At 46.1% G+C, this 144,179-nt stretch overlaps 1 long non-coding RNA gene across 1 annotated transcript; it reads right to left on the bottom strand.

Moving 5' to 3' along the window:
• Nucleotides 1-29,359: 29,359 nt before the first annotated feature.
• LOC115915096 lies at nucleotides 29,360-102,150 on the bottom strand. Its single transcript, XR_004061479.1, has 4 exons — nucleotides 101,780-102,150; nucleotides 81,092-81,172; nucleotides 47,288-47,664; nucleotides 29,360-31,075 (listed from the first exon to the last, which is right to left on the bottom strand). It is a non-coding gene; the product is annotated as an uncharacterized LOC115915096 (long non-coding RNA).
• Between the last annotated feature and the right edge of the window lie 42,029 nt (nucleotides 102,151-144,179).

Raw genomic sequence — 144,179 nt, 5'->3', positions numbered from 1 at the left:
AGCAACTGCTGTTTTTTCAGGAAGCAGACTGGTAGTCATATGGGGACGAATAGGGGGTAAAACTTGAAGTCTGTGTCAAGTTCTGGAAATAAAATATTAGACAAGAGGTGACAGATCAAATACTGCATGTCTGTCACTTACAGTCTGGTCTCTAAAGCTCCAAAAGACACAGCTCTTATTTTAAGGTCATGTTTCCACACCCTTCTACAGTATCTCTGCACAACTTCATTGAGACACATGCCTGAGGGGCCACCTTGTATGCACTGGCCCTGCCTGCCATTTATCACCGTGCTGGAAGTGCTCATGAATTACTCTTCACATACACTGGTTTATTTAGGGATAATTTGGGTTGCTGCACGTGTGAACAGGGCCTTTCATAGAAAACCTGCAAGCAGCCAGACAGACGGAAGGAGGGCTTGTGGGAGGGCAGGACAAAGTGCTTCAGGCAAATGACACCCCAAACTGTTCCACCTCTGCAAAGCCAGCAGGTAGCCCACAGCATGGGGGAAACACCAGTGCAAACAGCTGCCACTTCTTGCTTGGCCAAAACCAGGCATTCTGTATGTTTATTTAGACTCACCTGACTATTAATGTACACTCACATAACACTGACCATGGGTCTTGCAATGACATGTCTCAATGTTCCAATGGAATCTTGTTTTCTATTGACACTTTCCAGACAGACCAGAAACAGGTAATTCTAGTGAGGAGGGGAAAAAAGAAAAAAAAAAGAACAGAAAAAAATAAGAATAAAAGAACATTTTCCTTCTTAGCATCTTGAAATAACTTGGGGTTGGTATTAACAGAGTCTAGGTGGATGCTGGGTTTCCACTCTCCTAAAGGGAAGACACATAGCTACCATAGCTACCTGCTCTGTGAATATTAATAACAGTACTAAGCAATGTCATGTCAATTGCCTTACAATTACAATTGTAATTACAATTACACCTTAAAATTTGAATCCATTGGTGCAGAAGAAGGACACCCATGTGCAGCTGAATGTTAACAAATCACTGCCTGGGAGGATAGTCCCATTCAGAGGCCTCACATGAACCTTCCTGATCTTTCAACAACTTCTTGTTCAGCCCTTGGGCATTTGTTGAGCTGGAGCAGAAAAATCCATCCTTTGGCAGTGGCAAGAAGGTATTTCCTATTTAATGTGGTGATTATTAAAATGCAAAACTCAGGTTCCAATACAACTACCATGGTATCAATGGACAACCCCTAATATTGCAAAACTGGAAAGTCTGAGCTAAAGATGTATATCTTGTTTTGGAACATGAAAGAAGAGTACAAGTCTGAGAGTGCATGTTGCTGTATTTTGGGGTAATCGTGCCAAACAACTGCATTGACTAAACCAATGTATATATGGATATATATAATTATTTATATCAATATAAGTCCAAAACTAGGGCACTTATTGCTTTGGTCTCTGCAAACTTCATACATACCTTTCACCTGAAAGAACTCTAGCTGCATCTCATGAGCTGACAACTCCATCTAAAGACCCCATCATCATGGTACCAGTCAGCAGCATGCAGTATCACAACAGTGCCTTCAAACCAAGCTCACTCCTTGGAGAGACCTGGCTTCCAGCTGCTGGCAGAGAGGCCAAAATCCTGACTGCTGAATGCATGCAAGACCAAAGACCAGTCCCTGCTAAATGAAACTTAGAAGAGTAGCATTAAAGTTAGCTCAAGCTACAGAGAACTGCACTTTAATTCACCTAGATCTGCAGACAGAATTATTTCATGATCAACAAGAACACCATCAACAAGAGCACCTTTAGAATTTAGGTGATGACCAAATGCCACCATAAACTCTTGTCCCTTTCAGCCCAGATTTTGTTCTCTTTAACTAATTTGCACTGGTATCAACACACACAAGGATCTTCTGTTCTATGCATGTTGGCATCCGTAGTGCTTTAAGCCAGTTGTCTAGTGTCAAACACATTATTTCCCCATGCTGGGGAAGTGAATAACAAAAGAGTAAACAGGTTTGTGGAGAGATATCTTCCGGTCCGGAGACCATGTCTACCTACAGAAAGAAGATCCAGGAAATTGCAGACCAGTCAGCCTTGTTTCAGTCCCTGAGAGAACTATGGAACAGGTCCTTACAAAAGCTATTTCCATGCAAACACATTTCAAGAACCTGAACGTGAAAAGCCAACATGGACAAACTGAAGGGTCAATCCTGTTTGACCAAAAATCATGCTCAGTGGATGAAAGTCATGGATATCATCATCAACTTGATTTTCACCAAGTATTTGACACAGTCTCCCTCAAAATCCTTTTTGACAAGCCAGTAAGATACGGTCTGCATAGATGAAACACAAAATGGCTGAGGAACTGACTAAACTGTTGAGTTCAGAGCCTCAAAAATTAAAAGGCTCAAAGTCATGCTGGCAGCTGGGCACAAATTAATTTCTTCTGAAGTCAATGCAATTCAGCTTTATAAGTGGTCTGGAAGGTAGACCTGAATGCACTGTCACCAAATTTGAGAAAGAGCCTAAGTTGGATGAGAGGTAGCAGAGCTGGAAGAAAAAAAATCACCATATAGAGACCTCAATGAGCTGTCAAGATTTGGCCAACAAGAATGAAGTTTAACATGAGGTTCAGCAGAGATAAATGTCAAGTCCTGAACCTGGGATGGAATAATCCCAAGCAGGAGCACCAGCTGGGTGCTGGCTGGCTGGACAGTTGCTCTGCTGAAAAGGCACAGGGTGTCTTGGCAGGCAGCAAGAGGAACACGAGCCAGCCAAGTATCCTGGCAGCAATGATGGCCAACAGCATCCTGGGCTGAATTAGGGAGATTGTTGCTGGTAAATGAAGAGATGTGATCTTTCTACTCAGCTCAGCCCCTGTCAGGCCATACCTGGAACACACTGCTCAGTTTCTTTCTTCCCAGTTCAAGAGACATTGAAAGCCTGGAGATGATCCAGAGGGGACCAAAAAGATTAGGGGAGTGGAGAACTTTACAAATAAATGAACTCCGCTTGCTCAGACTTCAGAAGGGAAGGCTTAGTGTGAGGAAATCCAATCACTGCCTTCCAATACCTAAAAAGTGGTTCTGGAGGACACACATCTCCTCACAAGGATGCACTATGATAGGAGAAAAAGCAATGGGCAAAACTGGCTTCTAGGGAAGTTCTAGGGAAGCTCCACATGAATATCAAAAAACTTTTTTCTGTGAGAGCAACATTAGGATCAGTTGTCTGAAGAGAGCAGAATCTTTCTCACTAGAAATAAGAAAGATGTAATTGATTTGGCCTCAACTAACCTAATCTAAGACCCTGTTTTTAATAGAAAGTTGGATCAGATTGTGTCAGGAGGTCCCTTCTAACCTAGTCTTGTCTCTGTTTCTGTGATTCCCTCCCATATCTTCTCAACAGATACTTTGCTTTCATTTCTGTCAGGGGAAAAAATTGTCCTGAGCTTTTCAATTTGGAATAGAGAGCAGTAAGGATCCAACAGTAATTTCTTTCCACGGATGTCCAACATACAAAGATCTTTAAGATCTCTAACTCAAACAGCAGCTCCAGCTCTCACACACCCAGACTTTTAATGCCCTGGGTTGCACCCTAACCTGGACACCTGGCAGACACTCTCTCTGCCAGGTGTCTGCCCAGGCTAACCCTGCCCAGAGGGGCTGTGAGTCTCATGCTTCTTGCTGGCCATGCCTCCCCAGCTACGGTTTTGTTTTATGTTCCACGTCATGCCAGCCTGAAGCATGAGTCCTGCCCTTCACCTCATGGGCATGGTCAGGCATGCATGGCCCAGCCTCTTACTGGGAGCAGCAACCTCTCACCAAAGAGGAAAAAAAAGAAACTGCTATCAGTAAAGGCAAAACTGTCTGCAACCAAAAGTCTCACCTAACAGAAACACCTCTCATGGCTTGAGCCATGAGCCCGAGAGATGAACAGAGCCTCACAGGTACTCTACTCCAGGGCCAGCAGTCAAAGGGTTAACTGTGGTAGCAATAACAAGGCGAATGATTGAGCTAACTTTTTGGCCAGCCACCTTTGAACTCATCATCCCACCCACTGCCTCCCTGCTAGGATCCATACCAAGATGAACGTGATAAGGAGGATGGGTTTATCAGTCACGCCAACATTTCCTTGTCTTGCATGTGGCAGGCAGGCAAGGCAGCAGGTAGGCTGGCAATGAGCTGGAGCAGTGCCAGGGCCTTGTGGCTGGGGAAGTGTCGGGGCCACCAAGTGCTGTCACACACCCCTGGGATGGCTTCCACCAGTGTGAAATTGTCTCCATCACCGAAGCCACACCTGAAATACCTTTCCAAAATTGCTTCTGATAAGCAGCAATTCCTACGCCAAGGAGTTGGAGGCATGGCTAACCCCAAACTCCTCCCTTTCATGGCCCCAGTCACTAGCTTGCCATAAATGAGGGCGATACAGACACCTCCATTGCTATTAAGTACAATGAGATGTCTGAGACAGTGGGAACCTACTCAGAGCAGCAGTACTTTGAGGTACTTGGGATGATGCCCAGCTGTGTTTTACTTGGCCCATCCACAGGCTTCCAGGAGACCCTGCGTCACTGCTCCCTGTCCCAGCAACATGCTAGGGCAGCCACACAAGCTGGGGAGGAAAACAGGAACATTAGCAGCAGGGCAGGCAGCAGCCAAGCAGCCACCATGGAGCCACCTGGAAATTGGAAAACAAGCAGAGTAGGCATCTATTTTTATGAAAATTATCTGCAATTAGATATTAACTGATTCAGACCATGCACAGGAAGACAACACAGGCTTGAAAACAGGTATGGAGCACAACTTCACAAAGGCAGGAAATTGATGTACACTCATATTTATACCAACTTCCCACATAAAAATATCCAGGAATTCACTGTCTGTCCATCCTCCCTCTGCTGAATACATTGGCTGGAAGGAACCAAACATGTCAGAGAACTGACATGGTAAGCTAAGATGGTAAGCTTTCAATGCATTTTGTGAAAACAGCTGAGCAGAGGAGAAATCCCAAAGCCGCCAGCCCAGCCTGGGGTGATCTCACGTGCTATCAGAGAGCAGAGGCTCTGTATGGGGACCAGCTGTTGTCCCAGGCCTACAAGCACAGGGAAGGCACAGAAATCTCTGGATATGTGAAATGGTGGTGGGAAGGTGTCTGGCCAGGTGACTTTGCAGGCAATTGACTCAAGTGGAAGATGGGACATGGGCCTCCTATGTTAAAGAACTGTCAGCGCTGGTCTCTGCAAGCTCTTGTGCTTGGCAAAACGTGGAAAACAGAGACATACCCAAAGAAACTGAAGTTTGGTTAAAAAAGTTTTAGAATTTCCTCTTTACACTGACCTACATTCCTAGTGGGCAGCAGTTTTCATCCACTGATTTCTCAGCTCCTGAACACTTCCAGTATCTCAAAAGTTTTCCCATGTTTTGTAAAATCAGGAGTCTTCATGACAAACACAAGCAAAGAGAAATGTGGGATGGCCAGAATGCCTAGTGCTCAGACAGGGCTCAGGCAAAGCTCGCAGAGGTGGCCAGCACAGAGCTGGCCAGGAGCAGCAGGGATGTCCTTGGGTAGCCTGAGGAGGGGGCAGCCCCAGCTCCTGCCTCCTCCCTTCCCTGAATAAAAGCAGCTTTTGCTGCTGAACCATCTGGGTTTGCAGTAGAAGAATTCTGAAGTGAGTTGCTATGGATCTGGGGCTCTCCTAAAACAGAGAGCAGACAGTGATTTGGGAAGGGCTTAATGCCCTTGGGTGTGGACACCCACAATTGGGCTCTGTGGTACATCCAGACATTTTAGTCTTCACACTTCATTTTCCAGAGATCTTTTGAGTGACCATTCACCACCTGCTAACAGGTTATGCTTTTTATTGAAATCTCATCCTGATATGCACAAATTGCACAAAAAAGGACATCGCCTCAGAAGGACCAAGTGTGGATAGACAGGTGTGACAGCAAGCATGACAAACAATGCAGTCCTGGCTGTAAAGAAAATGTAGTGGGCAATGCAGCCATGTTCGTGTCCCCAGCTGGTTCAAGATTCAACCACAGAACCCAAAGCATGAAGGACACAAAATAATGAAGACAAATTGTGTGCTGGTGTGGGAATGGTAAGTAATGTTGGGGAATCTACCTCTTACTCAAGTAAATCTTCCTGTGTCCTGTCATAGGAAATTATTTCAAATATCTCACCTATGATAAAAGGGAGGTATTCTAATCGAAGGTTAAAAATTGGAATTCCTATGGCTGAAAGAAGGAACATCCATCACAAGGAGATGCCACCTGCACACTGAGAGAAATAACTGTTTCACAAGAGCTGAAACTACTCAGAAAGTGCTTTATTCTAAAGCTTTTCTTGGACTTGGGATGTTGTCTTCTTAACTTAGCAGACCCTGAAGTCCTTATCAGTGTTGGAAGTTCAGATGACTTGGCAATCTTCCTGAACATTTTCTTTAAAATTAATAAACCTGACAAGCACAATATGAGTAACAAACTGCCTTGACTTCCAGGAATAAGAGGATGGTTCAAAGAATGCAGGCCTGGAGCCCCACGGAAAAAGAGCATATCTTACAGCAGAGCCTTCCCATCCCCACCCGCATTTTTTCAGTCAAGTTTTGTACCCCCTGCACTTTTGTTACCAGGCAGCTGGGATGTCTCCGTGCAGCAAGACTCATTCCAACTGGCAGCTCTGGATCAAAGAGCACTGGAAGCATTAATCAGTGTGCCTAATCATTTCTAATCACAAGAAACTTTTCTCTGTGACCTGGCATATAAACACCGACTCATTTCACTCACTGGTTGACACACCAGAAACCAAACAATGCTTATCGTGCCTAATTCATCTTACTTCTGTGGGTTAGAGATGGATCAGCCTGCAATCGTCCAGCAGCAGTGCCAAACTTTAGGTGCTTTACTTAATCAAACTGATTAGCAACCTGTCTGTAGTGCCTTTTATCTGTTGGTGGCAAAGTAGTTTAGCAGCATTAAGTACACCTAATTTTGCGATAGCAAAGCAAGACATGGTGACTATATTTAAAAGCATCTCCAGTGATGTGGAGGAGCTCTTGTTTTAAGGGGGTGGGGAGGTTCAAGGCAGCAAGTTTTGCTGATGCATGAAAACCACTTTGAAAATTAAAGGAGAGAATGGCGGAGTCAGGGAGGGAGCCCAGGAATTTTGATTGCCAGATATCTGTGCTGCCCACAGTACCATATGGTTTGTTGCAAAAGGAAAGGAATAATCAAACTGGACATCTGTGCCTAGAGCCTTATCTATTTGGGCACCATCCTCTGGACAGCCACACTCTGAGCACAAACAAAGAGTAATGAGATCTCCTCTACCCTTGGCGGATCCGCAGGGGGACGTGGTGCCTCCTGCACTGGTTCAGGTTAATATGTGTGTGATCACCACCTGTTTGGGAGTTTGCTCCCATGGTAACACTGATTTCTTACTTAATGCCAAGAGCAGAACAACAGCCCTGTCACTGTTGCAAGGAAAGCTGACAAAAAGCTGAGGTTGCTTTAGCTTTCCTCAGCTTTTACTCAGGTGCCCCTGACTTGGGGGAAAAAAAGCAGAAATAATTGTGCCGAAGGTCAGCCTGTTCCAGGGCAGTTTGTTCCTGCTTTGAAGGAGAGAGATGTGAAGGGTGGCAGAGAAACCTGCTGCTACACCTGACAGGCTCTCATGGATAAGAGCTGGTGAGGGAGCCCTGCAGAAGCCCTTTGCAAACTTGCACGACCTGCCTTGAACCTCGTCCAAAACTATTCCATTCTTTTCTCCATTGCATGGTGCCAGAGGCAATCCAGCTCCCTTTCTGCTCCCTTCTGGACATCAAACAGTATTTCTTTACCCTGAGAGAAGATGCCTTCAGGGAGAAGTGTGAGGAGGTGAAGAAGGATGGGAAGAAATGCACGAGCGCATGGAGACTTCCCTCCTACATCGATGCAAGCCCATCTGCTGCGGTGGAAAGTTAAATGAAGGATTTCCCGGTGCAAAGGCTGCCAACTCAAAGCTTGGGAGAGCTGGTTTTCAACACCTGCTCAGCCACAAGCTTGCTGCCTGGCCTTGCACAAGTCACTCAAGACCCACATGTATAATGGCACTGACATATCTGGCTCCTGGAAGAAGTCCTCAACACCGAGCTGGGTGGCTGCAGAGGATTAGGCATCTATGAATAACTTTGGCACGGGGCAACACATCCAATGATGGTTGCCAGCCAGGGCAAGAGGAGGTGCCACAAGTCAGGAGCAAATCCCCTGCAGGTCTCTGCTGTTTGAATTGCACATCTCTGCAGGAGCCTGCTGGTGGGAGGGCAGCAAGGGGCTGCTTCACCCTCTGTTGATCCAGCACCTGCAGTGGCTTAGCACATTATCACCCCTTGCTCCCATCTCCCTACCCAAGATTTCTGCAACCATTCACAGACCCCAAACTGTGCTATATCCCTTTGATTCCCAATCCCAATCTGCTGCAGAGGTTTAATAAACATGACTGGACATGCAGGGGACAGCAGGACATCTGGAAGCAGTGGTACTTCCACAAGCTTCGGGGACCAGTGCCAGGGCTGGTCCCTGGGTAACTCCTCTCTCTGCAGATGGCTGGGGACAGGGATTTTGTACCTCTGCTTGTCACCTGGTGGTCAGGCACCAGGCAAAGGGAGGTTTTGGATATGGAGCTGTGCACAAACTCTAGGCAGCTCTCAAGAAGCCAAGCAGAGCCATATCTCCCTCCAGTTATGAACCAAGAGTGCTATTTCTTTGTTGGCCAGGCTGAGACAGTTAACAGTTTAACTGAGATTATTAAATTTTGGTAAGTCATACCCTGGGGCTACAAGGTCCCATGCAGGCAGGAGAGAGCCACTCCAAGGGTGTCACTGCCATGCTCACCTGAAGGTGGGCACCCCAAGCAGCATCACTCCAAACACTGGGGAGCTGTATCAGCATCCCACATCTCTTGGGTTTGCTACCTTTTCTGCAGCTGCTCAGCCAGCCATTCACCAAAATGGGAATAAAGACAGAAGACAGAAGTAATGCTTCAGTCTCACAGTGAGAAAAGCAGACAGGCAGAGACTGGAATATTCCCACATATAAATCATTCAGATACAATTCTTTTTCATAGATAACCAGCTCATCTTTCCTAGGCACTGGCTGAGGATAACAGTGAGGAAGGTCTCAGGAGATGCAACACCAAGATCATCCTTCCCTACACCTGACAAGTGCCAGAAAAAAATCAGGGACTCGTGGAAGAAAAAGCACTGCTGATTCTGCTGTAAGGCCAAAGCTGGGAATGCTGAAGTTATCACACAGTGAACTGTTTTGATAGTGATTAAGAAATGCCACTGAGCTCTCCTGAACCAAACACAAACCACACAGCCTAAATCCATTAAGGTCAATGCAGCAGCACTAATTTCCTAAGGTAAATCAAATGTGCTTCTTCAGGAAGAGAGTAACTGTGGAGTTGACTCTTCCAAACCCAGAAGAAGGAGCTGCCCTGCCTTCCCTGCAAAGGCAGACCTGATGTGGAGAAGAGCAGCTTAGCAAAATCTTGGATAAATCATAGCCAAATCTCCATCCTCCCACAAGCCAGGAGAGATGTGAGCCAGCTCAATGGGCCCTGGGAGTATTGCAACCAAGCTCCCTGCAGCTAACTGAAGATGATGTACCCTCCTTCTGGGTGAGGCTTTTGTGCTCAGCCTTGGCACTAATGGCAGGTTCCAGAGCTCAGGAACCAGAGCAAGCACTTACCTGCACTGATGCGTTCTACACAAGAACAAAGTGCCTGATGCAGCTGCAGTGACTGTGAGATTGAGATACACACTGCTGATACCTGAAGGGGAGCCAAGGAAAATGGGGAAAGGAGCACTGGGGGGTCCTTTTTCCTTACCCCCTTTTAATCACTGGAAATTTGTTATTGGTGACACAAAAAATGTTGTAGGGTACACTAAAACACCCCAGTCTGGGCAGATGGTCAGAGCAGGATTGCTATTGCTCTCTCCTGTTCTGACCTGCTGCATTTTTGAAGTTCATGTGATTGTCCTTCCCTTCGGTATTCATTTGCTAATGTGATTTGAAAGTGGGTCAAAATGAAACAATTGCCATTTTGCTGATGCTTAAAAGGAAAAAAAATAGGAGATAACTAAAACTCAATGTCTGGCCTCTCCTCATCCTCACTCTTCTTTTGACATTAACTTGTTTATGAGAAACCATTTAACTTGGGGAGTAAATATTTTGATTACAAAAAAGGTAAACAACAACAACCCTCCCAAAAAGCCCCCAAAACAAAAATAACAACAAAAAAGCCCAACACTGAAGGAAGAAAAGGGGAAAAATCACAGCTTTCTCAGTTCCAGGCAATACATCTCATTCATTCAAGACTAAGAATAAAATTCAGGCAAAAAAGTTTATTCCACAACCCCCACCATTCTCACATTTTCTGTAAAAATTCACACTTTTCACATGGTTCAAAGATACATAATGGATGTGAGGTTTATAATTCCATCATCATTTTTCAGCTAAAAACCAAACATGAAACCTTCTGCCATCCATTAGTGAATTAATGTCAAATAGGTGAAAGAGGTTTATACTTAGTTATTCAGACAGCGAAAAGGGAAAAAAAAAAAAAAAAAACAAGAAAAAACACCAGCAAATCATTGTGGTTTGTGTCCAGGGAGGAGGCAGTTTTCCCTCACTGTTCTGGACAGCCATTCAAAGAGCCAGAGCTTTGCATCCTCCCAGGGTGCAGCAAGGGCTGCAGCCAGCAGGATGGGTACCCACAGGAAGGGGAAAGCTTGGTGCTCATCTGGCAGCTCAGCAGCCCTTCCGAAGAGCACATGGGAATCATCTTCTCAGCAACATCTACCTGGAAAGGGGATGTGGGTTACAGTTTGCTACTAAGAGTCCACTGCTATCATCCTCTCTATGCCCAGAAGTTTTGGATTTGATTTTTACCCACTGCAGTTTGTCCAAATTCATTCAGATGTCCAAATCTGAAGCCATGGCAAAGTGGTAACATCTCTGGGGAGCTTAGAAATGGGAAGATGTGCTCATGATGAGCCATCATGGGAGGCCATCATGACAGCAAACTGGGACAATTGGCAAAAGAATCATGCTGCTCCTTGTCAGTGGCAAGAGCCCTCCCTCCATCCCTGCAAAGCAGTCGACCCCAGCACAGTTACCACGCTAAAACTCAGCCCTGAGGATGAGCTCACAGCTGCTTCCCAACATGGCATGGCTGGAAAGACTGGGATGGGATGAGCTGGAGTGCAGGGAAAGAACTGGGAAAACATTTAATCAGGTTGGAAACAAACCTCTGCCAACACCTCCCTCTTTTCTGAGCACCTCACGAAGAAAAATGCTGCAGAAGGTGGGTTTGCTTTTAATAACAAACAAAATACCCCAGTCTTTCTTACTAAAGACTTACCATTGATTGCTGTCCTGTGTACTTGTCTCTTTTCATACTGCTGTCCTTTCATTCTTCTGAAGGCAGGCAGAGGAGTGCCCAGTGCTGCACTGCTGGGGTTCAGCAAGTGGGTCAGGTTTGGTACAGAACCTCCAGGGACTGCTCAGCTGCAGAGAGCTGATTAAATTTTCCACATTATTTCATCTCAGGTGGTGTCAGACGGTTCTTTGTTGGGTTCTTTATTCCACTAACTCCTCATCATGCACACAGGCAGTGAGAGGGGTGTTCCCCTCACGCAGCTTCAGACATCCAAAGCACAGGAGTTCACATCTCAGCCAGATTTCTGGTCTCGCACATAGCTGCTGCAGGAAAACAGCCATTACCAGAGGGAAAGCCAGTTATCTTAGACACCTGTCTTGAGATGAGATGGCTCCAAAGCATTTTGTCCTGACAGTTTATGCTATGCCCAGTGTTGTGGCAGAACTTCCCTACCCCAGGGAGGGGTAGAAGGTGCTTCCCTTCTTTGAGGGAAGAAGGTGCTGGGGAGTAACAGAGTTCTGAGCATAAAGGCAGAAAGATCCAAATAATCCATCCTGCCTTCACTACACTGCTTATCAGTCCCTTTCACCCAAGACCTCCACATAATAATCCAAATATTTTAAACTAAATCTGCAATGCTAGAGAAACATTTCCTTTAAAATCTGGAAAAGGACACAGAAATTCTAAGGGTTCCTTCTTACCCCAAACCTGCTGATCAAAACTTTCTTCCTCTAGATGTGGCAGTCAAATCACCCCCTTGCCAGCCTTCATCCCAATTAACCAAACTGCACTCCTCATGTCTGGAGTCAAAACAAACCCAAGTCATCAGTGGCTTTCCATTAATTCTTCCTGGCACTTCCCCTCCCTTCTTCAAGTACAGACACCAGGCAGCGTGTCCCCCTTTAAAAGGACAAAGTCAGGAGTCACATCCCTGCTCCTGCTTGCTCTCCAGAGTTGCAGGGTTCCTTTCTGTCTCACAGCTCCATCACGAGCTCGCTCTCACATGATCACACACGGAGAGGATCCCATGGACTCTCTCCCTGACACTGCTCCCCAGATGGGCTCACACACACTTCAATGACAGAACTTCAATTCTTTCCTCCCAACTACACAAATTCAACTGCCATAAATGAGTGTGGGTTGGTCTTTTTTTTCCACACTGTGCTATTTAATCAGATACCAGCCTACAAGGGCTGATTACATCCTTACTACTAAAGAGTGTGAGGAGATATTCCCAGACACTGCCCTGCTGCAGGATCCCATGGCACACAGTTCCCATGGGCTATGCTGCAGCGCTGAGTCAGTCTTCAGGTGTTTGTTAAATCAGGGCTGGCATAAGGCACCATCCATTCCTGTGGTCACAGGAGGCCCATACTAACCAAGGTAGAGTTGCTTTGGCCACCCATACTAAAATTTAAATAACAAGCCCAATTTCATCCTCCTTCTGGAACAATTCGAAAGCAACACCACATGATGAAAGGACAAGAGAACAGATGGGTTTTGTTGTCTGCATCCTGCCACAGCAAACTTTTCATGGAAACTCAAACCCCCCCAGAACACCCTGACTATGTGATTAATAAATTCTAAGAGCCGAGAGAAACCAGCAAAATTATTTTGTCTGTCCGCCTGCCTAATAAAGACCACAGAATTTCATACAGTGATTTCTGCCCAAAGCCCAGCAATTTGTGGTTCAAACAGAGTATCTCAAGAGCCCACTGTCCAGCTTTGATGTGAGGATGTCCAATGAGGCGCTAACCACTTCCCATGCTGTCAAAATCTGGCTCTTCTACAGGTTGCCTGCATCTCTTCACCACTGCATAACTTTTGTAGGCGTCCCAAGGACATTGATACTTTTAAGCACTTTTGTTGTCTCTATCAAAACTCTTAAACCATCAAAAAGAAGGAAAACAGGGATTCTAAGGGACAAAACACTAAGCAAATACACAGAAAAAGAAGAATAACAGAGAATCTCTATGTATGCTTCTGCTGTGATTAAATGGATGAAATCTATATTAAAATGCAAGGTCCACTCATCTTCCCACTCCAGACAACACAGTGGAGAAATTGTTTTGGTACAAAACAAAACAAAAAAAATTCCAAATGTACACCCGTGTGACTTGTAGCGAAAGCACATTTGTTTGGTTAAAAAAGTAGTTTTTCCTGCCACTTATAAAGCTTGCTACAATTTCACAGCAATAAATATTTCCACAGCAGAAACCTTGAGTGGACAGAATGAAATCCACTTCAAAACCAACTCCTGAAAGATCAGCCTAGTAAAAAGACAGCTCACTGCTGAACACCCCATTCTGACTTTTTGTTTCCAAAATTCTGTGGTTGGTAGCACTGATGGGGAAAGAAAAAAACTTTTTTTTCCCAAACCCAAAATGGCAGCAGTCCAGAAGGCTGGAAGACCAGACTTGTCTAAGATGAAAAATATGTATGTTGAGCTCAGAATTAACACAAGCATTTCTTCCTTGTATCTTCTAAGTGCAGCATTTGATGGCAACCCTGGTGATTAAGTTCCTCCACCCACAGACCCAAAACAGCCCAGGCAACAGCCTTGAGACTTCCCTGTAACATCAACCTGTGTTGGAAGATGGGAGGGGGCTTCAGGAACCATCCTCTAAATCCACTCGAGTTCCTTTTCACCACTAGGTAACCATATTCACATTTAATAAAACCAGGCCAGAAGGTTCACTCCAACAGTGTCTCTTTTATTGCCACTTTCAAAGAGATGCTTTCTCACCCTCTGTCTGCATTTGTGCCCCAGCCAAACTTGGGCTGAAAACAAATTCTCAGGATGGTATCTATGGTCCCATGATTCAGACTCTGCTGGGATGAGCCTGGCTCCATTTCCTGCTCCCCCCACAGAAGGATTAGTGTCACCTGCAGAGCAGGTAAAGGTACAGCTCCAGCTCATGAAGGTGCTGAGCTGGCTGTGGTCAGTGTGCGCTGCTAATAAAGGTACTGAGTGTTTGTGCAGGGTGTTTCAGGGGGGCTGAGGCACACACATTGCTATAGCCATACCTTTTGTGAGGTGACAGCAGTAACATCTCTGGCCATGGCTTTCCCAGCTGTCCATGAGGTCCTGAGGCACACACTTAATGGCACGTTGTTGCAGCCATACCTTTTGTGAGGTGACAGCAGTAAACATCTCTGTCTGTGGCTTTCCCAGTTGTCTGCGAGGTCCCACTACTACACCAGACACAGGGCTGGTGGCAACAGGAGCAGTATCCATGTGGAGAAGAACAGGACATGCAGGCTTATGAATTAGACCCTCATCTAGCAGGGCAGGTCTACACAAACCATCTAGTGTTTTATTGCATGTGAAACTTCAGACTGTTTTAAGGCAGAGCAAAGGTGATCTCCTTTAAGATTGCAGGCATCACAATCTTGTGCATTGAAATTCTTACATCAATTAAAATTCTGTGTTACTGTGTACGGGTGCAATCCAAGCCTGCATAACCTCTGTGAAACAAAAGTGCACCTGAAGCAGGAACAGCTGGGCCCCATTTCTGTACACACAGACCTGCAGAAATCATCACAAAAAGATGCTGTATGGCCACATAACTGCACTGATACTGAAAGAATTCAGAACCACCTAACAGTGGTTCAGCTGAAAAGGTATTGCTTCTGAAAAAGCCAAAAGCACTCTTTTTTGAGGTCCTGGGTAACCAACAGTTAAAGCTCTGCTTTCACATCATCCACCCTGAAGTGGTCATAGCAGGTAAAAGTAGTAATCCTCACAGTGCAACAGTGCAGAAGATGGGAGTGAAACCCCACAGCCAATTTAAGTATAAGCCTCACAGTTTCCATTACTGCTACTGTAATGATTTTGCAACTCTTATTTATTTTTCACCATTTCAGCTACTAGTTTGTGGCAAATATTTGGGGAAAAAAAAAATAAAAAAGAACCCAAACCCCAGAGAGCGCCCATCCTTGACAGGAACAGTCCTGGCATGCCTGGAATGTGTAAAACCACAAAAGAGCCATTTCTGTTCATATTACTCCTTATGAAATCCCCTTTTAAAGACGACTCGGCACTGGAGCTTTAGGCACTCAGCAGAGCCCCTGTAGGATTGCCTTTTACTTTGAAATGTGACTTATCAGCCAAAGCCCAGGCGGGTTGGGGTATCTGACTGTTGTGCCCTTTGCTTTGAACTCCGGGACCGTTACGTGCACGGCTGCCAAACTGGCCAAGCCATTTTCCTCCCCTCCTTTGTTCCGAGGTTCAGGATAGATAAAAGCTGCACCAGGCTTGCTGCCTCACCAATGCTAATTTGACTGTTAATTTTACATTTAAGGGGAAAAAAAAGAAATAATAAAACCCAACACCACACACAGTGATTATCACTGTTACTCACACAAAGGCCAGAACAACCACAGCATGATTCAACAGGACCTGGGCTGCAGTGGCTATCTCTGAACACACACGAGAATGTTCTTTAGCAATGCCGTTCTGCAGCTCTCTGACACATCCTTTTCTGTTTCTGAGTCTTTTTTTCACCCTCACAGCCTGTTGTAACATCAGCAGGGTGGCAGCCTGGTGAGAGCAAGGCTTTGATCAGCCCCATCCTCTTATAGGGACGCCTGTAGGGCACAGACTGAACAGATGCCCAGGGAAGTTGTGGATGCCTAACCCCTGGCAGTGTTGAAGGCCAGGTTGGAAGGGGTCCTGAACAACCTGGTCTGATAGAAGGTCTCCCTGTCCATGGCAAGGGAGTTCAACTAGATGATCTTTACAGTCCCTTCCCACTCAAACCAGTCTGTGATTCTATGTAAGTTTGCTCTGCTGGAGCAATGAGGTGATCAACTCATGTTACTGCATTAGTGCAGTGCTGCCCACACCATCTCTTGAGGTGCCTCAAGTCAAATCCTACTCCTGTTTAAGTTACTAGGTAAACTTTTTGCTGTCTTCTTTTTGCTTTTTATCTCTCTTTTTTTTTCATTCCTGAGGTTTCTGGGATCACCTTTCCAGTAGATCATCACTACAGGCACGTCGCAATCTGTAGCGTGAGGCTCACGTCTGGCTTGAACTTAAGAAAGCACCAGATCAATGCAAGATCAAGCTGAAACACAGGGACTGTTAACCCAAATTTCCAGCACTTACTGCCTTTTGTTTGTGCAGACTGACATGGAGCCTCGCAAAATGCAAGCACTGTAGTTCACAAGCAAGAGGTCTGGCAGGACAAACATTAAAGACTGTAAGAAAGCACAGGCAAAGAAGTATCTTGTACAGAACTGAAAAAACAAAAGATAAATGATAAGTAGGAATTCCCCAGTGGGCTGAGTTTATCGGTGTGATTGCTTTCAGGACTTTTTTCTTGCTGTACCACCTTGATTTGCATACAAAGCATCTCTAACAGGAAATAGCATCTGTCCTGGAAAAAAATAACCCCAAGAAGGATAAGGATTTTTGCTGCCAAGAGTAAAATGTCTTCTGGCACCATATGACATGCCAGAAAGCCCCTCTCCTCACAAAAGCAGTGGTACATTGCAGCTCTTCTTCACTCCTTGCTCTGCATCCCATCCCAGGGGCTGCAGCACTAATGCAGCTCCTCAGGAGAGCTTCCAAACTTAGAAAATCTGAAAATGAAAGAAAAAACAAGCAGGTGAGTTGATTTGCATTCCAAATTCACAATTAACACTGCACTAAATTAGTTTGTAGGAAGTGGAAGAGCAAAAAGGAAAACCGCCAACTTGAAAATGCAAATCTTCACCCTACTACAATCACAAGCCACAGCCAGGATTCCTACAAGCTAGGAAGGCACCAGTAGGAACCCATTTTTCACTACTTTTTCAATGTGGCCACTACATGAACTCGACAGTGGCTTGTGATATGTGGTTTCAATCCTATACCATATCTAGCCAGTTTCATTTCCTGAAAAAAACATGAACGGAAAAGCAGAAAACCTTTAAAATTATTGTACAGGTCTTTCTGTCTTTTCTTTCTCCTTTTTGTCTTTTATTGCTGCCTTCCTACACTAAAAAAAGACATTTATTAAATTAGTACAGCATTAAAAAATGGATCTTTTCCCAAGGCTCTTGGATCGTGAAGAATATAGGTTGCTGCTTTGAAACTCACATACCAACTTGGCAGCACAGCATGGAATTGCAGCATTTTGTTTGAGTATGGTATACATACATGGATACACACTGCTCCTCTGAACATGGCTCCAGGGGTGGTGGTTCCAGCCCAGCAGTGAGCATAGGGAGGTGTGTTCCACAGCCCTGTGTACTGGTATTGCAAGACCTCAGACCTCAGCTGTCCATGGCCATCAACAGTCACAGCCCCACGGGAAGCAGAGCAGCGAGTAAAATCTTGCTTTCCAGATGAGTAAGTGAGACAGTGGTAGTTATAACACTAGACCTCTTTGCTTTTTCCTGCAGAACTCAGGTCATTGCCTCCTCTGCCTGGGCTCTGTGTCTCTCCCTACGGGAGCCCACACCATTAGCAGGGAGAAGAAGACTTTGCCACCCCAGGGCTCCTCTGTGCTCCTCTTCCCTCCTGGCTGTGGAGAAACACTCGGGCTCTCCAAGCACAGTTAAAGGGGTCCTATTTAACTATCATCTAGGCACAGCCCATGTCCCAGCAGCTCTGCCACTCCTCAAGGGCTGGGACAGTTGCTGGGATCACAGGCTAACTGGACCTATAGGAAAGAAACTGCAGCAAAGACCAACAGCATACTGGGCTGCAGGAGCAGAAACAGCCAGGAGATCTCAGCACTCATTAGACCCCATCCAGACACTGCATCTTGTTTTGGTACAAGAAACACACGGACAAACTAGAGCAAGTGCAGTGGGGGAGCACTGGTAACTTGCCCAAAGAGAAGAGGCTGTGGGAGCTGGGCTTGTTCAGCCAGAGCAGAGATGGCTTTGAGGGATGCAGCAGCAGCCCCAGCACCTGCAGGGAGGTCACTGGTAACACAGCCGAGTTCACTGAAAGCAGGACTTGACCAAACAAAGTCATGAATCACCCAGTCTGATCTCACAGCTGACCCACTTAAGATTCCTTTCAGCCTGTATTATCCTACAGGCCATCTTCAAACTGCCACCAGTGCAAAGGCTTCGGAGGAAAGGGTGGGAATCACTCAGTGCTCAGGCACTGCGATATCCCCCAGGTGAATGAGTTAGAGAAACAACCACATCCAAGGCCACAAAGGCCCAGAAGGCACCCCTGGGCACTGTGCCTATGTTCCTCTCAGGACATGACAAACCCCAGTCCTGCATGCAATTCCACAGCAGCCCACTGCAGCTGTTCATCTCAGCTGGGGTGCCAGTGGCCAAGGAACCTTTGTCCATGTCCCATCTGCAGCACACACACATCCATCTTTCTGCCCTGTGATGTGCATAAATACACACACATAGTTACAGAACAATCAGGATTCCCTAAGGCCCATGGCCAGGCCAGTCACAAAAGGGCTCTCCATATACTGCCCAAGGCTGCAGCCTCTATTCCACAGGATGGAGATAGCTCAAGAAACCTTCCCTCTGCCCCACAAACTGCACAGCTCTGGTGCAGGATGACCCAGCTACACTGTCAACATGGCCACATCATCCTCTCCATCCCTTGTGTCAAAAAGAGTGTTGGAAAAATGTCTTCCTTTCAGTCAAAATAGCTTATGTTGGTAACAGACAGGAAATGTTCACAACTGAGAAGATGAAAAGGGACTTTACAGACAGTGCTACCAAGTTCCAACTTTTTAGAAGGACCTATACAAACTACAAGGTGATTGCCACGTGCTGGGTGGGCAGAAGAGGAGGAGGTAGAAAAGGAGAGGTTCATCTTCTCACTCCAGGTCACTAAGAAAGTCAGTGGCAGAGCCATAAATCAACTTCTTCCCTACTATCCCTGAGTTTGGATGCTCCCCATCCTCTTAATGCATCTGTTTGATAGCCAAGCTGTGCTAGGACGTAAAGTTGCCCCTGTGTTGCACATAATCACACTTCTTTTTGGAGACCATTGCTTAAGGGATGTCAACTCCCCACCAGAAGTCAGTCCTGACCAAGTATCATCTTTCAAAAATGCAAACTTGCATCCGCATCAAGAAACCTACCCCATTTCAATAATATGCTCACACAAAGTGTTCTGAGATGTGGTCTTGTCTCACAGGAACTTAGAGGCTCTATGGGTTTATCCACATGTGAGATTTTTTGCACTTGGAAGTGAGACCAGCAAGCATTTTTACACCTACCTATTCAAAGAGTTTTATTTTCAGTACAAAGAGGGTATCAGACCGCTCAGTTTCAACTTCTGCTGAAATTCCTGTGTGACCCAGGACAGCTCATTTCAAGCAGTTCTGAGTCCTCATGGTGACTTGTGCTAAACTAAATTTCTGTAACTGCATCCATACCAATGTCTGCATAAATCAGCAGGAAAACCACAGCTTCAGTCAAAATTAGTATTTTTGTACAGAAATAAAGACTGAAAAACCCCATCTCCAGCTCCTCATTGATAGATAAGCTCTTGAAGCCAGATATACCTTCAAAAATAGCTTCCCTCTCCTCTTTCCACCCTCCCATTCCTCCAATCTTTGAACTAGGCCTCAGGGCAATACTTTGCAACTTTGTTTGCCAAAGGAGAAGGATGCTTTCTGTCTGGGAAGCCGGGAAGACTCTGCTGGAGCAGAGCAGACCCCGGGCATGCAATTACCCAGGCAGCAGCAACAATATGTTAATTCACTGGATCACTCTGAAATGAAGCACAGTGCAAGTCCCTGGAAAAAGTGAAAAGGAGCCTGTTAAGGAAACTGTGTGAAGGCCTTGTGCACAGCCGCCCCTTGGAGTCCAGACAAGGATGGACTTTGCACAGACATCATTTTTAGACCTGAACTGGCAGCCAGCACGCCTGCTCTTCCCACCGCAGGGCATCCAGCCGGAATGATGGGAACTATGCTCAAGGCTGACAGGGGACACTGGGAAACATCCTTATTTTTAAGAGATGCAGACACATGCATTAGCCCCTGCAAGGGGCATCTGTGGAGCACTCATCCAGGGCAGATCACAGTCATAATGCCATGCATGTTCTGTCCATGTCCAGAGATTTCTCACACTTTCAGGGGAGCAGTCAGCAGCCTCCTCCTTGGTTCTGCAGCTGCAAAGTTCACATCCCAAGCTCAGCTCCTCTATTTAGTTGCCCAGAGCTCCTTAGGTAACTCCTGTCCTCCAACAACAAACAACAAACAACAAAGCCAACATTGCAAGGAGAGGAGAAACAGACTGAAATGGACCTTCAGTGAATTTGTTATGAGAAGTCAAAGCCCTCAGTAGGTCTGCACTGACTGGCTACCTCCTGCTGACTAGGAGTGCTCTCCTCTAACATCCAGGCAGAAACCATGGCCTTGTCACGGCATCATGACAGAAGTAGTCTTGCACTCCTAAATCAGATGGGGTGCCTTGCTTCAGGCAGGAAAACTGGCTTCTCTCCTAGGGAAAATGGACAGAGGAAGAGTCACAAAATCTCCATTACATCCCTGTGTTGGACAGACTGCCCACCCGCACACGATGAATGTAGATTCCAGATATCACAGATCTCCTTGAGGAGTAAGCAATGATTTCATCAAAGGCAAGGGCAGCCTTAAACCTGCATGGCCTCTTGTAGAGAACTTTCTGTTGTAATCCATAGATAGATTAAACTCACCAAGTGGAAGAGTTGCACACCGAAGCTCTTTCTGCATAAAGCTGTTGACCACTGAGCTGATACATTCAGGTCAGAGGCTCATCTGTGCCGACACACTTCTTGAGGAATGAGAGTGTGGCTTTCATGCATAAATACAGCTGTTACCCTGAGGAGTAAGGGGTGACCAGTTTAATGCCAAGAAGTTTAAATTCAGTACTCACATTGTACCAAAACTCCTGGGTTGCTGCAGAAATAGGATGAACAGCAAAAAAATCTGGAGAAAGTCTTCTGCTAGTTTCTGCTATGTGCTGGCTTTTTTGGAGACTGTTTGAGTGTAAGACTAAGACAAATCTTATTTAAAAATGCATCTGTTTTGCACAGATTGAGTTTTGCTCTCCAAGGAGATGGGAAAAGTAAAACACAAAATTAAGCTGCAAAGACAACAGGGCCTAGCCATGAGCCCTGGCCTTTGCAGAACTCTTGATGGCTGTCCCTAAATGGGAGCACTTTGCTGCCAGATGACGTGTCCCAGATGAGATGACTTTCCTGAAAAGCACTGACAACACGCAGTTAAAAGCTCAGTTCAGACAAGCAGTGAAACAAGACTGTTTTCTGGGTTTTGAGCTGAATATTCAACACTTTCTATGTTTGCTCTCTCACAGGTTATCTGGGCTGCACAATCAGCAAAACTGCAAAAACACTTGCGGGGGCTCAGCTACCAGGCAGTCTGTAATGGAGCTGTTCTGGAGGAAAACAGAAGTGTTATTGTGCTCACGGCTGTCCCAGTACAATTAGTCATATGTGATGGAGAGATACGCGTCCTCACAGAACTCTTACTGCCTTGTCAACAGATGAAGTCAAAATGAAAACATCCCAACTATCAACAACCAACCTGAAAGCTGAATCATGAACCCTGAAAGCAGCCTCAATGCTACAAAGAGATTTCTTCTCTGCAGAAGAAGACAGCTGGATTCCTTCCATCCATCCTCTTTTTCTTCTTCCCATATAATTTCTTGACACTGTTCAATGAAATAACATTTCTTCTTTCATCTCCCCACCCATCTCTCCTTAAGCTGAGCAATGCTGTAGGGCCAGGAGAAGAAGGCACATTGAGGCAAGAAGAGAAGAAGGCCTGAGCATGGGTGGTGGGAAACAACACCCCAGTTGTCTTCTCTGCGTGACCTCAGACAACTTCCCCAGCGCTGCTCTGTCTCATTTCCCCACTGAAATAGCAATAGTCACCCATACTAGGTGACTACCTGGCCTGGTGTTTCCAATCTGGGCTTAATATTGACAATAATCAGAGCAGGCTGATGGCATGCTTAAGCTTCCCTTACATGTCAGCATCTCATTTGGTCACACAGCAACACTCAGGACAACCCAGACCATGGTTTCGTGCAGCACTTCTACACTTGTGCACTTCACAAATATCTCTGTCAATGTCTTCGTGCTCCAAAGATCTTGGCAAACACTCCCTATCTCAACAGCAACACTTCTGTGCTGGAAGCTTAGGAGATCCACATTCTCTCTTCACCACTTAACAGACATGGTTTGACAGGACATATTCTTGTATCTACACTAATGAGAGATGGAGAATACTGTCAAACAAATGCGTGGAGTTTGGCTCATGGCTGGTACCAGGGGCAGAACATCAGAATGCCACTCGGTTGTTGGGACTTCTCTAGCTGGAATGTTACCTGTCCAGGATGCACCACACTTATCTCAAAGGGATCCTGTGGTCTTACACATGCATTGCACGATGGCAGACCTGGGAGCAGACACCCAGCAGTTCCTCTTGATAACCATTACAGAATTCATCTGGAAACAAATTTCTCTTTCAGAAGCCTCTTCCCTGGCACTGACAAATCTTTCAAGATGCAATTTGCACTGCCAGGGCCCCAGAAAGGTGCAAGGGGAAGCATATTCTGCTCCACGCTGAGGGTGTCCAGCAAGACAAGGAGCTGTTCAGTGGCTCCGCATCCATGTCAGAGCTCGTAACAGGAAACAAATCCTCCAGACTCAGGTGATTCCTAGGCCAAGTCTCAAACAAACCCACACATCCATGCTCACACCGAAGAGCATCAAGACCAAAGAGCTGTAGGTTGCCATGGCAGTGTGCATGGGTGATTTTATCACCCTTATCAGCTGCAACAGCATTTAGGCCCATTATCAGAGAACACTGGTATTTTTTTAAGGGTACACCAGGGGGAAGAAGCTGAAAACCAGTGTCAGCCAGAAGACAGAAGTCAGCACACAAAGCAGGAGTCCTTGCTTTGAGCGATTTGCCTCCCAGGGGCACGCAGAGATTTACCGAGCCCCGGGCTCGTGCTGGAGATGATGGGCAGTGCTGGGCTGGTGAGCTCTCCCCTGCACAGAGGGATGCACAGCCCTCCAGGGAGCACAGCAACAGCAAGTGGAGGGCAGTTGCCTGTGCTCTCCATGGAGCCCAGGGAAGTAGGTCAATCCTTCTGCTTTGCTGAGCCTTTTGGCAGGTCGGTGCCACGCTGCCGTTGCCGCTCGCAGCTCGTCACTTGTGCTGCGTGACAGCCACATCGTTCAGAAGTTAACAAATTCAATACATCTAATTAAATCAACCTTGGCATCCATTCAAAACTCATCTTGTGGCTTTTTTTTTCTCTGCCTTTTTATTCCCTACTGTTGGTAGTAAAGAGACCCAGCAAGGTGAGATGCAAGAGAGGGTTGCTAAAGAGCAAGGCAGTTTTTATCTCTTTCTTTCTCTCAGTTTTTTATCTCTTCCTTATCTCAGTTTTTATTTCCATGCTGCTCTCCTGTCACAGAATCACAGAATCATTAAGGTTGAAAAAGATCTCCAGGATCATCAAGTTGTTGCAGAGATGCTTTGTTTTCCTCAAGAGAATGAAACAAATCCACATGGCATCATTCCTTACGCCTCTTTCCTCCTCCCCTGCCCCAGACAAAATGACCTTTTCCATCTCCTTGCAGGCTTTGCAAACAGAATCCAACACACCCTGGGAATCCTTTGGCTCTGCTGCTGATACTTTCCATCCTGAACATGGACTTGGCAAGCAAGCCAAGCTGGCACAGCTGGCAAAGGGCGGGCACATCCAAGTGTGACCTGCAGCCTCTGGGCTGGGCTGGACACACTGCAAGGTGGGAGCACATCTCCTGCTACCAGACTGAGCAAAGCCAGAAAGCAGCAGGGAGACCACTGGAAATGGCTCATGCCAGCCAGGGTCACCCCGGTTGCTCTCCCATGCAGTTCCTGACTTACACCATATGCCAGCACTGCTTGGTAGATGTGGTCATGAACATGGGATCACACTGGAGAAGCCATCCAAGACAGGCTAGTGGATGGCTACAGAGCTCTAGACAAAGACCACAGCATGAGGAGCTGCCATTTGCACGCCATCCTCAGTGACATCAGGACACACTGGTGAGCTGCCCACACCAGTCCTCTTCCATAGGCTGACATGGACACTGGGATCATCCTGTCCAACCTCTCATGTCTCTTCACTACAGCAGATCCTTCCTCTTCCACCAAATTTTCTGCTTCTGCCACAACCTCCCTGCCCCGTGACCATCACCTGGAAGTCAGGATGGTGACACAACCTGCTGCCCTTTTGTGCTGTGACTAACAGATGCCAACAAAACTGCCATTCTCAGTTGTTGCAGGAGTTTAAAGACATTTGGATCATGCCAGAAGAACACACTTCTGGCTTGGATCCTAGGAGAAAGTTTATTGGTTTTCCATATTCTTCATGTTTTCTACAGCCTTGCTGGCCTGGGGAACCAGGACTAAGGAATATGCCAGGTGCCACCAGACCAAGCCTGTGCAGCTTCTCACAGCCAAGCATTGTTTCCTCCACAGATTGATATGAAAGATCTCTCTGTCAAAGAGTGAAGTGTTTTGTATCTGTATGGTGGCATTATGCATAGAAATTAATCTGCAGATTGTTCCCTGCTATCACCTCAAAGCCATACTTGTCCTGTCTGCTCAAAATGCAGCTGGTTTACCTTCCATGTCTGCACTATTTCCTCTCCTTTAATCCATTCTCCTTCAAAATAGCTCCTAAAATACTCAAAACAATTCTGGGTAGCTCTTCCACCAGACCCCTGAAATGACATTGTGCTGAGGTGCTGCTTTGCTGGCAAGCAGAAGTCAGTATGTTGGAAAAGCTCTGGCTCCCAGCATTGCAGCTGCACAGTTGGGTGCTGTTCTCCTGGCAGGAAAGGACATTTCATGCAAAACCTACTGCTCATCCTTTCCTCAGGACTATGAAAATAGTCTTAAAAGCACTTTGAACTCCTCTGGTATGAAAGGCACCAGAAGAGTATAAAACATCCCTCTCCCTCATGGCAGAGGATGTCACACAAGTCTCTTTGTGAGTGCAGGATAACCACTAAGTGCAAAGCAAGCACCATGGTCTGTGGCGTTCTGGGCTCTTAGCAGTGGGTTTTGCAACTGGCTTTCTTCAAAGGATGAAGAAGTGCAAGAAAGTCCCATCTCTGTCCTGCACGTTACTGCTCCGATCAGTAAGGATACAGTTTACAATGATGTGGTTTGGACTGCTGAAACACATCAGGTTCTACAACACAGACCTAGGAGCTGTTGGAGCACAGATAAGAGAGCAGTGATTTGCACTTCCAGAGTGAGAATGAAACCAGAAGCTGCCTTTGATATTCATACACACAGAGCATGTTAGTAAGTGCAAGTGGAAGAGTGTCCTTAGAAGAAGAGCCATCAGTTCAGCATCATCTTTGCACTCAATTTTTCATGTTTTCTCTTAAATGAACTTCTGATGCAAGAAGTCCAAAAAGATAAATTAATTCTAATGCATTTGCTCTTTTACAACATTTAGGTACACAAGGGACTGAACAGGTGAGCAACCCACATGCCCTTGGAACAAACAGCATCAGCTTGAGAGCTTCATCATTCCTTTAGCAGCAATTTCTCTTTCTTGCTTTTCTTCTCTCCCAGTCCTAAATGGTGGATCCAAGGAAAATTACTGGCAGAGATAGGAGAAAAAGATCCAGAGGATCTGTGTTACCAGTGTTCCCAAACCCTGCACACTCTTTCATGTCTTCCAAGGTAACACAAAGCAACTAACATCAGCCTGCTTCAGGGCTGGCCTGGGTCTCACCACAACTGCTTGCAACTCCAACTCAGCCAGGACCAGCCTGCATGGACCCCTTACCCTTCCCTCCTTCCTAAAAAGGATCCTCATCATCCCCTTGAGCTCAGCCAAACCAGCATCCACAAAGCACTGAGACAAGTGAGCAGCACAGGACAGTGCAAGTGCTCAGCCAGCCCAAGGCTGAAGGCTGAGACATTTCACACCACTGCTGCCAATGTCTCCACTGCCGGCAGGAACACTGCAGGGCCATGACAGGAAATTGGGTCTTAATCACCAGCTCACTTTTCATTCTCCACTTCAGTTCTGCTATTTTAGCAGCTGCTGCGAGCTGGCTCTGCACTTTCAGACGAGCAGCCGCTGGGGCACAGGGTTTAGCTTGAGTGTTTTCACTCAACTGAAGCTGCAACTCCAAATGCAAAGAGAAAAATGAGGCTGGGGGAGGCTCAGGGTAGTGATCTGGTAGCAATCAAGGCTTTAAGACACAACCAAACAGGCACCAGTCTCTTGTACAGGCTGACACTGCCTGGGACAGGCAGCCAGGCTGGTGAGGCCCCTCAGGCAGGACACTGGCACTGTGCAGACTCACTGACTGGGCTTGCTGCCCACTTAGGACAGCTGTGTGACATGGTCCAATGCAGATGTGTCTCCAGGTGCTTCCCCTCCTCCTTGCTCATAGTACATCTATAGATCTGCTGCAATAGCAGGGTCAGCTGGAGCTCTCTAAAAGGGAGAAGGTGCTGGGAGCTGGAAAGAGACACAGCCAGAGCTCAACGGCACAACCATCTCTGTGCACCAGTGTAAGGATGCTCACCAAGTGCACATCAGCCCGTGCTCCCCATGCTCACGTGGCCTGGGGACCTCCAGAAGGCAAGTGTTAAAATTATGAAATCATTGAGCCAAGACAGAAAGCAACCCTTGCCACAAAACTAATTGAATCTTTGAGGAAAAGGACAGTATTTACTGTCCCTGTACTGCCTCAAACAACACTATTCCTGAAAAGATTCTGCACTGTTCTTGTGCCATGCCCTGAAGTCCTACTTTGCCTCCCCATCACACGCACAGATCACAGATGCAGTGGATGCACAGACTGTGCCTGACTCAGCCACTGCCAAATTGCAAGTGACCTACAGGACTTTTCCCTTCTCCAAGATGGCCTTGATCTGATCACCATCCTCTTCAGAAAAGGATGGGAAGTCAGACTTGCTGCAAGGACCCACTAAACTTGCTTTAACACCCACCTCTCTCCCCAGACAGCCCAGGGGATGAGCACTGCTACAGCAGGTGTAGGATTCATCTCACTCACCCTAGAGCCATCTGAAGTATCCTATCTAGTCAGAGTGAGCTGGCTGGGGCACGCCACATCTCATCAAAGAAAGGTGTTTGCAGCCTTGGCACCTGCATCCAAACAAGTCGGCACAGGGTGCTTCTGCAGGTGATGAAGAATCTGCCACACAGCCCAGGAAGATGAAGGTGCAATTTGTCCCGTTCATCAGGGGCCCATCACACCTGAAACCCTATGGACAGTGTTGACTAGACTGCCCCTGGCTGCAGCAGAAACCAAAAGCTGCACTGCTGACCTACATGGGGGGGAAAGACTCCCACCTCGCCTACCAGTCAAATGCAAAAAAGCAGACACTTCCAGAGGGCAAAACTGCTCTCATAGCCTAACTTCAGCACCTGACATGTCACTGCCTCCACCTCAGTGCACTTCCAGCCCTTAATCCTCCACTGCCCCAGTAAGGGGAGGCAGAATAGATATGCCACATTTCAGCTTCCCACCTGGTGCTCCAGTTGTCCCAGTAAGCAAAGATGGGTTTGTGCTCATACAGAACAAGGGGTAAGGTGCAGATGCACATTAGCTCATCCTTAGCCCTGCCTCTGTGGGTAGCAGCTTTTGGCAACCAGGTAGGTTGGGAACTAGGAGCAGCAAGATCTCAAACAGCTCCACAGGGATTCATTTCACATGAGGATGGTTATCAGAGCGTGCAGATGAGTAGTACCTTCAGCACAGCTGTATTAACACATCTCAATAAAACTCCCTGAGAATCCAAGACAGAAAATGCCACATGGGCAGCTAATTTCCACCTAATAGCACATTTTCCTTTGGCAGAAGTTATAGACTGCAAGTGCTTCATGAGCCATTTGCAGGAACATTTGTAGGCACTACTGAGGAACTCAGAAACTTAATTATCTCTTTTAAAATGACCTGCGTGATTTAAAAACCTATTTGGACTTCAGGTGCCCTGGGATCTGTAATCCCTGATCTAGTTGCTTAGCTGGCACAATCCTGAAGTTACCATACAGGCCATTCACGTTGCTATAAATTGTTATACCTACTCACCAAACCTTCAAACGTGCCCCCAGATCCACCATCCCAAACTGACAGAGAGAGAAGCAAAACCCCAACAACCACCTCCTTATCCTTATCCACTACCTGCCTGAGCTTCCCAAATGATGGCAAGAGCACAAAGCCCCTCTACTGGGGTCAGCAAACTTTCAGCACAAACAAATGCCCAAACATCTTTAGACATAAAAAAATATATAGATTTAGGGAAGTTATTATGCTTCTCGGAAACTTTTTGCAATGCTATTACCAAGGCTCACCAGCAGTATTTAGAGCCCAGTGGCAGTTCGCTGCTTGAACCAAAAGACACACCACACACAATCCCTCTTACTAATAATGGCCTGCAGGGCTGGAAAGCCCCTGTGCCTCTCTCAGTGCATGCTGTACTGAGGTGACATGCCTGGGTGCTCGATTTGAATATGTAGAGCTGAGACCACCCACGGGGGAAGCACAGATCCTGCCTCTGAGCTGCCATCCTGACCCCAGTGATGCAAGGTGAATGGGGCAGGCACAAGTGCTCTCATTTCTCTACCCCAAAAATATTTCCACCAAGTGATGGTTAAGAGCATTCATCAGAATGTTGGGGTTTTTTTAGACATGCCAGTGAGGGAGGATATGGCCAAAGTGGAAGAACCTGCTGGTAAAATTCCTGATGCCCTGGCCCTTGCATTCACTGACTGATGCTACATGATCCCCAAATGCCAAACTCCCATCCTTTCTACCAAGAGCAACAGCAGATTATCACTCAAAAAAAAATTAGTCCTGAGGTAAATTAGTCCTGAGGTAGTTTCATAGCATGTGAATATCTCTGATGCAGAGCCTAAACAGAGGAGGCCTTAAAGGCTTTTTCTACTCTATGAGGCAAGGACCTAACTGAGACTATGTTACAAGCCATCATGCAGGGGTTTCTGCTGGAGCCAGATGCAATAAGTTTGTTTTATTTTACACATGATCAGGATCCAGCTCTTTACTCCAAAGGGCTGTTACAGCCTGAAGAACACAAGCTCCAATGAATGTAGCAAAGTATCAAAAAACCAGAACCATAGAATGTGTTGGGTTGTAAGGGACCTTCAAGGATGATCTAATCCAACCCCCCTGCTATGGGCAGGGACATCTCTCACTAGATCAGGTTGCTTAGAGCTCTGTCCAGCCCAGCCTTGAACACTTCCAGGGATTGAAGTGTTCCACAGGAAACATCCAGAGTTCTCTGGGTAACCTGCTCTAGTGTCTCACCACCCTCACAGTAAATGCTGAGACCCAAATCATGCTGCTGGGACACAGCACAGATCCTCAAGCCAGATTCTTCTTCCAGGCTCTGGTTCATTTTGCTGAGAAATCAGGTGCAGCACCTGACACACCTCCACTGCCCCACTGGAAGGTCCTGCTCCAGGCTCCTGCTGGTGAAAGGGACACACTGCTCAAGCCACAGCTTCTCAGTCATGGCCCAGCACCGTGGAAACCAAACATTCTCGGCAGTGTAAAGATGGTATGAACCACAGGTGATGCCCAAGAGTGTGGTACAGGTGGGGTCCCAGCCATCCCCAGTGACACCACCCACACACAGGTAGGCACATGGGGCAGAGCCACATGTGCTGCCATCACTAGCAGCATGGCCTTCGCTACAGTGCTGCCTTGAAAAATTTCTCCTTTTAACTCCAAATTTCTCTCATTGCTGCATGGCCCTTTGCACCCATCCAAGCTAAAGCCATCTCAGTCCCCTGCCATCCCATGTGGGTTAACACCTCCCCAGCAGCTCCTGCCATCCAGGACATATCCCCCACCTTCACAGCTCAGCTCCTTTTGCATCTGCCCCAAGGGCAGGCTCCTTTCTATTGCTCATCACTTCTTAAATCTCATCGCCTATTGCTCACGCAGCCTTGAGGCCAGTGGTTTTGGAGGCAGAGGGAGGTTCAGACAGGTGCTCTCAGGTAGCCTGCAAGTTTGTCCCTGGATGTAGCAATTCCAGGGCCTCTCATGGAGCTGAGTTCATTGGGTACAACTCTCACTTGCCATTGAGTCAACGGGGTTTTTTTTGCACTCTACTGCAGCCAGTATTTTTCCCTTAATGATTCAAAAGTAACATGCTGCAACAGCAGCTGCCTTACCTGTTTCTACACCTTCTGGTTTGTTCTGCTGAAGAAGGGGTATAATGGCTCTGAAAAAACACAAACAAAACAAAAAAACCCAAAGAATCGAGGAAAGTCACTAATGGTATCTATTAAAAAGACAAATATTGCATGTCCTGGAGAACACCTATAAAAGCTGCAGCATTTCAACACTAGTTTTCATTTCAAGGTGACATGAGCTGTCCCATATCCTGTACCCCACTGAGGGAAGCAAAACCTCCCCTCCCTGTGAACCCTTTAGATGGACAAACACAGGAGAAAAGGTGCCAGAGACCCAAAGCACATTCAGGGAAAAGCATGGACAGTGAAATTAAGGTTTCTGGCTCTTGGCATCACACTACAGCTGTTATAAAACAGGATATCCATCTTAGCAGCAGCTATCAATACTCCAGCATGAGTCATCTGCAATACTTATCTAATGGTGAGTAAGCTGCTCCTGTCAGTCATACTTTCCAGATAAATCTGTGAAGAAAACAAGAAGGAAGAAAAAAACCTATCAGAACATGTTATCAGAGAAATAAAATGTAGGGCATGGTATCTGGCCAGCAAGACAGCACACAAACTGGCAGAGGAAAAGGTGGTTTGGGGGTCATTGGATGAAACATGCACACCAGGAGCTCCAAGACAAACATTAGGGTCCATATGAGCGAAGAACCACTAAATCAACCACAATGTGACCCCCTTCCTGCTGGTGGATGCTTCAGCCAGCACCCATGGCAGGGGCTGTGCATGACACAGCTTTTGGGACTGGGACTCCAATGTACAGATGCGTCAGCCTGGGGGTTTGTGCTCATCACTTCCCTGCTTGGCAGGGAGTGATTGTCCAAGTGAGGACACAGTGCTCAGGAAGAGCTGCTTATGGTCAGGGTCTTTAACATCCCCAACAGCAGGGAAACCTCAACCCAACCACACACTTAGGTGCAAAAAAATCCTAAACACAGGGGATGCTTCCCCACGTCCCCCTGTTTTGACTAAAGGACAACAACTAAATTGCAAATAATTTAGTGGTGAAAATAATGACAGGAAAAGATAAAGACACCTTCTTTCAAGTCTGTTTGAGGAAAGCATCTCTGAATGAACACACAGGCTCATTTGCACCCAGCCATATGCGACCTTTTTTTTTGTTTGCTGCCTGCCTGCGCCTTGTAGACTCTGGTGAGCCACAGGAGGTGAGGCCAAGCCTCAGAAAACTTTCTCACAAAGAAATTGCTGCTGGGGAGGTGGAGGAAATACCCCAAGGGTCTCCCAAGGGGGTACGGGTGCCTCACAGAAATTTCAGAGGGAAGCTGGGGAGCAGGGGCTGTGAGGGGAGAAAATTCCAAACACCTCCCCAACTTCACGTGCCAGAAAGTGAGAGAAAACCCCATGCATGAATCACCCTCTGCTGATATCGCAGAGCCACTAACTAAAGTGTTTCACACAGGCTGCCATGCAGCCTCCTGCCAGAACAGAGGAGCCCATTTGCTGTTCTTGCAGCCCAGCTGTGAGGCTTTGTGGGCAAGGGGAGCCCAGGGTGGGCACAATGCTTCTGTCAGCTTGCCTGCAAGTGGGAAGAGGCACAAGGGCATGGCTGTGGGAACCAGCACAGATCCACCAAACCTCAAGACCTCCACACCCAATACTGAAGCCTGAGATGGCCACCTTAATCTCCTCCTAACTGGAAGGGACTGGAAAATAAGAGCTGTTGTCATGGCTAGCATTTCATAGAATCACAGAATGGTTTGGGTTGGAAGTTGACCTTAAAGATCATCTTGTCCAAATCAATTGCCACGGGTAGGGACAGTTTCCAGGCACAGTAGGCCAGGTTGCTTAAAGCCTCATTCAACCTGGTCTTGAACACTTCAAGGCATGGGCATCTACAACTTCTGTGGGCAAACTGTTATAGCATCTCACCACCCGCATCATAAAAAAATTTCTTCCTCAGGTCCAAACCAAACCTAGCCTCTTTCAGTATGAAGCCACCCCTCGTTGTCCTATCACTCCATGTCCTTGTCAAAAGTCCCTCTTCAGACCTCTTGTAGCCCCTTCAAGTGTTCTAAGGTCTCCCCAGAGCCTTCTCTTCTCCAGGCTGAACAACCCCAGCTCTCTCGGCCTTTCCTCACAGGTGAGATGCTCCAGCCCTCTGATCATCTCCATGGCCTCCTTGGACCTGCTAAAACAGGCCCATGTTCCTCTCAGACTGGGGACCCACTGCTGGGCATTTCACACTGCAGCCCCAGCACTGCTCAGAGTGATCTCTGCTTTCCCTCCCTGCCCTGGGGACAAAGGCTCTTGTCAGACAAGTGCAGGAACTGACACAATCAAGAACCAGCTAGACTGTGATTTTTCTCTGGGTCAGATTTTGTTCAAGTCAGTGTTGCAGTGCTGCAAAATCATGTGCACCCAGGCACCAACAGCAGGGATGGGATCAGTCCGAAAGAGTAAAGACAGTGGGACCAACCCCTGTGGCATGGGCACACTCACAGCAGGTGAGAAGGGCCACATAACCCCACCCTCACACAGTCATTCTCAGCACTTAATTTTATCAGCCTCGGAATAAAACTGATTCCTTCACTGGAGCACAAGTTCTGTACAGGGACAGCCCTTTAGAAATAAAACCAGGCCAATTTAGTCTCTCCTGAAACCTCAGACTTACTTTCATATACATAATTTTCTTCCTTTTTTTTTTTAATAGGATTGAGAAAGGCATCACTGGAGCATGAATTCCATAAGCATCCACCTCAGGCAAATACATACATAATCCTGCCCAGAAACACACCAAACACCTTAATCCCAACACTTTTATTAAAAAGCTTCCCCAAAAATTAGAAACTTTCTTTTTATGCTCAGCCTAATTACCACCATAACAGGTGAGACCCATTTGCTCCTGAAGCATCAGCATCCTTCTGCCTCAGCAGGTCATCCATCTCCTGCCTGATACACCTGTATTGGGCTGAACAAGCAACCTGCTGCTCCAGGCTTTCCCATCCCAGGTCTTCCTGTCCACCTCCTCCCATGTGAATTCACCTGAAGAACATGAGAACTGGACCCAGTAAGCACTCTTGGGAAGACCCCTTGCCTCTGAGAAACCTCCTGTTTTTCTAGGTTCTCCTCTGAGACCCTCCTATTAGCATTTTTTAATTTTGAGTTTGGGGCTTGATTTGGTGTTTTTTGTTTCAGTTATGCTGTATGATCAAAGTTGCCTTTAAAATGGCTAAACATGCATTACATATGAAATTAGCATGCAGGGAAGCAGGGGGGAGAACTGTCATATCTTCTTGCCAAGATGCAAATAAAGTGCTGAGTAGGAACTGAACTGGCCACAGATGTAATCTAGCCCTGTCGGTGCTTAGGAGCACATGTGATACAATATTAGGCCCAAATTAGGAGATTCTTTCAAATGAAAAGACCACTTTGCCAGCTCAATTTTCAGCGAAGAAAAATAAGATAAAAAGAGAGGTCTATTTGGTCTAATATAGCATTTAGCCTTGCCAGTTTTGCAGGAATAAAAAGAACAAAATCAATAATAACCTATGTAGCAACCTATCACAGTTCTGCACATTTCTATCAGTAAATAAATTTAGCTGTATTACAAGGATTGCCCATCTGTATTACGATACAAAGGCAAACAAATGTGCACTGCCGGCTTTGGACCAAGGCTCTGGAATTTACAGAAGCAAGGAAAAATCAACAGGGGCTTTGCCTGAATAAAGACCGCTCATTTAAGCACACAAGGCTTGTGCCAGTGTTCAGTGAACCAGCCTGGCCTGCATGTGTGTGTGCACAGTTAAAGATAACCATCTCAATATATTTATATCAAAGAGGGAGAGCAAAAAAAACCTCACATGCAAAACATAGTGACGTTCTCACAGATCTTGCAGATCTGGAGGCAAGTGAGCCGTGCTCTCACAAGAGGTCACAGCTCTCGAGTTAATAACCCTCTGACGTGGGTTTTCTGAAAGGGGACCTCATTTGGCTGCCCCTACAACTGCTGCTGTACACAAAGCTGGTGCAAAAGTCACATAGCAAGCACGTGGTGAGGTGATGCAGCACTGCAGTCATTCAGCTCCTCATCTTCTGCACGCTGGAAAACATTTTTGGATTCCTTATTTTGGGCTTGAAATTTTGGAGATGGGATTCTTAAAAGCAAATGTGTGAAAACAGTCTGTTCCTCCTAACCACTAGTGTGCCTGTTTGCTTAGGTAGCTTTGTGCTGGTACTGGTGAAGCAGTTGTGTTTTTAATGGAGCAAAATTGCAGTCACTGGTGGAATTCAAGAGAACTGCAGCTCAGCATCATCTCCTCTGCAGTCATCTGCTGGATTTGCATCTGGTTTGGCCACTCCATGCAGCTGCTCCAAGTGCACCTCCCAATCCCTACAGTAACTAGTAATTCTCTTGGGGTGTAAATATAGCTGTCACCTGAGATGTCTGCAGCCATTAATTAAATTTCCTGCTCTAGGTACTGCGTACCTCTCTTCGAAAGCAGCAGCCTTGACTCAGCACACGCCGGAGAGAGGGAGAGGCCGTGCTGCTTCACTTTCTTGAAAGGTCAGCAGGGGAACGCCCCGGAAACCCTGAGTAGCAACACCTCGTCCTTAACCCAAGTACAGGAGCTGTATTTAGGCAGCTGACTGATCACAAGAGCTGCAAGGACACGTGTCTGCTCAGCAGCAACCAACTGGAAATGCGGATGCCTTTTATTAGCCGCCCTTGTATTTAGCTTGGCTTGGAAAACCATGCTGCTCCGCTGGTGGGTCCTGCAGCGTATGGAAGAGCAGTTATTAGTGAAGCTAATTACAAACAACGTGGCTACTTAGAGGGCTAAAAATAGCATGGTGTATTAATAGATGGAGTGAAAACTGGGACACGGAAGATGATGGTTTTGATCTTGAGCGCAGTAGCATCCTACATGATCCTGGGTAATTCTCTTCATCTGTGTGTTTTGTTTTCACAGTTTACAAAGCAGGCAGGAAAACCTCTTCTCAGAAAGGCTGAGAGGCTGAATTCCTCAGCATCCGGGAGCATCAAGAGCTCCTCTCTTGTATTTCCACACAAGTGGAAAACATTCCTGTGTCAGCCAAACTGGCTCTGTGACAATAATTTCACGCCATTTATGTGGCAACTCAGGCGACAGTTCCCAGAAAGCTGTAACATTTACCTTAAATACCTGAGTTCACTAGTCACTGATCAAAGGAATGCAGCCTTTGGAAACGGTTTCCAGTTGACCTGGGGCTGCTGGAGCAGAGCAGCAAGTGAAGCCCTCGGTGCCCGCCACCGATCTGCAGACAGGAAAACCATTGCAAAGGGGGAAGCGTCTGACTCATTTATTCCATGCCAACTTTAGCCAATTAAAAAATCATATTATTTGCATCTTCCTAATGACCAGAGGCACAAACACTTGCAATGACACCATAAACCCCCCTGCCTCCCCACCAGACAAGCTCAGTCTCAGCCCAGCACCTGAGAGCACACACATGAGAAATCAAGCTTTTCCTTCCCCCAGTCTGCAGCCTCTTAATCAATCTAATAACAAAAGCAAACAAGACCCTGACTACCCTTCCAAGCTGGACAAATACCACTGCTGTGCTGGAGAACATCTCCTGAACAGCAGGAGACCACACCAGCCATCAGAAGGAAAGGACATGAGGAGCCTCAGCTCAAGTCCCAAATTCCTCATGTCCCAGAGGAGCTCCAATGCCAAACCTGGCCAGGTTTGCAAGGCACCACACAAGCTCCATCTCCCCAGCTCCCAGGCTTTCTTTGAAACTTCACAGTGCTTGGCTACATGCAGGGCAGAGAGATGTGTGAAACCCCTGGTCCATACATGCAAAGCTGTGTTTGAGTGGATCAATGCACTGCTCCAGGATGTCAAATTAACCCCTCCAAATCTATCCCTCTGATACAGCTGTCTCAATGAAGAATAAAAACAAAAGGTCTTGAATAGTGATGCAACTGGTGTGTTACAGGAGGTCTTGTGTGACTCCTAGTAACTATAATGCAACATACCTTAATGAGTAAGAAAGGGGAATGGAAAATTAATGTGCATTTGCAGAGGGATTAATCTATTTATTTAAAACAGAGGGCTTGCCTCTGAAACAAGACAATGCAATCCCACAGTCAGTGACAGTTCTACCTTTGCACTGATGTAGAAGAGATAAGACTCTGCCCTTGAGTGTTTTGTTACCTTCTGGTCAGGAGTTCAAGATGATAAAAAAACCCCCACAAAACAAAAAGCCCTGCAAGAAAACATAAAAGCCACAAATCATACCAGTTTCAATACAAACAACCAGCAATGTTTTCTTAAGCCTTTTCTACCATGGAAAGAGTGAGATAAGGGGACCTTTCATATGAGTGTTGTGAAAACAGCTGCAGGAAGATAACAAAAATTGAAATATATGTCAGATGCAACTGTAAACTACTGGCAGCTCAGGCTGCAACTGTTCCCACACTTAATCTCCAAGATGAGCAAACAAAAACATCTAACAGCACTTCCAAAAATCAGCATCTCTCAGCTGCACAACTGGCTTCCTGACCAGGAGGGGTGGTGGCATCCCCTTAAGTGGAGGTTGAGTCCCAGAGGAGAGTGCCAAGCAGGAAGAGGAAAGATGGAGAGGGGAAGGAAGAGACACAGGAAGGAGGAGCAGTCTCCTTCCTCCTTGTTCTTGTGATACAAAATTTCTCAAGGCTTCTGCCATCCATTGTGTTTTCTAGTGGACATAAATTCCTTTACCACCCTCAAGAGAAGAAGCTCAAGAACTCTAAAGATGCTTCAAGAGCCAAGCATGGCCCAATGCAGCCAGAGCTCCCCACTGAGCACTAACAGCCCTGGGAGAAGACCTAGCCCAAGGCTGAGGTGCTGGAACTCCAGCAGGGCTTGTAGCTCCAGGTCTACCATTCTTGGATTTGGGTGAGGTGTTTTACCTTCCGTAGAACCCCACAGAAGAAGGAGGGGTGACCCACTCCTCTGCATTTTGCTCCCCACAGGAACTCATCTGCAGACCTGCTGCAGCTCAGGACCTGGGCAGACACACAAGGACTGCCCAGCACTGAGGGTCTCTGCTGCTGATGGGTGCTCAGGGGTGGAACTCCACAAACCACCAATGGAAACATGAAAAGAAAGCAGCACCAAATTATGACTGTGGGGAAAAAATAACAGACATGCCTGGTGCATCCTTCTTTTTCAAGCACTCTTTTTTCTAACCTATGGCTTAATTTTTTCTAAAATATCCCTTTACATCAGGATAAAGCAATTTGTGGAGATGCTCTCTAAAGCCAATATCCACTGCAGCTGTGAGAGACCAAAGGATTTTTATCTACTTAAAAGTAGACCAAGATGTTTCAAACTGAAAAAAATATATAAACTGTCCAAAAGTTATTTTTTTCCTTTTCTTAAATCATCACCTAAATCAAACTAAGCAAAATGAAATTAAATTAGGAAAGGGGAAACTTCAGCCAGACATTGGGAAGTATTTAACAACCTCATGCATCTTCCTGTTGGGAAAAGCTTCCCACGAGGAGGTCAGGGGCAGGGGAGTGAAGTCACCCCTGGCTCCCGAGCTCGGGGCTGATCCAGTGTTGGCAGCGCCCGAGCCGAGCCGGGATGGGGGGTCCTGCCCAGCTCTGCCCCAGCACGGAGCCCACGGAGCCCAGCTGACTTCATCGGAAGTGAATCCCCCTTCCCCTGCTCCCCCTCCGGCCCCCATTCATGTTGGGAAGGAGCCTGGCAAGCCCTGGAGGGATTACAAGGCAGGGGAAGCAGGAGGTTAAAACGCTCTGAGGCCCCTTTCAGTCTGAAAGACAAAGTAATGGCGAAGCTAAAACAGATGCTTTGCTGAAAATAAAGAGTGGTTTGCACAATTCTCAAAGAGAAGCCAAAAAATGAAAATACTGTGTACAGTCCCAGGAAACTGAGAGCATCCTGTTCTTATAAATAGCTACAATAGTTGTGTCTACAATAACATTATTGCAGCATTTTGAAACGATGCTAAAAAATTATGTGTGTTATTTGAAGGATAAATTTGAGATGGTACAAAAAGGAGACCATGCAGCTGAATATGATGTAACGAAAGCCCTGAGTTTAAAAATACATATATTTACAATTTACTTCCATGAGTGATACGAGGAGGACTGACGAGACCAGCCACCCAGGCAGAGGGACAAGCAACTACCCATTTAAATGAGCTCTCCACAAACAGAGCAAGAGATACCAAGACAAAGCCATGGAGAGATTAAGTCAGCAAATACCCCTTATAAATGTAATCATTGTTGACTCCTGTTGCATTTGGTAGGCTGACCTGCTTCCCTGGACAATCAGAGAGAAGTGATATTCTGAGAATATTTCTGTAGGTTCACTAACATTTGAACAGAGTACTTTATGGTGCTTTGGTCCAGCTCACCTGTGTAGGTGAAGGAATGCTATACTCAGGCTCTGGGCTCAGCCATTCCTCCACCTTTCTACTGAAACTGCCACCTCAGCGGTTGCCAGTAGTGTCTTGGCACAAGCATGTCTCTGCTGCTGAATGGACTGAAAATGTCATATTTCTTCCCTCTCAATTAATGCAAATGGATCAACTGAAATAGGAGATGACAACTTGCAGGATTTCAAGAATCACAAAGTGTTTTGGGTAGGAAGGGAGCTGCAAAGCCTCATTTAGTTCCAATCCCCCTGCCATGGGCAGGGACACCTTCCATTAGACCAGGTTGCTCAAAGCCCCATCCAGCCTGGCTGTGAACACTTCCAGCCATGAGGCATCAACAACTTCTCTGGGCAGTGCCCCACCACCTCACAGTAAAAAGTTGATTCCTTATATCCAACCTAAACCTGCCATCTTTCAGTCTGAAGCCATTCCTCCTTGTCCTGTCACTCCATGCCCTTGTAAAAAGTCCCTTTCCAGCTTTCTGGTAGCCCCCTTTAGGTACTGGAAGGTGCTCTAAGACCTTCCTAGAACCTTCTCTTCTCCATGCTGAACATCCCAAGCTGTCTCTGTTTTACCTCACAGGAGAGGTGCTCCATCGAGACATCAGAGTAGATAAAAGCAGCTCTCCTGGAAGTGAGACCCTCTCTGGAGTTTGGGCTCTATTTATTTATATATTTGATCAGCATCTCTGGCTGCTGCTTCAGAATGGCTAATGATGGACTCTTGATTTGTCTTCAGTCTCTGGAGCTCTAGGCAAGGAGCAAGTTAGCCAAGTGAGGGAGCAACACAACCAGCAAGATTTGTCTCTACATTGTGTTGCTTTCCAGAAAGTTTAAAACACCTGTGCAGCTGTCCTGGGACCTGCCAGTGACACTGTGTTGCAGTTGCTCTGCAGTTCTTCACACCAGAGCCTGCCTTACAGGTTTGACTGACATTCACTGGCTACTTAGGCTGAATTCAAGGGTCTTGAACTGGGGTGCTTCAAGTTGTCTCTCAGACCACTACCAGCACAGCTTTTTACAGATTTCCACTCTCTGTCCACAGGTGATTTTTCATCCCCAGGTTGAAGCCAGACTAGTACAGAAGTGAGAACCCCTTTGTTTAGTTCTTATGTGGTCAGAATACCCATAGCTCAATTACAGCCAAAAACTACTACCTAGAAAAAAGAGATGCTGATTTTTCATATATAGAATAGGGGAAAACAGCAAAAAACAGAAGAGGAAAAAAGAGGAAGGAGGAATGAAAAAAAAGGACAAGAAAAAGGAAAATAAGGGCAGTGGGGAGGGAAGGAGACATGGAAAAAGGGGTGGAAAGAACAAAAGGACTGGGTGGGATGACTCTGATATGGTTCAGGCACTAATCCAGCACTTGTTCACCTGGCATACTGCCCACGGAGAACAGGCACTGCATTAGGTAGCAGGTCTCCCGCACACTGCTGGCCCCAGGCTTTAATCTTCCTCCTGCACAGACGGCCCCATGATCACATTTCGAGCCTTATAAATTATTTACATCAGATATGAGGAAGCAGAGACATTAGAGATGGAAAAGATGCACCAGCCCATCCCCTGGGGAAGAGAGCTGCATCCTTCCCCGTGTCACACGAGCAAAGCAGTGATGCTCTGTCTCTCCTTAAGAAGGTGTTTTGCTGCTCAATGCCCTCATCAGGCTGAATTTCTTCATGAAGCCTTTGCATAAATTGCATTTATTTTGACTTCTAATTCCTTCCTTCTGGCATTACCACCTGTCTGCATCCTCTGCAGCCCTCTGGAGTTGTACAGAATCACTAAGACACCTCCTTCTTGAAAGTTTGCCAAAGACATGAAATATTCTGCAAAGCCTAGTTAAAGATACCTCCAAGAATAACCCAGCAATCGAGTACTTAAAAAAATAAAAATCAGACTAATTTTGAAAAAGGAGGACTTTCAGCTAGAACTTTGCTCTTCCTGCCTTTACTCCCAGAGTGGGAGAGTAGTTGCTAGCTAGGGATGTGGTCAGCAGAAAAATATTTCCTGAGCTATGGACTGACTGCTTTGTAAAGTTTCTCCTGTAGCACCAAAGTAAATGAAGAATTCCAGAGCAGCTTCATCCTTCCTCCCACAATGCTCAGCCAGCTGGAGTTTGTGGGATGGGGCAGCACCCCTCCACCTGAATGCTTGGCAAAGTCCGAAACACAAAAGCACAAAATAACCCAGTCCCCATCCCTACCACCACATTTTAAGAGCTAACTCCCTCCTGACAACTGAGATAGAGTACATAAAGGAGCATGTCATGCTTTGAACTCCACGGTAATTCACCTCCTTGCCAGGATTTACACATTCTTTCTCTTGGCTCCAAGAGTTGCCAACACTTCCTTCACTCCATGCAGATGAAAGACTCCTGCTGAGAGTTGTCAAGATTTACTGCAGTTTTGGTTCAGATCAGGAAAGCACTTACATGTGCTCCTAAACACTGCCCAAGTCAAGGGCACCCGGCTGCATGCTCCGTACTCAAAAGCAATCAAGAAGAACCCCTTTTTTGATTGGAATAAAAAGGCATGTAGAATCTTAATTAGAGCTAGATGGAAATTACCTAAATGAGCTGCTTGTTACTGTGACAAATCAGATGGGAAGATAATCAAGTACAAGACATGAGGACAGAAACTGGATGGGGAAAAGCTGGCACTGAGGGTTTGCTTGAGCAAGCACAAGGTGCAGGACTCAGGGCTTGCTCACAGCACCTCTGAAAACAGGCTGTTTTCAAGACACCAAAGTCAGAAAGGAGAGGTTCCCAGGTACTTTTACTGAAGATTCCCCTTCTAAAAGATGTATTCTGGCTTGCTTAAAATGGTAGGGACCAAGCCAGTCTGCTTTTCCCTCATGTGTAATGCATTTCTGCTGGCTCGTCCTGCTCTGCTTGCATAGGCCTGTGCTGGTACTGGGAAGCCCTGAGCATGGAGCAGAAGTTTTGGAGGCTCTCGCTCTCCTACACTCCACAACTCATACCTGGCTGGCAGATGAACAGATTTATGGATATGAGTGTTTGGGAATATTTGAAAATTCAGCCTGTTCAGTCCCCATTCCCATACTCCCAGAGCTACACATGGGACATCTGACAGTCACCATCAACTGCAAGAGAGCTGTGGCTGCTCCACAGGCCACTACATCACCCATGACTGCACCAGAGCAGGACCAGCACTGGGCACTAACAGTGTTCCAGCCATGTGTTAGGGCCAATTCAACCTTACCATTACGTGTGTCAGTCTAACCCAGATAATGGTTTCTAGTAAGAGCCTGCGGGTTCCAGGATGACTGTGCCTTAGCAGCTTCTAGAAAAAAAATTACCTCAGCTGACAAATAAAATGACAGGTTTTGCTTTTTTTTTCCAACTGCAAACTCGGTCTGGGAACTGAAAGCAAAGATGTGAGCTCTCATCACCTCAAGCACTGCCACCCAGCACATCATCTGGACAAGCCTGCAGTGTGCATGGAACTGGGCATGCTGGGTGTGTGGGGCACATGCCATGATGCCATGGGTGCATGGGCTGCATGTCATGGGTGTGCAGCATGCTTACTCTGAGGTGCATGCTGTGCACATGCAGGGTGCACCCCATCTGGGGTGGGTATGCTGCCAGGGCCCAACTCACCGAGGTTATCTGTAACAATTCAGAAGTCACAGGCAGACATGATGCCTGAGACAATGGTCAGACAGTGCATGCACTTGGCAGTTGCAGGAAACCCCCTCTACTCTTTCTTTTAACAAATCAAACATGATCCTGTGACTTTATTAAAGGCAGGCACCCAGCAGGACACGCCAGGCTGACAAGTGGGAGTTACCAGCTGGTCACCTCAGATGGTCACTAGCCCTAAACACAGCACTTCCCCATAACCTCCCCAATCCCCCACCAAGGCAACTGCCTATTCCCATAGGACAGCAGAGCATTGCATCCAGGGCAAACAGACAACAAACAGCCGCCTCAGCAGGAGCCAGGTAACAGGGAAAAGCATGACTGTGGTGCAATGGCATGCAGACACTGCTGGGGAGCAAAGCCCAAGGGCCAGCTGGTCATCCACTGCCCTGGAGACCTCCACTCCAGCATGACCTCAGGGCAGTGGTTGCTCAACTGCTGGTGCAGGGCCAGAGGCTGATGGGCAGGCCTGAGGTTGCTCCACTGAGGTCAGGGTGACTCAGCATGATTCAGGGGGAAAATGGTGAAGAGAAAAGGTCCGAAGGAAGCAAGACCCAGCCCACATGTGACAGCATCTGCAGGTGCCTGGGACCCCCATGCTGCAAGCTGTGATGGATGCTGGGCTGCACCATCAGAATGCAGGAGGGAGGACATGGAACACCTGAAAATGAGGCTGTGGGTGCTGTTTCAAGAGGAGGAAGATGGCTGCACATGCCCAGAGGTGCCATCCATGAGAAGGGTGGCACTGTCCTGCTCTCTGACCCTTGCCCTACCTTGGAGATGGGGCACCCTGGGGATGCTGCACCCATCAGCCCCAGCATTTCCTGACAGCTGCTGCAGATGGCAGAGGAGCCTCCCCAAGGAGCCACTCAGAGCACAGACTTGGCCCACGGCCACACCACAGAGGGCTGCTGTCTCTGGGGATCTCATGGGGCACTGCAGAAAGCAGTACCGGTGGTTTGGCTCTGAAATAGTGGTCTTCCGTGGGCAGCATCACTCAAAGATGAGTCCCATGCTTCCAAGAGCATGGCAGGATTGAGCTAGGAAGAATGCAAATAGTGGGACCTTCAGCCACAATGTCCTCACCGTACTGGGCATAGCCACCACTCTTGTACTGACCTAAAGAATGGCTTCTGCTGGACCCTGGGGCTTGACCTCATGCTGTGCATTACAGGGCTGCCACAGACCACCTGGAAGATACTTGTAATTAAAGGGGAAGTGAAGTACCTTGCCAGGGTCACAGATAAACTGAAAAACTCCTTTGGGACCACCTGGCAGAGGAAATGGAAGTTGCACATTAAGTCTCTCTCCATCAAAGATGGCATTTTGCCAGATTTATTCTGATCTGTGAAGATGCCCTTAGTACAACACTACAAGAGTATTGTTGTGTGGAAGACACTCCCCTGTGAGGAAAACCACATGGTAATTCAGAGTGCCTTTCCTAGGAACCTCTTACAGGAAGTTTGACCATGCTTGGGTGGCTGGGTGGGTAGCTAGTCTTGCTTCCTGCCCAGGAGGACTACTAGGAGCAAACACGCCTTTGTGGACAGTGCTCAGTTAGGGGAGTTCACCAAGGCCACTCTCCATCAAGAGCTTTGCCCAGATGCACTGCAGAAGCTGAACATCCCCTGCTGTCAGTTCTGCTCTAAGAGGCAAAGACAAGGCACAAAGAAGGTGCTTGACCTTGGTGGGAGAAGCTTTCTCTGTCTCTCACACCTGATAAACACCCAGACAACCGCTTGACTCATCAGCAGCTACCAGGTTAACCTCCAAAGACAGAAATGGAAAGAGAGGAAGGAAAAGAACCTGTCCTTAAAGAGGTGGGAGGATGGAGAGATGCAGGCTCGAAGTCTGGAGAAAAGCTCTTGCTGTCAGCAGGAGAGGATGGCTTTTCACACCACAGAACTGGAAGCAAAGCCTTTGACCAGTGGGAGAAAAGAGTCTCTGGATGCAAAGCCTAAAGTTATCAGCTGTGCATACAAGGACTTCTAAGTGGAGATGCATTTGCACAGCTCTAAGATTTTGCCCTGTTTTAGACACATGAACAGTCTCCCTTCCCCTCCTCAATCCCACATCCTCCCAGGCACAAGGAAAATCCTCAGAGCTTCGATCTGCAACAAAACCTTGACACAAGCACCTCTGACCTACAGACACAAATCCATTTATTGCTGGGCTGGGAGGCTGGACAAAGAGGAGTGGTGTCTCAGAGCTGGGTGCCAGGGCCACTCTCTGATTCAGCAAAGCCCCTGATAAGAAATGTCATCCTCCATTCAGTAATTTTAGCCCATGAGATAAGAATCTCTATCAGCCTCAAACATATGGCTGGCTGCAGTGCATGCAGCAAAATGATACGGGTAATTTATTTGCTTGTGCTAAGAGCACTCCCAGACCCAGAAAAGCTGATGCAATGAAATAATAAGTGCCAGATTACACTCTGTTCTTCTATGGAGACCTGGAAGGGGCTCCTGTGAGATACAAGGGGTTGTATCTCTCTCCTTTAAGCATCAAGCCACCAAGAAGACAACAGGCCTACACTACTAATTGAAGACTGAGCTGCATGGCATTTTCTAAGGTCTGTTCTTCTCATTAAATCCTATTTGTTACACAGGAATTCACAGCCACAGATAGGACTGGTGCTCTCTGTGAAGTGCCAGTAGATGTTTCCCAGGGGAAGAAGAGGAGGGGTTAAATGACAGAATTACACAGGACTGAGGGTGAATTCCAATCTCCTGGTCATTGGAGCAGGACCATCAGCCCACCAGGTGCTGTGATGTGCCCTGGCTGAATCCAACGTAGCACCTCTGATTTAGGTGACCTTGGCTAATCCATATAAACACAATACTGGGCCAGAGACAGCATGGCTTGGGTTGCTCAGAGTAATGAGCTCCGTAACCTGAGCACAACAAGAGCATCTGATCCATGGGGACAAATGGACATAAAGGACACTCCCAAGAAACACTTAGCACATTTAACCACTGGATTCTGCAAGGATCTCCTGAGAAAAGCTCATTCCCAAAGCACTCTTTCTTATACTCTCTCCTCTCTTAGCTATCACCAAGAGAGATACCAAACTAGATGGTCTCAATCTGTACAGCCAGTTCTACTCCCTTTTATGTTTAACAGTGTGGCTGCTGTTCAATGTGTATCACACATTTTGTCACCTCACCTTTAAATGGGGGAATTTCAATGCAAGATTAACATCACTCCGAAACAGAAACTTTGGCTTAACGAACAAATACTTAAATTTGGTTCTTCCAAGGAACTGGGCCAGACCCAGACTTTGAAAGAGTCCTTCATCTCTCTGATTCAAATCTGCTTTAGAAATGTAGCAGCTGCACATTTAGTCATAGATAGTCTCTTCATAGATCTGAAACCATTGTTGCTTCCCAGACAGTGGTACCTTCCCACCACATCTACCCATGTCACTAGCATTCTCACTGGAAAAATCAGCAGTTAAACCAACAGCTGAATGAGTCACAGAGGTTAAAAACTTCTAATACAAAGTGATGGTCCTTCCAGCTCAGTGCTGAGACATGAGGGTGAGGGACAGCCAGGAAATCTCTGATCTGAAGAAAAGGGGGAGATATTCACCTCAGTGGAGTTCAGGTCAGCATTTTTCATCACTGCCAAATTAATTAGGGCATATTGCCATGACAGTAAAGGTCCCCATGCACACACTGGCATGGCCTTCATGGCACCATCACGCACACCACACATACTCAGAGGGAGAGTCTGATGAACCCTTTCCACCCTCACTATCATCCAGCCTACAGAGTACATGGAGTGCACCAAGTGCAGCAGAGGAAAGCTGAATGTCCCCCATGCCCATGGAGCTGTATTGCTAGAACAGACCAAGCCTGGTACCCCTCTGTCATCCTGGCCAGCCTTGTCCTCCAAGGAATGCTTCCAGCACTCCAGAGCCCAGGGTCCAACATGGCAGGAGCCATGCATGTTTATGAGGAAAAACATTTGCAGCAGGAAAGAAGCTAAAAACTAAATCAAGCTTCAACTTTCTTTTCCACAACCTATGTTTTTCAGTTCTCTGAAGGTAGTAAACTGGAAACAGGTAATTTCACTCTATTTTCTGCCTTTCTCCTCTTGTGGCTTTGGACAAAGCAACCTGAAAGCCCATACATTTCAGCTCTCCCTGTATCTCACCCATTTGGAAAATACATCACTGTCCTGCTCTGGAGTTACAAAGAGTGCAGTGCAAACAGTGTGAGGGACTTGTCATCCTTACTGCCAACAACAGAGTAGCAAGATCCTCAGGCATAAAGTAAAGGCACAAGTGCTCTCCAGAAACAACACATCTAATATGTATGTGTGTGTGTGTGTGTATATGTGTGTGAGCAGAGATGCTTGAAAAATTAAGTCTTAGATATGTGGACAACTAAGGTAGTTGAGATTTGCTGATGATTCTTACATGAAGCCTGCTCAAGGCATGGGTGATGCAGGACATAGGAAGTAACCAGGGAACAGGACAGAGACTGGGGACAGTAGGAGAAACTACCCAATGCATGGACTCATTACTCATCTCACTTCTTGTCTGATGGATATTTCAGTGAGGTATGAAGGAAAGAAAATGTTTTGTGTTTTTTTGTTCGTTTTTTTTACCTTGTTAAAAAGCTTCAGTCCCACTCTGGAGGTCAAGAAGCTGGCTTGTAGCATCACCTCTTCTCCTTCTTCTTGTATCTTCCCCTGGGCACATTCTTCCCAGATAAAATCTGCCTCTAAACCAAGATGTGTATGCCACACTTTTCTCCTTATAAGCACTCCTTCCAAGAGCAACACAGCATTGATTTTCATTACTTGTGTAAAGCAGCCAACTCCATTCTATCTCCTTGTGTGACACTGGAAACATAAATTTAAGCTCCTCTGTCCCCAAAGTCTAGGGGAAGGGTTGCCTGGCAAGTTCAAAAAGTCTTCTGAAATATTGTAATCCAAACTGAATTGCAGCTCATCAAGTTCCATCATCCAAACAGTGGATAGACCTATAAAGAAAACACAGTTTTAATAGCTGGATCAGGACAGTTTGACAAACCTTCAGGTTTTATACAAGATTTCTATTAGTATCAAGAGAGTGATGTCTGGTTCACCCATCAAAGGACACCCTGACCTTGCAGTACTGACAAAAGAATATCTTGTTGTTGCCTCAAGATGCAGTCAATGGAAGGTACTACTCTGAGATGAATAAGAGATGTCAAAGAAAAATACAGTTCTATCATCTTTGTGGGATTTAAAGATCTTGATTTTTTTTCTACCATTCTGAGTAAGTGGAAAGAAATATAAAAAACTTGAAATTTTGAAAGTTGCTGAATTGAAACTCATTTTGACTTGAAGCACTTTGTTTCAAGAGTTGGAAAATTTCCCTTTGGAGTCACAAACCTTTATGTTTTGTATTATAACTTCCATTAGAAACAAAGGCTCCTTTCAAATACAAACCAAAATGCAGATGGAGTCAGAAAGTTTAGATGTACTGTCAGTAGCCAACCCTCTCCAAATTTTTACTACACTTTTCCCAAAAAGGAGGATTTACTGAAGCTGACTGTCTCCTGAGGGTGGGTTCAACTGCAACATCACACAGGATTAGTGACAAAGTAACAGTCAGCTCAAATGCTGACAAAGGAAACACTGAGCTGTAATCAACAAACACTGTAATCAAATTAAGTGGATTTTAAGTTAAGCTTACATGTAAAGTTAGCTTACAAAAAGTGGATTTTAAGTTAGCTTTACATGTAAATTCTACCCTAAGACAATGTAAGTGTTCCACTGCAGACTGTCACAAACCAGCAAAATGACTACACTGTGTGTTGATTAATACTAATGTAGACATTGCTCTGCTGGGTATAACACACTGCTCCACTGAGGAGGCAGGAACAACTCCAGAAATCAAATTTAGATTAAATTCTAAGTTTTATGAAAAATAGCCATTTATTTGTGTGCAGAAAGAAATGGAAATACAGCATTTAGGTACTTTATCTAAACTAAAGACTTTCCAGGAGCTCCTCTACGGGACACTGGCCAGACACAAGCAACCCAACATAATGGACCTGAGAAAGAAAGAAGCAGCCTTCATCTGTGTTCAGGGAACATTTGAAAGAGATGGAAAATAAACACAATGGTCTATAAGATTCCCTTGGGCGGGAAGAGCTGTAGAAGAAGAGGCCAGCAGCCCTATCCCATTAGGGAGGACCTGCAAACTAACTCCAACCCAGCAAGGAGAGAAGGATTGCCAGGGTGGACCAGTGACATAGAAACTTAGGGTTAGGAGGCAGCTGGGAATAACTTGTAATTTAGCCTCATAAAAGAAGAGCTCTCTTATATGAATGAAGAAGCTTGGTCCTACCCAGGTTTAATGTTCCTAGCTACAACGACCAACAGTGAAGTGAGGCCCTACGGCAGAGGGGTTGGAATAGATGATCTCTACAGCCTCTTCCAGGCCTTTCTATGATATCATTCTATGAGAAGCAGGAAAGTTGGTCTATGCTGCAGAAGAAACCTCTCCCTTGGGTTCAGGATGTGGCACAGGAGGTACAAAGCCACTGATGCTCAAACACACCTTGGCTAGGGAAGCCAAGCAGCATGGTTCATTGCCAGAAGAAAACAAGATCATAGCTGGTGTGGTGGAAGCAAATGGCTCTGGCACTGCCGGGGAGCATGGGGGGTACAGCTAACAAGGTGGCAACTGGAAACAAGATGGGCCCCAAGCCATGAGGGCGGTAATGCCATCCACAGCTCCAGAAACGTGTCTCTGACCATCTCTTGCTGCTTTCTGTGTTCATGTGACAAACATTTAGAAGCCACGCTGTCTCTCCTGCTCCAGGGCCTGCAGTGCTGTTTCAGCATCTTTACTCTCTGAAGGACCACACACACAAACCAAGGTGCTGCAGGCTCCTCTGGGGCTGTACAACGTCCACCTCCATCCTGTGAATCACCCAGGTGGGCACGTAACCAAGAGCACTGGATGGTCCATCCTTGGCCAGCTCACGGTGCTGTGTCACTCATTAGAGAGAAAGAGGCAGAAATAGGATGAGATCTACGCCTTTGGGCCATTCATCTCACAGGCACCTACCTCACCAACATCTCCTCCTCACAGAACGCCTTTGCCACACCCCAACCACACATTTCTACCTTCTTCCCCCATTTTAACCTGCATAACCTCCGCCGTCACCCCACCATCCCTGGAGGGAGGTGACAAACCAGCCTTCATATGGGGAGATGAGATTCTTTTTTCTTCAAAGACCTTGTGGCTACCATGACCTTTCCACATCAGTAGTTTGCAGTAAGCACCACAAACTGGTCTGCTCTGAAGACGTGCTCTCTGTGACACAGAAAATGAGCCACCAGCAGAAGTCATTGGGGAAGAAGGAGGAAGAGCAGTGTGGTGCAAGGAGCTGCTCACCAGATCTGAGTCCACATCAGAAGGGCTGTGACCCAGGGCTTGGAGTGTGCAGCCTAGAAAGACTGCACAGCTCAAGGCACTGGGAATTATGGAACATTATCCTCAGGCTGCTGGCAATGTTTCCTTGGGCAGGGCACAAGGCTGACACAGTGACATTAAAAGCACAGCTCTCAGTAGTATCCTGGCTGCCCAAAGCCCTGGCATGAGGCAGCTGAGCTGTCTCAAAGCTGACCCTCCCTGGAGGAACAGCACATGCTGACAACCCCGGCACAGGGATTAGCAAGGCAGTGTTGAAGTACTAAACAGATACAACCAGGGAGAGAAACAGCTTCCCACTAACGAGGGGACAGGCAGGAGTATCTCCTCACACAAGGAGAGCTTGTGTGACCCCTGCTCTCAGCTGAAGTCAGTGTTCAGACAGACAAATGTCTTGTCCACATGGCTGAGTTGCAACAGCACAGGTACACAGTGACCTGTAACCAGGCAAACCTGGGGCACAGTACTTAAAATTGCATGTAAGATCACTTCCAAACACCCTACATGAATGGTAAAAGCAAGAATAATTGGGGTTACAGTCTGGATTGCCTTCCTTTCCCACGCTTCCTCGGCAGCTGGTTGTCCTTGCTTCTGCTGCTAAACTTCCCCCTCCTCCATTTCTGCATTACTCATAAATTAGCATCACACACAGCAGCAGGCAGTAAAACACACCAGCAGCACTGCTGAAGGCATTGACTTCAACAGTGGCTTAAGCAGATGTGCTAAGAAAACATATGGATGATATTACCAAAAAGCTTTCTAGGTTCCCCATCAGATCAACACCTCTGTTTCCTCTGAATCATTACACATAAGAAACAACATAGAACCAATAATAAAAACATCTCAGTTGGAAATACACTTAACTCTCTGTGTCTAGTACGTAGAAATTCACCAGCACTGACCCAAACCCCAATGGGAGCAGCCAGTCCATGACCCCCAGGCAAGAAGCTTGGTGCTACACTCCATAGCCAGCAATGACAGGCTTGACTGGCACAGTGCTTGCAGGTTAACCATCTCCATGGTTAATCTTCACGGGAGAAAACAATCCATGAAGATCCAAAGAAGTTAAAAAAGCCTGCAGAACTTTGGAGCCAGTGGTATGCATCAGTCCTGTCCCACCATCCACTGGAGATCTCAGAGTTAATTCCCTCTTGTGAACTGCTTTCCTTCCTCCAGCTCTGTAAAACACATTCCTAGCAGCTCTCAGTTTTGTAAAGATTTTTAACATGTGGCTGGTACAGGGAGAAAGGTTGGACTAAAACTCCTTTCAGAATAAAAAAAAAAACATCAAAAAGATTAAAGAGACGCTTGGGATATTAAAGAAATGGGTGCGTGGAAACTTTTTAAACATACAAGACCTACAGGACTGGCTGAGCTAAGAGGCGTAATTAGCCCAAGGTGAGCTCACAAGGCAGCTCCATGGTGCCCGACTCCACAGACCAGGGATGTCACGTACCAGCAGAGGCCCTGTTATCTTCAGGCCTTGGGCTGGCACAGCTGATGGGAGTGTGAGGTTTCATACCTGTACCCACACTTCAAGAATACTGCTGGAAAAACTGGAGAGAGTTCAGAGGACAACCACAAGAACAAACCCGGGCTTGTAGCATGGAGCTCAAGGAAGTCAATCAAAGAGAAAGTTAAAAGGCACCTCACAGCCTGTAGGTACCTGTCAGAAGAGTGTTCTCAGCCTGCCAGACAAAGGCATAATGAGACCAAAGGTTGAAAGTTGAAGTTCAACAGAAAACAAACCAGAAGCAATGATACCATTTTTCTACACTTAAGTAATTAACAGAGAGAAAAGTCCTCCAATTGGCATGGCCAAGGAACCAGCAATGGCAATTTTCAAAATAAGATGGGATGCTTCCACTTTGCTTCTCTTGCTCCCCAAAAACGTATGTCTGGTTGCATTCACAACTGCTGACTGTAGAGTGGAAATTAATTCAAGGAATCTCTGTTATACAGCAGGTCAGACTAAATAAGTACAATGTCCTTAAAACCTAGAAATCCATGAGGAACAAAGAACAAGAGGCTCAATTACTGGTGGTACAAAGAACAAGATGCCCCACTATCAGTAAGGCCCCAGACATCCCTGCCCCATCCAAAGGTCCTCTGCATCCCATGACTACCCAGATGTGGATTCTGAAGAGCAGCAAAAGTGCCAGATCCATACCACAAGCAGCAAAATAAAATGCTGTTAACCCAAGAAACCCACTCTGATGGTTTTTTCCCAGCTAAAAAAATGGGAAAAATCATATCCAGACAAAAGTGAATTTAAAAAAATATACACTCACTGGCCAGAACCAAAGCATAATATAAGAAATAAGCATTTTACAGAGAAAACAATCACTCACTGGAATAACCTCCCCAGGGAGATGGCAAAGTCTCCATCACTGGAGGTCTCAAAGACACAACTGGACAAAGTTGCTCCAATCACCTTGGCTCCCTTTCTCACAAAAGACTGAACCAGACAATCCCTTCCAGTCTGGGCCGGTCTGTGGCTCTATGAAAGGCACACAAAACTTTCCTGACTACAAGCACTTGAGCCAAAGGAATGAAGCTCCCAGTTCTGACACTCTGAAACCACCCATTGATGTTTATCATAATTATGCTTGCAGGTTCCCTTTGTGCTTCTTGATTTCAGGATCTTCACATCTCCTGGGTTCCTCTAAGCCTCAAAGGCATATCCCAGGACATAGTCCTTGAACGCATTCTCTCTCAAAGAGCTGGAAAGCTCTCCCTGCAAACAGAAAGCAAATTTCAGCTCCTGCCTGGTTTGTTTAAAGTTTTCATCATCATGGTACTGGTTCATGGTTGTGCATTTGCAATACCTTCCCTCACTCCTGTCCCTTCTTCCTTTAGGGCTTAAAATGTGGGGGGCTCACTGTGACAGCCATAGGATTAAAAGGGTAACTAACCTGTGGGACAAAAATCAAGGAGCTGCTACTGCTCCCTAAGAAACCTGGAGGCTGCAGGTAGAATCCAGTCTCCACCAACCCTAAAACTGCACTTGGTAGCTGGAAAATACAGGGGGAACCAGGGACGGGGATGAACTTCTGGGGCTGCAAAGCACAGCAATCACTCCTAAAGACTTTAGGACCATTGGGTCACCCATTCTGAATCTTGCATAAGGGAGGTCACAAGTTTCATTCCTACCTTTGATTTGAGCAGTACTGCTAGTGTTTGCCTAAGCCCCACCTTCCAGGGAAGCATGCAGGCTCCATGCAAAGAGCTCAAGATATGGAGATGGTAAGTCACCTTTTTGATGGCTGGCTCAAATACTTAAAAGCCTTTGGTATTTAAAAAGGGCACTTTAACTCTGATTTATCTGCACTGCATTTGCGGCCAGGGGTGCCTGTGATATAGCTGCTGGCTGAGGGAGATGCTTTGCCTGATTTTCTCAGCTGTTCACAAATTCATCTCCAGGAGAAACCCTGGGGCCTCTCTGCTCTCTTCCCCTGCAGACAGCCTGTCTTCTGCCTCCACCCTTTTCTCTGAATTTATATTAGCCAAAGGAGAAGAGGAGCTTTCAAAGGATTTAGCACAAGTGCCTGGCAGGGAATTGCTTCTGCGGGTGGCCAGTAAGCAGAAGAGGGGAGGAAAGGAAAGGCAGAGCAAATACTTTCATCCCCATTGTTTCCATTCCAAGGTGAAGCCACACATTTCTCCACACCCATTTCCCCCCACCCCCAAACATCTTCTGCTCTCTTACCAGCTCTTCCATATACTCACACATACAAGGCTGCCCTTCCCAAATATCCTCCTCAGATGCCTCACAACCACAAACTCCTGTGACCCTGTGCCACTCTCCCACAGCCTCGTTAACAATAATTATTACCCAAGTTACTAAACCTGCTCCTCAGTGCTCACCTGTCAAAGGACAGCTCTAACCTGGCTGGCTAAGCAGCACTCACCACCAGGCAGGGAAACCTGGGCTAAAGAAGATGCTCACAGCAAATACATCCGATAGAAACAGGGATCACATTCCACTACCCAGCGCTGCATCTGCACAGAGAGCTCCTCTTGCCTACCCTAGCTGCCATCTGCAGCTCATCCCATTTGCATAGGCACAGGTTTCAAGAGCTTTGTACTGAAGCTTCAGCACTTCCAGAGTCTTTGGTATTCAAAAGGTTTATTTTAAAATTGGGTTTGTTTATCTCTAAGCACAGATTAATTTCCAATTTATGTCAGCAAAATAAAGACCAAAATGCAAAACAAAAATGAAAAAAAGCTCGCCTGACTTGGAAGCCTAAAAATAGACTTGTGTATTGCAAAGAGTGAACTGTCAAGTAAAGGCTGTGGATTGAAGGTTCAAATGAATAATGTGTTTGTTTTTCCTGCTTCAATACTTTCCTGCTGTTATCACTGTACAAATAAGTCAGCACATGCTAATTACTCTGATGGCAATTTCCTGGGAACTGGTACTTAAGTATCAGGCCAAATTTATTGTCAAGCATCACAGACTAGTCCTCCCTCTGTACTCCCAAACAAACAAACAAGCCCAGCTGCCAAATCCCCCTGTCCTTTCCTTCACTGCAGACCCACCACTGCCAGCATGGTCCCACTCCTGATCCTAAGCTGTAGGATCTGCCCTGAGGAACAAGTGTTTCCCAACAAGCCTGGTTAAACCTAAGGTGCTCATGTAGAACATGGATCTGGCAGTGCCAGAACTTGGACTTACATCCTTCAAGGCATCCAACATATGAACAAAATGTGGATCCCCAACAGTATTTGTGCAGTAAAAGGGGTTTAATCTTGGGAGCTGAGAGTACAAGCACCTTTTTGCAAAGCACACACATCAGGAAAGAAAGGATGGGAAGTGAAATGTTTGTGAAGTGTTTTTATAAGGCACCCAACAAACCAGTCTCAAGCCCCTTTTAGCCCAAAACCATCCCACAAGGCTAACAGTTTATATTCATGGGTGAAATACATCAAAGAACCACCTAAACAATGCCTGTGGTTTCTGCTGCATTTTTTTCTCCCCCACTTGGTATTTATACAGCCAGGGATTTGCACTGTAATTCCGCCAAATGCATTAGAGCAAAGATGAAGGAGGAGAGACAAGAGGGGGGGAAATGCTATTACCTGTGTTACATCCCAAGTGACATTGAATTTCTGTATAAACCTTCACTGCAACCTCAACCCAGATGCAGGCTGTTTGCTGAACAAGCAATATAAACCCAGCATCCTCCTTTGTGAGCTTTTTCAGCTTTCAGACTTTTTTTTTTTTGAAGGATGGTTGGATTGCTTTGGATTTATTGTATTATCATTTCTTTTCTGTTTTCACTGTGAGGCAAAGGGTTAAGCAACCTTTCAGATCCTCCCTGGATGAAACTCCATGCATAACAAGAAAGCTTCCAGCCCAGTGAAAACAACTTGAAAGAGGGGCAGTGACCCAGCTACAGGCTTAAGTTTCAGGTCACAACACCCCTGCTCAAAACCATCCATCTTCCTCTGGCCACAAGTTTGCAGCCAGTCACCTCCCATTAGTGTGATTTGTCTCCAGGATTTGCAGGAAAACACCTTTTGGGGACTCAGCTGTTGTTAGCATCCTCTCTTGCACATGAGAGGAGAGCTGTGAGCTAAAAAGGGATGCTGCAGGTACACACTGATGCAGCATTCCCTTTCATCCAGTAATAAGTGCTAAAAACACATGGACCATTAGGGAAAATAAATAAATAAATAAATAAACCAAAATGCAATTGTAATGCAATTGTGAGCTTTGGTTTAATTTACTCTCAACTTCTGCAAGGAAATGGGTGTTTACAGCCCCGGTCAACCTGGACACATGCACACCAGATTGCATGGCAGAATCAAAGCTGTTGGGCTAGCACAGGAGCTTCATGCTGCTCTTTTAAAAGCCCTGGATCAAAGGAAAGAGATGGTTTGGTGTTACTGCACACTGAGTCAGGGAAATAGCAAATCTCAGGAGTACTACGTGCTGGAAGAAGGCTGCAGAGAGGAAGGATGTGCCTGTTCTCCCCTGCTCCAAAAGGGGTTCCCCCAGGCCTGTTAGAAATATTCACCTGCTGGACCACAGAACTGGGGGTGATAGAACCACAGAATGGTTTGGGTTTAAAGGGACCTTTAAAAGTCGCATAGTTCAAGGACCCTGCAGTGAGCACGGACATCAATTGTTCCATCCTCATGCTGCAGCAAGGATGCTGGTAAGTAACTCACTGCTGAGATTAGTCAGCAGAAGGTTCAAAACCCAGCTCCACGCAAGCCAAACAGAAACACAGCTCCTGGGAGGGGGATCTTGGCTTATCTGGGGCAAGAAGGACAAAAAAACATACATGTGGCATCCAGCCCCAAGCCTGGCACTCAGCCCAGCTCCTCCCAACCTCACATCTACCAGGGGTGGCCTTGCTCTGAACCGATACTAATAGAGAGCATTAGGATGGGAAGCAAATATAGAAAAAGATGAGAATGTGAAAAGATTTATCAAACACTTTCCCAACCTCTACCATTTTGTGCTGATAACTTTAAAAGCAGGAGCACAAAGGAACAACCTGTGTGTGCAGGGAACTGGGCACTGAGTCTTTGCCATTTAGCGCCATCAACCAAACTGCCCTGGGAAGTAGGGCAGGCACAAAGCCCAAGGAGGTTCCCAGTTCAGCTGCAACTCCCAAGCTTTCAATGTGATTAGGCTGGTGACTCTCCCCCACAAGCTTTCTGGCACTTTCTGGCACTTTCTGGCACAACCCATGATATTGTTCCCATTAGTTCCTCCCTCTCAGCCGTGCCAGTGCATGCCAGTTTGCCATGCGAGACTGCAAACTGGACTGGAGGACCAAATCTACAGAATAACAACCCAAGGAAGAGATAAAATGTCAGCTGGATGGGTTCACTGCTGTGAGTGTGTTCAGCAACATCCTTTGTTGTCAGCAGCCTGAAATTGGTTTTGGGTGTAGCAGTGCAGAAGGACAGCCAGATATTACAGTAACACTGCTCAGCTGCAGAAGGAATGAACCACTGAATGCCACCTTGGGCTTTTTGTTTTTTAGTGACTAGCTGTATTTACATGTGCTATCAAAAAACTGGACTGAATTTGCTGAAGTGATCCCATTTCTCAGCTGACTGGCTTACTGTGTGATCCTGCAGCACCAGAGGAACCAGCTAGAAACATCAACTGCAAACCTAAGGCAAGCTGTTTCTGACTAGGTGCTGAAGAGAGAAGCCCACAGCAGAAGCTTGGTGTACACCAGGGACAATACAGGTATGAACTGAAACACTGTCAAAGGACATGACAAATTCCCTGACCAACAAGCTATGCAGGAGTAACAAGATGCTGAGCCCTTCAAGTGCAGTTATCTTCTACTGCCTTGTATATACTCATGTGGGATGGATATGTGTATTTATTTTAGTATTTGCCGAAAGTATTCACACTATGTCCCAAAAAATGCAAATATGTCCTTCAGTGCTCAGAAAGGCATGTCTTGTGGGAAGATTTAAAAAACCCAAAACTTGTTTTGCCTCTCCAGCCTGCTTTCAGACTGAAATATCCTGCTGTTGAAGAGCAAGCACAGGTAGGGTCTGTATTAATTAGCAATAGCCTTTAGAAAGGTCCTGAGATACCCATTTAGGGAGGAATTTGTAGCTCAGCAATGTGAGTGCTCAGATCTCCCCTCAATGCATGCAACTATCCCTTTGTTGCTGGGTCAGCCTCTGTCCTCCACTCCTGCAGCTCTGCAACAAGGTCGGGGGATGCCCTGAACCCAACCTGCCCCTCTGGGTTAGCCAGGCTGGGGATTGCCCTCATCAAATCATTTGGGTTGTGAGAGACCTTTAAAGACCATCTACTCCAAACTCAAGTGAGCAGGGACATCAACTTGAGCAGGCTGCTCAAAGCCCAGTCCCACCTGACCTTTAATGTTTCCAGGGATGGCACATCTACCACCTCTCTGGGCAACCTATTCCTTCCTGCCCTCATTCTCCTCCTCCTCCTCCTTCTCCTCCTCCTTCTCCTCCTCTTCCAAGGAGATCAGTGAGCACCAAAGCTGCATCAGTCGCTGCACCCTGATAAAGCTGAAGTATAAATGATCATGACACAGTCAGTGGGAAGATGTGGGGACAACAAGATCATGGTGTTTTACCCAGTAACTGCAGTAACGCTGGGTAGTGCCATAGAGGAGCCCCCTCTAGGGAGATTCTGAAGCTCAGATCTCTTCACTTGGTTTGGAGGGCACAACAACTCACTCCTTGTCTCTGGCACACATTGTTATCCCTCTTTTACTAGCAAAGTACTTAGTTTGGGGTTTTGAGCTACACCAGGGCCACTAACTCTGGAAGAACCCTGGGGAACAGCAGCACAGAACTGGGAACTGCGACGTTTTCCCTGAAGATGCCCTTCACCACCGCAGAGTCCACGGGGAAACTCAGGGCATAGGATGAGATCCCCACCCCAAAACAGGGCATGGCTCTGATGGGCCACCAGCCCAGGGTCCAGCAGAGCAGCCCAGCACACGCAGGAAGGGCTTGGCCACCCAGGCACTGCCACTGTGCCAGCACTAATCACCATGCCACGGCTGATAGGGCTGCCAGCCACAGCCAGCACCAGTGAGAACAAGCCCTGGGGAAGAACCACAGCTCTGTGTCCTGGCTTTGCAGCCTGGCTCCTACGTGGAGAAATAAAACGAGAGGCACAGCTCACCCTCTCCAAGGAATACGCCCTTCCTAATGAGAGTCGACCCAGGAGCTATGTGGGAGTGGCGCCCATTCCCAGGCAGGCTTCAATGCCACTGAAAGCCAGCGATGGAGACAGGCAGCCTCTGAGAAAAGAGACACCAGTGGGAAATTTTGCTTTGATGGTGGCTCGTCAGCGAGCTCCGGCACCAGGGAGGAGGAGGAGGAAGGACTGCCGGCTCTCGCGATGCTCCCCTGCATGTGCATACTTGCAGAGCTGAGCTCAGCCAGAGATCCTGGGAGAGGGTTGCAGCAACCGCAGAGCAAGTCACCAGCTGTGCCCTGCCTGACTGGGCAACACACATGGCTGGCACAGCCTGAGCCCCACAGTGGCAGCCAACCACCCGCCATTGGGCAAGACAGACCGTGGAGAAGAGCTGGCACTGCAAGGACGCCACGAAAGGACCGTGTCGTACAACCGTCCATCGTCCCAAGATGTCGGTAGGAAAAACTCCATTATCTGTAGCTAAATCTGGGCAGAGTGCAGTGCCAGGACCTCTTCTCATCCCAAAGAGGTTATGTTCCAGGAGACACAAGTATTTTTTATCAGCCTTGCTGCTGCTGTTAGCATGGTAATGATGTCAAGCATAACGCAGCGGCAACAGCAAGGCTCAGGGTCTTGGATTCACCGCAGTCTTGACCTAGTTCTAGAAAGCCAACAGTAGCAGCGGGATCAGAATAAATACAAAGGTGATACAATGAAAAGGATTTCCCAATTAAATTCCTGACACTTGTATCCTCTCCCCCACCTCCTCTCCTTATCTTTTGATTTGCTACCGCAGATCCCAAAGCACTTAACAACTATTTAAGTGCTGTTAGCGCCCATCATCCCGATGGAGAAACTTCCACTGGGTTGAGCAATCCTGAAGTTGCCCAACAACCCGTTGGGTGAGGAGAAAGCAGGACTGGTTGAGCACAAGTCTATCCATCCCTCTGCGCTGTCTTGCTGCAGGGTATGAGTTACCGGCAGCAGGGCAGGGCTGTTACATGGCACAGCCATTTCCCAGGACAGGGTGTGCCCTACCTTTACGGGTGCTGGAAAGCACTGGGCACTGTCCCTGCTAAGGGGCTAATCGGAAATGCATCACTTTTTTCTTTTGTTTTGTGTTTGTTTGTTGCTTTCCTTACTATAAATTACCTGTGTTTAAAGCTCAGGAGTGCAGACCTCCTGCGGAGAGCAAGGGCTGTCAGGGTAGGCAGCACATGTGGCTCAGTTTCTCCATTAATGAATAAGATAGATACTTGCAGGTGTGTACAAGCAAAACAAAGCCCCAAGGATTTTTGTTCTCTGCTTACTATCCCAAACCCTCTGTGTCCAAGATCTGAGTTACACAACTACACATTGAGGTGACTGGGAGAGGGCATTTCAGCGAACCAGGAGCTACCAGTGTGTGGACCTTGCCGTACAGAGTCCCTGTTAAAGCAAACATGACCTTATGAGTTGCCCATAGGTTGCAAAGTTGGATCCCTCCAGCAGCAGCAGACACATTGCCAGGGGCTATGGCTCTGATGGTGCTTGACTACTTGAATCACTTGTACAGGTGACCATGGAGGACACACCATGGTCAGCAGGTCCACCCTGACTGGAGGATCACTAAGACAGAAGATGATGCAAAGTGTTTCTATTTGTTATATATATTCTCCAATGTACTATCAAGGAGCTGCTTCTTCTCAGCCCAGGGCAGTGAATCTGTTAGGTGGAGAATGCAGACAGAAAATTCTCTCACCTTGCTACAGACTTATTTGCTCTTCTTTAATTCCTTCACTTGCTCTAGTGGACCCATCTTGTCCATCCCATCCTCACATCTTCCTCAGATTAATTCATTTGGCCTTCTTGTAAATGCTAAAATTACTGTACAAATGAACAATTAAAGGATTATCATTGTAGCAATTGAGGATTATGTGTCCAAGAGTCACACCTTCAGAGAGGTCCAACTTAACCAAGAGGAAACTGGACAGGAACTTTCCAGTTCAGTATGTCAGTATATCTACTGATGATACCCAAAACGGAGTTTCAAAACTGAGGCCAACACAGAGTATGGAAGACCACCTCTGCCCTAGCTCTTGCTGTACAACTGTGGACCATGGGCATGAAGCAGTTTAGTGACTTGACTAATATCCAGAAGTTGGGTATCAAAGCACTGAACCTGAGGATCACAAACATGGGAGCCAGAGGAGTAAAACAACCTCTTTACCACTTAGCTTTCCATTGCTCAGTCCTGCCGAGAGAGGGTTTAATTAATGTTTCAAGTACAAATTCATCCCAGCTGCTGAAACACAATTAGTTTCATCTCAGCATCTAGGAACAGGCTGTCTCCTCCTCAGCCCTGTGCAGCAGGTGAAACCTTGGGGTGCCCAGCTGATGGCTGGGCCCTAGCTAATTAACTGAATTAGGCTGCTTCCATTCTCATTACAGACCCTTCAAAACACTGTCCTTTCACCAGAGACCTTGATGCTACTTTCAGTAAAACCTTCTCCATGTCTCTGTGCCTCAAATTCAACTGTACCAGCTTCTAATATGTAGACAGAGCTATTGTAGCCATGGTGCTCACTTCTGCTGACTAATTCTCCAGCTGTCCAGCCTGTGCATCCACAGTTCACACACAGTACTTGTCTTCTCATTAGGGATCCAGCATTACCAGTTCCCTCAGCTTCCCAGGCCCTTTCTGTGAAACTGTAGTGACGGCAGCAGCTGCTGCAAACAGCCAGGTTATGCAGAGCACCACATTCCTCCTCTGGGAACGGGCAGCACGAATAAACCCAAAATCCGATTTTATTGCATCTTTCAAATTCTTAACAAGCCAACAAAAATTACTGCTGCTTTTTTTTTTTTTGTTGTATTATTATTTCCCATTTTTAAAGTGACAAGGCTTTTAAAATCAATAGGTAAATTTTAGATGCTAGGATACTGTTAGATATGTTTGGGAATGGTTAATCAGAGTCACTAAAGAAATAATAATAATCATGACAACAACAACAACATGAATTCCCCAGCAGGATATGTAAGAGTAGGGGAGTGACTGTTGCTCTCTTCCCTGCCTAGAGTCAAGAGCAAAAGCACATCCACGAGTTTCTCTGCCCATGCTGGCACTGGGGCAGTCCCAGAAAGGCAGCGTGGCCCAGGACATGCAGAACAGGCTCTTTGGAAAGGTAGGACCATTCAGACCTCAGCCTAGGTCGTCTGCAGTGCTTTGGGCTTGTCAGGGAGAAAGGAAAGCCTTTTTTTTGAATCAGGCAGCTGCCCACAGCAGAGGAGTCTGGGAAGAGGTGTGAGTAGGATGGGATGCAAGCTGGGATGCAGGGCAGGATGCACAGCAGTGGTGGAGCGTATCCCAGCGGGAAGCACAGCCCCCCTCCAAAGCATCAATCTGAGCTTTCCCAAAGGCTCCAGCCTTCCTTCCCAGCACTGTGCCACACACATCTGTGTGGGGAGGGCCCTGTGGCAGAGAGCCAACTCAACAACTCAAGAGGTGCAATTATCATTAAAGCCAAGCAGGCTGGAGCAGGGGAGAGGAGATGCCTCCCTGCCAAATGAATAGGTTTAATGCTGCTCACATTCCTGCATTCCTCTGCTGAAATGTAATGAATAAACCCTCACAAACTGCTAAAAATGAGGTGGTTTTGGTTAAGCTTTGCGAGTGTGTGTTTTGTAATCTTACACCTTTGCAGACAGAGAGCCCTGCTATGCTGGTAATCTAGGAGCTGAGGTTTTCCAGAGCTGGCTTGTGTAGCCAGGCAGAGACATTAGCACGTGCCTGTTCTATGGGAACAGCATCCCCATCACAAGCAGGGAGATGGGACAGAAAGCACTGGAGCCAGGCAGACCCCTTCCCAGGCAGGAGCGCAGCAGGGTTCTCTGACCAGAGCACACACACAGAGCCACTTCTGATGACAGAGCAGGACAAGATAGCACAGCACTGGACAGGACAGGATTAGAATGGAATTGAATGGAATAGAATAAAATAGAATAAACCATTTCAGTTGAAAGGGACCTGCAACAACCACGTAGTCCAAATGCCTGACTGCTTCAGGAGTGATCAACAGTTAAAGAATATAATCAAAGGCACTGTCCAAATGCCTCTTAAACACTGGAAGGCTCAGAGCATTGACCACCTCTTTAGGAAGCCTGTTCCAGTGTCTGACCACCCTACTGGCAAAGAAATGATTTATTATGTCCAGTCTGAACCTTCCTTGATGCTGCTTTGGACCATTCCCACACATCCTGCTACTGGATCCCAGGGAGAGGAGCTCAGCACTGCCTTCTCCCCTTCCCCTCCTCAGGAAGCTGTTAGAGAGCAATGAAGTCACCCCTCAACCTTCTCTTCTGCAAACTAGATAAGTCCAGAGCCCTCAGACACTCCTCACATGACATGACTTTTAGCAATTCCACTGACTTTGCTGCCCTCCTTGGGACCTTCACAACCTTCTTAACAGGTGAAGCCACACCAGTGCTGGCCAGAGTAGGACAATCACCTCTTTTGCCCATCTGGTTCTGCCATCTGGTTTTGCCCATCTGTGTTTGATGCACCCCAGAAGGATGTTACATGCAAAGCTTTTCCCTGTCTGCACTGGTTTATCTGCAGAGGATCCTGTCTGGGTCTGGAAGCAATAATATTACTTATGATTCTACTGAAAAAAAGTAGTGGCTCCTTAGCCAAAGGTCAAAATCCATATGTCCCCCTGCTTGGACATGGCTTCTCCAACCTGCCTCTGTCAGCACTATCTCTCATCTCTCCCTTCCTGACTCTTCATCATCCTCCAGCTCAACTTCAGATTTCCCTCTCCATGGGCCCTGTGGTTCAACCCATGCTCCCATCCTTCTCTACCTCCCTTTCACCTACACAAGAAATTTGTATTGTTATGATGGTCTGTGCCCTCCTCCATGCAGACTCTTCTCTACTCCAGACTGGTCTCCTTATCTTTGAAATTAAGTCTCAGGACATCTTTTGAATGCTCTTTCATCCAGCATCCAAATCTGCCATTGTCATTGAAGCTCTTGCTTTCTCATATCACAGCCAACACCTTTCCCTGAGACACCTAACTTCTCCAGACCAGCAAGAGTCCTACCACGTGGGTCATAGCTTCTATCCCACCTCATCTTCCCAAGGATAGCCCCTTTCCCTATCTCATCACACAAGAGCTCTGTAACTCTCAATGCTTACCCCACGCCCTACAGTACCCACTATCTGCTGCTGACTCTTATATTGTTGACTGTTACTCAGGAACTCGTCTCCTGGGCCAGTCAATGGAAAATGCCTTTGATATTGACTGACATTTTTTCCCTTCCTGCCCCTTGTCTGGCAGAAATTCATCTCAAATGTCTGCCAAACTACCTCAGTGACTTCATCAAAACTCTCCTTTGCGTGACATTTACAAGAAAACTCAATAACTGTGGGGCTGCTGGTGTTCTGAGACATATCTGTCAAGATGATCAATAGTGTACTGGGGTTTTTATCTTATAAATATGCATGTACCAATCACAACCTCCTGTCATTGATCCAGACCATGAGCTCCCTGGGGGATGGACAGCCTTTGATTCAACATTTGTACTACGGACAATAGACTCAGGGGCACAGTTAGCGCTCCTACCGTCCCAGTGGGGAAAATAACACTTTTCAAGACCCATCAAGGTCAAGAGATACCTGCTTGCACTATGTATGATCCCCAGGCTGACAGCAGACAACATGACCAAGAAGTCCACTTGCATAATGTTGTCAGGAAGGCACAAGTTACCTGAGGACACTTTACAGTGCACCAAGACCCAGTGTCCTGTTGTTGCATTTACTTACAACAACCTTGGGATTGGGCATCTACTCCATCTACTCTGAGCAATCTGTTCCATCATTTCACCACACACATTGTAAAAAATTGTCTTCCTTTTATTTAGTCTGAATTTACCCTCTTTAGTTTAAAGCCATTACCCTTTATCATTACAGGCCCTGCTAAAAAGTCTGTCCCCATCTTTCTTATAAACTCCCTTTAAATACTGAAAGGCCACAGAAAGGTTTCCCAGGAGCCTTCCCTTCTCTATGCTGAACAACCCCAGCTCTTTCAGCCTGTCCTCATCAGGGTCACTTTGAGACTGGCTGAGCCGGTCTGGAACCCTAAATCTTTGCCATCCCTCCATGTTTGTCATCTAAAGGTGACCAACAAGAAGCATTCTTTGCTACGGTTTGGCCCCAGGAGCAGGAGCAGCCTTGAGCAAGATCTCAGAATGTTCTGGTCCAAATTCTGCCAGTAGCTCCAACTTCCACATGTGCACTGGCATCTCTGCTATCCAGTCAAGGAGACGTCCAACTGGCCAGGAAGACAACCTGTGAATATCACATTTCACACCCTGAGCAGCTCTGACACACAGTTTCTACCAAACTGGAAGACACGGGGAAAAAGGCAAGCCCACATGGAGGTGACTTTCCCTCCACTGACCATGAGAGACTTGCAGGGCAAGTTCTCCCACCAGGCTCCAGGGCTGGCCATGCCGTGGGCAGGGCTGAGCCTGCCCTGATCGGTTACCAGTGCCAGCAGCTCCAAGCAGGACCCAGCAGCACCAAGCAGGACGCAGCAGCTCCAAGCAGGACTCAGCAGTCCCAGGCAGGACACTCTGACTGATGAGAATCCAGCAGCCACATGGAACCTCTGCTCTGCAGCCCAGAACGGAGATGATCATACAGCAGGGATGGGTTTGCTCTCATCCACTAGATGAACTTGACCTGAACTAACGCTGCAGTGACAGAAGCCAGCCAAAAACCACAGACCTTACAGACTTCAGACACACAGGGAGAGCTCCCCTACCTCCTTCAATGCTTCTCACTGGGGCTGGGCTGCATCTCTGCAGATTCGGGATTGATTTGCCCATACAGAGGGACACCACAGCACCTGCACTATGCAACACAGGCCCTGCCTTCCCTGCTGGGAAGCACTTCCCATTCCCAGCTCACATCAGATATTTTGCACATGTGGGCATGAAAAAGTTTCTTGGGCAATAGCTTATGCCTGCCACCTTGCAATCACCTGTGCTGCAGGTCAGCAACAGCACTCTTGATCAGGGTTTCTCCAAGGACTGAAAGGCTGGAAACACTGTTCTCTGAGAAACAGGCAAGACTCTGCTTGGTTGAACACAAACAATTCCTTTGTTTTCATTAATGTTACAATTTCACATCACAGGCATTTTCAGGCTCCCTGTGATTACTTTGTATATCCAGTGCTACGCAGTTCACAGGCACAGCCAAGGGCGAGAAGGTCCCTCCAAGGCTCTGATGAGTAGGGATTTCACATGACCCAAGTGGGATGTGTCCACCCAGACATGTGCAGACAGACCTGGGCTTGCTCTGCTTGTGCCTAAAGCTGACTGGGACTCAATCCAGCTTAAGACAAAAGCCACAGAGCCACATTAGTACAGCACTCTGCCCAAGCTCATATGACCAAAGTAGGTGCCCTGGGCAAACACCAACAAGACCTTTGATTTTGCTGTCCACAACAGTTATATGAGAATGGAAGGGCTATAAATCACCAACAGCATAGAAAATTCCTAATAACCGTAACTGGTAACTATTAGAAAGAACAGATTTAAGAGAACAAGTGTGCTACTCCACCCTGGTTGAACGATGGATTTCAAGCCATCTGGTCCTTGGGGAACAATGCTCCATATTGTATGGGTCTGTGGAAAATAACATAAAAATGCAACTCTATTGTCAGAAAGCTTAAATTTATTTGAAAGGATCCTACATCTCCACTAAAACAAATAAACTAAACAAAACAAAAAAAAAAAAAAAAAAAACCACAAAACAACACATTTAGAAACTCACAAGGTGAGAGAGGCTTGGAAAACCAGTTAGAGGGTGCATAATGAAAGGAAATCCACACTTGGGTGGAAAGAGCTGTTAAAAATCCAATCACACAAACTCCTCACAACATCAGGGACCTCACTAGTATGGTTTGTGAGGAACAGTTTATTCAACAAAAATGAAAGTGTTCAGACAGAAGAAAGTGAATTGAAATTTAGCCAATACAAAGATAAATGTGAATGTACAAAGAAATGCTTTAATATTCTGAATGATCATTAAAAGCCACAGTGAGAAAACAACCATTCCCTGCATCACCAGAGTCCTCATGCACAAATGGCACCTGGAAACACCCTATAACCCATCCAAGCAGCCACCAGGCTCAATCACATTTAGCTTGAATGCACAAGTGAACAAGAGAACAAAGCATATTTCTACATGTGCGAGGGTGACAAGACAACACTACACTGAAATGAAAGGAGCTGATGGTCTACCAAGTTCTCCCCTTCTGTTGAAATAAAATTTTACCATATGCCAGGATTATCTGCAGAGGACTTGGGTTCCATTCAAGATAGAGGGGAAAAAATCAATGACCATCTATCTATACCTCAGCGCTTTCAGGACTCTCAAAGCAGTTGGAGAGAGGGAAAAAACTATTTGGAGAGGGGGAAAAATACACAAAACCTTTTCATCTCTCTAAGTGATGTGGATGCAGCCTTGATGGGTGAGGTGGACTGGGTTGAAAGCTTCACAATGTGTGCAAGTCTAACACTTCATCACTGAAAAAGACCAAGTAACTTTTCCTCACTTCCTAAAGCCACTGCTGGCCCCGGTGCTCACCAAACCTCTCCAGCTGCTGATGCACTTCACTGACCAGCAGGAAGCTCACTCAGTACAGACCCATGCTGAATTTCTACCAACACAGTGAGCTGTGGGTGGATCAGTGCTGGAGCAAGTGCAAGGGCTGAGGAGAGCTGGAGAAAAGAGCAGTGCCATCCCCATGGTGGCAGGAATGGTGATAGCCCAGCAAAGCCCAGCACAGCTGAGCACACAGCCAACAGCAGCAGAAGGGAGGAGCGGACAAGGAAGAGGAAGAAAAAAAGAAGATGGTAACAAATAAAGCATTTCTTTTTGGGGAACTGCCTCTAATTAAAACCCCAAAGCAAACACAAACTTGGCAGCTGGAGAGAACAGTGCTGTGTTCTGTTCTGGATTTGCTTGGCATTTATCAGCTTGGTTGGCAGGACACTTGTTAAGCAGCTCATCCTAAGGGAAATTCCTCTGATTTTCCTAAAAATTCCAAGCTGCTTCAAACAAACAAAAACTTTACTCAGGCACTGCCCATACCCGGGTTTCCTGATCAGATAAACACATTCATTTTATCACTGAACAAATTTTTTGCCACTCCCTACCTCTGTGTGAAGAAACCAACTAAGGGAAAGGAGGACACCTGTTTAGTCCAGGAGAAGAGAATCTGGATATGCACACAATGCTTTGAAAATTGCACAAAGCGCTCAGGTAGCAAAGAGAAGTAAGTGAACAGACAGGAATGTTGCTCTTGGCCTGGGTACTGGCTATGGTACCGTGAAGCTCTGGTTGCTCCTGGAGGCAGCTGCAGCTGGGAACTCCTGCCTTGCAACCTGTCTGTGCCCAATGCTGGGCTTTCTCTTCGCCCTTTTTGAAGTGATTTGCAGAAAAGGCTCTGACAGATTCGAGCTGTGGCTCCAACACTGCTATGTCAATCCAAATTAGGATTCCTCCTCATTCATACCCAAAAGAGGTTCCATCTGTACAAGGTGATGCTTAGGTTTCAGAGGACTCCTCTGGCTGTGTGCATGCAGGGTGGGAAACACACCCCATACAGAAGGATTGCACTGAGAGGGGTATTTCTGGGAGAGAGCAGGTATCTATCACCACTGCTGTCCCTATTCCTTGGGATATCACTGAGGGAAGTCAGCATGGCAGAACAAGGCTGATGTGTTGCACAGAAGCCCATGATGCTCCTACCCAGATGTGTCAGCTGCAGTGCTGGGAAATGGAAAGCAATCTAGGAGGAGGGGAGGGGAGAGCTTCCACAGAGGAAAGGTACAGCAAGTGGGAAATTTGAACCTATTGCCAGTTTCCAACGGAGAGGGTTCAGTCACATGAAGTACATGCTGCCCCTGCAGAGCTTCACCAAACTCCCAGCCTCTGCTGCTGATGGCCCCAGGGGGCTGCCACTCTGATGCTCAGCACTGCAGTGCCCTGACAGGCAGCAATACTTTGGGGCTCACATGTATGCCCCCAAGTCCCTGCACCCATCACCCAGTGTTCTGCTGGACATCCCATGCAAAAGTATAAAGTGACATATGTGCCATAAAAATAGCTGAAATGGGTACTCCTACCCCTTTAATCAGCTTTTAATTGCCAAGTACATCCAGTACAGATGCTCAAGAGGAGTCGTGCTTGAATGCATCAGAGGTGTGAGAGGCTTTTTTGTAAAACTCTTCCTTTTTTCAACAAGTATCTTTGAAATCAAAAGCAGCCTGTGGGAAGACTTGGGAAAACCCGAAATAACAGCAGTGATCCAACCAGCATGTGCTGCTCACCACAGCAAAGGCAAAAGCACTAAAACTCAGTGAAGTTACCGGCACACCTTGGAGGTTTGTAAACAAACAAAAAGTGAAATAAGCACAAAGCAGAAAGACTCAAAATTATCAAAAGAGACGGGCAGGAAACAGAAGGAGAAATGGAGAGAAGGTAAATTTTCCCTGATTGAACCAGCTTTTTGTATGAGGCCATGGGTACCATTTCAGTAACTTCCTTCAAACAACAACCCTATTTCATGAATACATCCAAGCACACTGGCACAGCCCTGCTACCTCTAAAACTTTTTATAAACCCCTGTTTTACCACACTAAATACCAGAAGTTTATGGGCAGTTTATGGGCAAACCTCCTGACAGGCTCCTGCCCAGAGAGCAGCAGACTCAGCACTTTGTCCACAGAGCTCTGGCAGATGCTCCAGCTGTGGGTCACTATCTTGATTTCAGACTCTTGGAAAGACATCAACTGGTGTAAATGGAGTGTTGTAAAAAAAGCTGAGCTCATCCAGGGAAGATTAAGCCCTTTTCAGTCTGGGAAGTCTCCCACTACATATTTCTAAATCACAGTCATGCATGGGGAGGAACCCAGGCAGAACTCGGTCCCTGTGTGTACGCTCTGTGGCTGAGCATCGTGGGGAATGAGCAACAGCCCAGCAGCCTTACACAGCACCAGGTTGTTTATGTTTTTAACTAAAATGGTAAAAGCAGAGGTGGGGTTGAGGGTGGATTCACTGCAAACTAGGGGTATTAACCAGCCAGAAAGAAGGTACACTGTAGCTGCCTCCTCCACACCATACAGTACCCCAATATCATGCCAAATTCACATAGTTGGATTAGTGATGAACTCCCTGTGGAGGTCAGTGAAGGAGCAGGAGGAGGTGCTTCAGGCACCTGCAGCCTGTGGTGCAGCCCAAGGTGAAGCAGCTGTGCCCCTGCAGCCCATGGAGGACCACAGGGGAGCAGAGATCCACCTGCAGCCTGTGGAGAAGACCCTCACCAGTGCTGGTAGATGAGAGAATCTCCTGCTACTCCTCTCAACAACTTTATTCATCCACTGCAATAAAGCTCGGAGGAATTGTCAGCACTGATTCAGAGGCCTGTGAGGTATTTCCACATGATTTTATTTTTTACTGGCTGCATATTTCTGGCTAAGTCAACAAATCCAGTCATTGCTGTTACACATTGTCCTCAGTCTGAAATTTATTTTTGCTCATGGTAAAAGAAACTGCAGTTCTTTCTGATTAACTCCACAGAAATTCCTCTTACTCAGACAGGAGTCTCAAAGTTGGCTTGAACTAATCAGCAAATTGGTTTAAAACAATTAGGTTTTGAGGATGAGCATCTTCTAGCACCCAAAATGCAATTCTGAGGCGTTTATTTGCTTTGAATGTTATTTTTTGACTTACTGTCCCTATCAGGTTAATCCCAGACAGCACAGAAATGTCACCAAACCCAGCCAGCCCATCGTGGTATAACCCAAAATAGCACAGTTCATTTCCACATTGGGCTTCTCTACCAAAGCAACATATCCTGTTGCAGTCTTGGCTCTCTACAGCCTTGTGATTCAATTTTGAGGGGAAGAAGTTCACAAAGAAGCTGCAGAAGTTTGTGTAAATCCCAGAAGTGCATCCTGCAAAAGGTAGCAGAGAGGACCCTAAAGGTGACTGCACAGGTCAATGCTTTGCCATAGAAATACAGAATCATGAGCTGTCCTGAGCTGAGGGGACCCACAGAGATCATTGAGTTCAACTCCTGACCCTGCGCAGCACAACTCCAGGAGTTCCTCCATATGCCTGAGAGCATTCTCCAAACGCTTCCTGAACTCTGGCAGGCTTGGTGCTGTGACCACATCCTGGGGAAGCCTATTCCAGTACCAAAACACCCTCTGTGTGAAGAACTTTTTCCTAAAAACCAACCTATACCCCTCCTGCCCCGACTCAGCTTCATGCCATTCTCTCAAGTCCTATCACTGCTCACCAGAGAGAAGAGATCAGTGCCTGCCCCTCTGCTCCCTCAGACCTGCAGCAGGCTTGGCCAGATGGCCAGGCACAGCTGTTTGCTGGTGGTCCAGTACAGGGCAACTCATCCCCTAAAACAAGACGAATGAGTTTCAGCAAGTAAGCACAGACTCCCTGACAGAGGGACACAAAAATGCCTAAGAAAGACTTAGAGCACATAAAGAAAGCCAAGGCTGTCAAGCCAAATAGTTGCACAGTGCCCTTTCATACACCATTCCCCCAAGTCTGACAACAGAAGAACGTGAGGCTGCAGCTGGGCTTCCATGGGAGCACAGTGCCTGTGCTGATGGTTTTGAGTTGGCTCAGGGTCAGTGCAGCTTCTCAGTGGGAAAACAGCCCTGAAGGACTCAACACAAAGCACAGTGACTCTCTTCTCCTCTCCCTTTGTCAAAGCATCACTTGAAGCAAAAGCCTGAAAATGTGTTACCTGGGAAAGCAAAGCAACCACATTAGGGAGCAAGAGCACAAAGCACACGGTGACATTTACAAGTGAGCTTGAGCTCACTCATTTGTATTTCAAAGGCCAGGCTGACACAAGATATTTTTCTTGTTCTAGTTTTGGCCGTGAAGGGAATAATACACAATTTTGAGTGCTACTGCCACTGTGTCAGCTTTCCTGCAGTCAGCTACAACAACATTCAGCCTACTTTGCTTGGAGAACATAAGGACCAATCTTGGAAAATCCCCTTTTGGCTGACATAAAGAAAACCAATTCAGGAGGCTTGCTCACATCCATACAGTCACCCATCCTCAACTTCCTAAGGCTCAAGTGAATGTAGCTAATCCTGTTGAGTGTCTCCCCTCCTTCAGTAACTTCACCCTATGAAAGTTTTCCATCTTCAGAGCTCTAGCTGACTGATGGTGTCATATTAAGTGACAAAACAGGCTCAGCAGTTTAACACCTTTTGGGCCTCTATCACACTGCAAGACGTCCTCCTTTGTAGGAAAGGATCAGTATTTCTGATACACCACCAATAGCAGCTCCATCTGCACTAATCAGGCACAGCCCTTTTGGTGACAAGCCACAGTGCTCCTTAGACCAAGAGCTGTCCCTTCAGCCCAGAAACCTGGTGTAATACTGAGTAGAAACCCAGTTTACAGCCTTCCCTGTCATGCCAGACCCATCGAGACCCTTGCTGGAGGTGGCAATATCCTGCTCTGGCGTAACACCTGCCTCATCTGACAACCTTGAAACTGGCAGCCAAGGTACACAGTGCACTTACCTGCAATAACTTCAGCCTCACATTCTCCTCTAATAAACACCCAACTGTCTCAAAGGAACAACCCATCCTCCCACTTTTCACCTCACATATTTTATGCCTCTGTTTTCAGGTCATCAGTCCAGGAACTCCAGAGCTTCTTGGAAACCTTTACCTGCCTACAACAAAGCCCGTCACAATTCAGCTGGTCAAATATGTAAAACTGACAAAGCCACAATGAGCCAGGTCTCCACCCCCTCGGTGGACACCATCATGACTGTGGAGGCCTTAAAGAGATACCATCATATAACAAAGACCATGAATGTCCAGGCAATAGAGATCACCCTCTTCTAAGCAGGATCAAAAGACATGAACATTAAGTCATCATGTTGCTTCACTGGTTCCCTCAAGTCAGAGTTGACCACAAAGTTGCATTCTTCCTCCATGACTGGATGCCACAGTTTACTCCGGCTCCTTTCCTGTCCCCAAACATATTGGCACTGTCACAGCCCTTCTACCCAGTTTTGGGGTCCATGAATGTGACCCAAGCAGGTACACTAGGAAATCAAAATAGCAAAGTAACGTAGGTGTTCAAGAAACTGCAGGGGAATCAATTTGCCCAATTAATGATTTTCCTATTAAATCAGAATTTTCCTTTCAAGTTTGCCACCCAGTGCAGTTTCTCACACTGATCTTCTCCACCCACACACACATTCCACCTCTGCCCTGACTGTTGTCTCCAGCTTTCATCCACACCTGTGATACTCTAGTCACGATCCAATATGTCTCCCCCTCTAGTTCAGTGCAGTTTTATCCCCATTTTTAAAGCCATTTTCTCCATATACACCTTGACCACATTTGTGGACCCATGCTCATTGCACACAGGAGCGTGTGTAAACTCAGGGATCTGGAGACTTCCACCCAGCAGCTCCAAAGCCCCCACAACCCTCACCTGCAGTCACCTGCAATGGTGCTCCATAGTTTGTGTCTTCCTGTACCTGGCTGGAGCAATGGCCTTGCTTGGGAATGAAGGGAAGCAAGACAGAGAGACCTGGCAATGGACTGGTTATACGCAGCAGATCCAAGCCAAGATCCCACCACAAAAGTGAGAGTTATTTCCTTGTGACAGCACAGACAAGCTTTATATAAATCACATACAGTAATGCACACTCACACAGAGCTATACGTAAGATATATATATACAGTACACACCAAAATAACATCAAGGAGTATGGATGCCAAAGAAAGGGTAAAATTAGTATATTAGAGAAGTGGCACAATCTTATAAGAGAATGGAAAAAAGGCCTATTTTAAACAGTAATGAACACATTTCAAAAATATTGGATATTCTTGGCTTGGAGCCCTACATACCACAACATACAACAATCACATCAGATTGAAGAATGAGAAAAATCAGCCAGAAGGTCCATGGGAGATGTCCCAAGAAAAACAAGGATTGCATGTGGTAGGGCGCTGCATCAAATTATTTCCTTGGCATCACAGAGTGCACCAGTGTTCTGTCTAGTCCAGCCTGCTGCTGAAATGCAACTTTCTGAGAGTCACACAGCCCTTACATGGCAAAAATTAGCAACACCTCAGAAATAATTTTTTTAAATCTATTCCTTGAAGGTTAGTCCAACATTAACGAGACAAAAAGCAATGTTGGCAGGGAATACCAGGATGCCATTTAACCCAGAGAAAGATGAAATGTCAATAATGTAAATTGGAACCAAATAACACTGTTGTTAGCTCAATGACTTCATAACAATCAAGTTAAGGAGGAAAAAGGAGATAGAAAATAAATGAAAATGGGCTGCACAGTTTTTACCACAATTGGATAATGTGTCCAAGGGCATTGAAGGGGTCAGGAGCATCCTCAGGTTGGGAATCAACCCTGGGAAGACTTAACAGATCCTCTAGAATGGAAAAACTAATAAATGCAAGGTAGGACTTATCTGTAATAAAGCCTACTATAATATTAAACAAGAACTAATTAAATTGAAATGAAGGCACTACATATATTGATCAATAGTAAGTGCAAAATGTAATCAGAATCACAGCACTCAAAAATTAAGACCTACTACCAAGATGGGGGCAAGCACGGTGATTTGAAGATGCATCCATCCCACTCCACACCTTATGGACATCAGGACTCCAATGCAATACCTTGGGTAAAATACCCCCCAGCACTTTCTGAGAAGAAATCTGTGCCCAAGACACCAACACAGCTCTGAGCATCATTTGCCCAGCTCAACTTACAGCAAAAAGTTTTCCTAACTTTCCCATCCTTTTTGACGCTGTTTTACTGGATTATTTGATTATAGGCATGAGGGATGAATTGCAAGGAGAGGGTAACTCAATCCCTCTCTCCCTGGAGGAGTCCTACTGGCAGCTTGAAGTGAGGTGCTGACCTTGGTTACTTTACTCTGGTTTTTTTCTCCTGCAAGCAACCACAAGAGAAACCTCAAGCAAAATTGTCCGAAACTCTCCCGGAGATTTGGAATTCAGTCCAACATGGGTGCTATTTCAACTTCATGAAATGAACAGCTTAAATAGAAAGGTTTGCGGTGGTGTGCAGCTGTAAAATTGATTTCAAAGCCTTAACACACCAGCTCATCAAGAGAAATACAAGCCCATTCATTAACTCTCAGCATGCTGGCAGTTTCAAAGATGCTACCCATGGCCAAGATAAGCCTGTTATCCCAAACACAGGCATTCATTTGCTGCTGTAGCTAGGAAACAGATTCAAGTATTATATTTATTCTCTGTTTCAGAGAAACAAGGACTTAATACTAAAGTCATTTTACACACAAGCAACAGAAATATCAAGAAACTACAACTACTACTGCTCTCTCCCTAATTTTAGCTGTCTGGAAATTGAGCATCTAACATAAGCCAAATGTTCAGAAAGTTTCCATGACCCATAGAGGATCCTGGTCCAAAGCATTATTTGTTCCCACTCTTCCCATAGAATTAAGTGGTGTTTACACTGAAAAAACTTTTTTTTTTATTTCACACCCAACCTCACCTGACTCCAAACCACAGCCATTCAAGAGCCATGAAGTCCACCAAACAGCAGTTGAGACTGGCACAGTAATGCTGGTACAACATGTCCAAGTGAGTCAGCATTTTGGATGCCCAGTCACACTTTTGGACATTTCTAGTCCAGCTGTCTGACCTGCCCAAGGTCACTTGGGAAGTATGCTGCAGGGCATTTCACACTCAGGCTTGAACTCTTCCCCCTTTTGGAAAATAAAACTCCTTTTATAGCCTTTATCTGTGCTCTCAGAAAACACACAAAAATTTATCCCAAGAAGTATCAAGCTTTTTGGAAGGCTTTGTTTTTTAGCACAACTGTTAAAGAAATATGAAAATTCAATTCAACAAGACGCTCCATTTTCCTCCATCATCGTAACATCTCTCCATGGATAACCTCCACGGTACAGGATTTGCCAGCAATCAAACACAAGGAATGCCCTTTCTGCCACTTCCCATCTGGTTTTGCCCAACTGCCCAGCAGCCTTGCCCACACCAGTGGGACCAACACAGCAGAGCATGTGGAAAGGGCTGCAGCCTCAGATGTTCACCCAAAACCCCACGGTGTTGAGAATAACATAAAAAAGTCAGAACCATCCAATTCATGCTCCTTGGAACTATGCCCAGTTAGGAAAACTTCCCAGGAGAAGATATTTGCAAAGCACTATCTATACAGTGAGGTCTAATCCCCATCAAAATATATAGCTGATGCCTTCCCACAGAAGAATGCAATCCAGCAAGGACGTATTCCTGGCATGTCACTACACATTCCCAATTAGAACGAACATCAGCTTTCCCTGTCATGACCACGCAGAAAGACAAGATGGAAAACCACCACCCATCTCATCCCAAGTCAGCAGCTCCCAGTCAGTCTGCTTGATGCAATAAGGGTAACCCTTTCCTCCTCAGATGATCTCCCTTTATTGCTGTTAGAGACCTCTCAGGTCCTCTTTTTGGGAGGAATCCAAATCCAGGCAAACAGACAAACAAAAGAGAAAGAATAATAATAAAAAAAAGGAAACGTAACACATGCAGCCACTTGGCAGCTTGGACTCTGTGTTTTCCTGCCCGGTTTTTAATCCCCCTTTTCCACGGGGGTATATCAGCATCATGTACCCAGCAGCCCCATCAGTGTGGACCCCTCAAGCCTCTAGGCTCCAGTTTCCATGCCAGCTTCTCTAATGTGACACTGCTTTGGTTGGAAGTTGCACTGGGGCGGGCAGTTATGACTCAGGGTTACAGCTCAGAAGTATTACCCCTGGGGCACTGAGATGTTGCAGAACACACCCCAGTTTTCATAACTAACCCTTCTTGACCTCAGCCCCCTTTACTCCATATTGGTTTTCAATACACAACTTCATAATTCAGAAAATGAACACAGTTTTCTTCAAATGGGTCAAATTTATTACAGAAAAGCATCCAAACACTGGCAACATCTCCCTAAAGGAGCCATCTCTGCAAGACATGCTGCAGATCAGACATTCAATATAAAAATACAGACAATACAAACCACCTCTGAGAGCAGCTTTTTCATGCATGTGAGTAAACCACCCATAGACACTGTTAGCTTATGTGAGTAACACTGCATTAACCACTTTAACTTTAGGAGGAAACAGCAGAACCAAACAAATCATTGATGCAAAACCTAAAAAAAAAAGGCCAGAAAACACCTGGTTCAACTAAATATATGCAGGCTGCAACTGGATGCCCTCCATGAACCCAGAGGACGGCACATAATGACAGAATGGGTAAGGCTGGAAGGGGCCACAGGCCCATACACACCATGCAGTCTGCAAAGGAGACTGTACAGATGCACAGTGATGCTGTGCTCTCTCCAGACACAGACGTGTCACCACTGAACGTGGCAAGCTGCCGGCTGGCCCAGACAACCCCGGGAGCTGCTGATGAAAAGCAGCTGGACCTTGAAGAGAAGTCTGCAAGGAGCTGAAGGGAGAGCAGACTGAACAATGTCACAATTTTTTCCCCCAGATTTATAACAGTGGCTCTGTGAGGATAGAACACCTCAAAACCTTTGTTCAAGTGCCTGGGTGCAAGGATGGAGCATGCAGAGAGCACAGGGCCGAGCCTGTTGCTCCCTCCCCACCTTCCTATCCAAGCACCCCTGTACAGATTCATTGTCCCATGAAGCTTCTTTAAAAAGCAAAAATGTCTGAAACAGGAGACAGCTCAAACAGATTTTTATCGCCACATCCTGTACATATCAAGTGAAATCAGAAAGAGGGAGGTGCAGTCCACAAAATAAATAAGCAATTAACCCTCACAGTGAAAGAGTCAACGTCTTGGCTTTGGGGAAGGAGGGGAATGGTAGCTGCGGAAAAACTTATTAACACTGGGAAAATTAGTGAAACTATCAATGAAATTAAGTGGTCACCTGCAGGATTGGAGGGAACAGGTGACGGGTGGGGGGAGACCAGCCATCTGCAGCTACAGCTGAGCTGACAACACCCAAGAGACACATGTGCAGGTACAAACCACAGCAAAGAAACAAACTCTGTTAAAAGTTCATTTAGGATAGGGCGTAAATGCAGGCTGGGTGTAGAACTCGACTGAGGAGGATGAGCAGAGCAACAGCTGAGCACTGCTCCACCCTGCACTCAGCATCTCCAGGCTGGCCAAGGAGGGTCCTAAATCCACACCAGTTTTGAGATAAGGCATTGTCCCCACTTGAGCAGCCAGCCCTGGAGCTGCAGCAACCCCTCGGATTCGTGCATTGCTACTGCATCAAAGATGAGGCAAAGCTCGGCCTAGAAGCCGTTCCAGGTGGGTTTAAACCAGCCAGTCCCATGTACTGCCTGTTCGGGCAGGAGCTCGGTGGGCTCTGCTCACCCAATGTTTTCACATCAAGGAGGGCTGAAGCTGCCATCACAGACCCGTTCTGGGATCAGCACTGACTCAGCTGGGCTACTGTGAAAGGTGGAGGGAGCAGGGACCCCACAAGAGCCAGCCTGGGCCCCACCTCCCCACCAAGACAGCAGAGCCATAGCCCACACTTTTCTTTCTGTATCCTGGCCTCTAGGCTTTGCTTTTTTCGCCTCTTTGCAAGGTCGTTAGGTTTGACAAAGTTATCTTCTCCAGTTGGACAGAATTGCTTTTTCTCAGAGTTGATCAACTTGTGTCATGCAAACTACCCAGGGTGGAGGTAAACCAAGAAAAGGGGCATTCAGATGGTTCCTTTTATGTTTCACAGATCATTTGCATCCTTATTCTCTGCCTTTAGGGCAACTCTCAGTTGACTGAACACCTGCTTTTAGCTGCCGGGAAGCACACAAGAAACCTCCTTCTCCACCCACCCCCAATTCACACCCCTTCCGAGTACTTAACTGGTGTCACTGAGGCTTGCAAAACCCTCCTCACTTCAGGCAGGCTGCTCATTTCATATCGGTCAAGATGGAGATGACAACATTCTCCTGTTTACCATGTCCCAGAATCCCAAAGCATCCCAGCTGAAGGAAATCCCAAATTCAAAGAAAGCAGAGAAAGCTTCCTGGCTTTGCATTTCATGAGCCCTGAATATCCTTGCTGATATCCACAGTGTCAGCCCAGCACAAAAATGGTTCAAAAAAAAAACGGAGTGACAGAGAAAGAAAGCCAGATGGAGTGAACTTAATTGTGAAAAACCCAGAGAGACGTCCAGCAGCCAAGTAAAAATGAGGCTGTTTCCTGGAATCACTGATACTGCAAAAAGCATCCCCCCTTCTTAGACAAAGCCCTTGCACCTCCGGTTAAATTGCTCATCCTTAATATCAATTCTCACAACTCAGAATCAATTTATTCCTGCTCTCTGGATGGAGAATCAAGGCACAGTTCAGAGCAAAGAGACCAGTGGGAGAAGAAAGCATCAAATACAAGGGCACTGTGACTCCCTGCAACATCTTCTGGTCCCCAAGGCAGACAGACAGACAGAAGGCAGGAGAGGTATGTGTCAGGCTCAGGCAAAGGGCAGCAGTAACCACACAGTAACCACTCCATCATTTCACTGTGACAGTTTCCCTTGCTGTAAAAAGGAAAGATTCCTCTCTCCAGGGTGGCAATGAAAACACTCCAATTATCAGCAATACAGAAAAGCTAACAGTAAATTGCAGAGAAAACATTAAATAAATGAAGAATAACACGCACACACATTTCCTTTGCCCACTTACAACTAAACAAGAGTGATGTACTACATCAAATTATATTTGTTCTTTGACTTAAAGGTGACAATCTTGACAATGGACCATCATCATTAATCCTTATTTCTGAACAGACTGCCCTCAGAGAACAAACATATTGATGAAGGCAGCAGCAGAAGCATAAACACACCAAAATCTTCCAGAGTTCCCTCTGCTTATGTACAACACCTTGTACATCTAAATTTCAACCAGTGTCAATATTTATCCTCACTGCAGTAGGGATGAGCCAGCACAGGCTGAGCACTCTACAAACACAAGCAGAACACATCTCCACCTCCAAGAACCAGGAGGGGAAGCAGAGGGGGTGGCCTAGCAAAGTCAAGCAGATGTCTGTGCAGGATTTCCCCTGGCTGAGAGATGCAGGGATGCGTACAAAGGCTCTGGGTGGAGATTCTAATCAACAGAGAGCTGACCTGCAGACCCCAATTCTTCACAGAACCACTCCTGGGGGATTCTGCACCTTAGCCGAAGTACAGGTTTGTGGATGCTCCCTCTACAGGTGTCAGGTTCCCATGGGGAGATGGCAAGCATTGTTCCAAACCTTCCTGTGGTTGAAAAGCCACAAGCCACATCACTCAGAAAGCCAAAGAGCAGAGCAGCTCCAGGGCTGGTTCCCAGGAGGTTACAGTGCAGCCCAAGCAGCCTCACTAGGTCTTAGTGCAGCAGAAATAAACTCCTGAGGCTGGAATCTCTTGCTGATTCTCACTGGGGCTGCAACAGCCAGTGTGAGATGACCCAGTTGGACTGAAAGCTCCTCAGCAATCATACCCTATCCTTCAGGAATGTACATATGCTGCCAGTCAGGGTGTATAAATACTGAGAGCAGGCTCAGACAAGTGGCTCACAGATTTAAGCTGCGTCCAAACATTGAAGAAAATTTAAGGGCAGCTTAGAGAGGCCAAGCTTTCATGCAGTGGCTTTGGACACCCCAAACCACAAGCAAGCATCCTGAACTCCAGTCCTCCTACACAGGGTACAGACATTACACATGCCTTGCAGACCCTACAATCAAACAAGCTGCCCCAGCTGTGCTGACCGTGCAGAGAAACAGGTATTGTTGGGAATGATTCAATCCATTCAGATGCCTACAGCAGGTCAGGGTCAGGCACTTCCTAAAAATACCCATTTCCCTCCAGTGACTGTAAAAGGAGGCTGGGGGGGGCTGGATCAGTAGCAGGTAATTGCAGCAGAGTTCTCTAAACCCAGATGAGTGAAGTCCCCTGCTGTGAAGCCCAAATACAGCCAGAAACAAAACCTGTGTGATGCACAAACCTCAACATATTCCAGAGAGTCTCCAGCCCTTCCGAGACTCCCAAGCACAACAGCAGCCTACAATCCTCCCATCAGCCCTGAAGAGGCAACCATAGTGAAACCTGTACCAAAAGGAAATCTGGAGGATCAACAGGAGAGGTCTCACACAAAGGGTGCAGGGAAGACCTGGAGGGCTTCTATCTCCAGGCTTATGAGTGCTGAAAGACATCACCACTCACCTCATTTGCCAGGAAACCCTGGCAGGATCTGACCTCCCTTTGACACACTCCTCCCTTCTCCTTTCTGCAGTCAATCGAGACCTGTATAACATTACAACAAAAGAAATGTCAGCAAGCTCAATCTTGTTCCCTCCCTCCAACCAAAAACCTTCAATTGCCTTAATTTTTCAACATAAGGCTGCAATGGAAACCAGTTATATATAAATTATAGCTTATATAAATAGCAGCTTATGTATCCATTTAAATATTTATAATATTTATATATCTATTTAATGCATATTACTTATTTAAATATATATATATATATATATATATATATACACATATATATATATATAAATATATAAATTGGTGAAGGGACAGGCAAGGGGCTGAAGCAGCAGCACATTCCTCTGCAGCCACCAAAGTTCAGGCATCAGTGAGGGAGCCCTACAGCCTGTCCCATGCTGGACTCCCACAATGACTCAGTGGCATGAAAATGCCTGTCAAGGTCCTCCTGAGCTGTTCACTGCCAGCTCTAGAGCAATCCCTCAAACACTCCTAAGGAGCAATGGGAGGAAATACAGACAGGAGTGACAGGGAGCCTGGGTGGCCCAGAGCTGTGAGGAAAAGGAATGAAGGCAGCAGACTCCTGCTCCATGACCCAGAGCATCCCAGTGTCACCATGGAGAGGATGTGGGCTTTTCCTCGTGGTGACCTCCAGACATTGCTGAGCCCTCTCATTACTGCCCAAGGGTCACACAGGACAGCCAGGTGGCTATCAGGCTGCTGCTCAGGTTCTCAGTGCTCTGCTGGATGGTGGTCCTCATAGACTGTTTCCTGTCATCCAGGTCCCCATCCTCTCCATCTCAGGCCACAGAGCCCTTGTTGGCACAACCAGTAATTCACACAGCCACATATCAAACAGCTTTCTATCACACAGGCTGCTGGCAGTGTAAGTGTGAGGCAGAGGAGGGAAGGGGACCTTTATCACCATCAAAATCTCCTCATAGCTCAGCCTACTTAAACCCAGCCACATTTGCACGGCTAAATTTGGGAGAGTATGAGAAGCATTCCCTCCTAATGGGCGGTGGGGGAGGGACAACGCAGCTTCTGGCCTTCTTTAACTCCTGCCAAGTGCAGTGTAATTCAAAGTCCATGTCAGGGAAGCCACCCCTGGCTGCACAGCCATGGCCTAGACCCAGCAAACCTGGAGATCAGTGCCTTAACCCCTTCCAGTCAGCATCTGAGCTTGCCTATTTTAAGAAAATGATTGAGTCAGGCTTTAGGAAACAGCTCCCACTGAAATAGCAGAGTTATTCAGGAGGTATGTGGAGGGAATTCTGGACATCTCCACACATCAGCTTCAGACAGTGAGTTTGAAGACCCTGCCCTGAAGGGATGCAGTGTTCAGCCTGATACCAGCTAGCAGCAATCCTCACCTTCAAACTCATTTAAGAAGTTGTGAATGACTATTTTTGGGTGCAAAACAGATGAACTACTCAGGAAGGACAGCATCAATACCTGCAGCAGGAAGGGGTCACGATTCCAGAGAAGCATTACCCTGACCTGCAGTACAGGCACCTATAAAGTTACCATCAGGCTTTGCTTTTGAGATCATACGAACAATTAAACCTCTCTCTCCTTGTTGCTGACAGATACAGGAAGGAAACAAAGGTTACAGTAACCCTTCTGGACCTGTTCTCTATAAACACCATCAGCACCTGCCCCTTTCTGCAGATATCCAGAGAAATCTGCCCCTGAAAACACAATCCATGGAACATCTTGGGGGGGCAAATGTGTTGCTGCCCACACCCAATAAATAAACATTTTAATTAATCCCAGAGGATGCCAAGTCCAGCGGTGTACGGGGTGAGCCAGAAATTTTCCTCAGCATCCACACTGAGATATTCGAGGGAGCTTTTGAGGAATCCAGGCATGAGCCTGGGCAAGCGGGCCGGAGACATTTCTTAAGCAATTCACACGCGCACAAAAAAAAGGAATTAAAAAAAACCACCAAAAAAACCAACCTAGGCTTGTCCTCGGCAGAAGTGGGCATCAAACGTTCTGACATCAAGAAGGATGATTAAAGACAGCTGAGGTGCAGGAAAGATTAAAAGAACTAAATATGCCCAACCTGGCTAAGCAATGAGTAAGAGGAGCCGTGATAAAAGACTCCAGGCATCTGAATGAAGGGAGTGGCGTGGCATTAAAGGACTGAATAAAATATCTTTCTGAGAAATGGATCCATCAACGATCTCTCAAGAGATAAGATACAAGCCTCATTTTTTAGGCGTTTATAAAACCGGTTGCCAGAACTGAGGTTTTTGAGGAGAAATCCACATTGCCCCGGAGGGAACACACACCAAAGCTTTTTAACTCTTCCATGGGGTGCTGCAAACAAGGACCTCGAAACCACCAGGGAGCACAGGAAACTTGGGATGGGGCAGGCATTTCCTACCACCTCACCCAAGAAGCAGAGATATGCCTTTTCACTATAAAATTACAATTTATAAACATACTTGATTTTTCTAACGTCTCAGAGTTGGGGGGGGGGGGAAGAAGGAAATAACCACCGACCTATTAAAAATGAACAGGTCTGGGGATCTAACAAGCACTACATTTTCTTTTTCACCACAATTAATAAAATACATGGCATGGTACCAAGGTTACTGGACTGAGCCGGGCGCTGGTGCTCCTGGCAACTGCCAGCCCAGCCGCTCTCTAGACACAGCCAGACACAGAACACACATGGGCAAAGTGACAAAATCCTGCGAAGTTTTTCAGTACTTTCCTCTGATGAGATCATACCCTTCAGTCAAAGTATCCTCTGACCCTCTGAAACCCAGGGGCCTGATACACCTTACAAAGACCAGAAATGAGCCCTAAGGCCTGAGCAAACTACCCAGGAGGAGAGATAAACCTGTTATGCTGGCGTTGCCCCAAAAAGCCATGCAATGCACACCTCATTATCAACTCTGTGAAGCCAAACCAGTGGATTCTGTGTAATTTCACATGATGTCCAGCCATATGAGGGTCTTCTGGACATTTCCCCTGAGCACAGAGTGGTGCACCCTAGGGAAGGAGCTTGACCAGGCCAAAACTATTTACTGAATGCAGACATATGCACGGTGAGGTTTTTACCAACACCAGCTTATCAGTTCACCTGATGTGCCTGGGGACTACAAATGACCCCAAAATGTTCTTTCAGGTGCTTCTGCCCTGATATTGCTGATGCAACTCAGCCACCAGGGGTAGGACTTACAAAGCTCAGTGGTATCCCAGATTTGGGTACTTAGAGACTTCTTCTTCCCCAGCTGGGAAAAGCCAGAAGACCTTTGTCAGTGGTGTAATTTTAAATCACTGTTAAATTCACACAATGGCCAAGTATCCTGTCCCAGATGCCCCTGACCCCCTGACCTTGTGAGCTAAGGCAGGGTAGTTGAATCTAAGAGGAAACTAGATAGGAAAAAAACACAAAAGGTGAGTAATTTTCTTCTAATTAATTCCCTAAACCAGTTCAGTGGGGCTCAGGCAAGTACTAGAAATCTTTCCCTTTTTGGCATGAGCAAGATCAGCTGAACTGCAACATGTGACTGCAATCCAAGGCAACCTTTGTTTGCAAGACCAAGACTGGATCTTTTTAATTTTATTTTTTTCCCCCTTTCCCACAGCAACCTCTTAAGTCTGCAACTGCCTTTCTCCATGGGAACAGGAGATCCACCGTTAATTGACCAGTGAGTTTTATTGCAGAGTTGAAACAGGATGCTCACAGAGTATTTTATTGTGGATTTTTTAATAAGTAGGACATTTTAGTAGGCAGTGTATCTTCTTGCTTTATGCTTGCTTGTTTCTTTGGGAGGCTGAAGTACAAAACCAGGCTGCCAGATTTATTTTATATACTGAAGAAACATGATTTTGTTCTACCCAATTGTAAAAAGAGAACATAAAAAGACCCGTTCAAAGTGGAGGAAATTCTGCTCCTTATGTTTGGGATGAAAAGGGAAAATTAAAACATCTAAGATAGATTATTATACCTTCCATCAAACCTTCATCTTCCCACAGAATCAGCTGCTTCCATTACTGCAGCAACACTGATGCTGGAGATTACCTGGCTCAGGGTATCACTGTCACACAGAATTAAAGGTTTGCAGGCTGTATTTGGACAACTCCCTCCTTTCCTTTTGATGTTAATTTTGGGTATCCCCGCTCAGGCCATGACTGCAGTTTTACTCTGCTCTCATCGTGCATTCAGACTGACAGCCAGATCTGGCAGGTCTCACAGCAGGTGTGGCAGGAGGGCACAGCCCCTCTCTGACCCACAACTCATCCTTCCAGGAATGACTTTGGAGTCTGGAGAAGGGAATGTAAAATTTTGACTTGTGCAATTCCCACTACAGGGAGTGGAGGTTATTTTTTCCCCATTCAGAGAGTTAATAAGAAACAACTCTCTCTCAAAACACGGATTAGTTTCTACTCAGAAGAGTGGGCTGGGGAGATAGTCCATGTGTTTAAAAAAAAAAAAAAGAAATGCAGAGAGCTCCCACAGGAAGAGCCCCAGGAGGAGTTGTGTGCTGGGAAGCAGCCAGTTCTCCATGTCCTTCCCAAGAAATACATTTCTCATCCTGACACATACATTTTGGTACACCCATTCCCACTCAGCAGAGCCTTTGCCGGCATCCATTTCCCCTGGATATTTTACAAATGCTTATCCAGAGCCTCCCATTCTCACTCTCTCATATGGCAGTAACTGCTATTCTATTTTTGCTCCAGTTTTGAAAAGGTGTGAGAGAGAAATGAGTGTTTTTCATGTTTCAGAAAGATGGGAACCTCTGTCTGAGCTGGCAGCAGCTCCTCTGCTGAAGGAGAGGGGATGGATGCACTTGCCCTATGCACAAAGCTCTTGGAGAGGGAATGGAGCAGGATGTAAGTGCCTGGACTGCTGCTGGTAGTCTGGAAAGAGTTACTGCTGGGCTGGGGTGAAGAATGCAAGTGACGCAGCAGCATCCTGCAGGGAGAGAAGGGAAAACGTAAAAAAAAAAAAAAGCCTTACAAAACCTCCAGCTCTTTGGCAGAGGTTCAGGATGACTACACTTTTACTGTAAGTGTTTAGTAACTCAGACTCACATAACCCTCTCTGCCCACTTGGGGCCACGAGATGCAGCTTAGAAGCTACAAGAAATGCTTCACACACACACACACACACACACATACACATATCCAGCCAATCCCTGTCCAAGGGAGTACAAAAAGCCTTTAATAAATTAAGCTGCGTTTCCCATTTAAGCAGAGCTCCATCACTATTTATTTAACAATTTTAAAGTGTTATTTTAGCCTTCCTGGTTTTTGTGTGTTGAGAGATTGTTCCTGGGACAGGAGCCAAAGTTGCTTAGAGCAACCCAGCAGCTGGAGAGGGAGGGAAAGGCAGGATAGAAGAGAGGAGCAGGAAGATGCCAGCACGAGGCTTCACTGTGGTCACAGCAGCCCCCAGCCACAGAGCTGGGGGAGGTGAACAGAAAACTGGGGACAATGATGGGGAAAAAGAGCTGGGGTGGAGAGCTGTGTGCGCTCTGTTACCATTCGGTGGCTGTTGAGGCTCCTTGCTTTCAGCACCCTGAGCAAGCGTGTGTGGGGAGATGAGCAGGAGAAAGTAAAGCTCTGGCAGTCCTGCACACACCAGCATCCACCCCAGGAAGGTGCCACACAGCTCTCTGTGGGTACCATCCAGGAGAGGTGCTGATCCTGCCTGAGAGATGCTCTTACAGGAAAACTGACCAGAGGATGGATGACCCACCTGGTCACAAATGTTGTTTGGTATCCACCTGCTCAGAATGCCCTGCAGTACCAACAGCCCTGGAACAAATGCATCAAGGTAGAAACAACATTAAACATTTCCTGTGGCTGTCAGATAAGGCCCACTCAGCCCTACATCCTCTTGCCATGACTATACTTCCAGATTGGCTTCCAAGAACACCTCTTTGCATGAAATACTAGTCCTGTGAAGTCACCAAAGCCAAGATTTCATCCTTACACATAATTATATTCACCACTGTCATTAACATAATAGATCTGTTCCTTGAAAATGTACTTCTAAAGAGAAAGTTAGTTGTTATTAGTTTGTCTTCCTTAAAAACATTTTAAAAATCCTTTGTGCCAATGTCTTTGCAGTCCCACCTTTTACCCTGTCCTCTGAAGTCCAGCAGTTGCTAGACTCTGCACTCCCTCATTTAGAGCTGATGCTGTCGAGTCGCCTGTACAGCACCCTGGGGTTTCAGGAAGGCAGTTTGGAGCCTTCAGCATCACCCAAACCACCAAAGATGGGTTTTCTGTGTGTCCAAAGACACATCCCTGAGATGCCACTACAACTTTGCTGCCCCTACTGAAGAGCTCTGCAGCTCCACTATCAGCAGTCCTGCCACCAGTCAGCTTCATGTGGTGGCCACCCCTTCATCTGGTGATATTATATGGAACTGTCTGGGGATCTGACTTCTTCCCAGAGTAAGCCCCAGCCTACCAGCCTGGAAAAGGCAACGATTAGTAAACTACTTGTTCTCTTCTTCACTTTCTCTGTACCAATCTTAAGACAAATTACCATGCTTCTTTTATTCTTTAAGGAACAAACATCAGCACAAGCCAGATTCAGTGACAAAATGTCAAACATGTCACAAGCAAACATAGTAAGCTGCCTTTTTTTTTTTTTTCCCCCAGGGGAATTTTAGCATTAACAAGACTGGAACTGAAGCCTAGATCTTCTTAGCAAGGCTCACATCTATATCCTCCAAGATCCTGGACAAAAATGCTGTGCTTTGAGCTGTACAGAGATGCAGCAAGGCAAGGGAACCCTGCAAACCACAGGGAAAAGCTCTGCAGCCTACAAAAAATCAGCCAGGCATATCCTGTAGGTCTGCCTATCTATGATCTTCCTCTTCAAGGCACTTCTATATCCTCCAGTGATTTCAAAACCCAGCACATACTGTTTCAGCTTTGATGCTCTGTGTTCTCATTATCAACCAACCAGTACCGGAATACCCTTTCTTCTTTCAGTAAACCCCCTTTTTTTCCCTAGGGGCAGAGCTGGTTGGACAGAACAGACCAGGCATTTAGCATTTCATCATAAACCTAAGTATCAGCTTGAATCACTAAGGCTTGCACAGCTCCAGCACATTCCCATCAGCTGCAAACACCAGCCTGGTGACATCCCAGCAGTTGCAGGGATATTTGGTTTAGCATCCGCAGCAGAGGAGATCATCAGCTTACATCACAGCAGAGAGTGACCAATTTGTGGTCAACCAAACTACTTCCAAGAGCCAAAAAGCCAAGTGCAAAGCAGTAATGACAGGAATTTGGATTTAGAACATCAGGAGGCGTTAAGACACTCAGCCTCAGCAGGACTGACAGGGGAAGAAGCCATGCCAAAATCTGGATGCAAGGACTGCAGAAATGCTGGGCCAGGAGGGAAGTCAAACAGCCATGAAGCCCTGAACCCCCTCTTGGCTTGTCTTTGTGCTGCTCTCCAAGGCAACACCAGCACAGCCCTGCCAAGAGCAAGCAGGACTCGGCTGCAGTTCCCAGCGATGAGTATCACTTGCCCCACCACCCAGGAAGGGCTGCTGTGCTGCTAACAAAGAGGTTTCTAATGTTTTTTGGGTCAGCTCCAGCCTCACTCATTCTCCTTCATCACCACCACCAGGAGCTGGAACCCACACTCTGAGAAATGCCAGCCTACCCCACTGCTACCAGGCACGACAGAGACGATGCACGGGAAGACCGTGGCCAGCAAAGGAATTCCCTGTATGCAATTTTTGTCTGGTCCTGTCTTCAGACATGGAGAGACATTGTGTGCTCCTCACACCACCTTCCTGGATGTCTCAAATCTGCTGTGTTCCCTTCAAGGCTCAGCTCTAGCAGGTGCTCACAATCTCCAGTTCCTCTCCTTGCCCTCCTTCCTCCTGCATAACATCTGCTGTCTGCATGGCCATATTTTGAAATAAATTTGGAGACACTTTGGCTTTTTCTATACTGAATGAAATTCCTTGTCCCAGCTCACAGTGTGGACACAAGTTGTGACTACACAACTGACCACACAATGAGCTGCAGCACAGTCAATACCAGGAGAGCAGAGGTACTTAGCCCCAAAACTACTGCTGAAGACAGCATACCATCTAACCACAGCCTGACACCTGTGGGCTGTTGGTTTTGGGCTTTTTTCCCTAGGTTTAACATATGCAAATCTTCCAGCTATTCCTTGTAAGTAAATTTTCCCAAACAGAAGCTTCATCTTCCCAAGAAGCCTGCTTTCATATTTAAAATAGAGGGGCTGAGACTGGATGCTGTGTTTAAACAGGGTTTTTACAGGACAAATTATTACCTTTGCCATTTTTGTCTGGGCTATTCAAGATCTACCTGTCTTCTAACAGCATCTGACTGCAATTCACAACAAGCCTGTGATTCACTGCAGCTCACAGATTCTTTTCTGTAGTTAACCTGCTCATTTTGAGAGTTACTGTTCATTTTGGGTACGTGCATCCGTTTTCCAAGAGTGCTGTTTTGCACTTGTCTTTATTGAATTTATTTTTCGTATCTTTAAACTACCCTTGCAGCTCATTAAGGCAACTGTAAGAGAAGATGTTATGACCTAAACTATCTGCAATGTCCCTGGTTGCATTTCATGTCCTGCATCATCTGCAATCTACCATCTGATCTGCTACTGACCCTGCAAATGACTTCTGATCCAACAGAGAACTATTTCTTTTACCTTCTTAAATACCAGCTTACAATGATTTCATCTTCAGCACGTTTCCCAAGTTTGTTTACTGAGCTGTTGGGATTTCCTCAAGAATTACTCTACGCTTTCCAAACTTCTTTGGTAAAGTCACTAAAATACCAGACCTGGTATGAGACCGCCTAGCAGTTCTGCAGGCTCTCCATCCTTCAGGAGAACTTGAAGTTATCACAGCTAAAGGCTGGCAACTCAAGACAATATGAATTCTAAAGTTTCTTAAAATTTTCTTTAAAGTCAGCTCAAGCAATCATCCATTCCCCATTTAGGATCAGCATCACAGTTTTTCAAGTCTTACCTACTTACCTACTCTCTGTTGCTATTTTCTGCAGCTGAGCTAAGACTTCAGGGCTGCAGGCACTTACAAAGAAAAGCTCATGCCCAATGGGTTAAGAGTTGTTATTTTCATTAACTTTAAATCATAAATATGATTTCCACTTGAAAAGGGAACACTTCATTTAACAGACACAGTGGCTCCGATGGGTAATGAAGGAAATTAAAAAACGGGAAGCAAGGGGGAAAAGAAAAATAACACTTCCAGAAAGTTTTCTGAAGGAAATGAGTAACCACTTGTTATTAAATGATAAATCACAGTCCTCAGGAAATGGCATTGTCTGTGATCTATTTTTAATGAGAAAATACCCATCAGTGGCACAAGGGCTATATGGGACATGTCTGTGGACAGTGGGAGTGTGCACTGGGAGGTATCATCTCACTGCTGCTATTCCCATCACTTATCAGCAACAAAAACAGGATAGAAAGAACATGGTTTAGAGGAAAAGAAAAATGCATCCAGGGCAACAAACAAGGGCTACTGTTCTCCATGGATGGAAGACAGGAGGAAACACTAGAGACCAAGGCGAGGCTGAGTGTAGTCCTAGGCTTTGCTTGTTTTCCATGTGTGAGGGATGCACATAAAACCACCAGAAAGCAAATCTGTGCTGACCCAAATGTCCCTATGAGGGGTTAGGTGACCTCACACATGCACTAGCATCCTCTTTGTCCTCAAGATGGGGACACATTAGGCACACAGCCACAAGAAACCTCTGGGCCTCTTTTTCCCAAGGTTTGCCGCTAACACAGTGTTTTCTGGGAAGCACCTGATGCTGCAGCACTACTGATGCTGAACACTTCAAAGGTGCAATTAGCCTGATTTTATGCTGATAAATGAGTCCTAGATTCCAGTGGCAAAGTGACTCCCAGCTGGGAATAGGCACACTGTCAAGAGAAGGGAAGCAAAAGACAGCAGAGTTGGCTGAAGGCTCAGGTATAAGCACAGCCTCAAAACCAAATCAGAGTGGCCCAGACCCGGCCATCAGGCAGCAAGACTCGCTGCACACTGCTGAAGAGATCATTTTTGCCATCTTATGCCAAGTCCAACTCTCCCAAGTCCCAGCCAAGCACTGCCAAGTCCGAGCCACAGGGTTCAGCTGCAGCCCAGGTTTCCCATGCACTCAACACATTCTGTCCCAACACCACACACCCCCACAAACTTTCCAGACTGCAACAGTAATGAGCAGAAACCTGTGACCAGTGTGCTGAAATACCATGCACTATGCCTCGTTTTACTGCGAGGGTGACCAAGCTTGCTCAGGAAGATTGTGGAGTCCCCATCTGTGGAGATATGCAAAAGCCATCAGGACATGGTCCTGGGCAACTGGCTGTAGCTACCTACCACCTGCACAAGTCCCTGCCAGCCTCAACCATCCTGTGACTTTTTAATTGCAAAGCCAACTGTATAGCAATCTTTTGCTTTCACTGACCCACAAAAAGACTGTAATTATTCAGTTTCTCAACTATTTCTGACATTCTTTTCACAGATGAGGTTTAAGCCTTTTTTCCCCTTTTCTTTTTAATAGGACCGTAACTCCACAGCTCACAGCAGATGATAAAACAAGCACACACACATCACTCTTCCAAAAAAACACTTAGAAGTGTTTATTTGATTTTTTTTCCTGCCACCCATAAACCACCACCCTGCTGGTCTCATTCATTGTGTGGCATTTTGCAACGAAGCGTAAAAATGGTATTAATCATAGCTCTGAAAAAACACAAACTTCTTCTCTGAGGTTTGAAATAACCATTTGGAAGAAAAACTTCCAGGAGCCAGAAAGACTGACAGGGCTGGAGACTGAAGTCCTTGTTTTCAAAGGCCAAGTGTATCCCAATATATCCCTTGGACAGTTGCCCCAAGCCAGAGTTATAATACTTTATTCTTCAGTTCAAGTAGCAAGAAGGAGATCTGGTACAAAATCAGTACAAATACCTAAAGGGAATAGAGAGGAAAATGTGTGGTAAATCAAATGGGAGGCCTGAGCTCAAGCTACAGCTTTGGTGAAAGTGTCTGAAGCCTCAGCTGCCTCTCATCTCCAGCATGCTGCAGCCAGAAAGACCAGATAAGGGTACCCACCTCTCACAGGCAGCACCTGAGCATCACAGACAGTGTGCTGGCACTCACCCATGGCACAGTGTTGCTTCAGCCACAGGCAAAAGCACAGAGATCTGCAAAGGCTATGCCAAAAAATAAAAATCATTATCATCTTTATGTTTTCTGGCCAAATACCACTGGAGAAAATTACCTTCTACATAAATCAAGTTCTTTGTCCACCTCTGTGGATTCAGTGCTTCTCACTGAAGGGCAGCTTCTATCAAAGATGGAGTCAGAGAAAAAACATGAAGCTCTTTTTTAAGATAGATGCTTTAGCAGATATTTGCCAAAGGCTTTGGAATCCCTTTGCTTCAGTCCTAAAACATTAATAATTTAAACACCTTCTTTTAAATTAGGAAGGGCACTAAAAGAAACTATTGAAAGAGAAAAACCATCAAGCTTGCCACCACCTCCAACTCAAATACTGACATTTTCTCTCAAACCTCAAAAGTAGTTTCAACAACCTGACAAATGAGAAATTTACTTTTTTCTTACCTGTCTTTCCCTCACATTTTCTCCTCTGCCATTAATATTCCAGGCAAAGCAGCTGACCACAAGGACAGGGCACTCCAATCATCCTGGTACAAAAAGACCCAGGATGCTGTAATCAGGGGCAGGGGTGGTGCAAACAGTTGTAAAATGTTTCACAGGGCATGGCAAACATTTTGTGTTTACTGTTATATTTGGGATGGGATGGGATGGGATGGGACGGGATGGGATAGCTGAAAGAGACCTACAACCATCATCTAGTTCAACTGCAAGTACTTTGTGTTAGAAGAGCAAGATAGAGAGAGCAAGGCAGAGGGAGAGAGAAAATAATGAATTGTTTCTCTTCTTTTTAATCAGTAACCCCAGACTCCTGTGCATGGTGAAGTTCCCTGCTTATTCAAAGCCTGTATGCCCCTGCCTGTCTCAGTGACCAATAATTTCCTTATCAGCACATTTCATTCTTTCCTATTCTTTAAAGACCTTTGTGGTTTGAAAAAAGTATTATCTCTGTATTTAAGAGGAAAAAAAAGGCTGGCAGAGAAAGGTCTACCTCACTATCAAGGTTTTTGCAAAAGCAGGAACAATATGGCAGCCCAAGATTCGTGCTGTCTACACAAATCCAATCAGGGACCCCACCTCCTTCAGCAGCAGGCACAGGCACAAACCTCTGTCCTGCTGTCAAGGTGGCCAGACAAAAGCACACGCTTGGAGACACATGCCCCCTCTCCCATGCAGATGTATGAACTTCAGATGGATTTGGACCAGTCCAAATTTGAAATGATGTGTACAGCCAGGGTTCATCATCCATTTAGTCCATACCAGGTCTTCTCTTGAAGAAAACCTCTTTGATTTGAGTCCCCAGTGCAGCCATGTAAGCAATGGAAAAATGCAACCTTGTGCCTCTCCAAAGGGTGCTTAACACATCCTCTTCCTCAGGGGCGAAAAAAAGAGGATTAGCTATTCAAAACCTACATGCCAGGCAATCTGGTGACCAAGTGCCTCCCTCCGATAGCTTTTCCAGACAGTCATGAACTTTAAACCATTTTTTGTCTCCAACTCCCAGCAGCTCCTAAACAGTGTGAGCTAAATATTTATAGAAGAATCACTGTTTGTTTAAGTTTCAATCCATACTCCCTGAAGTCCAATACGCCCAGATCTTGAAATGACAGCTGATTACAGAAAAGCCTGAAAACACCACAGAGGGGACACTGAGACTTACCAGATCTTTCATCTGGACACTTTCTCCACTGGTTGTTTTGGGGAGCCTTTCCCAGCTTCTTTCAAAAGAAGAGGAACTGCAGCTCTTGCCAGCCAAGATCCACGTTTCATCAGACACTTTGGCACAGCTCTGCTCAATGACACAGAGGTTTTGGGGGCCCTCACTGTGCTCCAGAGCTGGGCATATGGATTGCTGCTGGAAATGCAATGGGAGCACCCAACCTGCTGAGCAGCAGTCACCAAGGCACGGCAAGAACACCCCAACACCAGTGCCATAGCTGGGGCACAGACAACATCTGTCACTTCAGCTGAACAAGTTCTACCCTGACTCATCTCTTCTGGACTCAGCAACAGCTTTTCCAATTTACCCTGGTGTCCACTCCAGTTGATCAAAACAGTCCTCCCATACCTTACAAAAGAACTAAGGATAGCCACACTTTCTGCCTAACTGAACAGCCTGTCAGAAGTTGAAAAGACACCTGTATGAGCTGACACACTACTGCTATAAGCTAGCCAAGTCCAACAAGTCAGCTGCTCACCTATGGTGCTACACAGTTTCATGGGTGATGCAAGAAAAAAATAAAACTGTGCCTCATCCCCTGTAATTGTGTGTGACCAGAGTTGTCCTTTTGGAATGTAACTGGGGAATCATCACCACAAAGGAGCTCACAAGATGCAAGGCTACCAAGCAGGCACAGCTCTACAACAACACATCCCAAATGAACATCCCACCCTGCAGACCTCAGTGTCCAGCCTGGCAATCTTCTAGAGGGACAGCAGAGGCCAGGTGACAACGTCCAAGCAAACACACTTCCAATGACCACCCAAGGCTGGTAATTCCCTTTTTTTAATTGGTTCACATACAAGCCCCTGCAGAAGAACAGAGCAGAAAATGTTTATTCCCCTCAGATGGGTGAGAGTTGGGATGTGTTTGCTAAAGTCCAGCTACCTCAAACCAGCACCTGCTTTGAACAACCCCTTGGATGACTGGATGTAGCTGAAGAACTCAAAACCTCCACTGACAGCTGCTGCTGTGTCTATCCCATCAAGATGAATTCTTCCACTGCAGCAAGATGGGACTCAGCAAAGTTGCTCCATCCTGGGTCTCTCCAAAGGATAGCAGAACTCCTTCCACAGGGTGCTTAAAGGCATTTAGCCCCAATAAAATAGACAATGTGGTGTTTCAAGGAAGAGGATAACTTTTGTCACCAGGTGGATCTCAAGGACAGGTTTGCACTCTCATTATTCACCTTTCAGCATGAAGGCCCATGAATGGATGGAGGACCAATCATGGAAATGTCCATGCCAATGCCATACATGCACTCACAGCCCACACCCGCCCTCACATGTATTTTCTATGCACACACACATGGAAAGTGCCATGAAGCCTCCTCATGCGTTACATGCATGGGAATATGCAGGAGTTCATATGCAGGAGTATAGAGGCCCACCACAAGCCAGCCATGCTGGCAGACAAAACCAAAGAGGAGACTGCAACAAGAAAGAAGCTGTAAATAATGACAAGCACTTTTCATCAGTAAAACTGCAATTACCCAGCCAGCACACAGCCTTGCACCTCTGTGGGGCAAGCAAATCTACTTATTAGAGCGATGCCTCTACTGTGAACTGACTTTTAGAGAAAGGGGAGGAACTGCCCTAGCTTTTCCATGTTTGATTTCTCTGACTCTCGTTCCCCATTATTGGGGAATCACCACACACATCACCACAGCTGCTGTGTCCACTGGAGCCAGCCATGGCTGGGAGGTTGAAGGCAAAAGCCTGCAAACAAGGAACCTTCAAAATTGCAGCTGGTCTCCTCCAGCATTATCCACACATTCAACACCATGGAGTTGGCTTTACTGATGCTTCATGGAAGAAAATTTTTCTAGGGCATAGAAGAGAGACACTTTTCTATTTTAATTTACCTGGCCCTAAAAAAGAAAAATAAAGGAGAAAATAAAGAAGAAATATAGCCCCCCTCTTTCCCTTTTTACATAAATATTGGATCTGAGCACTTTATGCTCCTAAGAAGTTAAAAATAGGAAATAACATCAAGTCTGTGTGCTGCATCTTTTATCAAAGCCCTTTATAAACATCAAAACCAGCTCCTCTGCACTCTTTTATACTTTTCCTGCTGTCACTCACAATTCATAAAAGGGGTCTACAGAGATACAAAGGGTAAGGCACTTTCCAGTACTGTCACTGAGAGTCTGGGACAAAAAAACAGCTTTTCCTCAAAGCTCTGAAATCTAAGAGCAATTTTATGACATAATGTCACTTATAGCACAAGAGATGAATAATAGATATTCAAAACATAATAACACTTTCATAAGTAAACAATGCTTTGCAGTGTCAAAGCTTTTCAGCAGCAGTGTCAAGCCTTTGCAGAAAGATCAACAGTGCAATCACTGAGCACCACTGGGAAGCAAACACTGCAAGAACACACACATGTTTAACCAAAAGGCAGAGCCTCTCTGGCCAAACTCCATCTGCCTTCTCTAGAGACACACATCCAGATCTCCTCTACGAAAAAAAGGGAGGTAGGGAGATTAACAAGGTGACCCAGAAACCCCTTACACATAAACTCGACTTTGACCCTGCCATCTCTGAGAGACAAGTGATAAATCCAAACCTCCTCCCCACCTGAAAGATGAGCAGGCTCACACTCACCTATATTCAAGAGATATGAGTATTAATTAACATTAAAAAAACACATCTGAAAGATGATAGCTGCTAGAATATTCATGACTCTCACCCAGCCTGTTTATATAACTGGATATGAAGCAAATCCTCCATGTAAACCATGGCAAACCTGACAGCATCATTTACCTGTTCCGCATCTTTTCTACAGAAGGTAAATTCCATAACTTGTGGTCACCACTAATTTTTTTCCTGCCCTGCACATAAGAATTCTTAGGGAGGAAGTGATAAACCCATGATAAAAAAAATTCCAATGAACTGTCAGCATTATCCTAACCAAAAAAGAATTTCCTCCTTAGTCATCCACATGCAGGGTAAGCCAGCTCCCCCATGAACTACAGAAGAACAGGGAAAAAGTGCTTATCTGGGAAATTACTTCTCTTCCTAGTACCTTGGTACTTAATTTTTAAGCAAGGCAAAGGTTAAACAAAAACCACCCGATGGTGATGCAAATGGAGCCCAGGATAAAACTGCACAGGGGCCACTACAAAGAGCTGCTCTGTGCAAAAAGCTTAATGAAAGCCAAGAGATAGTGCCAGTGGGGAGGATGATGGAAATCCCACATCCATGTGCCACAAGAATGCTGCCAGTGACAGGAGGGCACATCCAAGCTGTGGAGGGGGCCAAACCAGGGCAGTGTGGGGTCTCCAGATCACTCAGCTCCCCAGGGAATGCCCCCAGCCAGGCAAACTGGGCTGCTGAGACTGGGCTGAAGATACACTTCTGATCAGGATAGTAAGAGATCCACCTTCCAGAGGCACCAGGGCTGCAATGCAGCTGTGCCTCATCCCCCAGGCTGTCTAAAATAATTGTTATAAATACAGGGACTTTGTTTTGTTGCACACACTCAGGCCCTGTTTCTGCTGCTGGAGCCCCAGGTCTCTAATCTGACCTCCTGATTTTGACACTGCAAAGATAAAGAGGAGGCAGCACATTGATGGTACCCTGCAAAAGTAGAGCCAGCAAAATCACAGGATACCCAAAACACTGCCAGGGAAAAACTAGGAGGCTGGCTTTGATTCCAGCTCAGGAAACACCCTGAGAATAAAATAATGCCCAAAATGGCATTTTGTGTTTCTGAACTGGGCTCCACACTGCAGGACAGGAAGATTAGGTAGATGCCCTCCCATGGTGGCAGACTGGCCCCACAGCAGCCATTCCTGCTCAGCAGTTTTTGTCTGCTGCCCTATGTAAGCAACCAAACCAGCTTGGAGATGATTAAAGCTTAATCAGAAACTCTTCAGATCGTGTCCCATTCACAGGGGGAACAGTGCAAATCCTGCCACCTTTACCAAGAGCCCCTCCAAGGGCCTCTCACAGCCCTGGGATGCCAGCCAGCTTTGGAGGCTTTACATTTTCGTGGCATGAGACAAATTTTGCTCAGAGTTCCTCAATGCTAATCCTCATAATGCTGCCCAGCAGCTGAGAGCACCAGAAAACAGCCTGTCAGCACCTCCAGTTCTGCACAGAACCCCTCAAAGCAACACAAAGGATTCAGAAGACAAGCAGACACCTCTTGCTTTCTTGCTGGCATTAACAATGTCTCATGATAGGTCACTGCTTCTTTGCAACCTGAAGAGCACAGTAAGTCAGCAGATAGCTCAGTATTTACTGTGCACAATAAGTCAGTACCTGCAGAGGCAGGCACTCATGGAAAAGCAAAGATCACACATAAAGAAAGATTTTTATTCTGAAAGTAATGACTGGGATGCTTTGGCTAATACAAAATTCCAAGCAAGGTCTTAAAGCAACCAATAGAGAATCATTAAAGACATACTAGGAGCATTATTCCAGATATTTAAAAATATATGAATATTTATTTACTTATATGAATAAACAGAAATGTGGCCTAATGTATCCCCAATTACATGCCCTGCAGTAAGAGCACAAAGTTTGGGCACAAATGGCATTCATTAATAGGTGCCCCAAAGGAGGGACAGCCCTTAAGGAGAGAAAATGCACATTTCAATAGTAGTTGATGTTTTTAGCATAAACTAAGGACGGACATCCACCTTTAATTTGCTTTGCTCATGTTTACTTTCACTGCTGCACGATGAGCAAAAGTCAGCCTATGCAGGATGAGCACAGGTGAATCAACATCCTTCACCCTGGGCACTCTCTCCTCCAAACTCCCCATGCAGGACAGGGGAAGAAAGATCAAAGCAAACTTTCAGCATTGCCAGTTTTAGCATTTTCCTTGAGCAAAAGAAGATGCTACTTTAAAAGCAGTAGCATTTGCTGCCCCCACCCCTCACAAATCCAGCCTGCTGAAGTGGTAAGCAAGGTTACCCACAAACTGAAAACTGAAACTAGCTTCAGACCCAATTCCAAAAAACCTGGAAGTAATTTTAGAAGCAGGAAACCATCAAGCAAGAGACAGCACCTGTAGATTAAAACCTCTTCCTCTGTCAGGCTTCGACATATTTGACTCACAAAACCATAAAGAAAGTAAGACTCCTTAAAAAAGCCTCATTGTCAAAATATTTTATAGCTTTTGAGGTTATATTTTATCCTTAAACCAATAAATACTTGCAATTCCTTAATTCGCTGCAAGCTGGGGAGAGATTTAAAAACTTCTGCAAACCTGCAATTTTAGTGCTGGTCTGTGCTGGGCACTGAAAAATTCCACCGGGGTGAGAGTGAGAGGGGTTAGTCATGACAAGAACATCCCTGCAATGTGCCAGGGCTACTTTTCACTGTCATCCAACCATCCTTAATACTGACTTAGACCATCAATGATTTTTATAATCAGTTATGTGCTTTTGAAACACACACCCACATACATAACCCTCTCAGGCAGCCAAAAAGAAGATTTCTGTATTTTTTTATTATTATTAATAACATGCATCTGTGTACAGACCAACCCCTAGAGGACATTTTGATCCAAAAATCTGCAACCTGACTCAAAGCAAATCTTTGCTACTTTACCAGCAAAACTCTTGAATGCTACTGGGGTTCATCTTTTAATTAGCACCTAGGGATGCAGCCAGCAGCCCCCGGCCTGGATGCTCAAGCTGACCAACAGCAAAGCCCTTAAACTGCTTACCCTCTGAAGCTGCCCCATATCTATGCAGGGTCAGACCTGCTCTGAAGAAAACCTGAGATGGTTTTTCCTCCCTGTAAAGGACAGCTGCACATTTACAACTGAAACATCATTCCTGGCCAAGCTCTAATTCCTGGGCCATCCCAAGTGGCCCAGATGTGCCAGGTGCCTGCCAGACTTTGTGTGACTGGGGAGTCACACTGCAGGGGCCATGCCGAACACAAAATTCAGGGTACATCCAGCATGGCTTTTCTCCCTGCTTACTGTCAGTGCAGACCCTACAATGCAGAGGTCAAGCACCCTGGGGCTGCTCTGGGTTATCCAGGTTACAGGCAGGTTTTGTTCAGTGTCCAGAAGCACCAAAGGGCCTGGTAGCACCAGAGCAGAGCAACTGATGCCCCATTTGCTCCCAGTTACTTATAAAAGATAAAGCTCATTCCACTGCAATGTGCTGCTGACAAAGGACCTTTCTTTTCACATCTTACAGCAACAAGGGGAGATCTGGTTTGCAACGTCTTTATCAAACAGCTGACCCAAAAAAAAAAAAAAAAAAGGATTTTAAGTATCAGTGGTGTTATCTTTAATTGTAGATAAAAATAACAACTGCAAGTGATCTGTCTTTCTTAGGTGCTTTAGAAGTTGTTAGGAGCAAGTTAATAAAACATTAGGGACTTCAGCGATGGGAAAACTGTTAATTCAGGTTAAGGAAGGAAAACTATCTGCAAATGAAGAGCTGGTTCCAGGGGATGTCTCTGCAGCAGAGCAGAGTCCATGCAAGCACACAGAAGGGTCTGGCCCTGCTGGGCTGAGCTCCGGGCAGTGCTGCTGGAGAAGGCTCTGCCCTGGCACATGACTGCACTGCAGGGATGAGCATGGACCATCCCCACCGGCCTGGCAGGATGCTGCTTCCACCTCCAAATCCCTGCTGTTAGCTCCAGCCTCTCTTACAAGCACAGCAAGCACTTGACTTTGCTCATTGATAAAGCAAAGAACATCTTTATCCCCAATCTCTGTCTACCATCTCCATCTGGCCTAGGAGTCACAGTCAAACTGAAGAGTGAGGCAACTGATTGTTTCCCACTGAACATGATCTATCCACCCTACCCCTCTCGTTTCCTTTCTTTGATGCAAAATTGTGATTACAATGCAAGAAGATGAAATTTTTAATGCCTCACAAATGCTGAAGGGAATGCAGAATAAATGTACATCAAAGCATTTTCAGCCTTTTTCCTTCAGCACCTCCTCTTTGTATGGTGAAAATAAAATTTAGAGACAAAGAGCTAATTTTTTGTCTACCCTGTAAGAAGGAGAGATCTGTTCAACACACCACCACATCTGAGGATTTGACCAAACCAGCACAAGTGCCAAAAATAATGATTTTCACAGCAAATTGATACCCACAGAAACCAAAACAATAATTCTCTGCTAGAAAGAATGGGGAAAAAAAAAACTTGTCATCTTCACAAAAACATATAATTCATTGTAAATGAGTTTAACAATGCAAATTTGGTTGTTATCACTAGTGATGTTGAGTTATACACATCTATATGGAAAAGGAATAGTTTAATTTTAGAGCTAAAGGCATCTCATTTTTTATGGGATAAATCATCCTCAAAATTACATTCTTCAGCAGAAATTCTGTTGAACCAAGAAGAGAAAAACTACTTGTGTCATCTTTTTTGAAATGAGACCATGAAGCCTGATAAGCTGATCCACACATAGCTGATGGCAGCTGTGGGTTACAAACACAGCTGCCCAAGAGTCCTGGAGGATCCAGGTGGAGGAATGAAGAGATCCATCCACCAGATCCATCCTTTCCTTCACCTATGAGGCTGTGGTCGGTCATCAGAACCTTCAGCAGCTGACACTACTGCTCCATGAGAGCGTACATCTCAAACTGGGGCTGTCCCAACAAAGAAAAGTCACCCTCAGAGTATGGCACCAGGGCCTTTGGTAGGTCTTACCTTTAGCAGAAGCTAGTAAGCAAAAATAAGACTGAACTAAAGATCAAGAAAACTAACTGGGCAGTCAATGAGGAAACCATTTACATACCTGCTGGACAGGAGTGCTGCTGCTGCACTGGAAAAGCTCTGGGAGAATAGAAAATATCTTCCAGCTGAGTAAAGCAGTGGTTCAATTTCAAGAAGATGCATGGGGAGGTATTCCAGTAAGTGACTGTGTGCTATAATCCTTAGGACAGGGCCACAAATGACACAGAGTGACCCAGGAGAAAACAGGGTAAAAAGATGGTAGAAACTTCCAGATGCTTTTATCCACAGCCAGCATTCTCCAGAGTGTTTTGTTGGTCCACAGGTTCATGCATCCCATGCTCCCCATGCTCCTAAAAATCCTCTGGAGCTACGAAAAGGACCAGACTACCAGACTCCAAACGTTCTTCCAGACAAGTGGGACACATGGGCTCGGGACCTTCAGAGAGAAGAAAGGGACAGGCCATTACACAACAGCTCTTACCACATTGGACAAGGTTTATTCCCACAGAAACTCCAATCTTTTGATTTTTTTTTTTTTTGCACAGAATTAAGGTTTTAGGTTTTTTCTTATTTTTTTCTCTTTTTTTCATTTGCATTATTTATTTAAATTAATGTAACAGTGACCATAGACACAGCATGGATCACCACCTCCAGCTGCCTCATAGGTTCTAGAGGATGTGAAAGGAGGAGGAGGAGGAGAAGGCAGCAACTGAAAGCAGTCCTCACCTAGCCAACAGATCTTTCCAAAGCTATTCTTTATCTTTTCGTCAGGTGAAAGAACAGAGTTTTCCTCCTCTCTCCTTTTTGCCACACCTCCTAACCCTAATGAGGTATTTCCACTACCAGGGCAGAGAAGGATGGAAAGGGCTGTAAGGCAGCAGGCCAGCAGCACCATCTGCCTTCCTGACCTCAGTGGAAAATGTCTCTCCACCAAAAGAATCATACCTTCAGCAAGCCACAGCAAAGTCTGGCACAACCCACCAGTGACAGAGCAGAAACACTCTGCCCTTCAGCACAACAACCCAATGTGACCTCCAACCAGACAGAGCCACACTTCCACCTCTGCTTTCAGAGAAAATAAACACATCCCAGCAAAGTGGCTCAAAATACCCAAGGAATTAGTCATAAAAATTCTAGTATTTGATGTATATAAACCCATCATGATCTGGGGGGTTTTGGTCGTTTGTTTTTTCAATTCTTTTAATCTGATCTTACTAATTGTGCTGGGAGTAGAGTTGCTGGGATTTTTGTTTGTTATTTTAAAATATGAAAGCTGTCGCATAAACACAGGCGAGTGCCAGGCCCGGATATAATGCCCAGCAAGTGCTGAAAGGAAACTCAAATAACTCTTTGCCTGACATTGCTTTCTAGTTCATCTGTAAAAAGAAAACAGCAGAGAGCAGCTGAGAGCCAAAAAAGGGTTTTTTTTACTTTGTTTTAGCTACAGAAGCACAGGAAGGTGATAACATTGTGTGTAATGTAACCAAGCACAGGAGTAATGAAAGTGCAAGCAAATAGATCAAATAGGACAGGGCTAAGGAAAAGGTGTGATAATCATTTGTTTTGCTAATTGTGTCAATAAAGTCCTATCTACCCTCAAACAGCGGAAACGTCATCAGATATTTAAAAGGGAAAAATCAAGTGAATAATTAAATGTACAAAACCCTGACATTTTTTCCCAGATGTTCTTTTTAAAGGGTTGATTAGGAGAATCATATGTTTATTTGAAATAAAATTCCACTGACTTTGATCATGTTTAAGTCGCCTCACGTACAAAATCTACTTTGAACCAAAATTACTTCTTCCCTTGGGAAAACAATCAAAATTGCCCTCTTTGCAGGAAAGATGCACCATTACCTCAGCACAACCCAGGCAAAGCTGGCTTGTGGGGACAACACCATAACCCACAAAAATCTGGTGTGCCTGCAACAGCATTTTTGTTGTTACAAAACCCAGCAAGCAGGTTGGTACAAGGCAACTGTAAGTCTGCAGACTTGAAGTCTGCTAATTTGTGGAAAAAGAAATCTGAATTGCCTTGTCCTTGCTTCTAGTGTTTTCCCAATGATGGGGAGGGTTAGGAAATTAAATATTCCCAAACTTCCTCCCAGTTAAAGGAACTGAAGCTGAGGAAGGTCTGACCCGAGTCCCTGAGCTGATTAAAACATTTTGGAAAAGGATTTGAATATCCCAAAATAACTCCCATCCCACTAATTACACATCCAATCTCAGCCACTCTTGATAACTTTATGACATAGAAAGTGCCTGTAAAACCTATTTCTCTACAGCAAGAACACCTGCCCCAAATCCTCGAGCTAACTGTTTTCTCCATAAACCAATTACCTGTAAAATATGAGCATGCAAACTGAGATGAATCTCTGTTTCCAGAGAAATGAGGCTTGTCCCACCAACCCAGCCCCTCACTGTGCTGTGCCTGATGCACCAGCAGGGCTTTTTCTCCAGGCTCCAACATGGATGTGTCAATATGTACTTTGCTCAGCTCTCCTGGGAGACGAGCCCAGCAGTCCTTACTGTCCAACCAGTGAAAACATAATTTTTTTGTTTTCTTTTATGTCTCCCCCCATCTCGCATATACCACACCTCTCACAGCACTCCCATCATCTGCCTTCAAGGCCAGCTGGATGGCAGCAGGACTCACGGGCTATGCAAGAGCTCCGTGACCAGCATCTTGCACAAGTTATGTTTTTACATAAACATATGGGCTTTTCTAGTCAGACTGTAACAGATAAACCAATAGCAGATGATTAATGCTCATTTTAAGCATCTTCCTTCGTGGTATGGAGGAACTTCATCCCCTCATGTAAGGAGAAGACACTGTCTCATTGCTACCCTGTTTGAGAGGCAGATGAAGTTCAAACCCTTGTGCCCAGCACATGCCTGGAAAGACAACTTTCCAGTTTTCTGGACTCTACCCTTAAAATGTGCCAGATTTTTAAGACTGAGCACACTGCCTGCTGGAAAGAACATCACTCCAGCTCACTCCACTGCTGCTTCCCCCTCAGACTGGAGGAAGGGTCTTCCTTGCAGACTGTCCATGAGTGCTCCCCAACTCCAACAGGAGAGGGCTTGCCCTTAACAGTTCACTGAAGGTCATGCAGTAGAGGTTGGCAGCAAAGCTCTGAAACACATCCAGGTTTTTCAAGTCATGGGCCAGCACTTGAAAAACACATTCATCTTCCCCATCCCTTGACAAGAACTACTCCATTACTTGTACACAACAAGGGTTGAATCACTCACACACAGAAACACCATGGGCTGGGCACGTGGCAGCTCTGAGCAAACAAAGCATCACCATCAACATGAGAGCAGCACCTCGAGCCACAGCTCCTCTCCAAGGGCAGCAAGAACCTGTCAACAACATGAGCTGTAGGGAACCAGCAATGAGCAAAGTGTGCCCTGCAATAGAGAGACCCCAAATGATTAATAAACACACAAAAAGAGTGAAAAGACTTGTTCCTCATTAGTTGAAAAACACATGAGGAAGAAAGAAGGAGTCCCACCTGTTAAATTTTGAATGTTAAAGAGTCCCAAGTGCAATGGCTCATTTTTAAAAAACAAGGGATATTTTCTGTGCCTGTGTTTTATTTGAAGGAAAAGGCTGGGGTTTTTATACTCTAACATGTTCATTACAACCCAGCCATGTGAATTAAATGCAGTAAGGGAGCTGTTAAACCTCAGGATCACTGCAGTAAGCTTCAGCAGTGACTTTATTGTGGGCAAGAATGCAATTGGAGCATTCATGTCTGCTACTCCTGCCACCAGCCACTGTGAGCAGTTTGCCAAGACCGAAATCCCCACCTAAACACAAGGTAAGCATCCCAAAATGGCTTTGTTACATCTCCATGCAGAAGAACATCTCCAGATACTGCGATAGCTTATCAAGGTCAATGTTACCCAACAGAGAATAGAAAGGGGAAAAAAAGAAAACAATTCAACCTGTTTTTTTACAAATTCTCCAACAAATAACTGCAGGTGTATTTCCCAAAAGGCAGCAGTTTGCTTTCAGCTACCACAAGGGATTGCATTTCTCCTGATTTAGTGAGCAGGCTCAGCACCACCACTGGAGGAAGGAAGAGGATCAAGTCCAGACTGTCCTTTGCAATAACATCCAGCTGATGAATCAGCTCAAGCCACCTCCAAAACCTCTCCTTGGCTTCCTGTTCTTAGCCATGAAATTTTAGAACAGCTATAGACTGAATCTGACATAGAAGGGAGAGTGGCAAAATCACAGAGTTCTGGGTTAATGGGAGTTGTGTTTTGTATCAGTGAGGAAACATGAACTTGTTTGCTTTATGGAATTGTGGCAGGACAGCAGTTAACAATCTCTTTTATCATGTGCCCATAATATTTAAGTCCTTATAAAAGATAAATAAACAAAACCAATTATTTCCCAAAGAAACACAAAGGGAAAAAACTGTAAAGGCTGCTGTGGCTTTTTCTCCTCACTCAGCAGCCCCAAGTTTTTGGAGTAACCTGTCTGCTTTTGAGGGCTTCACAAGCTTGGCCAGCATCTCAGGCAGTCCCTGGAGCTGGGGATTTGCTCCCAGATAAAGAAAAAGCAGCTATGACTGGGACATGATTAATGAGGGGAGGGCACTGCAGATGCTCCACCAGTCTGTGACCAGGCAAAGACATGTGCACATCCAAAGCCTGAGCATTCGAGGAAAACAAAGTGGAGGCAAGAACCACTCATTTTGCCTCACCCTACCATTTTTCATCCTAAAAATCAATTCCTTTCTGGAAACTCCAAACAAAAGGGGAGGGTTGAAAAAAGACAAGCACAGAAGCATTGCCTGGTAGATTGGGAATTCCAACCTACACTCTGCCCAAAGATGCATTGTTTGGTAAGGCATAAAGTGCAACAAAAAAATGTTTCCAACAACTCTTTGTAAGAGTTTCACAATAAAGTGTAATTTTAAAGTGCAAGTCTAGCTATTCCATTGAAGGTATCATCACACAAATTTGCGTCTCTCTCATCCACCCAGGACTCCTCACCCACACCTGGGATGGGTCTGCCCACCAACCTGAACCGATGGCCAAGTCATCAACAGGCTGTATATTTACAGCTTGAGTTCTCACACAAAATGCAGGTCATGACTATGCTCTTTTGACTTCACAAAGTGACTCCACATGAGGATGGATCACAAGCTGGGGTGCTACAATTTGAAGCACTGCTGAGATGCTTTACAATTAACCCCCTTCTTTTAACTATTTTTGAAGACAAAAAGCAAAATCTTAAGCAAATGTCACACAATCTGACATTTCAAGCACCTAATGTCACCTTGGACCATTTTCAAAGCAAAATTTCATAACCTTATTCTCAATCTGCACCAACTGACACAGATACAGTAAGAGAAAAAATCTTGAAAACATTCCCTAAGGAGAAGTGGGGGGAGATATTATCCTAATAAATGGTAGACTGTTACATAAAAAGACTAAAGGAACAAACTGTAAGATAAATATTAACTTGCCTTTTTATAGTATTCAAGACATGAATGTTTCCCAACTTGAGTGATAGTACCAAAAAAAAAAAAATTCTATTTCATGCTATCAAAATCACCTCTAACATGGAATACAGCATTCCACACATCCTTCTCCTGGAAAAAGATGTTTTACAATTAACTGAAGAGTGTGATTCTTAAGAGACACTGGATTGCCTCACCCAGAAAAACTGAAAGGTCACTGAGAAACAAAGTCCACAAAGAAGGATCATTTCATCTTGAACCACTTGCAGCTTAAGCCAATGACCACAGTCCTTCTGAGATGCAATCAGCCTCTTTGGGTAGGAGAACATCCACCTGACCACTCACTGATCCCAGAGTGTGGCATACTCAGTAACAGACATGCAAAAAAGACCAGTCTGATGTCAGCTGCTGAATACTTATGGCACAAAATGAACATCAGGGGAAAATCAGATCTGCAGATCCACTGAAGTTGATGCAGGAATGCAAGGGACAGAACTTCAGGATAGCACTCCATGCCTCCTGCTCTCACAGGAGACTCTGCATTCTGGCTTAAAAGTGTTTTTCAGAAATGCTGGTCCAAAGGCTAATCTTGCAGAGGTAAGTTGTAACCCTTCAAGTGCACGAGGAAATGGATTTTTGCACTTTTTTTGTTTGTTTGCATTTTTAAAATAGGCTCTCAATTATATCCACCGTATCACCAGCTTCAACTACCACAAGAAGTCAAGAGCTGTGCATCAAAATGAAAGTCAGGTTCCCACACCTGGGTGAAGGAAGAGCCCTTCCATCTTACTGTTCACACCCAGGTGAGCACCATTCCACCTCCCATGCTGCCAGCAGCTCAAGCAAGAGCCTCTTTCTTTTCCCTGGCCCCTAATGCAGGCACACAGCAGCTCTGCCCCCAGTGGCTCTCCCACCATCCCATCTCCAGCACCAAGGGGCTCTCATACAAATGACAGGAGCTGCTGCTCCATCTCCAGAGCTGCTCCACTGCATATCAACACACAACCCAGTGCCAGGTTCCCTTGCTGGGCACTGCTGCAATTCACAGAAAAGTGGGAAAATTCACTGCAAACTCGCTTTGTGCCTTGGCCAAAATGACCCACAGCTCCCACACCTAGCTTGGTCACCATGAACCATCCTGGCTTCCCAGAGCAGGCTCCGTCTGAACCCTGCAGACTCTTTTTGCTCCTTTTGTTTATGATTTGCAGTGCACAGCATTACTTACCAGCTTACAATGAAAGGAAAGAAAAATCACTATGCCAGCTGCAAAAATAATCCTCCCGCTCATTACATTTCCAGTTCTTTATCTTAGACCTATTCTTTAAGCCTTCAGGATCTAGGCTGTCACCATGCAGGCTAACAACATGCTTTGTAGTCAAATAAATGCTGAAATTCTCACAAGACTACATCGCTCCAGGAGCAAAGGAGTTGTGCTAAAATTATAAAAGTGGCTAACAGAGAGATTAATTGGATCCTATTAAAAAAAAAAAAAAAAACAAAAAACCAAAAAACACAGAACAGAAGACACCAGTCCCTTACTTTTCAAAGATGAAACCAACCAATTCCAGGCGTGTTGGTCACAGTTGACAATTGCTTTCCTCAACCCTCCAGCAGTGTAGCCTCCTGAAATCCCTCTGTTAAAATGGATTCACAATTGTCCCCATTTATGCCATCATTGTACTCATTTATGCCATCCATGCTGCCCCTGCTTCAGCTCCAAAAAGGCAGAGTTGGGATAATGGGCTTGGTCCTCTGAAGGCACTGGTGGGACAAAAACTGAGCCAATGGCTCCTGTGCTGGTGAAGTTTTATCCCTGTGGCACTGGATCAACACAGTGCCAGTCCCACAAACACCAAATTGATTAGCTGGCCAAAAGGGGACACTCCTGAGCCCTTCTCTGCATCCCTCTGGACCTCAACTCCTCAACCCAAAGGAAACCACACTCTGCTCTTGCTGGGAGTATTTACTGTGGGCAAAGCAAATCAGCACAAAGCTGCTGAGAAGCAGCGAGGAGGTAAAGGCCAAGAAGGAAAAAGACATCTTTTAATGAGCTTAAGTCACCCCTTGCAGGACTGACGCATTTCCAGCTTAATATCTGGCTCCTTTAAAAGCTGAATCCTTGGTGGCTGCCTCCTCATGCAAGAACAGTGGTAATGACTTTCCCTGTGCACTGTCACACTTGGCTTGAGGTCCAAGCAGCGCCGTGGAGCCCAGAAGAAGCCCCACGTGCTCCAGGTTTGGCACAAGGCTCTGCAAAGGCAACTGAGGTGAAGATTTCAAAACAGCGCTGGCAATACCAGCACAGAAACATTTTGGCACATTGGGCTCTGTTTTCCTGTTACTTTTTTGAAAGGTCCCTCTTACTAAGGGCACATGTTCAATATTCAGTAAATAATAACAAAGCCCATGGAATGATCTTGACTCATTCTGACTAGTCAGATCCAAATAAATGCCTGCCCTGCTGTTGCAGGCAGATTTAACATGCAGCTCAGTGATCAGGACATTCATGAGGTGAAAAAAATACTATTATTAGAAAAGATTTTGTAACAGTGTAGGACTTGGCTTCATCTAAACATAGATGTTGCATTGGTTTAATTAAATCAGCATGGAAAGGTTCTATTTATTGCATCACACAGTTCCACTATTAAGTTACAGGCCAGGACTCATTTTTCTGCTGATATCCAAGAGTAAATCCTTTTTCTGCTGATGCAAGGATTCCTATCAGGGACTGCAGTCTAGCTCTACCTGTCCCATCTCATGTGTTTGTGAACAGATGTTTTGCTCACTGTCTTATACTCATAGAGACTCCTGACCACGCACCAATTTAGTTTTAATCCTGCTAAACAAAAACAATTCAGTCCTACCAAGTCTCTTTTCCTACCACTCTGCTTTAACCTCCATCCTTAGTGAATCTTATTGCAGCCACCTCAAGAGGAAGAAAATAGAAACACAAAAAACAAGACCTCTGAAAACGTCTGGCTCCTGTACAGCCCTCTCTAGGTTTGCAAAACAAGCACAGAACTGCAGGGAATCAGCTGTTTGCTCCTCACCCTGGAGCTGCCTCCCACCAACCCTGTACCTCACACAAACAAGGCATCAGCCAGGGTCCAGCTCAGCTGCATGGATGGAGGTTATAATTTATTCTATAAAATAATTTATATATCATTATATTAAATAATACCCATTATTTTGATGCCTGAATGTGCTCACGAATTCATCTTACCTTCCTGTATCCCGAATATTTCTAAATTTTTATTCCAAGACTGACAAAGTATTGCACCTCTTCTCACTTATTTATTGCTAACGATATTTTTATTTTAATCACTTCTAGGCTCTTAAATACTTAATGACATGATTTTTTGAAGAGCTTACATGCTGTGAGAAAAACAAGGGAAAAAGAAGGGATTGTTTTATCACCACATTAGCATCTAAAGGCATCAAAGGAATTCCTAGCCACATACCATTTGCTATAGGGAATGCAGTTAAATAGTGTATTTACATACAAAGTCTGTGAGACTCAGGAGAACTTCCAGTCAGAGAATCAGAGGTTCAATGAATGGTTTGGGTTGGAAGGGATCTTTAGAGGTCACCTAGTCTGACCCCCACAATGAGCAGGGACATCTTCAACTCCATCAGATTGCTCAGAGTCACATTCATCAATGTTTTAAGCCCAAAAAGCCTCTTCTCTTTTGCAGGGATGATGCTGCCCTGGAGGGTGCAGGGTTCTCCATCCACACACCCCACAGTTTGGCACTTCTGTCCTCTATGCTCTGCCACAGCCCCACGGATGGCAGCACTGCCAACCCCCAAAGGCAGCAGTGCAGGTGAGTGCTCTTGAACTGCTCCAAAAAAGAAAAAAATTAAAACACCCTAGGGTCTGATGAAGCTGTTTAAACATCAACTTGAACTCACTAAATAGGGAGGGAACCTGAAGTCTGTACAACTGGTCCTGCAGCAGTGACTGTGCACCAATTCTATGGCTCCACTGCCAAGACTCAGCCAAAGTCTCCACACAGCCTCCCTGCAGAAAGAAGGCCCATCAAAAAGTCTACCAAACCCAGAGGTGAAGCCAGGGATGTCTCCTCTCTGCTGCGCAAACCCTTAACACGAACAGCAGATCCCCCTGTCACTGCACCCATGGGAGAAGCTGCTGCCTGAGCTTTTGTCTCTCCTGCCCAAGAGCTGCTTGGGAGAAGCCCAGCCTTCCTTAAGCATCTGACTTACCCCGGCTGGGAGCGAACAGTCCCACTTCTGCCTCTCCCTCCAATGGAGTCAGGACTTCTCTGTCATGGGCATAATCTGCTCCAGAGACAGAAGATTTGATTTCATGTCCATCTTTTATCACAGAGAATGGAGAGAGATCATTGAGAGTGACACTATCTTTGCAGAAGTGAAGATACTGTTCGCCCCAGTTTGTAAGTCCTCAGAGCTATTTGGCTGAAATACCTGAAATAATTTCTTTCTGAAGACTGCTCATTAAGACACCCTTTTCACCAGTCTGCTTCCTACACTGAATTCAATTCTCCAGGGGATGATGCTGCAGCAGAAATCAGTGCCCTTTCCAGACCCCTTTCCCATTTACTTAGGATGGCAAGTGCAGAGCTGGTACTCACAGTAGATAACCAGAATGCAGAATGTAGTTGGTAAAGAAGCTCCAAGGTTAAAGAAGAAGAAAAGGAGGAAGGAGAGGACACTGAAACACATCAAAAGTATTGTAATAAACACATCGAGAATATAATAGGAAGTGGCATACTGACAAGTAAACTTCATGATTCAGGGCTAAAAAACAGCAACAATAATTAAAATGCTATAGGAGATTAAATTTAATCTTTTTTTTCTCTCTCAGGCAGATGACACTCCTGCCCTCCTCTGACCCAGCACTGGTTGTTTGGGAGTCGGGCTATCAGGTCAGACACGTCAGCGGCTGATGCAAGCCTGCAGTAACACTGCGGTGTGTGGCACTGCTCCTGCAGCTGGCACGGTGCTCAGATCCCTTGCCCACTGATCCTCAGCACAGGCAGGAGGGTGGCAGCTGCAGCGTGATGCAGCAGGGATATAAAAAGCTGAGGACTCAGCCTGGAGAGTGGCAGCCAACCTGGGCAGTGCCAGCATCACCTTTCACCTACATGTGCCGAGCCGTTCCGATAGGAGATTATCTTGGGAAAACAAGCCCTGCCACGGCTGCTCGCTCCAGCTGTCCCAGGATCAGTCATGTCCTTCTAGAACAGTAAGACAAGGAAAGGGGGACCCCATGCCCAAAGCCATCCCCAGTGATAGGGGGATCAGAACAGGTTCTCCTGGAAAAGAGAACTTCTTCCCATCCCCGGTGGCTCCTGAAGTGCTCAGCCCCATCCACCCCTCCAGAGGCTGGCTCCATGCAAGCAAAAGTCCAGCTGTCTCAGGCAGGGGACTGATGCTCCCTTCCCAAAAAGGGGCACCAGAGAACAGAATCAGCACATCAGAAAGCTCCAGTGGTTTTCTCAGCTCCAATTCCCTGTCTCTCCAGCCTAGGAGCAAAGCATGACAGACTCAGGACCTGACAGCCAGCAACAAAATACTGGGAAATTCAGGGAGGAAACATCAGAAATCATCAGCCTGAGAGGCACTCACCAGAAGCCACCACCAAGAGAATGTTTAGAGCCAAATCTGATCTTGGTTCCATCAAAATGCTCTCACTGCTTCCTGTGCTGGATCAGGATGTGCAGGCCTGGTCATAACTGGGGTTTTGGTCTTTTCCACATCTTCCCCAGGACCAAGGTGGCTCCAGCTGATGCACTCACAGGATGGAATTCCAAGCTATCAGAAGTGCTGGAGCTTGCCATTAAGATGTCAGAAAACCCAGGAAGAAATTATTCCAACTATTTATTTGCTACATTTTTTGTCTGCCTATCTGGGGTCATATTAATGGCAATTTCTAATTTCTTTATTTATTTTGCTATCTATCTTTTAAAGTCCTCCTACAACCCTTCAAATTCAATCACATATATGTCACCACACCAAAACAATGTCACAAGACTCTTGATTACACAAAAAGCACCAAAAACTAGTTTTTTCCAATGAATAAACTGGTATATCAAAGCAGACTGGTGTATTGGCAGAAAAGTCAGAAAACCTTACAAGCATTTTTTCAGGAAGAAAGTGGCAAGATCTTCTAGATATTACCTTTTTTCCCTACCTCATAAGCAGCATGAATTAACAAAGCCAATAAAAATGACCTGAAAACCTAACCTCAAATGCCTTGGCCTTGATTTTGATCTTGAAACCACCTGGTCCAAAATCAAGAATAATTCTTAATATTTATTTTTAGAACACATTACCTTCAAACCTCCAGACCTTTTCTATTTTTTCCATGAGGCTGAAAACACGATCTTTGAAGTCACATTTACCATGAGAGACTTGTCCATCATTGCTATCTCAGTAAATACTTTTCGAAGGAAAAAGTGTTTGCACAGCACACATGGGCTTTCCCACCACCTACCACCAGGAAATGCATCATGTTGATATCCAAACCTGCCAAAGCCAGCCTGCTCTTTCCAGAGCCACACCAAAGTTCTGGCCTTGGGTTAACAAAGCCCATTTAACTGGTAGCTGTTGTTCTCACTGACACAGGGCAAATCTGTGTAAGAACTCACCCTCTCAAGGCTGCACTTCCTCACAGCTGCCAACCCCACCCCACCTGGCTACTCAAGCTGGATTCAAACAGCTTCTTGCAAGCAAAAGCTAAGTATCTGCATCAACTCTGAGAACACTTTAACTTTATTTGAGGAGATCTAACTACTCTCAGCTACATTTGGAAACATACACAGCTGCCACATGCTGCCCCATACAGTTCATGTACCAGAAACACCACTAGTAAGGACCTGAAACCAAGGAAAATTGATGGTTTTCCTTGAACTGAAGCAGTTCCATTTGTAGAGATGTGCATCAATGTACCCAAGATGATATGAGGTCATCCAATCTCCCTGTCTTCTCATGAACACTCACAACAGTGTAAAATCATTGAAGGCCACACAGGGATTGGGAAGGATGAAAGGAGTCTGTTCTCTCCCAACCCTAACACAGCATAATGAAGGGCTACAAAGAGTCCCATTTGTGGGGTACTGGGGGATGAGAGTCTGTGATCCTCAACCGCCTTAATGTCACCATTTCCTGCCACCCTCCTTCTCCACATGCTCTAAGAAAGGGACCACTGTGAAACTGCCTTCTAAATCCAAGCCCTCAAGCAGGAAGCCCAGAAGCCTGTGATAGTTTATTGCACACTATTTAAAGTGGTTCCTTTGCACTAATGTAGTCCTCTTCATCGGGATGGCCTGAGGCACATCAGGCACAATACCTAAAGATCACAGCTCTGCCTATCAAAAGGCACTAGGAATAACTCTGAAGAATGTGAACCCTTCAAAGACCATGTGATGAGCCTCCCAGTGAAAGGGATGTTTTTTTTAAACATGATGACACAAAAATCACTACAGGGGATCAAACCCAACCACTACCCTTAGTCAGCATCCGGTTCTCAGATGTTCTGAAGAGCAGAGTTGGCAGGAGTGACAGGACACTCCTGCTGGCACCCATTACTGGCATGCACAAACTATTTGCTGTGTTCTCCAGCTTAATTAAATCAACAGTTTAAACTAATTCTTCAGCTTTGACTGGTAGCAGCTGAGAAGCTGATACAGCTCCCCTTCTGCCACCCATGGCAAGCACAGCAGCCTCCAGGATGCAGGGCAAGCAGCTGACAGAGATGACAACATTACCACGGGGGCTACAACCTCCAGAGGTCCGCTGTACCACGAGGCCAGTGCTTAAAACAGCCACTTACTTCCAGATAGATATATAAACTTTTTTTTTTTAATCTTAGATATCTCTATTCTTGTGGTTTTGCCCCACCACTCTAGCTAATGGGGGATGGGATGTCTGGATTCAGGACAAGGCACCAGGTCTTGACAGTGGACCTTACCACCTCCAAGACTGAGAGATAATACAAGTTGGATGAGGAAATGAGGGGGAAAGTTAAATAAACATCCACATCACATCATGGTTCATTCATTGTTTCAAAGAGCTGCAGCAGAAATTCTGCTTTTGTTTTTGCTGGCTTTTCCATTTTTGTTTCCTCTTTCCTTCCACACAGATGAAATGAAGCATGGAAAGCAAGGGCCCCTGTCAACATCTGCTCTGCACTGACAGTTCAATCCTCAGGGCCAGCCAGTGTGGTGGGCCTCAAACTACAGTCACTGTAAGTACAGCTGGACAGATAAACCCCTTATCCATTGCACAGTAATGCCTACTGCAAACTACACCACTGCAAAAAGCCTCTCTGACCCTCCACAGCAGGGTCTAGTCCTGACTCGAGTGCATTAGAGCTGGAGCTGCAATAAACCCACAGCACTGAGGAGCACCTGGGAAGCCAAGTGAACCATGACACTGCCTAAAAGCTTTGGTGTTTCACCCCAGTCTCTGTGACCCCTATTAAAGAGGACACACCTAGTTTAAACAAAGAACTGAAGCACTCAAAATCTGCAGAAAATTTGAAGTAAAAATTTCAGCTTCGGAGCAGAAAGTCTATTATGAACAAAACCATCACAGAATTACAACTGCATCTTCTTAGTCATCACTGACAAGAGTTCCACCATAAATGAATAAGCTATTGTATTACATGTACTTTGTATAACATATATAGGGGCTTTTATACCGCTTATGATTCCTTTTGGGGACAAACTTTTTTGCAGGGCCTGTTGTGATACAACAAAGGGCAATGGGTTTTAACCTGAAAGAGGGTTGATACAGATTAAAGAATAAATATTCTTAGAATGAAGATGCTTAACACTGGAGCAGGTTCCCCAGAAAGTGTTGAAGCACTAGAAAGTGCTGCCCAGAGAAATTGTGGATACCCCATCCCTGGAAACATTTCAGCAACTTGATAGAATTGAAGATGTTGCTGCCAAGAGCAAGGGGGATGGATTTCACTGGATGACTTCTACAGGTCCCTTCCAACCTAAACCTAGAATGGATTCTATGACATTGATGAACAATCCTGCTAAAGACAAAATCATGAAAATTAAAAGGACCAACAGTTTTCATTGTTGGTCCTTTTAAGTACTGCGTTTCCCACAGCCACCAAGTTTGGGGCTTAGTACCGGAGCTGGGTGAAGGCTGATTTTAGCCAAGGCTGGTCTCGCTAGAAATTCCACCTCTTTCTGCAGGTGAGTGCAGGTGAACAGGTACGTCAGCACACAGGGTTTCAAGGGCAATGAGGCTCTGCTGGCAGCTGGAGGACAAAGTATTTCTGGGAGACCGAAAGATGTCAGGCTGCCCCAGCAGCAGCAGGAGACCTTGGCTCTGAGGTGCCACGTCCCCTCTGGGAGCTCATGTCCAAGCAGGATGTGTTTGAACAGAGCCTGGTAGAGGACCCAGCTGTGAGAAGCAGGAGGGGAAGGACAAACCCTTCTCAGAGGAGAGGACAGAGTGAGCTGCCTGTGTCAGACCTGTGCAGCTCAGGGGGTTTGTAAAGGTATGAGCTATGCTGTCTGCATCATGGAAACAGGGATTTAAGCTAAGGACAGCACTGACACAAGAACTAATCAGTATCAGCTGGCTGTGAATGACTTCAGGCTGCAGCACAAAGGCCCCTGGCCCTCCCAAGCTCTGGATGCCTTTCAGCAGTCACAGGGCAGGCAGCCCAATCAGTCTTAAGATGCAGTTTGATAAATTTGCTAATGAGATTATATGCCTTGGCTGCTCATGAGGCTAAGGAAGAGACCTTCATGATTCATGCAGCATTACAACCCGACTCGTCCAAGGATGAAAACTCCCAGAGCTTTCCACTGATTTTTGTTATTTTGGTCACCACAAGCAAGGCTCCATTACCCCTGTCCACTCCTGAAAGCCCTTCAGATGCATGCTGCAATAAATCCAGTATCTCCTCAATGTGTATAGAGAGATGTTGTCCCTACCACCTCCCAGTGCATCTCCAGCCCACTGCTCTGAAGTCCCTCTGCTATATCAGACACTCTAGTTTCCTATTCCCTAAATACTTCCAGCAGTTGTTTGGGCTGTCTTTGGAGATTACTACACAGTGTTCTCCTAAGCCATTTGTTTTCAAAGGTACTCAGATACTTTGCCTGTACCTTTGATAGTTTTCCAGCTTTCAAATCCCTGTGTTTAGATAAAAATTACTTTCAAGTCCAAGATTCATAGTTCAGCCTTTCAGCTGCAGATTTTAAATGACCAGATCTCAGCTAAGCCAGCAAATGCAGCTGCTGCCTTGCCAACATGTGACACCATTTCCTCCTGGACACCCCAGTGGCTCTGATACAGCTACCAGGATACACAAATGGATTCACTTCTTGTATTCCACTGCCTTCTAACGTGAGGCTTGACAGGGAGCTGCAAGGGTGTTCATGAGACCAGTGGGTTTGTATCAGCCAGGGCACCCCCAGCTCCCTCCAAGGCAGGGAGGTCTCTCCATGCACATCTGCTGAGGGGTCCCATAGGCTCCCCAGAAAATTTGGGACCCCAGTTTTGCCTTTCTACTCTCAGCCAAGTGAACAGGAAAGCCTGTCTGTACACAGGCACTGCTGCAGCACTGCCTCCACCTAAGCTGAGATGTCTCACTGGCACTGAGGACATAGGGGAAAACCTGAGCACAGGTGCTCCAGCCTGCAGGAAGCTCAGGGGCAACCAGCTGGAGACAAACCCCAAGCCACCCCATTACAATAAACCATAGGATACCATCCCCTAAAATGCTCCAGCTGCAGCTGGCCAGGAATAACCCGGAGTTCTGCTTTTAATCCAGATTCAGGTAGCACCCAGATTTACTCTGGAGTCTGAGTTTAGACAGGACTTGCTGTGCATGGCTGGGCTGTCCCAGGTGGAGGCTCTCCAATCTCTTGGAGAAGCTCCACCTTCAACAAAACCTCATCTACCAGGAGGCCCTCACACCCTTCAAGACAAGAAGCTACAGCCAGTGACAGCCCCACAGTGCTGAGGATTACTCAGTGCTTGGATAACTGCTTGCAAGCAAGGAGCCCTGTGAAAGCACAGGAAATATGCAAATATAAGACAAAGCAAAAACATCAGCATCTTAGAGAAGTTTGCCCTCATTCTATCAAAGCCTAGCAGCAGTGATGTGTTCCCTCCTCCAGCAAAGCTGTTGGGATTGTGTCACCTGCTTTAACACACTGTCTTTGCCCTTCGACGTGCCAGGAGGGCATGAATTTAATTAGTATCCCCATTTCATTTAGATTTTCTATAAAGGATGGGGATGTTTGCAAAGGGAATCCACTTCCTGTTTCAGACCCCTGACCAGGCTCAGCTGGATGGATATTTATTTAAAACATTATCACCCTCCCTGCCTGCTCACAAGGCAGGGGTTGCTACCATCACAGCATCACAGGTCACAGCAGGCAAGGCGTGCTGAGGCTGCAACCCAAGGCACCAACCAGACAGGCTGGGGGTGTGATCCTGTGTTAAAGTGCTGGATTTGCTTCGGAAAATGTCTGTCTGCATTCCAGGCCAGCACAGCAGTGTAAGAGCACTTACTCCAACATCTGCATTGCTACATGTAATGCGGCTAAGAAAGATAAAGAATTAAATATCAAGTCAGTGAAGACTTTGCATATACAGCAATGCTGTAGTATTTAAAAAATAAAAATTTCATTTGAATATACAAAGACTTCCTTTCCACCTTAAAATTCATAAGCACAACAGAAGAAAAAAATAATCCATATCTAGAGACTTGCAAATTCCCTACCCTCACACCCAAAGGCATACCAGGTCCTTTCTACAGACAAGCAACCAAAGCATCTCATGTTTGCCTTGGCTTGACCCATACTTAAGATGTCCCGGGAGCCTGTGAAATGATGAAAAATAAATTAAAATAAAGTTCAGAATACACCCACAGCCACAACCTCTGTAGTTCTGCTGAGGAAATGCAATCCATTTGGAAGGAGTACTAAGGAGGCAGTGAGGAAGAAAAAACAGAAAAAGGGGTTTTTTTTTCTGCTGAAGAATTTTTTTTTCCTGCTTTGGGCTGCACAGCAGAAGGGTGGTACCCATCAACAGGGGAGTGGATAATATAACCTCCCAAAAGTGAAATCTGCATCACCTGATTGTGCACTGCCCTCCAAAATGCTGCCTCCTCTTTTCCTGCAGAGAGGCTGCAAATACAATCAGGGAAACAAAATATAAGCTTACAGAGGAGGAATAAAACCCAAACAAAACAATGTAGGAACTATACAGTGAAGACTGTCAGTCTATCTGAGCAGTTTAAGGTGTACAAAACCCAAGGGATGTGTAAGTCCTAGATCCAGCACTAGGAGCTCTCAGCTGCCACTCCTGGATAAGGATGCTACCAGCTCTTCTCTGGGGAGGAGCATTTACCCTATCACCAATACCTGTAGTAATGAAAAATTGATTAACGACTTAGTAAGGAAAAAGAACAGCCTCATAATCCAACAGACAACTTTGCTCACTGAAATTACAATCTCTCACACCACTTTTCTGTGTGTGACCAAGTACATCTGGGCATCCAGTTTTCAATTCTACACTCTTTAAGCAAAGAAAATATTTTAAAATATTTTTAAAATCATAGAGTTTAAACCTGCAGTTTATATCAGTGATATAACATAAGAAATGTCAATCAGTTTCCACATCCAGGAAATTAACTTAATCAGTTAGAATAACAAGACAGCCAAAACTTGGCTCCCAAGGAGGAAGCTGTCCTTTCTTGGGGGAACCCACTCTGTCACCCATAACCTAATCCCCTTTTTGGGGATATCTGATGCCTCTTAATGCTGCTGCCACTGCTGACAAGACCAGTCCCAGGGACTCTGTTTAATACTCTATTCCTGGCCCCAGTATAGTGCAGAAAAGGGCTAGGGGCAGGTATATTTTATTAAATAAATATTGATTTTATACATGTCTTTTGGGGAGATCTAATCAAAATTAAGACAGGAGGAATCGTGGTGCCATCTGAATCTGAAAGTACAGCGAGAGCTGGCTGACAGAATAAAAAGGCAAAACTGACATGTCCTCTAAAAATTTCAAATTTCTTGGGGTGTTAGATTCAGGTAGGATGCAGGAATATCTCCAGGGAGATGGCAGTTAGTTCACTTCAGTATATTTTTATTACTCAGCTGTAGGTGCTGGGTGGCTGCCACCACACTGAACCCCCTTCATAAATCACTTTGAGATTTTTAAAGAGCAGGTGCCCATTACAAGATGGGGCACTTAAAGGTTGTCCCACTGCTGCCAGTGGTGGCAGAGCTGCAGGGGGACAAACAGGTGCTGGCACATGGTTCTGCCCTGGCATGTCCCCTCAGCTGGGCAAGTACCAGAGCCCACCCTGCTGCCACTGGAATTTGGGGAGTTTTGAGGAGGGAGAGTCCTGCTCAGCTGTCTGGGAAGCTGTGGGACTCCAGGCTTGGGTAAGTCATGGAGGCAAGGAGGGGGACATGGGCTGCATTCTTCATGGGTGAAGGATCAGAGAAAGGGCTCTCACTGCTTCTCTGCACATTAGTCAGCACATAGAAACACGAAAACAACTCAGAGCAAATCTGCTCTGTAGTATTAGGGATTATGACTCAGAGATTTTTTATTCCTCTCCCCGTGACTCATCCGGTGCAGCCTCATGGCCCAGATTCAGAACAGCCTAACCTTTTTGGGCTCCCTCTGCCCAAAATCCCATTAAACAATTGCCCTTTGCTGTCAGTGGTGAAGAATTCAGGGGATTTTTCCCTTCCTTCCCCATCAGAGCAGGGGCTGGAGGGAGGGACCACGTGCCTGTGACAATGCTCAGCACTGGCAAAGCCAGCACAGCCCCGTGACCAGCTGCAGCACAGGCAAAGCCCAAGGGGGTTATAATAAATAAATGTGATGATATCCATGGCACAGGGGACAGCTGGCTGCCAGGTGCTTCCCAGGAGGTGCAGGGCTGTGACTTTAAAGAGGTGGCAGTCATTTGTCTGCCACAAGAAAGTAACAAGATTACAAGAAGAGTCTGGAAATGACCCAGTTTAGCTCCTGGGATGGGTTAGAGTTTGCTGGGAAGGAATCCAAAAGCAAGGTGGGGCTACATGTGAGGTTTATGGCTAGGAAAACTACTTTATATCTCCTCTGCACTTTCTGCATCACTGGTGATGAAAGATTCCTCAGGTAACAAGGCCCCCAAAAGCAACCTGTGCACCCTCCCACCTTACTCACAATTTTTTAGAGAACAGGCTCTACAGCTGCAGAATAAGGGGAAAAACATTATTTTGCAGAGGATGTAGCCAGGGCAGCCTCATCGCACAGCCCTGAGCCCCAGCACAAAGTGATCCGGGCTAGGCTGAACCAGAAGAGTTTTGTGGCCCCTCTTGTTGGGATAATAATACCAGCAGATGAATTCCACATTTCAAACAAGGGTAAGATATTAAACAGAGCCTCTGTACAGAGATTAGGTGGAATAAGAAAAACAATAAATCCTTATGTTCTTGGACTTTAATGGATTGGCAGGGAAAGCCAGGGAGTGGGGCCCCAGCACTAGCACAGTGCCCTGCATAACCAAGTGCTTTGGGGTTCAGCTGCCTGTCCAAAGGATGAGGGCTACAAAACACAGAGTACAGAAAAAGCTGAGAGACCTTCATCCAGGTCCACTCCAAAATCACTGCATTCCCAGGCTGCCACACCCCTGTGAGGTCCCTGCTTGTGCTACCTGCACTCACACCAGAAAGGCACTGTAAGGGCACTCAAGCTTGAGATGTCAGGTGAGAAGCACCTCTTACCTCCTCTTGCCTCTCACATGAATGAAACACAGTGAAAACGCAGCAAAGAAATTGTTTTCCCTTATAGAGGTGTATGGGGAGAAGTTACAAAAGCATGAACCCTTTTCCAGGCTCCTACAGGAATGATTTTAAGTCTGAAAACCAGAAATAAAGATTAGTAAAGGCAGAAAGAAGCATGAAGAAGAGGTGGAACCTCTTACCTAATTTTTTTTCTTCTTTTTTGCTTAAGGCTATTTCTGTTCTGCTTGCTCTAGAGGAAGGCACTGACTCCCAGTGTAGTTTTCAACCTTTCCACAAACCCCTTCGAAGCTGAGCTTCCCACCTCCCTAGCCTGGAGGCACCTCACATTGCTCCCTCCTGTCCACCTCACCTCTTAGGATCTCTCTGCATGAGGCAGACATAGTTTCAGCCAAAAGACTGAATATCAACAGTTGAGATTCCACCTAAATACCCTCTTCGTTAAAAAATAGCTTTAAGATTAATAACTGAAGACAACTACCTTTGAAGACTGAATTTACTATATGGAGGTCAGCCCAAGCTTCACTGATGGATGTTGATGTCCTGTGGGACAGCAAGTAAGCTAAAAACTACACTTTCATGTTTAAAATCACACCCTGTAAACAGTATTTCTGCTGTGTGTAAAGGATCTAGCAAAACTAATTGGTGCAAAGGGACTCCCACATTCTGCAGAGGGAAATCTACCCTGACACAGCCACATTATCTGTTAACAATGTCTCATTTTTCAATAAACCCCAGCTATAATACTGCATCATATTGCAGGGAGATAAGCATAACTAATGCCAGGGTTGTTCATGCTTCCAGTTATCCTTGACAGTAATTTATAAATTTATGAAGTTCTTTATAGGACACAACTATGAATAACATTTGCTAGAAAGAGCTCTTAAATGTGCTTTAGTTTCTAAACCTTATTTCCTTATCCAGATTATTACATCCCTTATGTAAGCCCTGGTGACACTGGAAATTAAGTCACCTGTCTAGAATAAAAGTTACTTCACCCTTATGCAACCACGAGTCACCTTTATCAAGGAGGAAGGCAGCAGGAGGTACTGACAGAAGGACAAACATTGACTCCAAAATGTCAAACAAGAGCTGGGAGAAGACAGGCAGCAAGTGACAAAAGGAGGAGAGAAGGTATTTACAGCTCTGAATCACACATTTCCCCAGACATCTTTCATTAATGATGAATATCATAATTTCCTTAAATAATGCAAGGAAAATTAGTTTAATCATTTAAAGGTATCATCAATAATAAATGTCTCAGCTCCAGATGCTAACCTTCCCATTCCTCCATCCTCAGGGACTGTTTTAGGGAAAACAGCAAGACTGTTGTCACATTTTAATTTTGGAAAGATGCTTCAGTATCAGGGTCAGGAGAACAAAAGAAGTGCCCGGGATTGAGGCCTGTCAATCTGAGCCCCTGCTGGGTGTAAAAGCTCTTTGCCCCACGCTGCCATTCCCTGTGATAAAGCAGCAATCCAAGTGCTGTTCTTGTTTGCTCAGGTGAAGTGCTTACAGCAGAGGTATGCACCGAGATAGCTGGGGGCAGATAAGAGGAGAAAGCCCTTCCCACCTGCCAGGAGAGGGTTCCAGCAAGGACCTGCAAGGGTAAGGAAGAGGCTGCTCTGGAGGCAGCACATCCATCACCTGCAGCACAGCAGGTGCAAGGGTGATGCCACATCTGAGTGTACCCAGCTGCTGTATCAGCACCAGCATCAGCATCTGGATGAGAAGGGGAAGCAGAAAATGATGCATGGCCACCATTCAGTACCAGACCGCTCAGGAATGAAGAGGAAAAGAAGATTTAAGAGCTTTGAGCTCCATCACTGCAATGCTGCTGGCAAAACCCACCATGTGCCCAGGAGCATCCTCTAGAGCACAGGAAAATCCAGAGAGATTTCCCAGCTCACCTTGACCTGGGTACTGTCTCCTCTGAGCCATCTGCCACCTCATCAACACAAAAGTCACACCTTCCCTGAGGTGTGGACTCTTTTGCTCTGCCATGACAAACTCATTATCCCAAGGGCTGCTGCTGCCATGGCAACCCCAGCCACTGAAAACAAAGGCAATGAATTGGTTGTGCAGGACTGGTGGGAGAAACTGGGCTCATTTGGGGATGTCCTACTCACAGCAGAAGGGAAAGGAAAAGGGGTCAAAACCCAAAATCATGGGGACAAAATGTTTCCAAAATGCACATTTGTCAGAAAAGCCTTTTGCCTGCAAATACAAGAGGGATGCAAGCAGCAGGAGAATAAATCTGCATAAAACTGGCACAGTTTTGACTTCCAAAGCCATATTATGACATCCTCAAAATGAAAGCAGGGTGACCACCAGCAGAGACAGAAACTCAAAGCAATCACCAGCATGTGATTCAGTGTCTCATGGCAAGGAAACCCAGCCTGCTGCCTCTGCCAAATTTCTATCAGGGGCTGGGGTGGGGCGAGGTTTGTGCCACCAGACCATGATTTCTATTGTTTCAACTTTTCTCTCTTCCCTTGGATTCAGAATCTGTGCTATTTTAAGCAACTATGCTAAAAAATACCCAGAATGTAATGCCTGTTTGTGCTGCCCATAAAAATCTTTTCCACTGGAACAAAGATTTAAACCTCTGACTCAAAATGACTTTACAATGGGGGACTGATTATCAAGAGGCCCAGAATATCCTCTTATTAGAAAAATGTTCACTGGGTTTCCTGAACTTTACATGGTGGTGTTAACTCAGTGGCTTGTTTGGTTGGATGCAGGCAATACCAGCTGTCTCTGACACAGGGGAAAAAGCAGCTATGTATTTTATAATACAGAAAAAGAGCTGAAGGTAAGTATGTGTGAATGTGTGGCATGTGTATTCATAAAAGGACATATGTGCATGGACACATGTCCTTCTGATCATTATCAAAAAAGACACAGGAAAGAAAAACTCAAGATCACAGCAAACAAAGGATAGGAAGGATCAAAGGATGCACTCCACCTGTTTGTCTCAAGTAAAACAAACCTAATTAAGGCACTATTTTAATATTATTGTTACTATTATTTGTCTATTACAGTAGCAAGCACCATGGGGGAAGATTCAAGCCCTATTTGTACAAATCTGATGCAAACACTTAAGGCAGTCTGGAAGACTCATCTGGCTTCCCTTAGATTGACATAAAAGTACCCCCTATTCATTTTAGCCAAAACAAAGTCTCTTTTGTTTAGAGACTTGTTGCTGCTGGTACAATATTGATTTGCAGACAGATTATGTCACAAAAAGGGACGGTGCCTACGCTGGGCAGCACCCAGGCAGGGGTCCAGCCACAGATCAGGTGTCTGGGGATGTCTGTCCTGCCATCATCCTTAGGAAGCATCTCCCAAGCCTTGCTGGTTTTTTGGGGCTAGATCAGTTCCAACAGCCCCTGATGCTGGGCCTGCCTTTGGGGTGAGCTCTACCCCAAAGTTTTGCACCAGTGATGGCCCCATGACAACCCTGTGTGCCCTGTGCCACTTCCCAACCTGCTCTGTGCCAGCAGCTCCAGCAGCAGCTGCCCCAGAGAAACTCTGCCCTTGCTGACCAAGCATAGAGGGGAAAGCTCTGTGTAAAATGCTCTGCTCACTCTTAGGCAGCAGGACAGATTAGATTTTAAGGCAACAAGTCACCAGCTATGAGCCAAAAAACTTGCCTTCATACATGTCAGAGCAGACTCCTGTAAAGAGACATCTTTCTCCATCCCACTGACCAGGATCTGAACAGGAACCCATAAAGAAGTTCTGGAAGCGTTCCTAGGCTATTTTTCAGGTTACAGAGCCAAAGTTTGTCCTCCCAGCAAGCAAAGAAATCATATCCAATAATTGCATCCAAATTAAAAAAAAAATTACCCCAGGGAGCCTAGCACACTGTAAAACTCTTATTTACAAGTTTTTTGGCTGTTCTTTCATCACCAGAATTTACTGGAAAAACTCAAAAGCAATCATCATTTTACAAACATGTTTTGCTCTGCACAGTTCCTGCACCCAACTTCACAGGGAGAACATCAACAGGAAGACAGGAGTTCACTACCACCCCAGGAAGCTGCAGTGTGCACTCCTCTTGCCTTGTCAAAACCCCACCTCTCAATTTATATACTCCGCAATAATTATTTTGCTAATCACAGGCTGCTCTGTGCTTCTCAACACTAATTATTATTATTAGAGCTGGCTCAGCTACAAACGCGCTCGCTTTCCAAACACGCGGCGCTGCGCTGGAGGAGAGGGGTAGGGGGTAAAACCTTTACTGGATGCAGCTTAAGGCAGTGAATGGTATTCTGGCCTGTAATTTCTTTAAAAAGGAAAAATAACATCTTTCAGGAGATTTTCCATTTTGAGTTAGCACAGAATCACCACAAAAAGAAAAAAAAAATACTGGGTAAGGCAACATAACACATACTATGGTCTTCTTCCAACTCATCAGCTATATTTATCTCTGAACTGCAGCATAGAAGCATATTTCACTTAGAAAAACTTTTAAGCTGCTTAAAAGAGACACTGAAGTAGCAAAGGCCACACACTTGGATACTGGAGGGGAAGAAAGGAAAGATTTATATGTTCAGATGCTGTAAACTAGCTGGAATCTGCCACCTACAACTCATCACCAAGCCCTCTGGTGAGCCGGCATGACTTGGGCACAAGCCAACATGAGCTTGAAATGTTTTGGTAGAAAGCTTCTCATATGACCTAGCTACTTTTTAGCCATCAATTTCACTTTCACACACAGTTTTTGTTGTTTTGTTTTGTTTTGAAGCACCTGCCTTTGACCAGGGCCAGAGACAGGAGGCTGGCTAAGAACAACATCAGCATCTCTGCTGGTATAGCAAGTCTACCCCACTTGAGCCCAAAAATTTAGGACCAGCAGCATGGCAAGCCTCAGCATTGAATCTGAGAGGACAGCTCAGTATTAAGTAGACCTGGCTGTAAAAACAAATTTTCTGAGCTGTAGGCCAGGTTACCTCAGCCATGATCTGCTCCTTATCCTTTCCAAGGCAAGGTCCTTGGCATCCCCCAAGTCAACCAGTGTCACTCAGTCACCTCCCACCCTGAGGCTGCAGCTATTAGAGAAGTTCAGGTGCCACCACTATGTGCTCAGTGGACTGACAGCACCAAATTAATGAGGAGATAAACAGCCCATTCCTGAGCCAAACTAAACAGGGGAAAAAAAAAAAGAAAAAAAAAAAACCAAACAGAAGCAACTGTTTGGGCAAGGAAGGGAAATGGAATTGGGCCTGAGTGTCTTGAAAATAGCACATCACACCAATTCTCACTAAATGATCCTTGGGCACAGAAGGCATTAGCAGGATCAGGTTATAAGCATGGCCTGAAATAGCCCCTCATCCAAGGGGGATGAGGGGTAGAGGTGAGAGGCATAGGACACTTGCATGACTTGTGAAAGTCTGCATTGCAGAGGGGAAAAAAAAGAAAAAAAACTGAAGAGTCATCCTGGCTGAAACATGACACTAAGTGTTCATATTTCACATAAGGAGCCTCATGTATTATCATCAGCCACATGCAGGGAACAGTCTGGAGTATGATTTCTGTTTATTCACCTTGATGACATCCCTTGAAATATTCTGCTCAGGTTACATCTTTCCAAGAAACAAAAAAACCTCTTTCCATCTATTGGAAGGAAAGCCCCTCCACAGGTCTACGTGCCTCAACCAAACTCAGCAGAGCTCACCCAATCCGACCCCCTGGGAGGGCTGGCTGGGCACATTCAGGAATTGCCATGCACAGAGAATAACCAATACCACAAACTGGGGCTTAGAAGCATTTCAGGATGGGAAATGCAGTGCTGAGTCCTGGGATTTTTGGTGGGGGGGAGAAAAACCAAAACAGCTGTGCAAGCAAAGTTGCCCAACCAATGTGCTTGCTGCAAGGCTGATGCAGCTGAGAATAAAATGTCTGCTGTCAAATGATATTGAGCATATTCTGCAGTTCACCAACATCAAAGCCTTTCCCATTTCAGATCTCGCTGTTTCTATAATCAAAAGCAGTTGAAATGCTGTTCTACTGTCTACAAGTCAACCCCTAAAAGAGGCAGTTTGGCAGCACTCACTGCTTGCATGGACTGGGAAGTGCTGCACAGGACATGCCCCCAGCTCCCAGTGCTGCCTCCTTGCTCCTCCCACGTGGCATCTTCTTAGGGGGATGGGGATTGCTCAAATCGAGCATCACCAATGCACACCAAGCCCACCAAGAGCCCAACTCTTCCCACAACCAGAAGCTCTGCCATCAGGGCATGACAGCCCTCACAGAACCACCACAAACCAGGGCCTCAGTCCCCTGCAGGGCACAAACACAGCTGAAAAAAGGTGGAAAAGCCCTGGGCTTGCAGCACGACAGAGAAGGCTACTAAAATTAGTGGCAGAAAGATAAGAGGTAACACAAGGAATGCAGAGTCCAGGCTTGGAGTGCAGACTGCACCCAGCAAGGAAGGAAACCACTGATCCTGAGGTGCAGGTAAACTGTGGCCATCAACCTCAATTTTTATTGTTAACCATCAGATCTAAGAAATATCTACTCAGCCACAGAAGCTGCAATCCAGAGCAGACAAGGGAAAATGAAACATTCAGGCTGAGAATAATTTAGAAAGAAGGGAAATGAGAGCAGTTTCAACTCTAATTCCTTTTTTCCCAAGAATTAAGGGCACAGCTGCTGTCATTCTCAGGTCATCAACTCTTGGGGTGTGCTGAGAGGTTAACAGGGTGCTTGCCCAACCTGCCTTGGTGAGAGAAAGGAGAAGCCATGCAAAACAGAAATTATAAACAAACATGGAGGAGAAATACGTGGACAAGAAGGTAAAGAATGAACAGCCAGAACAGAAAAGAAAGGGGAAAGAAGGTAAGAAAAAAGAAAGGGAAATAGGCCTATAAAAAACAGCAAGGGCATAACACTCCAACACAAGGTGGAACAGAAACAAAGAAGCGGAGAGAAACTATGAGGAAGAAGCAAAGTTAGAGATACACAGGCAATTATGCTTTCACATATACATATAAAATACAAGTAATGTTACTTGTATATACATATATTCATACAAACACAAGTAGAAAAACTCTGCCATGCTTTATCTACACTGCCCTGGACAAAAGCAAATTCCCTCCTGTGAGTGTGGTGCGACACTGGCACTTGCTGCCCAGAGAAGCTGTGGACTTCCCATTCCTGGAAGGGTTCAGGGTCATATAGGATGGGGCTTCAAGTAACCTGCCCTAGTGGAAGGCACCCTGCACATGGCAAGGGAGTTGGAACTACATGATCATTAAGGTCTTTCCAACCCAAACCATTTTACATTTTCTGTATCTATATACATTGATTCTTTATCTTCACCACCAGCCAAGTCAGCACTGACAGTTTTCAGTGGCATGGAAATGCTTTCTGTACACTTCTTGTACCAAGCTGGCTGCCAGTTTTACTGCTATTCAGAGCTGAAACAACACAGGAGCTATTAAAGAAAACTCACTCTACAGCAGCATGTTTATGGTCATCGTGTGCACAAACAGCCACAGATGCCCAGGAGGAATATCAGCACTGTTAGTTATTGGCACTACATACAGCACCACCAGGAGCTTGAGATACCAAACGTGTCTGTGCTGGATGTTATGTAAAAATAGAACAGAAAGGTCAGACTCTGTCCCAGAGACCCAATGACCTAGGGTAAAACCAAGATAAAGATAGAAAGCAGAAACAAATAAGGCAGGCTGACCAGAATGGAGCCATGCCAAAGGAGACACTGTCAACTCACCACACATGGCAATCCTGGATGGGCACATCTAAGAATCCTGCTTTAGACAGGAAGCTGGGAAGGGATCAACCACAACAGAGTGGGAGCAAAGACCCAGCTATTCCCTGTTCTCTGAACTCCTGCTTAAACCACTAATGGGTATGGTGTAAAGATCCCCCATTACTGAAACAACCAGCAGCAAGCAGTAGCCCACATCAGAACCACCACATCCATCAAACCACACAGAAACAACCCCTAACTAAAGCGGCCACAATGTCCATCATGATCTTGACTTCAAGATTCCTCTTCTAACTGCTAGTTTGTTTAAATATCACATTTTGATACACGTAAAACAGATGAGGACTAAGAGTCCTGTATCAATTTACTTGGAATCTGTGAGGCCATTCCCGGGGATAAATGAGGCAACATAGTTTTTAAAAAAAGTTTAACATGTAACACATCTGCGAAATAGCAGAGCTTGCTCGGACCTGTTAACGGAACAAGGTGCTACAAACCAGTCTTGTGACTGCAAAAAATGTCAAATAATTAATCCTAGTTTGAAATGGGTGAAGAAAGCGAGGGTAGAGTTAAGGACATCCCTACCTTATTCTTGCAATTTCCTAACTTTTTTTTATATTCCTAGAAGTCTCAAACCACTGCAGGTAACTGGAACTGCAGTCAGAGGCATTTTTCTCAGTGCTGGTTAAACACTGCAGTCATTACCATATTATCTTTTGGGTACTGTAATAGCTGATGAACTAAGATCTGATACACGTTCTTTCTCTTCCTTCCTCCAACCCAGCAGTGGAGGGTCTTGGTCTGCTTGTATGCTCCTTAACTGCCTTTAAACATCATACAAAACATTCCTATATATTTAGGAAAAGGACCTTCAGTGAGCATAACTTGGAGCACAGTATTATGAGGTTTGTGGTGATCCTTGTCTCTTGAGGTTGCACAATTTATGCAAAACTGGACCCTCAGAGAGCAGAGCTTCATATCCTTGCAGAAAGTTCCCGTGGCCTTTGGCATAAAGTTTTAAGCAATCTTGCTGCTACCTGAGGCAATTCAGGGAGCACACTAACGAGAGATCAAAAGACCTCAAAACTTTATCTGTATTTCCAACAGAAGCCAGCAAAGAAAGGCACACAGCCGAGAACGGGCTGCAGCTTCCTGGATGGGCTGATGCTCCCTTCACTCACAGGCTCCCTGCACAAGTATGGCACTGCTGCTGTCAAGCCAAGACACAGCAAATGTCAAGGACAAGACCAGGACTCCGCCCATGAAGAGGTGCTGGACCTGCTAAACAACTGGAGATGAAAGAAATACCAGGAGAAAGTCAAGAGAACTCCTAACCCTCCCACTTAACAGACCACCTGTGGACAGCAGGGCAGCAGGAGGGTCTTCACCCCCTTCCCCATGCTGAGGGCACTGCTGGAGCTCAGAGAGCTCTTCCTCATCAATGAGCCAAATGCATTCAGAACTTGGCTCCCTGGCAGCAGCTGGGTACAAAAAGTTTAAAAATATGATCTTCACACTGTGGCCACCTGGGCTGGGCTGCCCGCCAGGTCACCTGCAGAGCAGTGTGGGGCTCCACATGCCAAGACTGGTGGGAGGAGGCAATCTCATAATTTTTCCTGTGGTACCAGACACTTCAAAGAACTCATAGGTGACTTCAAGCTCCTTCTTCTGCTGCCACTATGCCCTGCCACTGTGGAAAGATGTCAGGAACTGCTCTGCTGGCCAAGCCTCTGGTGAAGCTGCAGCCACAGGAGTTCAGCTTTAGCGCTTGACAGCTTCTAATGGGCATCAAAAGCCCTGAATATCTTCAAATAAAATATTAATTATATAAGCAGTATTTCATTAGTCTACAGGCTTGGTCACACTTCAGGGAAACCTTAAAGAGATTTAGCCCTGATTTTCTAGAGAGCATGGATCCCATGTCAGCCCATTCCTGATGGTATCTCACACCTTCACAGCCTGAGTTGTCTTTCTGATGCCACAGTGGAGACAACATTTTTACCTGCTCAGCATCCAGATTTGCTAAGCAGAACAAGATACAGGTATTTATCACCATGAACATAAGCACTCCTGATATTATTACAAGAAGATGAAATGCATTATCAAGAACAACCGTAAGCTCTCTCTATTTTAGCGGATCAGGACAAGTGACTGAAGGTTGTTGGATTCCTGCCATCCATTCCCCTACCATACTGCTGTGATCCATGAGGTGGTGTTAATTAACAGAGGGATGTACAGAATTTGAGTCCTATTTATTGTAATTTGTCTCACAAAAGCAGCCAAGAAAAATAATCACTAAAAGTTATTAAAAATATTCTGCGAAATAAGATATTTGGTAAAAATCTCTCAGGTCATCAGGATCTATAAGGAAGGCAGGAACAGTGGGTACCCACAGAGGGGTACAGGCTGAACCCCCAGGAAATGTAATGTTGTGCTATATGCCTTATGCTAAGAGCAAGAACTTGAGCTCTGAACAGGCTACAACCTATCTCAAAGATAGTTACACCCAAACTAGTATCTAGTAACCTGTAGATTATACTTGATACACTTAAAATTAAAATTTCAAAATCACTGCAAATTTCCCTTCCCTTTTCTTCTTCATATGAAGAATGGCCATTGTCTGTGTTATGAAAGATGAAAAGCCAGTACTCACTCTTACCTGCCACAGTAAAATAGGAGATAGGGATGGTCTTATTTCCAGACCTTCAACATTTGCACTTGAAACATGCAGCTGCTTAGGAAGTTTTCAAAAGCTTTTTTTCTGTCTGATTGTGTTGGTTGCAGCCACCAGACCTGCCCCTTAAAGAGCACCTATGCAAGTCACCACTGCAATTTCTGACCATGTCAACCACAGGAGTCCAACCATTTCCATTAGGCTCTGAGGTCCACCTGACATTAGAAATCTGCTACTCTATGCTGTGAACAGCCATATAGAAGAGAGTGGCTGTCCTGACACATGTGCAAATGAAAGAGTCAAGCAGAAGAGTAAAAGCTGGCAGGAGAAAGATGGTTTGTTGAGCCACCAAACTCTCTCCATAACCTATCACTGGGAACCCCATTGTGTTTCCAAGATGCTTGTAACAAGCAGAACTGGTGGGTCTTTGTACTAACAACTCAAGATAAAGAAAACTTTACAAGACAAATTTCCCCTCTGAACTTGTTTATCTTAATCATATTTATTCACTCTTCTTATATATTCAGGAAAGCTGGGCCTTCTTCCATCTTTTTCCACAAATGGAGACCCAAAGCTCAGCTTTTCAGTTTTGCCTCAGTTACCAAAAAACAGAGACATGCTGGTGGGAAGAACCTTCTGGGATCTCCAGTTCAACCTCCCAGCTCATAAACAAGGCTGATTATTTTCCTCTGTAATACCAAACACATGTATATTTTTGTTAGCATTTTTAAATAAACTAACAGCAGCTTTTTAACAGTTAAGAAATGTATAAAGCTTTGCTCAGCCCCAAAATCTAACTAAGAAGAACCAAAACCAGATATGAGATACCTGTAAATCCAAGGATTCAGCAAACATCATCTTCTAAAACCCCTAAGCAGTATTCCAGTTGCATGTGCCACAGCATGAAGCTCTTGGCCTTTGCTCCCCGCAGGAGAACTTCTGGGAAAATGTATTTCAGACTTTCCTACTCTTATGAAGGAGGATCAAAACTAAAAAACCCATTATTATGATTTAAATAGGGCTGGAAAGATTGCTAAATATTTCCAAAAGGATGGTAGCTTTCTGCTCTGTGTGTTAAATTAGTCACTGATAGTTGTGACTACCTATTTACAGCCCCAGCTGAAGCATAAATGGGTTTTGGTACATCTCTTCTAGAGACTGCTATAGCATGACTACATAATTGTACAATAAACATTATCTTTACAACACAGCTTATAAAACAGTAATGATGGTTACACTGATGAGGATAATAATAATAATAATACCAAACATCAATATCAGCAAAGTGGGACCTGTGCTTTATCCAATCAGGGAGCTGTCAAGGGTTCAAGCACAGTCTGGGCTTTTGTGATTGATCCACATCCCACAGGCTCAGCCAGGAGCCCAGGACTGCTGTTTCCACCGTGTAAAGGAGCACACACAGCACCACACAAGCCCAGAGCTGCATCACAGGCAGGCACAGTGATACCTGATCTGATGCTAAGCTGCAACAACACAGCTCCTTGCTGAAACACATCTAGGAAAAGCCCCTTTTCCTAAATCTACAGAGGCTGTAGGAGTCTCCAGCCTCCTGCACCGCATGTTCCCTGCACAGCCAGCATGCCCCTTCCACTTTTGCATTCAGGGCTCGCTCCCTGCCTGGGCAAGGAACTGTGCAAAGCAATGCAATGTATTTTGCTTTGGCTGGGGCTTTGCTCAGCCAACATGTTCAAGATGAGATGGTTGCAGTACAATCAAATCTACACCTCAAAATACAAAGTACTAATCAAGAGTTGCAGGCTGCTGCTTTAAAAAAAAATTATACTCCTCAATGGGATGTTTCTTCTCCTTTCTAAGTTGCTGGCAACAGCTCCCCAACCAGCTGAGATCTATACAGGACCTCACAGAACACCACTCCTGCAGCTCTGGTGAAAAGATCCAAAGTTTTTGTTCTCCTGACAGGGAGGAAAATAATGAGGCAAACAACCTCTTAAATCCAGCTGTTGGGAATTCAGGAAAGGCACAAAATTATCCTAGACAACAGGCATGCTGCACTTCAGCAGGCAGCACACAACCTGTCCCTTGCCTGCTTGGAAATAACTTCAAACCTGTTACAGAAATCCCCTGGAGCTGGAGAACTTACAGCAGTACCAACATGACGGCTTTTACCAATTCCAAGTAAAAAATCAGGATGCTGCATCCACACCAAAGGTGTTACTGGGCTGACATACCCTTTACCCAGCCCCATTCCAGCAGTAAAGCTAAACACATGAGGCAGGCAGCCAGCAGGCACTCATGGAAGCCAGGCAGCACAGAACAGCCATTCAGAGAAAGCCAGGGAAAAGCAGACTGGACCATCCAGGTGGACAAATGGAAGATGATGATGATGGGTGGTTAGGAAAACTGAGTTTTCCACCTTAAAATCCATGCACTAGACGCCTTCAAAGTCTGGGGGCTCCCAACACAACCCACACTGTGCTGAGGGTCTCTACAAGCTGCTTACAAATCCACATGAGGAGATGTGGTCTTGCCACTCAGCTCTGTTCTGTACCTGCCTCCAAGGAAACAGCCTACAGCTCCAGGTACTGCTCTTGCAGTAGTGACCTCCTCTCCCCAAAACAGGAGAGTTTTTTAGGCTTTCTTTAGGCTTCTCTGCCATTCATTCTTACCTCTAGAAGAGGAGCTGAGTCCTGTGCCTGGAAAAATCCCCAGCTTATAGATGACAACCCCAGTGATGCAAACCTCACGCCTCAAAAGTTCTCAAAATCCTGCAGCTCTTGGTCAGACACATGACCTGGCACTGGGTATTCCTGCCTGAGACAACAAAAGAGGTGACAAGAGGCTGATTTCCAAAATATCTCATGCCAAAGACACTCAGCTGTGCAACGACACTCTTCCATGCAAACACACAGACCTTCCAGGGCTTTGGGCTGCTCTTCCTTGTCTGAGTGCTCCACATATTGCAGCTCAGCTCAGCCCACTCTCCAGCAGCACAGGTGGGCTCCCAACACCTGCACAACCCAAACTCATATTGTGCAGAGCATGGTCAAACCTCCCCTCCATCGTCCAGGAACTTTGTAATGAGCAGATTTGCAGGAACCTACCCAGTAATTTTTATACAAACCTGTTTCTATGGCTCCTTCCGACTCAGGTTTTAAGGCGGAAATGACTGAAAGACAGAAGCTGCACCTTGTCTTGGCAATTTGTTTTAGCAGCTAATCACTCTTGCTTTTAATTTCTAATTCACCATAAATTCTGATTTGAATTATTTACCAGGCACTGATTCTAGCTCTGCCTATCACTGCTGCATTCGAGAGCTCCTTCCTGCATGATGCACTGTATCAGCAGGAATTCATGGACCATTTTTCTTTTGAGGTGATTGGAGATTCAGTTGTAGTATCTGCTGACAAATAACTTCTATAGCAATAGAAGTGAAGATGTGACAGCACAGGCATCAGAAGGGGTGGGACAAACCTGACAGAAAAACCTGAGTGATACTCAACCAGTACACCCCCAGTACTCAGGATATCCTACCCCGATTTGCAGGGTAGAACTCCACACTGATGTTCACATCCATACCTTGAATTCACATAACGAATGAGACCATCCAGGCATGCATTAAAGGGCATTCAGATCATACACATCTGGATGTTTTAGATCACACACATCCAGACCACTCCAAACGCCTGGCCAGTCCCAGTGTTTGAGTCACAGCAGGCTGCTGTGTTCAGCTGAGGAGAGCTGATGCTCCAGGTAACCATCTCAGTGCTTTTATCTGGCACCCTTGAAGCAAAAGGGAAAAAACCACCACCAGCAAGCCCTGTTTTAAACAATCTCTGGCACTGGCCAGAGAGAGAACTGAGAACACTCCTTAACTGCAACACTGGTAGCTCAAAAAAATGCTGTCCCTCCACAGAACTGTACCCACAAGGTGAGCAAATGGCAGGCACTGCATCCCCAGGTACAATAATGCCATAAGCAGGCACACAGCAGCACTGCTACCCAGAGCACTGAGCACTTTGCCACATAAGAAGATGGACAATCTCAGGAGCAGATGCAGCTGTGACAACAGAAAATGTGCCTAGAGGCAGTGATACTGAGTCCAAGAAACAGACTATGTTTTTATTCCCTCCTCACTCTTGATAAATCTCACCAGGAGCCTGCAGGTGTTCAGAACTAAAGCTACCAGCCATCAAGGAGACAGAAAACAACACACTGTACTTCAAAATAAGATCAGTATCACCTTGTTGCAGAAAGGCAAAAGCTTCCTGACCAGGGATGCATTTTCCTCTCTGCTAGCTCAGTTTGCAGCTCTGTATCCTTCTTGGATCACAAAGCAGGACATCACACCACCCCCGGCCAGCAGAGAGGTCAGGGTGTCGTGCCCACCATCCCAGCATCTCCATCCCATCAGTGATGCACTGAGAGCAGCACAGAGACTCCACTGAGGGTCTGATGGTCCCATTTGCACTGCTGAACTGCTTGGCACACAGCTGCAGTGCACTGCACCACAAGTTCCTGACACCAGACTTTGCTAAATTCATCTGCTGAGAGCAAAAGACCAACCCCCAGTAATCCAGCAAGCAGCAGAAATGCCTCCCATCTTACAGAAAAAAACACCGTTTTCCCATGGCTTGCCAGCACTACTGTCTGCATAGACCAATGGGGAAAAAATATTATTTAAGCTGTCACATTTGTAAGCACGACCTTGCAATTCTGAGTAGAGCTGCACCAGCATAATTACTGAAAAAGCATGTAGAAAGAGGCCTGTAGAAAATGTGATGCTGCAATAACACACTGAACACATTCAGCTGAAAGGCGCTAAACGAACACAAGATGCACCAATACCCTGAAAGTAGAGATACACTTTTCCTCTCCCTAGCCTTGCTCCACATCAGCTTCCCCTGACAGCAATTTCTCATACAAAAACAGTGAATGAAATATATACAGCCAGGAAGCACAGGCTGCCTTTGTAAAGCATTCTGATTAAAAACAGGAAGATATGGTTCAAACCTTGCAAAGAGTAAAGCATAATATACAATCTTAGAACACCAAAGCCCTTAATGAAACAAAAAGCTGGGCTTTGGTTGTGCAGGGGCATAGAGAGGAGAGCACACCATAACACGGAGCTGCAGAACCGTGCTGCCATCCGGACACACAACCCACCATCACCTCTGAAATCCATCAGCTCTAGCCAAAGTTATATTCCCAACGTGCACTTTCACCCGGGAAGCCAATATTCCAATTTACAAACTACCTGAACACATGATTCCTCTCTGCAGCAGACAGGCCCTTCGATGGAGGCAGGCCTGAGCCCTTCCTTATTCCTGCGCCTGCAGACGGCTCTAATGCCACCGGACATCAGCGAGCAGAGGCAAATGATGCCAGATCCTCCAGGCCATCAGCGAGCAGAGGCAAATGATGCCAAATCCTCCCAGCCGAGCGCAGGCAGGGGCTGGCACTGCTCCTGCTGCCCCTGTGCACGCAACCCCTCTCCCAGGGATGCGAGACACACACGGACATTTCACTCCAAACAGGCACAGAGGCGTTCCCACTGCCTGACAAACTGCACCTGTACCACGAATTACCTTAATGTAACTTAAAATGCACAGAGGCACAGTCAGACCAATCCGAATTACAACAATCCTAAGGTAGCTCTAAGCCATACTCCTGACTTAATGCTATGAGATGGAAGAGAGAGGGGAAAGAATAAAGTTAGAGGTGCATTCCTAAAATGATGCTTAGTGAATACAAAATTACTTCAACCCCTGAGGCTGCAAGCTGGCATTTATCGAGATATGCAGCCCCTAGCACAAAAGAGCATCTTACTGCCTCATGTACTTGGAAAACATATATTTGTTAAATAATTTTAAAAATCGCATTTGAAAGGAAACTGGATGTTTATGACAAAATATTAAGTATAACACTGTATGCTTATTTATTAGTGATGTCCACACTTCAGAGCTACATTTTTTAATATACTCCTAATTTGCAACGATGTATTTAAGTACTCTTAAAATAATCCACAGTTGTGGACTGCATTTGGTGCAAACTGGCATTAGTGAGATTGCATTTCTGCTCTAGTGAAGAAATAAACACCGTCATCTCATGCAGCTGTAACATGTACGTAACATAATTGTATTCTTTGTATTTAGCAATGGCTAACATATTCTAATACACCCTCAGAAAAGCTCTTTTGTTCCAAATCAATGGCTTAAATAGCACAATTTTTTAACATATTGATAAAGAGGAACTAGTGAAGGGCTCATGACTCACTGTGTCTGACCAGATATGTGGCCAGGACAACATGTCTAAATTTGCCAACAAGGATGGGATTAAAAAGATCTCACTGAAGGCCTGCAGCATCGCTCGGATTCAATTCTCAGTTCTGCTTGGATTTCTCTGCACAATATTTTAAGATGCGGCAACCAACAGTTTAATAGACTGACATCCAAGTCCGAAAGCACCCACCCTCTCAATGGAAACACATCAGTATTATTTGGGTATAAAAATAAAATGAGGCCTATTAACATACTCAAAAGCCCCAAACAACTTTTTGATGAAAAGACGGCCTACAAAATCGTTTGTAGAAACGGTCCGTGGAACATGGAAAGAATCTTCCCAATCCATTCCTCTGGCCCTCCTGACATCCAGCTCTGGACCAGGCCGAGCACACTAACGGAGGCCAGGCCGAGCGCTGCGGGTTAAAGCTGAACTGACCCCGCACGCCGAGGCAGTATCAGGCAGAGAGGGCAGAATAGCAGGACAGGCAGCAGGGCAGGCAGAGTGGGCAGGCAGGAGGACAGGCTGCAGGGCAGGCAGCAGGGCAGAGATAGGGCAGACAGAGAGGACAGAGCAGCAGGGCAGGCTGCAGGGCAGGCAGAGTGGGCCGGCTGCAGGACAGTCAGAGAGGACAGGCAGAGAGGGCAAGCTGCAGGGTAGGCAGCAGGACAGGCTGCAGGGCAGGCTGCAGGCTGGCTCCGCGCCTCGGCCTGCGCGCTGCGCGCATTTTCCGCGCAGTTACAGAGAGCTCGTCCGGCCCAGGACCGCGGGGACCCCTCTGTCACCTCCCTGCCCCGGGGGTCTCCCCACACCGCGGGACGCACCCATTTCTTCGTCCCCGCTCCGTCTCCGGGTCCGGCAGCCCGGGGTGGGGGAGCTGCGGGGGATGGGCGCATCGCTGCGGGTCACTCCGAGCCGCGCCGGCCCCATCGCGGCCGTGCTCGCCGTCGGACGGTGCCCCGACCCCGTCTCCTCCCCATCCGCACGGGTCGCGGCGTGCAGTTGGTATTTTTAGGCCACGGGCGACCCAGCGCTTTAACAAAGATAAATAAATAACACGAAAGGCACCCTCCCCTCCCCCATCCGCGCTGCCCCCGCGCCCGGGCTCCGAACCGCGCCGCGACCCGCACGCCCCGCCGGGGCCTCGGGTAACAACGCGGGGGGGGCTGGGCAAAGTAAAGGCAAAAGCAGAATAAACAAATAAATACCCCCTGTCCCCGCGCCCCGCCGCCTCGCTGCAGCCCCGGTACTCACCGCGGCCCCGCTGCGGGCAGGGGTCGGGGCCGGGCCGGGCCGGGCCGGGCCGGGCGGAGCGGCGGGCGCGGAGCGGAGCGGGCCCCGCTGCCCATGTGCTCGCCCGAGCACGCGCTCGCCTCAATGGAACGTTGTGCTGGCGAGCGGCTCTGTGACGTCACCGCCCCCCGCCGCCCGCGGCCGCAGCCCGGGGCAGCGACAGCAGCGAGAGAACAGCGAGAGCAGCGAGAGCAGCGAGAGCAGCCAGTCCCGCCGCATCCACCGCATCCCACCGCATCCCACTGCACCCACCGCATCCCACCGCATCCCACCGCATCCCACCGCCCCGCATCCACCGCATCCCAACACATCCCGCCGCATCCCACCGAATCCCAACACATCCCGCCGCATCCCACCGCATGCCACCGCATCCCACTGCACCCACCGCATCCCACCGCATCCCACCGCCCCGCATCCACCGCATCCCAGCGCATCCCACCGCCCCGCGTCCACTGCCAGCCCGCGCTCCTGCCCCGCATCCCACCGCATCCCAGCGCTCCGCATCCACCGCATCCCAGTGCCCTGTATCCACCGCCAGCCCCGCGCTCCTGCCCCGCATCCCACGTCCCTCCCATCGCATCCCGCTGCATCTCACCGCCAGCCCCGCACTCCTGTCCCACATCCCACCGCATCCCACGTCCCCTCCATCGTATCCCACCGCCCCGCATCCCACCAGCGGCACCGCCCCGCATCCCACCAGCGGCACCGCCCCGCATCCCACCGCCGGCACCGCACAGAACAGAGCTGCCGGCACCGCACCGCAGGGCATCGCTCCGCACCGCCCGCGTCGCACAGCACCGCACCGCACTGCCGGCACCGAACCGCAGCGCCAGTACGGCCGAGCCTCGGCGTACCTTGAAATTTAATTATTTAAGTAAAAGACCAGATTTTTTCTGGCGGCACTCCGCAGATGCAGGGGAAGCCAGCGCGGAGGCACGCAGCGTGCACAGGGAGGTTACGGGACCCTGTCCCGCTCTCCCGGACAGGCAGGTGCCACGGAAGAGCGGAATCAGCTTCAGCATCAGCGGATGGGCAGCACGAGAGTCTCCACTGCCCGTCCTCTTCACCCAACAGAAGCCTTCAGCCACGTTTCTCCCAAACACTGCGAGTTTGCTTCCTATAGAATTCATTTTTTTTCTTTTCAATACCATTCTCCCAAGGGCTGACATATCATGTCTGTCTCCAAATTATCGCAGGAGAGAAGGATACAAGCATCCCACATACAAATGTAGGAAGTAGCTTTGTAGCCCTCCAGGATCTCGAAGAGAGAACATTGAGAATACAGAACAGGCTGCAGACTGTTGAAACAGGAAAAGAACAAATCTCCAGTATATGGATGGAACAACTTTTATTTGCATTTTTTACTTTTTTTTTAAACAAACTTAAAAAAAATGAAATGTATCCTCTTGATTCCAGGCTGAACCCAAAATGAAGTAGAAGCCACAATGCCATGTGAGATTTTTCTCCATACTGCTGTTGCTCTCTCCAGGAGGGAAGCTAGAATCCTTCTGTGCCAGCACCTTTACAGCCAGTTGGGAGCTGCAGTGTTGCTTCTGCAGTGTGTACAGCCTGAGAGGGTGCTGGAATATGTGTGGGTTGTGGTGCCCAGCCTGGGAGCTGCCACTGCCACACCAGGCTGATCAGCCTCTGCACAGAGCCTGTCTCTATCTACCCAGCATAGTGACATCTCCATGTGGGTAACACATGCTGCTCCATTCAATTGGTAAATATGTTCCCAGCTCCCCTACAATGCTTTGACTATTTCAAGAAAGAGCTGATCTGCAAAAACTACCCAGTGACTGGAGAAGCAAATGCTTGTGCAAAAGGCAGAAAATTAGGGTATAAATCCAAGCTGCAACTCTGTGGTCCTGCAATTTAACAAGATACAACATTGGGCTGAAAAAAAAGTCTTTCCATGCTCATGGTAAGAGGGGTGGGAGCCCTACTGAGCAGGTAGATTAAAGGTTTTGTGCTGTCCCTTTCAGCAAATTGCTGCAGAGGAAGAGAGGTGGAGGAGATCACTTTGGGCCATACTCCTACAACTGGCTGGAGACCAAGTCCTCAATAAATGACTTCCCAAGGTCAGTGAACTCAAGAGAAAGATCAAAATCTAAGGTTACTCATGAGACCAAAGGTTCATCTTATCAGCTGAAAAGGGCCAGGTGTTGGAGCACCCTGACACATTTTATTGTGGAGCACACTGACACAATTTTTTTCTGGAGCAGTCTGACACACTTTTTTCTCCAAGCCCATTCCCACTCCAGAGTTTGGGAGAAGGCGTGGCATAAAACTATTATTTTGCTTTCACATGTGCATTGCCCTTAAATGGGACCCTGATGGTTCCTTCACAGCTCCCAGTGGCCAGAGCAGAAGAGAAATATGAATCAAATAGCTCTGAAAATTGAGTTTTAATTCCTCTCTCCCTAGGACTCCCTTCTTTCCTTGGCAAAATACATAGACAATCAGCTGTTAAAACATCAGCTCAAATTAATAAAAGGTTTCCCTTATGCCACAGACTTGCCCAGGTGTTACAAGCACCAGCAGCATGGCTATGAACACAACTCTGAGTGCCATGACAAGAGATAGGCACTTCATGTCCAATTCCTGGCATGACAAAGCCAGGAAAATATCATGTTTGCATGCCTGTTGAGACACAGAGAAGTCAGATGATGGTCACATGAGGTTTCCCAGATGTGGCTCCTCTGTGACCTGTGGCACAAGGACATGCTGTTCTCCTCCCCTGCAAGGCAGTCCTGGGGCCTGGAAGCCAGACCCCACATCCCATAAAAATTCACACAACACCCTTGTACCTTTGCAGGGAGGCTGGCAGGGGGATGGCACTGACCACCAAGCATTTCCCCCTGTGACGGCACAGTTGGGGCCTCAGTAACAAGAGGAGACCCGCAGTTTCCATCCCACCCAGGGTCTCTCAGTGCAGGAAACATAAAAAGACCTTCTTTCCACAGGCATGTAGAATATGCCTTGTGTTCTTATCACTCAGCCCTGCAGGCTATCTAATGTTTGTACTATAAAAATCCTCTCGTAATGTGATCTGAATAGTCTCATATCAATAAAGCACTCAAGTGTAATCATTCTTACGACAGCTTAGCACACACAAGGCAATTGCATTGCTCTAAGTTCACCTCTGCAAATTAAACAGAGCAAAGTCAAAGCCAACTGATGCAACACACTCTTTCGAGGCCAAAAGAAGATCTGAGGCAAAGATCAGGGGTCAGGCTGCAACGAGGCTGTGGCAGCTGAAGCATTCCACCCTCCCGCACTCTGCTTCAGCTTCCCCGCCTGTGACCCCGCATCCAGCTTTGCTGGCAGCAGGCATCACATGTGTGTTTCTTAATCTGTGCCAGTGGAGCCAAGGGGAGCTGTGATGTGTTCTTTGAGGTCACTAGAGTGTGGAGGTGACAGCTTCCAGCTGGTCACCACAGACAGCTGGAAAGTGAAGTGTCATCAGCCAGGACAGGTAGGTGCAGCAGAGGCTGGAGCAAACCACCAGACATTCCCTGCACATATGGGCCTTGGAGAGACACAGCAATAAAAACAGCTGAGTGTGTAATCATAGCAGTAATTATACCTTCCCTCATCCAGGGATTAAGCTGGTTCCAGGTTAATTCCAGAGCTCTCCAAAAACCCTCAGCCATCTCAGACACTCAGGAGGAAAGGTTAGGTCATTGCAACTGCTCCTCTCCCAACAGAAACCAGCATTTTGCATCAGCTTGCCCACAAAGACATTAACTTGAACATCAGTGTCTTGTCCTCACTTCACCTTCTTGGATATTATCTTGGAACTTTTCTTCTCTGAAGATTAGAAACCACCTAATTGTCATCCTGAATGCATTTACAGCCAGTTACACCCATTTGTTCTGCAGCAGGTGTTGTGACTTGATACCACCAGCTCTTGTCCTCACTCTTACACATACCTCTCTGCTATATTTACTAATATCAAGTTAATTTTTTGATAAAACAATGGTAAAATGCAATGGTGCTTATTATAATTAATTTATTTTCCCAGTCTTCAAATTTAAATACTCATATTAATTTAAAGAGAAGGCATTCCTGTACCCTAACAGTGATCCATCTCTAGGTGATGCTGACTCACCTGTGATTTCAGTGGAGAAGCTCCAAGAGCCAGGAGCAGGAGGCAATAGCAGAAAAAATAAACACTGGAAAGTTTATGAAGCTGCTGTAAAGACATCCGCTGCCTTCTGTGCCCTCTCAGT

Source organism: Camarhynchus parvulus, chromosome 2 (assembly GCF_901933205.1).
Source record: "Camarhynchus parvulus chromosome 2, STF_HiC, whole genome shotgun sequence".
Taxonomy (NCBI): domain Eukaryota; kingdom Metazoa; phylum Chordata; class Aves; order Passeriformes; family Thraupidae; genus Camarhynchus; species Camarhynchus parvulus.
This window is presented reverse-complemented; position numbering and strand designations above follow the sequence as displayed.